Source organism: Uloborus diversus, chromosome 4, assembly GCF_026930045.1.
Source record: "Uloborus diversus isolate 005 chromosome 4, Udiv.v.3.1, whole genome shotgun sequence".
NCBI lineage: Eukaryota > Metazoa > Arthropoda > Arachnida > Araneae > Uloboridae > Uloborus > Uloborus diversus.
The window spans coordinates 122,946,599-123,074,599 of NC_072734.1; the positions used below are offsets into that span (position 1 = coordinate 122,946,599).

Below are 128,001 nucleotides of genomic sequence, written 5' to 3' on the forward strand. Positions count from 1 at the left end.
TATGTTTTTTTAACAATTTTATTAAAAAAGTAGCATCTTTTAAAAATATATCTTTAATTCAACAACTTAAAACGTTTAAAATACTGCATTTTATACAAACATACAATGGTTTTCAAGTAGAGCAAAGAAAGAAAACCATTATCATTGGTAACGTAAATCAGGGAAATTTAGTGAACTTAATCAGGGAAAAGTCAGGGAACTTTTTTTCACAATTCCTGTCGCCACCCTGTTTTTCAATGGCGCAACCTGCGCCTTGATATTCCCTTAACCCATTCCATGATCAGCCTGAAACCCCTTAACGCGCATGCCGCAGATTTAATGTTTTTGCTGTTCAACTTGCATTCGAAAATCGCTTCGCTTTATTAGTTTTTTTGGCACTGAATTAAATAGTGCAATAAAATACAAGGTTGCTAATAACGAAAAGCAATTATTTTTATAACACTAATTATTTTATTGATTTATTTTTCTTTTTATCTCAGCATATAATTTTTTTCTTTTTATACACTTAAGAAATCAAAACTGTTAAATGTAAGATGATCTACCTTTCAAAAGGGCTCTTCAAACAATTGACTGATCCGTCCAACCTGTGAGTAAAGGATTTGAATAGATAAAAACGCTTTAACTGTGGGAATGATTTTCTAAGCGGATTAAAAGTATTCTTCGGTGCCTTTTGATACATTGTGACCCTTCAAAACGACCAATAAACACAGAGACATCTCTTTGCTTTTCGGTTCTTTTATCGTAATTGCGATGACTTTTAAATCCCTTCTGAGTGCCCAGATATCAGTTGCTCAAGCGTGGGAAGTATTTTAAAGATAAATGATTACAAAAGATCAAAACTTATGGCTAATCCCCTATTTCCCTAAAGGATACTTTTGTGCATGCAACTAAAAGCCCCTAGCTGACAGAGGAATAAGAGACTGCCTGGGCGGATTCCCTAAGGAAATGTCCCCCTTGGTGTCTTGTAGTCAACCAGAGGCGTAGCTAGACCCGACTTTCGGGGGGGGGGGGGTTTCTTCTTTTCTATATATATATTCTTTTATATATATATATATATATATATATGAAAATTTTTTTAGTATTAAAAAAAAATAAGAGGGAGGTGAATCTTACATACTTTGGAATGGGGTGCCCCAATTCCGACTATATAGTCCAACTATAAAGACTATTTTTACTAACTTGGTTTGTACTAAAAGTATGAAAAAAATAAAAAAAGACTTCTTGAATTATAACCCGCAAAAAATGAAATTGCTTTTCATATCGTTATATTTATATGTTGCTTTTTCTGTATTTACATTTATGCTAATTCTAAAGCAGTTAATAAAATTTGAATAAAAAAGTTAGGGAAGAAATATTGGCGGTAGAAAGTTATTCGTTCAACATCATACCATCAGTTCTCCTTTCAAGTCTTTATTTTTAATTTTATTAGCTGCTTTAGAATTTACATAAATATCTTTTTGAGAGAGCAACAGCAATTTCGGGTATTATAAACAGAAGTCTTTTTTATTTTCTACTTTTTAATCCGAACCAAGCTAATAGAAATAATCTAGATTCATTTCGTTTTTAAACATTTTATTCATGTAATGCTATGCAGTTTTTCTTTTGAATTAAAATAAAATTACCTTCCGAAGGGTCCGATGGGACTAATGCTGCTTTGCAGACTACTTCGTTTTCTTCACACGACGTTAACTTTCTCTTTGTACAGCAATCCTTTTCGCCATTTTAATTTTTTTCTTTGGATTGAAAAAAGCTTGTTATCGGTTTTTCTCGCTTCATTATGCAACAACTTTCACTTAGAATGTACTATTTTAAACAGACTGTACGTTTCCAAAAGAAAACGCAGTAAATACTGGCTGAAAAATCAATGTGATTGCAATGGATGCTCTGGTTAGCAAAGGTCGTTTTGACTATGACCTATGACACACACGAGGCCAGACCAACAAAAACCTCTATCGTCTCAAATTCCGGTTATGCTATCATTTTTGGATTCGAAGCCCAATGATCTTTAAAGCAGCAAACAAAAACATTTTCTTCAACTCAGAAACAGAGGGATTGTCTTCAAGAGCTGAGGAGGCAGTGGAAAAAAGTTAGAAATGCGTTCCACGAATAGGCTTTCCAGGAAGATTAACCATAGGACAGTCGTTTCGCGCACTTTCTTGGAAGAAGAGTAAAGGGGTGAAATTCACAGGTTTTACATATGTAGGATGAACATTTCAAGTTCATGGTAAAAGGTCCTTCAAGTTAAAAGCCATTTCGCTGTTATCTGGATTCGTACTGTTCTTTGGTTGCTCTATTGAAATTGCGATTCCTTAGAAAACCGAAATGATAAGAGTGAAAAGAAAGTATAAGTTTTCAAGTGATGAAAGAAAGAAAATCGTAGAATACTGGCCAAGTTAGATTTGCTGCAATTGCTAACTTCAAGAGGATAAATAATGAATCCAAAAGAAAAAAAAAATCAAGGACCAAAAAGCAATAAAAGACTTTTTCTTGAAAAAGATATGCTTAAAGTTTCTTTTACTGTCAAAATGATTCCTTAAACTCGCAATAAATCACTCAATAATGTAATAATAGAATAAATACCTAACAAAACTAAAAAAGAGGAATTTTAATCAAGAGCCCATATTGTCTTTAGTATCGATTTCAAATTTTCACCATCATTTTTCAAATTTCTATAAAAAGTTTCTTAAGCCCCCGTATTTCAAAACTCTTTATCTTGATTTTTTTTTCTTTAATGTGAAATTCGAAATATACAGATTCGACTGTATGCAATATTCCCACTGCGCGGCTCATTCAATTAAATATATTTAACAATTTGCAGAATATATGACAAAGAAAGGCGGCATGTACGTGGATTTAACAAATCAATCTCATTTCTAAAGCGAAGTGTCAAATTTCACTCAATTATCAAAAAATTGTCGCAGCAGAGGGAGACGTCTTTATGCTTGAGGGTCACACATGGAGCAGATTTTCAATGGCATTGGGGGGGGGGGGGAGCGAAGGGAATTTTTGACCTTTGTTACTCAGAAAAAAGTCGTTTTGATTTTTCTCTTCCCTCTTCTTTTTCTCTTTTTTTTTGAGACTAACGTTTCGGGGGGGGGGTTGTCCCCAAACCCCCCCCCTTATCTACGCCCCTGTAGTCAACCCTTCCACATTATTTCCTTACAACAAAAAAGTTTGATTCAGAAAGGAATTTTAAAGCAAGCTTTACTGCTTACATTTGAGAACATGTCTTCAGAAGAAGAAAAAAAGAAAATCTTGCTTTAAATCGAGTCGGATTGTTTTTCTTATTTTAAAACATATTTGGATAAATTTTAGTTAGGATTATTTAATAATTAAGGCAACTTGATTATTGAAAAGAAACCAAATATTTTATTTCTATTTTTAAAATCTCATAAAAGAAGGTGCAATTGGAGCTATTTTAAAACTAAATAAAATCTGAAAAAGAAAAGGAATGTTTCGTTTCGTATGAGGGTCAATCCATTTCAAATCACCCAGTCGGTGTTGCTCAACATTTTTAATTTTCCCGATTCTTTTATCATGGATTACCTATGGGTAGACATTAACAAAACTGCAATTGAAAAAAATTTACTAGCCATATTTTTTATTTGGCAGCCATTTTTAAAATGGCAATTTGGCAAATTTGACAAAAAACGGAGTTTGCGGAAAATTGTATTGCCAATTCATTTTTAAAGATATCAAAATAATTTAAAAGCCAGTGTGTTAAGCATAAAATGACCTTTAAATAGACCATATTTTTATTTTCCTATCATGCAGGAAAGTCAGTTAAACTCTTTCTCTAAAAAATCGGAAAAAAGTTAACAATCACTAATTTTTGAGACCGTAAATTTTTAGGAAGGAAAATAGACTCAGCAATATTATTTTATTTCTGTGTTTGAGTACTCATAGTACTACCAACAGCATAAGTTTTAGTCTTTAGAATGAACTAGTTTTTTTTCTACGGCTTTTCAAAAATGGCCAAAAACACATTAATGCCAATTTTCGTAGGTCAATATCTGAAAAGGGACTGAATGAAAAAAAGTGAAAATTTTATAAAATGTTCTTAATATTAATAAGAATGTCTCACAAAAAAATTATGACTGATATTCAACTACGTTTTGAGTTATAGAGCTGTGAATTTCAATAAAAACGCTATTGTTTTAAATACACTCGTGCAATGCTAAAGTAACAACTATAGGCTTAAAATTATTTAAACTGGCAAAGTTAGTTGATGCTTAAGTCAATAAATTATTATTTAGAGTTTTAAAAATAATTTACTTAGTTTATATTTAAATGCAGCTCAAGTTATAATATATAATACTGCCAAAAACATTTGTTAAAATATAAACAACAACAACTCGCCCATAAAGCATCTTAAGCTAATATTCACCACAGCAGCTGGGAAGAAAAATTTTAATTCTGTGAAGTGTTGTGTGGTTTTCTTCTCTTTCTTTTTTTTTTTTTTTAATATATCTTTAAGTGCAGGTAATGATCTAAACAAGAGCCTTGTAATAGATGATCTGATTTTAGTAGAATCCACCATCAACACTGATTTCTTTCATATTATCTAACGTATCCAATTAAATATTCTTGAGCAATTCTAGCATTTTAAAAAGTTTATATTTCTTTTAATAAAAATCGTTCTATCATGAAAACATAATAATGACATGGGATAAAATTATTTATATACTCTAGTTTAAATTAAATTTTCTTGCTTTTACTGGTATATCAAAGAACAGATGAAAAAAAAAGAAAGAAATAATGGCTATTTTTGCCATGGAAGAATTCGAAAGATACTGTTGTCAAAAGCATGGATTTTTCACTTTCTTCTCTCTTTTTTGGTTATTTACTTGTTCAGTAAATCTGACTCAAGCATTCATTTGCCAATCTTTGTTTTTCTTGTTTATTTTTTTATGGTTTTTGGGGTTTAAATCTATTGGTGTAAGAGAGGCAAAAAAAAAAAGTAGTCTGCAACTGCTTGTACAGTCAAGATCTTTTCTGGTGCTCACAAGTCTAGACTCCAAGGTGACATGCTTTGGTATGGATGAGGTTCAGTTGGTGATAGTTATTTGACTAGTGAACATGTCCTGCTTTAGAGTGTAGTTTTGGAATTGTATTTTTCTGTTTGCATTATTGTGCTTTTTTAAATACACCTAATATTAGCTTTCAAGAATTTAATTGATTGTTTAAGTATTCGGTATGAGTTGTTTTGTGGGTGAACTCTTAAGTGAACAGTGTCATAAACAACACTACAACAAAGAAGTACCTAAAGAGTTGATCAAGGTATGTGACTTGCCATCTGAAGAACAATGTTTGCTAAAATTAAGAATTTCAAATGAAATTACTAATATTTGTCATTACCACAGAGATAAATATTTACACAAGTACAACCACATTTTTGGGAAAAAATGCTGTGACCCATTTGGTAGCCACAAAAGGCCAATCAAAAACGGTTTGCGTAAAATACTAATTGAACACCTTTCCAAAAGTAAAAATATGAACATTGAACTAATTCCTGGACAAGCTCTATGTTCAAATTGCGCATCAAAAATTTTTGTAGAAAAACTGCCCGAAGATGAAAAAAATAATGCTGAGGATGATCCTGAATTTCTTCCTGGCCCTTTTGAATTAGTCGAGGAGAATCCGTTGTATCAATTGGAATCCATTTGTGAAACTTTGGAATCGTCTCCTTTATGTAAAATAACAAAGCTTAACACAGAACAACGACTGTCAGCTTTGCAAAGAAAAACTGATAAAATTACAAGCACAGTCAAGCGAAAATTGGATGAATCTTTCCATAATGACTTAGAAACACAGAGTTTAAATGAAACAGATACTTCAATTAGTGAGTACTACGCACTCATTACTAAACTAAAAGAAAAATTCAAAGTGTCTAGTAAAGATGATAAAATTAAGATAATTAGTCTACTGCCAAGCTCATGGTCAAAGAAAATAATAGTTGAGGACTTTGGTGCATCTGAATACATGGTAAAGTTAACTAGGCAGCTAGCAAAGGATCAAGGTATTTTGCCAAATCTTTCAAAAAGACAGGGCAACCGAATAAGTGAAGCTATTATTAACTGTGTTAAAGAGTTTTACGAAGATGACGAAAATAGTCGCTTATGCCCTGGTAAAAAGGAATATGTTTCAACTATGATTGACAATGTCAAGGTGCAAAAACAGAAAAGGTTAATTCTTCTCTCACTCAACGAACTCTACAGCATATATAAACAGAAATATCCAAATCACAAAATTGGTCGCTCTATGTTTTGCGCTTTCCAACCAAAGTGGTGCGTTCTTCCGGGTTCATCAGGAACTCATAGTGTATGTGTTTGCAAACATCACCAAAACACAAAGCTTATGATAGAAGGAGCAAAGCTTAATTTAAATTATTAAGACCTCATAGCTTTCATGGTATGTGATATTGAAAATGAAAAATGTATGCTTGACACGTGTTCAAAATGTCCTGGACCAGATACCCTGCTTGATCTCTTACAAAATCAAATTGACAATCTGCCTGATGAAGTTGCTTTCAAACAATGGGTGCAAACCGATAGAGCTGAGCTCATAACACAAGTAATGTCCAGTGAAGAGTTTCTGCATTCTCTTATTGATAAGCTCTTTTAAAATCCCATCATTTTATATCAAAAGTTCAAGCTAAACATTTCAGGGAAACTAAAGAAAACTTGGAAGAAAACCACTGTTTAGTGATTGGTGATTTTGCAGAAAACTTCACATTCACAGTGCAGGACGAAATACAAAGTTTTCATTGGACTAATACACAAGCAAGTCTTCATCCGTTTGTAATATACTACAAAAAGGAAGGAACGGTGAGTTGCAAATCTATTTGTGTTATTAGCGACCACCTCGATCATAATACAACTGCTGTGTACACATTTCAACAGCACCTCATCAGGGAAATCAAGAAAATTATACCAAATATTGAAATGGTTGTGTACTTCAGCCATGGCACAAGCAGCCAATACAAAAATAAGAAAAACTTTGTGAATGTCTGCCAACACAAAAACGATTATGGTGTGCAAGCCGAGTGGAATTTCTTTGCCTCATCACATGGGAAGAACTCTTGTGATGGGATTGGCGGAACAACAAAGCGAGAAGTAACACGAGCATCCCTCCAAAGACCTTATACAGATCAAATCCTGACTCCACAAGACATGTTTAAATACTGTCGGAACAACATTACTGGAATCAAATATGTATATGTTTCTTCAGCTGAAATTGAGTGAATGAAAACAACACTGACCGAGAGATTTGAATGTTGTTTAACAGTGAAAGGTACAAGAGGCTATCACAGATATGTTCCCTTAAGTAACAATGAAATAAGGTGCTTTGTTACTTCCACAGGCTCGAGATTTGATGATCATCAGACTTCAATATTATTTAGAAATGTGTCGTCTTTCACAAATAATGACTTTGTTGCCTGTATATACGATGAGAAGTGGTGGCTTGGAAAAGTTGAAGACAAAAGTGAAGGTAACAATGATATTTTGGTGCATTTCTTTCATCCTTCTGGACCAAAAACTGCCTTTCAACTGTCAAAAAATGATACTGCTTGGGTACCCGCAAAAAAAAATAGTACGTAAAGTTACTTCATTGGAGCTCACAACAATGTCTGGAAGAACACACAACATAACTGATAAACTGTGCAATGAGATATATTTGTTTAACTCTTTAATCAAAATTACAGCTGCCAAGTAGTTACAAGTTTTACATAAAGATATATAGAAAAACAGTGTGTGTTATAGTTTGTGACATTGTAGTATATAAAACATATGAGCAAGTTCAAGCATTTTACCGGTAGTACTACTACTACAGTCCTGTATTTTTAAAAAAGAAGAAATGAACAATGTGTTGATACTTTATTGACTTAAGCATCAACTAACTTTGCCAGTTTAAATAATTTTAAGCCTATAGTTGTTACTTTAGCATTGCACGAGTGTATTTAAAAAGGTAGCGTTTTTATTGAAATTCACAACTCTATAACTCAAAACGTAGTTGAATATCAGTCATAATTTTTTTGTGAGATATTCTTATTAGTATTAAGAACATTTTATAAAATTTTCACTTTTTTTCATTCAGTCCCTTTTCAGATATTGACCTACGAAAATTGGCATTAACGTGTTTTTGGACATTTTTGAAAAGCCGTAGAAAAAAAAACTAGTTCATTCTAAAGACTAAACTTTATGCTGTTGGTAGTACTATGAGTACTCAAACACAGAAATAAAATAATATTGCTGAGTCTCTTTTCCTTCCTAAAAATTTACGCTCTCAAAAATTAGTGATTGTTAACTTTTTTTCGAATTTTTAGAGAAAGATTTTAACTGACTTTCCTGCATGATAGGAAAATAAAAATATGGTCTATTTAAAGGACATTTTATGCTTAACACACTGGTTTTTAAATTATTTTGATATCTTTAAAAATGAATTGGCAATACAATTTTCCGCAAACTCTGTTTTTTGTCAAATTTGCCAAATTGCCATTTTAAAAATGGCTGCCAAATAAAAAATATAGCTAGTAAATTTTTTTCAATTGCAGTTTTGTTAATGTCTACCTATAGGTAATCCATGATAAAAGAATCAGGAAAATCAAAAATGTTGAGCAACAAATTTTACTCTTTTTGGGTGATTTCAAATGGATTGACCCATGAGTAAAGCGAAAAGAACTCAAGATATTATCATTTCATTTGTACTGTAGTATATATTTTATGTTTTGTATGGTCAACTATTACGTATAATCAATGCGGTCGCCATAATATTTGTTTGTGAAATTAAAAATATTCAAAACTGTATCACTAAAAATCCATCAAAGGATGCCGCAAATATAAAAAGTTAAAATTTAAGTTTGAAAATATCACGATTTAAAAATATATAAATAATAAAAAATAATAATAGTATACAAATAAATAAAAAGCGTAGTAAAACACATAATTATAAAAAAAAAACATACTCGTACAAAATTAAGATGTGTAAGATAATTTTAAAAAAATGTTGTGTAAAATAAATTATAAAATTTGAGGATTATGAACAATTTAGTGAAGGTTGCTTGTGTAAGAAGGTGGATTTTTGATAATAAGAAAAAAATATCTGTTTATTTGCTTTATTCAGGCATAGAAATACAGTGAAACCTCCGAATAGAAGAAAAACGTACGTTAATTGTTAGGCTGACATCAGTTTTCACTTATCTGCTTCAATACTCTCAAAACTAGCCGTTACAAAATTATGACTTTTTTCATTTTTTGCTGCCCGCAAAAAGTACCATGCCTTTTTGTGTCTGCCCCCAACTTTTAAGCCCCAATTGCTGCCTCTGCCCCTTACCACCCTTTTAATTCCAAGAAACAGTGATAAGGAAATGACGGGGTGGGGGTGGAATATCAGTTGTGGAGGATGAAAAGCTTTGTAAGGCAAGCAGTTAACTAAGATATTCTGTGAAAAGAAAAAAAAAAAAAAATCCTGAAGCGCTACGATTGCAAGGAAAATTTTTTTTTGAAATAACTCCGTTATTCGGAGTGTCCGTTATTCAGAGTGAATTACATGGAATGGCCTATATTGAGGGACTGGGACTTGCAAAAATGTCCGTTAATTAGAGGTGTCCGTTAAGGGAGGTTTCACTGTATTGTTAAATGTGTAAGGAAATATTTTCACAATTGTTCATCATGAGTTCAAATGCCAGAATGCTAGGAAACAAAGCTTCCACGAAAAGATAAAAATATAATGCCTGATTACTTGAAGCATTATACGTGCCCCATCCATGAGTACTTGAAAGGTTAATATCTTATTAAAATAAAATAAACTATCGTTAATAAAATAAAATAAAATAAACTATCGTTTCGTGAAATACTATAAGTAACATCCCTTTTGTCTAAGGAAAAGAGCTTGATTACTGCTTCCTAAAAGCACCAGAACCCAACAGAGAAGCGCAATAACGGTTCTGCCCCTGGAAGGATCGCCGACACATATTCGGCCGAAGCAAAAAATGCTAGAAACGCCATCACGACACAGGTTCGTCGAAGGCAGTTAGGAACCATTTTCTTGCGACGAGCCTGAATCGGCCGGGGCAGTATTAACACAAACTGCGCGGCCGATCCTGTATCGGCCAGGGCAAAGAATGGGTTAAATTTTCATTGAAGTCATTTTTTTTTTAGGCATACAGGCCCGGTCACGCTAGTATAAGCTTTCAATGTATGACATTATAGAGCCATAAAATAGTTGGTAAAAGCACACACAACATGCGCACATGTTTGAGATGGAAGAGTGGTGGGAAAAACATTAATCTCTAGAGATGAATGTTCTTTTGAAAATGAAAAAAAATCTCAAACTAGCAATAACCCAAAAAATAACCTCAGTCAAATTAAAAAAAAGAAAAAAACGAGTTAAAATTGATTTCCTGCACTATTTTTTTCGAATCTAAAACTGAAGTTTAATAATAAATATAACGAAGTTCTTGTCACGGGGGTCAGCTGACCCTTTGAACCTCCCCTGAATCCGCCCTTGACCGGGACTCCAAGAAATGTCTGTTAAGAGAGGTTTTACATAGTGTTTTGTCATGCAATAAACAAACTTTTTGGTTTAGGTTACAGTTATTTCCCTATTATAATTTTTTAAAACTTTCGATAAGAGAGAAACTTACTGCTTGTCAAACTTACAGGCCGCACCCACCTCATTTTGTTTATTATTCTTACTCAGTGGGATAACTTCACATATTAGTTTGTATTTTGTTCGAGATACTGTCTGTCAACCTGCAATACTGGACTCTTTTGAAGCAATAAACTCAAATTTCCTATTACAGTGAACAAACTATTATTTTTCTTATTTATATATGTTACGGTAAATTTGATAAATTGCTGATAATTACTGGTGATTATACACAATCACCAATAAACTTGGTAAATGTGATCAATCATTAGATACTGGCACTCCCATATCTGGTATTGCTCAGGTAATGGAATTGACAGGGGTCATTCCATTCACCGTGTCACTCAAAAATCGGCCTTAATTTCAATTTTTCTCACCCCCGAATGAATGTTGAGATTCTTTTTCGACCCGACCACACGTGGATATATACCTACGAACCTACAGACATCCGAAACATCCATTTTGACGACGCCCGAGTTAATTGCAACGAATTTTGTCGTGACATCTGTATGTACGTATGTTTGTGCGTATGTGTGTATGTATCTTGCATAACTCAACAACGGTATGTCCTAGAAAGTTGAAATTTGGTACGAAGACTCCTAGTGGGGCCTAGTTGTGCACCTTCCCTTTTGATTGCATTCGGATGTTCCTAAGGGGGTCTTTTGCCCCTTTTTGGGGGGAAATCATTGTTAATTTCGATTTAAACTCCAGTAGTGTTATAATTTGTCGGACACTTGGCGATATATCGCCAGTCTTTTGGTCGCCAACTTGGCGACAAATTTGGCGATTTTTTTTTTTAATTTTAAATTTGGTTTCAATTTGGCCACTCTTGGTGATATCTAGAGAGTAAACAATTAAATCACATTAACATTGCCAATAATGGGGAAATTACCTTAAATTGGAGTAAAAGGAAGTCATGTGATGCACACATCAGCTCGTTTGTAAAAGGAAGTAAAAATGTTAGGTGTGAATTTAAATGTATTAAGTTTAATAAAAAAAAGCTGAAAGTGGCCCACTCGGCGGTTGGCCCAGTCGGGGATCCCCGACTAGCCGACCTGGTCAGTCTGTCCCTACTTGGGTGTAACATTGATGAATTTCCGATGCGTAAATCTTCAATTCAAAGACTTTGAACCGAAAAGTGGAAAGAATAAAAGTTGATGTTCAATGCGTGGCACCGGATGTAGTGACTTAACATTGGGATGAGAAACTGTTGCCTGCTTTGAATGCTCAAAAATCAAAAGAAGATCGCTTACCTATTTCATATGGATGTAAAGAACAGCTCATTGCTGTACCTAAATAGGATAATTCGGCAGAAAAAGAAGAGTTAGTCACAGGCTGTTTGGAAGGCAGTTTTGGATTGGAATCTCGAAGACGAAGTTCAAATTTTCTGTTGTGATACTACAGATTCCAAAATAGGTCATTTTCATTGTGCTTGCGCCTTTCATGAGCAAAAATGTGATAGAGAAATGCATTCCTTTTCTTTCCGCCCTCATATATATATATATATGAACTGGTAATCATGGCAATATTCAAAGTGAAAATTAAGCAAGTCAGAACTATCCTGATATTCCAATCTTCAAAATTTTCAGAGAGTCTTGGAAAAACATCGATTTCACTAAAATACAGTGCTGTAGGAAGCTGCGGCGAGTCAAATACCCGAACTTGAAAATTTATTTGGCTCTTACCGTGCTGAACTTACTAATATTACGGTCAGGGATGACTGTCGAGAGTTGATAGAATTATCATATTTTTACGTGGAGATACAGAAAATAAATTTAAAATAAGACCACTGGGAGCCATGCACCAAGCTCGACGGATGGCTCGAACGATTTACTCCCTAAAACTGTTGCTATTTAGTTCACAGCTCAAATTAGATACGAAGAAAAATTCAGCATTGTTAGATGTCTGCTTGTTTGTATTGACAATATAGGTGAAACCATGGCTTCAATGCATTTTGGCAGTCAAAGCACCCAACAAAGATTTGTGATTTTTGAAATCTGTGAAATCGTACGAAAATGTAGACCCAAATATCTGAAAAGCTGCTCTACAAAAATTTATCCAGCATTTATGGTATTTGTCTGACGAAATAGCAGTATTAGCGCTTTTTGATCATGAGGTAGAAGAAGAAACAAAATCAAAAATGGTGACAAATTTACGTAGAGAAGTCTTCTCGACCCATGAGAAAAGATACATTCCATCGAAGGAAGATCTTTGTGGTTCATTGCATGGTAAGTTTTGCACATTGATTTCATCTAGTTGTTTAATTAATTATTCCTTTATATCGTGCATTTGTTACCGGTTATCCTATTATTTTGCAGAGAAAACGATTAATGATTTCATATCAGCCAAAAGCCATTGTTTACTGGACTTAAAATTGATGATAGTTTTTTCAACGAGAGTCCCTCTTTATGCGGCAGTAATATTTCATTCCTTGATGCGAAAAAGACTGTCTTAATGCTTAGAGCAGTAAACGATGTAGCTATAAGAGCGGTAAAAAATGATGCAGTACTTTCATGGTTCGCTAACAGTTGATGAGGAACGAAAACAATTTGTGTTACATTACGTTCAAGAGCACCGAAAGATCTATCGTGACTACAAAAAGCCAACATTGAAACGAAAATAAAGGGGTGCCCTCCCTAAGAGCAAGGGCGCAACCCCCCCCCAAACCAAAAAAGACTTCCCAAATCGGAAGCCCCCCCCCAAAAAAAAGAGAAAAATATGCCTTAAACACTCCCCTAAAAATTCCAATGGCGCAGTCTGCGCCATGACCCCCCCCCCAGGTGGACACCCCTGGAAAATAAGTGCAATAATGTTTCTTGTAGTGTAATATTGTTGTAAATATCTGCTTTAAATAAATTGATGTAGCCTGTAATAACAAATTATACAGTTTGCAATCTTTTCACTGTTGTCGCCATAGAGGATTTCAGGTCCAACTTTGACCTCTAGTCGGCAAGGGTTCCCGTTATTTTATTGCAATAAAATTTTTTTCTCGTGTTTCTGAGGTGAAATGGAAAAAATATGGAGGGTATGCGTATTCGATTTCAATTTTTTTTTCCGCCATTATATCCTGGGATACCCTATTATACATGATGTCAGAGTGATATTTTAGCATGAGTTCATATATTTCCAAAACATGCACTACTAACAGTACCGCACGACGATGCCCGTGATAAGAATTTAAAGAAAGTTCGTTGAATAAAAAAAATCCCCCCTCCCCCCCTCCGTTCTGATGTGAAATGATAATTTTTCTTACATTAAAATGCGTACACGCCTTTTCGAAAACTTATTAAAGTCTCTTTAGAATTTAAAACTATTCGCCAAACCACATTAAATATTAACAGTAACTCTAAAACTTAAAATAATCCTTCAACTGTTTAGTTCATCGCTTGACGCTCCAAGCAACCACGCTACCGTAATCCTGCCCTTTAGCGAGTGAAGCGGTTTTTTTTCTGCAACTTAAAATGTTTCGCTGAATAAACAATACTATAATAAAAACGTTATAAAGAACGATCACAATTGAATAATACTACAAATGAAATTATTTACTTAGATAACTATCTATCTTCAACTGTAAGAACAAAAACGTTAAAGAAATAAGGAAAACAAAACCCAATAGAAAAAACTTGCAATATCGAAGAAAAAGAAAAAAAAAACCGCATTCAAAAATCAGTTCGCTGATCACAACAGCGTAGCGGACCACGCGTCTGAGCCGCTCGGCATGGTTCCTCGCAGCTATCGACACTGTCGGTCAGCGCCCTCTCGATGAATTAACTTATCCCGCCATCTATTAGGAACACGTAGAACTAAATTAATTATACATTTAATTTGCAATTAAAAATATTTCTGTCAATCAGATTTAAAAAAAAAATACCCTACAGGCTTATGGACTATATATATGCAGCACAAAAATAATTTTTCAGTTCGAACCAGTAGTTTCTGAGATTAGCGCGTTTAAACAAACAAAATTCTTCAGCTTTATATTTTTAGTATAGATTAGTTGGATAGAATATTCTCACCTCCACTACCTTTGTCATTATGGAGGTGAGACAGATAAATGCAGCTGAGACTAAATTAAACATTATTGTAGTTATTGAAAATTTATCAATTATTTTTGCAGGCCCGTAGTTTAGAGGGATCAGGGAGGATCAATAGCCCCCTTTTCATATGTGGGGAGGTTTCCACTGTTTTCAGATAAAATTTGCATTAAATTGGCGCCTTCCTCCTTGATTAGGACACATTTGACTTAGACATACAGTTTGACCACCGATGAGATGGAAAAGCAAACGTCCGGTTTACGGGCGGAAGTGGACCGCATGTATGCCTATTAGTTTTCAGGGATGACAGCTTTTGCAGATGTGTGTTAACCTTTAAATAAAGCAGAACCACATTAAATTGAACAAGAACGCCCATCCTAATTTCCATTTCCCCCTCATCGACATAGACTCGTCTTAACTGGACGTTTGCCAATTCCATACTACCCGTGGGCAGACTGTATGTATGTAGGTACAGTTTGCTTGACTCGCCTTTGTTACCCATGAATTTTTAAAAATATTTTTTAACTAGTAAATTAAAGTGAAACTAACATGACCATGACCATAGCTTTCCTGATGTGTGATGTTTAATAATTGCTTACGTACACCAGAAAAAAAAAAAGTTAATAAAAATAATATTATATTTAATTTTTTCAAATATAAAATATTCTTTTTCAGAGAATGACCTAGAACGTCCTTGAGAATAAACGTTTTAATTAATATCTCCGTGAATTAAAGTGGTAGAAAAACCAAAATTGCAAATCTACCGATACCTGGTTCGATCGTCAATCCTCTGGCGTTCGCAAAAGAAGTTTGATATTGATTGACACACTCTCCTTTTAATATGCAAGATAAATAAGTAAGAATAAAAAATAAAATAAAACATTAATTTTCACTTAATAATTAACTTACCTGATATGTTCACCAAAAATTTAAGACTACATGCATTAAAAATTTTCGGACGTTTTAAAAATTTTGCCAATGTAGCAGTTTACATGAAATTTTATTTACCTTTGCTGATGATATTTTTTTTTTGGGAACAATACTGAACTTTCATGGGTCTAGCAGCTGCAGTATTAGTTTCATTTTATTGTCTATGGTCAAGGGTTCCCAAACTGGATGCCACAGGAAAAGACGAGGGGCTGCCATTGAGAAGAGATAAAATGGAGGAGTGAAGACTGTCATTCATGAAACCAAGACCCAAGTCACGTGATGGATTTTAAAGCAAAGCATTGGAAGAAATCATGTTTCTTTCGCTTGTTTCACGCAAAGCGTGCCAACCATTCGTCGTTGTTGAGTCACGTGACTTGAGGTCTTTGGGTCAGCTTTTGCTGAGTCAATGATTGGACTTGCTCCCTCCATTTTAATGCCATCTCCAAGGCTGCTGTGAGGTGCCCATGGTATGATATTGTCATTGGTATGTATGGTATTATTAGTCACATATTATTATTAGTCGTCCTCGTGACACTCCCGGAATTTGTTGGACCTTGTTTATGAGCATCCTGGAGGGTAGATTTCAATGTGCCATCTGATGTTTTGTCCATTTAATATTTATATTCACATGATAACAGGCAGTACAGTTTTGACGAAGCAGAAAACGGTTCGACCTCCTACCTATGCATGATCTTGCCTCATTGTACATCGAGAAGTCGGGAAGTAGTGCTCAAAAGACAGCTCCACACTCGAAGGTAAAAATTCTGGTTTTGAAATTCAGTAGTATAACTTAAGTATCATTTAACATTTTAAAAACTTTGTTTTTTTTTCGAAGTTTGTCGTGGACCCCTACCTACTGATCAGCGGACTTTCAACGGGTCCGCGGACCACAGTTTGGGATGCCCTGCATTAAAGGAAACCCGCTTTCAGTTGTTTTGAAGATTAAAAATGTATGAAACATATCAATAATAACACAGATATTTAAATTTATTTTTATAGTTCACAAAAAATTCAACGTGGCCATATATTAATTTGCATTTGATTCTCTCAAGTATATATACATTTGAATAGTTCGAGAGCTCACATATAAAAACAAACAGCACAACTTTATTGGCATATTTTAACAATGAGTAACATCATTAGTGTATTTAAAAATACTTCATAACTTATTTAACTGTGGAGGTTAAACACTCTTATTTACAAACATCGAAGCTGAACAAAACGTGACGCTGAATGTTAGCTGATTTATGGCTTGAATTGCACCTTGTAAGGAAGCAGGCAACAGCTATGAAGTTGCTTGGAGAGAGCACCTAGGCATGAATCTTGACTAAGTATATGTGGCACAGTACGGATTTGCAGATTCGAAATACTATATACAATTTCTGCACTAAATATAGTGAATTTGTTAATACTTTTCTTTCAATTATTCGAAAAATACTTCACTCTCAAAATTATTACTTTCATACGTGTATAAGTATAGTTTTATAATTCATGTTCAGAAATTAATAAAATTTGATTTTTTCCTCACAGCAGGGCACCGAGAGAGTTGATCATTGGACTAACATTGAAAGATCCAAACGCGGCAACTTATTTGGAATATAGAAATACCTTTGCGCAGATCAGTGAAAGAAAAAATAATAACGTTCAACCGCACAGTTTTCAGAGAACTGCATACGCGAGTTTCGGGGTTCCAAGGAACCCCTTTTCAATAGTGAGCTTTAGGATGTAAAGCCATCCGATTTTTTTTTTATTTTCCGTGACAACTTGCTGCTTGACTTGGTTCGGTTTTAGTTTCTAATATTATCAATGATTTGGAATTTCATATTGAAAGTTTACTTTCCAAAAATGTATGTACAAGTTTTTGGGAATACATCGAATAAATTTTAAAGTTACTCGGGGTCCTTTTGAAAATAAACACATTTCGTGGATATTTCAATGAACTTATATGCAGAGTAACTCAAAATTGTGTACACAAACGTTAAGGAATGGTAGAACAATAAAAAACAAACCAAAATAGCACGGCCAGGTGGGATCGGAAAGCCCAAAGTTAATTTTGTATTATATGTTTTAGTTTTAGGCCAATTTTTGCCCAATAAAAGTTTGTTGTTAATGTATGGGTGGGGTATTGGTTGTATTGATGAGAGCTACACTGAATCGGCCGCAAAAAAATAAAAAATAAAAAAAAAGAAAGAAAGGGCATTATATTGATGATTTAATTTGGCAGGATTTTTTCTCATTAAATTCCCAGGAAGGTATGATCTACAGGCTTCCATCGATTCGGACAAGTGCTTCGTTGCAAAAATCACTATCGAAGCGAAAATGTAAGTTAAATACTGGAAATTTCACCCGGATTCATCAATTTGGCAGAGCTGCAAAGCCTGCCTAAATGAATGGGATGAATTTTGAGTCCTTAGTGTGAGACTGGATGCCTAAATGCATTTACCAAACGCTAGGTCTTCTAGATGATTCCCCAACTTTACGTATTCTTGTTATGTTGTTTCTGCAACTTTGATCGCCTTGTAGCTTTTTAAATGTTTTTTTTTTCCTTCGTTTATTGACGAATTTTTCGTTATTGCGTTACTTCGATTTGTTTTTGTGTTCTACCCCTAAACGTTTATACAGACAACTTCGAATCACCCATACATTTGGCAAATTTATTTTCGAATTTCCTATGGTGAAAACAAAAAGCACTTATAGAATTTAAAAACATTAAACGTTAAAATCTTTTTGAAAAGTTTCGTGGTAAGTCCTTTCAAAACTTTAGATCTTAGAAAGGAAAAAAAGTTTTTAAAGGCAAGAAGTTTTGAAAGAAAATATTTTCTTTAAGAAACTGGATCGGTGGTCGGGGGCGATTCTCAAACCATCGTGCAATTTTTGGTTTGGGAATCATAATTTATGATGACGGCCTTAATAGTTGTCCTATATTTAGTGGCTCTTTCTCATTACGACAGTTGTTTTACTTAATCTCAGTGCAGAAGAAATCTTACAATTTAGTAACGCATTGAATTCAATCCACAGCAATTAAGAAGTATTTGTTTTCCGAACAGAATAGCGGCAATAACATTGAAAAAGTAAACATCTGAATATCAAATTTAAGATTCTTTGTTGAAACAGGTAAAATGATTGATTTTGCAACAAATACTATGTCTTCAATCATATCTGTGTTATAATTTAACTAGTACATTGTGCATGGCAGTTGATAGGTAAATAGTGGTCTAAGGTGGCACATATGTCGCATGCCTGTACGCTTGAGTGCTTTTAGGACGTGTGCCTTTCCCTTCTCTACTCGAAGGAAAGGGAGGTGGTGGTTTATACAGGGTTGAAGTGTCTTTTCTATCTCTGAGCGTCGTACTTTCACGAAGTTTTGGAGCTGTTTCAATGTCTCTACTTGTTACGTTTCGGACTGCTGCAGTTACACTCCTGAAAGGATTCAACAAGTGATCTGTTGATAAAGGAGGCTTTTCATTCTTCATGATGGCTGGCGCTTTTCCGGGATCAGGCTTCTGCTCTTCCAGTTCTCCTGCAAACACGACGGGAACGCCACTACCGATGAAGTCCTTATCTCCCAAGCTCATCTTACCTTTCCTCTTCTTCCAGTAGAGAAAGTAGGCGACAATGGCAGCAATGACGAGCATAATGGCTATCACGATTGCTGGCACAATTGTCGTTATGTAGATATCGTCATCCGTTGATGTCTTGAGAGTGGGTTCGAGCTCTTCAGGAGGAGGAGATGGTTGTGGAGTTGTGGTTGTGATGGTTACGAAAGTGGGTGGAACTCCCCCTAAGCATACACCGGTTGGCACGGCATCAGCACTAATGACTCTGAATTCGGGTTCCATGATTTGAAGAAGTCCATTCGCAAGTGTACCATCGTCATTGATGATATATTTTACTAATTGGTCAATTTTTTCCTTAGGACAGTAATCATTGCCCAGTGTCTTGTTGCTCCATGCGTACAAAATAGAACCTCTCGTGATGTTAGTAATCATCATGTACTGTGGGCTTGGATCGCCGTATAACCGCGCTAACTTTGAGGCTATGAGAGTCTTTTTGCTTGTATCAGCATTGAAATCATCGAAATCGTAATCAATGAGAATGCTAAATTCGACCGGGGGCTTCTTACGTCTCGGTATACGATAAACGTGAATTATAAAGTTATCGGAAACTGAATGCCCATCACTGTCCATAGCATTGAGAAAGAAATCATGACGTCCAATATCCGCTTCCGACGGAAGACCGTAGATTTCTTGACTGCGTGAATCGAACTGTAACCAGTAAGATGGCTGAGGGTGAATGTGTCCTGCAGTCAATAGCGTGAGACGAAGGTGCCTCGTACTGCCATCTTCAAAATCATAGAAAGTATCATCAGGGATCTTATGTTTGATAACATCACCTACAGTAACGTTGATTCGCTTTATTGGATTTCGTAGCCTTGGGGCAAAGTTTAAGGCAGGGGGTTGCGTCGTAACAAGACCTTGACAAGCTCCTCGATAGCTTACGCTGAAATCTTGCACACGAAATTCACTTTCCATAAATTTTTTCATTTTTTTAGTTGGGTGATGCTCCGGAGTTGCTATCATATCATATATATACTGAATTTGATCTAATGGACACATATCTGTTGGAAGGGTATCGTTGGTCCACGTCAGTTTGATGGGATCTAAAGTTACGGACAGAACACATAAATTTGAGCTATCATGATCTCCGAATAAACGAGCTAACCTGCTCAAAATTTCTATTTGCCAATCAATTCCTACTGGATATTGCCATTTGTTGTAACGTACTGTCATAGTAAATGAATGCGATAATGTATCGGCTAGTGGATGTTGCCAAACATGCAATTCTACTCTGTCAAACGTTGAAGCTCCTTCGCTGTCCATTGCTTCCAAAACGAATTCATGTTTGCCAATATTATCGCTTAAAGGCAAAGCATACATTATTTGCTTTTCTGGATCAAGCTGAATCCATGAATGTGAAGGTAAAGACGCATGTTCCGAAGTCTTAAAAATCAATCGTAAATCCCTAGTATTTCCATCTTCAATATCAATAAAGGTATCCAATGGTATCTGATAAGTCCATGCTTTGCCAGCAACTAACGATAATTTTTTGATTCGGCTGTTGACAGTAGGTTTAAAGTTAGGCGTTTGTGGCATAAGTTTTGTTGGCTCCACAGTGGTTCGACTGCTTGTGGGTCGTATATCAGCAGTTGAAACATCGGTGCTTATATCGTACCATCTTGACAACACATCTTCTGAAACAGGTGGGTGTTCTGGGATGAATGAAATGGTACCGTCAATGTCATAAATTCTGGTTGGTACAACGGCAGTCGTAGGTCTATCAGGCTGTAGCACAGGAGTTGGTACCGCAGTACTTCCAGGTCTATGCTGCGAGGTTGGAAAAGGATGATAACGGTAGGTTGGAGATGCCATAATCTCCGTAACAGGATAAAAATGTTCTCTTCGAAAAGGATCTTGGCCATGGTGATGCCTGTGCCGATGATCAGAAGTAGTTTGGGTCGTGAAGATAGGAGAGGACATGGTGGGAATGATTCTTATCTCGGGAACTACTTCCTTCGTTTCAGCTTCATCAATTCGTTCTGTATAAGAAGGCCACCGAGTTAAATGCAACTTAGGTACAGGAGTGGGACGGAAAGGAGTCACATTCCGTCTTTCTCTCATTTGAGGCAGAATCGAATTGACCTTGCCAGCAACCTGCCAGCCGACTATCAAATGGCCCACCACATCAGCAAGTTCTCCGTTAGCAGCGTTCTTCTCTACAGTTTTCAGAACCGGTTCAAATTGGTGAGAAATTTCATTATTGCAACCCACACTAAAAAGAACACGGATTCCGTCGTAGCTCCTTTGAAGCGCGTTACCAGGGCCAGCTCTAATCGCGCTTTGATCGAAAGAACTTTCTTCGCGATGAAGGGCTGCCAATTGGAACTTTGATTCCGGTAGGTTGAGATGAGACGCTAGGGCCTGAATAATACGCAACTTGTCTATCGGCTGTAGATCAGACAATGTTGCATCTATAACGATTGCAGCTACTGTTTCCACTTGGCCGAACTGACAATCTTCCATTTCTGATGAATCCTCGATGACTTCAATTGAAAATACATCCTTTGCGACAGATTCCTTTTCTAGATGGAAAAAAATATTTAAAATTAATAACATGTAGGAACTGCATTTAACATTTGTTGCGACGTACACATGACAATTGTTTCTATTTTTATTCTAATAAAAAATGTTAAAGTTTAATTGACATTTAAACGAACGTTTAAAGTACTAGCTGAGCCATGCGAAACATTCGCACTCCATGGAAAGAGTTCTAAAACCTCTTTTTAAAGTAATTTTTTGAATAATAGCAAAAGTTTTTGCTAATAGCGATGAAAAAAATGATGCCTTTCTATCAGGATTCAGCTGAGGAAAATTAGTCATGGGAGGATCTATCACATGACCTTCGCGTTAATAACAAGATGCTCGTACCAACTGAGCTACTGGGACTACATCTCGCGATGCTGCACACTCAGGCAATGCGTAATAAAGCAAATAATAATAATAATATTAATAAAATTGACGTGTCTCTTTTGTTATTTTTTTTTTTAAAGTTAAACTGAGTTTAGCATGCTAAATTCAATGTCTTGCTTCTTGGTTTTAAGCACAACAGAACTGTAGCTCAGAAAGCTGCAATGAGTTTAGGTTACATATTAATGGAAATTTTGATGAGAATTCTTCTGAAGAAAATAAATCAATAAAACGATATTTTTCTGCTCATGGGGATTCAAACTCACGACCTTTGCATTATTAGCGAGACGTTCTACTCAACTGAGCCAATGTACATTTAGAAAAAAAAAAAAAAAAAAAAAAAACGTTTGAACCTTGCTATAGATTCTGAAGCCATCCCGTCTCTGAGGTTGTCTTCATTGCAAAAGAGACACGGCTACTTAATTTTGGTAGGAGTACGTCAAAATGTATTATTTTTGCATCCATTTCTTGTGGAATAAATTTTTGCATTTTTTCTTCCAAAAATTCCTGATCAAAAAGACAAGAAAAAAATAAAACTTTGGAAAATATACCCCTTTCTCCCCAAATTTTGATGGCGCGACTTGCACCACGGCCAATAAACTGTTAACTATTTCTAAGGTCCAAAGAAAAGAGAAAAAAAAAATGTGATGGAGAAGTTTGTAGTATTAAAAAAAAATCATGGGATCATTAATTGTCTTTGGCGATTAATCAGTTGACTATCAATAGCCGATTAATTGGTAATCGGTCAATATGCTTATCGGTGCATCCTTAATTAAACTGCAAAAATTCTTAAATGTACATTTAACATAAATCACTAGGACCAACAAGCAGGTTCGCGAGAACGTTGTATTGGAATCGAATAGAAGTTTTATGGTACTTTCGTTGTAACACTGGCGACCGAACTATGAGGCGACCAATTAAGCTCTTCCCTTATTAATTGACCACTGAAAGTAGTGACATAATACGAGTACGTATGCAAATCAGGGAATCGCATATTTTAAATACTTGTGGAGTGAGACTAAAAGGAAAGACAGGGAAGAACAATGAAAAAGCCAAAGGAGCAAAAGGACCGCAGGTCGAGGGTTTTAAACTCCAAAGGTGGACATTGAGGAGGACAGTAGCTTAACATATGATGAAGTTGCAGACAGTTTCCCGTTTCTATTAAAACAACTAAACTTCTGTAGCACTGCTGAAGCAAGTGGGTTCTGGGGGAACTCCAGCAGAACTGACGCTAAGTAATCTCCATGTTGTTGCTTTCTCGGTGCATAGCATCTCGGTAGATATGGATAAGGGCGCCTATATGGTGGGGGGGGGGGGAGTGGGGGCTCAAGTCTCCCCTTTGAAATTAGAACTTCCTTGCTTTTAGTACTATTTTCTTTGCAAAAATGTAAAAACATTTCTTCTCCAGCCATTAATTAATAAGTTATTAAAAATGTAAAATTTTAATAACTCTAATCTGTGCGGAAATCTGTTTCTATGGGGGAAAATATCCTGCTAAACCATGGGAAAATATCTGAGCCCCCCCCCCCCCCTTGAAATTTTGCACATGGACGCCCTTGGATGTAGATACCAACAACGATTTGGTTGAGACATTTTATGCCATCCTCCTAACGTCCTAACTCACCACATCTTAAGCTATTAAATTACCACCTATTTCTCTCTCCTTGATTAATTATTTCGCAATAACTCGAAGCCTTACAACTCAAATATTCTTTTATCTCGAAGTTTTCATTGGGTCTCAAACTTTTGATACTGCTGTAAGAATTACCGATAACTCGAAGGTTTTAGCCGGTCTCTAGGGACTTCGAGTTACTGGAAGTTGACTACAATTATCTTCGTGAAAAATCCTTCATCAAAGAATCAGACAAACCAAATCCAAGCACACGCGGACTTCTTTGCGTTTGCAAATCCGGAGTTGTGCCGCAAAGGGATCGCAAGCCTGGCTGAAGGTTTTGGATGCCGATGGAGATCACTTCAAAAACAAACAATAAGCTAAAATTTCGGAAAGTCTTTTTTTTTTTTTTTGACTATTAAAGGCAGCGAAAACATTATTAGTGGCCTTATACTTATTAAGCGAGCGGAGCACGAAAATAGGCGGAGAAGCTGCAGAGTAAAGATGGAACCCGAGCTAGTACTAGAACCAAAAGAAGAATTTCTTCAAAAATTGTTTGTTTTGAAAGCTGAAAGGCAAAATATTTTGCGATTATGTAACAACGTATAACAAAGTAATAACAACTAATAAATCTGCACTAAATTGTATTGATTTGTTGAGTGATGTCTTCGAAAAAAAATGTGTTGATACGAAATGCAACTTGAAAATTAGGATTGAGTTGGCACCAAAACGAATCAAGAGTCAACAGCCCTTTTGTGATATTCGATTGCTACCGAAAGCAGAGGCACACAGCTAGACTTAGTGCCTGTCCTACATCTATACGAAGTTTTTACTCGCTACAACTAACAGTTTTTGAGTTATGCAGGATACATATGAGGCAGTGAGAAGCAAAGGGATGTAAGTGGACATTTTCAAGTTTTGAGTAAAATGCGTTTAAAAATAACTTCCTAAATCATGCTGTATAACAGCACCTACTAGGGCTCCTAGTACTATCTCTTGCCCCAAGACAGATGAGAGGTTCCCCAACTATTTGTACTGGTTATCTCCAAACTTTTAATTTTGTCACTTATATCCCTTTGCTTCTCACTGCTTCATATACACTGCTTGACAATTGCTAAGGAACAATTACGTTTTTTGCAATAGTAAATAATAGATAATGATTAAAGAAGCAGAACGAAATATATAGTTAGTAGGGAGGATGTGCCTTTATTATAAGTGCAAAATAATACAGATATAACTGCATTAATGAAGTAAAAACTTAAAAATAAAAAAATAATAATACTTAGATGATTTTCATACAACACCAAAAAAATGATCTAGGTCAGAATGATGGAGACATGACTACCTTAATATGATGTATGATTACCAGGGACACTGATGCACAATTTACATCTGTTTTCCATACTCCCCACTAATTATTGAGGAGTGCTTGGGGGATGTTCTCTGACTCTTCTCTCAATGCGGATTTGAGTTCTTGTACTGTTCTGGGAGGGACGGTTCTTTGCGCAACTCGTCTGCCAAGAGCCTCCCAGGCAAGTTCAATTGGATTTAAGTCGGGAAAGTAAGCAGACCACTGCATACAGAGAATGTTTTCACTTTGCAGTGTGTCTGACACTTCAATGCTCCATAGTGTGGCCGTATATCGTCGTCCGCAAAGAGAAAATCTGGACCGACAGCCCCCCCAAAAAGACGAACATGGTCCAGCACAACATCTCTGCAATACATTCGTGAAGTATCGCTTTCTTATTCAAAAATGTGAAGCTGTGCTCTGCCATTGTGCATGATGCCTGCCCACACTATGACGCCTGGGCCGTACCGATCACGTTCGCAAACAAATTTTTGTGCATAACGTGTTCGACGCTTTCTCCACAATATTTGGTGACCAGAATCACTTGTCACACTGAAACGAGATTCGTCAGAGAACATCACTCTAGACCAATTTTGATGATTCCACCAACATGTTCCTTACACCAGCGTAATCTCTCTCGACGATGGCGTGGTTGAACTTGGATGCAAGTACGGGCTTCCGTGCATACAAACCGACATTATTTACACGCCGTGAGAAGGTTCTTGCAGAAACATGCGTACTGGCAGCGGTTGTTAGATTTGCAGCTAATCTGTCCAAGAATGAAATTTCTGCTCCTTTTTGCCACGAGGGCTACATAGCGATCCTCTGAAGGTGTGGTGGTCCTACCACGACCCCCGGCATGCTTTTGCAAAACATTTCCACCTTCAGCGGCCGCCTTTAATCGGGAGATGACACTTTTTGATACACCCATTGCAGCAGCCACAGTGGTGACACTTTGACCTGCTTCCAGTCGTCTAACCGCTAGCCCACGATCGTTGATACTCAAATGATGTCTTGCAGACATTTTGCTCTTAAGTATTTCAAGAACCAAACAGAATTTCAGAGAAAAACCTTTTTTAACATTCATCACTATTTTTGTTAAAACCAAACAGTGTGAATTTTCGTACGAATTTTGAGCGTGTATGCACTGTATTTTATACAGATAACGAGTCTTGGTCTACCACGCCATCTGAACTTGAATTCATTTCCATTGGCCAGGTGGTTGAGGTACAAATTTGCATAAATCACTTGTTCCTTAGCAATTGTCAAGCAGTATATATATTACCGTTAAAGTATATAATGCAGTTATTTTACAGAATACCTAGTTATTCCATGAAATAACTGATCGTGTCCGTTAAAGTGTATATATGTTATTACTTTGACACTTCAACTAGTTATTCTATGAAATAATTAGGTACTCTATAAATTAACTAATGAGAGACAGTTAAAGTGTAAAATAAACAACTTATCTAAAATGAAATAACTAAGTATTCTATAAATAAACGAATGATAGACAATTAAAATGAAAAAGAAGCAATTTAACTAATTTATGCAGAGTATAAATGGTATTTATGGAAACGTACCATAAAATCATTTGTTACAACAAGAATTACTAAACTGACACCTGGAACTACAAAGAACATTATTTCTAAAACAAAAACACAGTGCACCAACACACTAAACAAGTTCTCTCCCTATGGCCTGGAATAGTTCATAAATGCAGTAGGGGTGGAAGGTAAATATATTTGTCGATATATGATATAGATTATTTTACACTTTAACACTCTGCAGATCGTTATTCTATGAAATAACTAGTTAAACCATGAAATACAAGAGAGTTTTATACTTTAACGGACACTATCAGTTATTCCATGAAATAATTAGGTATTCAATAGAATAACGGATTTCATACTTTAACGGTAATAACATATACATTACGTACCAACACTACAACAAAACTCATCAAAATGTACTCGGGAATGGTGAGAATAGAGTCAAAAGTCATCTAAATGGAAATTGAGGTCAAATTTTTCGTCAATACAGGGTTTTCTTTACTTCGTACGACATTAAAATAGTCAATAGACTAAAATCAGTGAACATTCACTCAGATAGTAAACATCTGACAACCCAACTTACCGATGGCTTTTATGCATATGTAAAGTTGCCCAGCGTCAGATGAAGCAGGTACCCCGGTAAAAATATGTTGGTTTGAATCAAATTGCAGCCACTTTGGTAATGTATTTTCTCCTGCTTCGGTAACCTAGATATTAAAAAAATATGCAAATATAACTTTAAACACGTAGAAACAGTCGTTTCATTTACTAGATTGACAATAATTTTCTTCACCCTGACAGAAACTACTACTAAACCAATACTAATAGAATAGAAATTGTAATGAACAATATTTTTAAAACATCTGCCTTGCAAATGATTTTATCGTTGCCTTGACTGTATAGGGGAAGAGTGGGTACAATGAGAGAAGAAAAATCCATTTTTTTTCAAAATGGTTGAATATTTCACTGTAGTATGTAGTGATATAAAAGTGGTTTCTAGAAAAAACTTCGAATTTACACAAACGAAGACTAGCTAATAATTGAGGAAAGTGTGAGCGTCTCCATAAGTTTGCTAAAAAAAATGAGAAAAGCAACTTTCAGTTGTGTTTAGTTTGATCAGAATAATGCATGCATCAAATGACTATCAAAAGGAACTGATTGCAAGGCAAGAACGAAAAACTTCTTTCATTTGTATTAAAAATATTTCTTTTCAAAACTAATTAAATGTCATGAACATTTTAAAAAATTGTTAAACCGTGAAATGAAACTAAATTGGGCAGAGTCAAACTTTCTTCACCAGTCATTTTATCAAAAAAAGGTGGGAAAAAAAGGATTTTAATACAAAAAGTTGAATGAAGATAAAAGGAGCCTGAATGAAGATAAAAGGAAGATAAAAGCAGCCTTTTAGTACTTTGATCTAAGTACACAAATGATTCAATTCAATAAACTTTCGCTATGCTAATGTAATGACGTATAGTACAGAAAAGATAAACTTGCAGCAAAAAAAAAAAAAAGTTGCCTAAAAATTAAAAAAAAAAAAATCACATATGATTGCTCCTTGATTCTACTTCAAAATGGTCGAAAAAATAGAATGAACTTTAAATTCTACTTGAAATTATGCTTACCATATGATGCTCATCAGTTAAATACATGTTTGAATTTGAAAAAGAGAGCGTGTGGTCAAACCTCCCTAGTTTCTCCCTACCTGATATTGTTCTGCATGTCCTTGGAAAGCATTTTCTGGCAAATGAAGTTTGAAGACCCGTCCTACATAGGCCCTGGTGTCGGGGACCCCCTGGTCTCTCTTAATGGCTACCGAGGACGCTCCGAGGGCGGCGAAGAGCCAGAGATGAAGCAGGGGCAAGTGCCCCGCTGCCCGCTTCGTCATCTTCTTCTATCACGCCCCGGCATCGAGCTCTATAAAAAAAGGAATAATAACTACAACAATAACAATACTAATAAAAATGACAATACAACAACAATACTACTACTAATAATAAGTTTCAAAAGGAAATTTATAGATTCATGTGTCGTTCTCAGTCCTAGCGCTGGAAGTTGCTTAAACTCACTCTCATTTAATGTTGGGAATTCTGAAGCGACTAAGAAACTGTAGGAGTCGGCAGGGACCCTTCTAGAAGGGCCATTGTAGTCATTCTCTCGGTAATTTTTGAAAGAAGTTTTGGAATAGAAAATGAGGATCCAGTGTGCATAATGTGAGGAATCCGGGCGAAAAAAAAAAGAATTTAAAGATTATTCACAGACAAAATCCAATTACAAACCTCCAAATATCTAGTAGTAAAAAAAAAGTTTAATGTTGGTCAAAGGTTGTGTAAATAGCACCCCATATCATCACGCCAGTTGCGGGTGGTGTGCAGCTGAAAAACAAAGACACTATTACTGCGCTCACAACGGTGCTTTCACAAGCATACACGTTGTCATTGAATAAATTGAACCTGGATTCGTCGCTCAAGACGATTTGGATCTATTCAGTTATGGCAGGTTTTTTTTAATAGGACAATGCTTGGTCATACATAGCAAGTGTGTCAGAGGTCTTCCTCTTCCACACTATCACCTTCTCTGGCCTATTTTATTCCTTTATTTGTCACAGATGGAGCATATCTGTGACAGCTAGGGACGGTAAGTTGGACAGTCTACGAATATGATTAAATTAGTGGTGTGAGACTGTTATGTCTCAATGCTCGCCTGTATCGCTTCGTACGTTCACGTTAGAGGTGTCTCAATAGCGTACTGAAGCCTCCTTCATTTGGGATTTTTCCAGTGATAAATGATCAATTTGTAATGAAAGAAGATGAAGCAGTAAGTTAAACCTCCCAACTAAGCCACTGCTAAGGCAGAACAACATGAAATGTACCAACAGCCCGGTTATGACATCCAAAAACTGCAGCTTATTTGTCCTTTTAATGGACTCATTGGTCTGGAGTGGTGAATAACCGAGCTGAAGGCAGACGTCATCTCATTGAAACTGAGACTGCCAACAAACTGATCGCTAAAATAAATTTAGCCTGCCAGCGAGAGTCCGCAACAATGATCAGGCTCAACTCGTCAATTAGACAAAGCTTGGGTAATAAGCAGTAATTTACCGCTCTTAAGCCAGGTTTGAGGCAGAACCACATGCAATGTATCGACAGCCCGGTTATGATGATGTTATAACAGAGCTATCGGTATATTGCATTAGTACAAATTTTTGCCATCATGTGAGAAAGGGGTGCTTGAAGAAAAAAGAACAATCTATCAAAAGAAAACTTTTTCTTCGAACTTTCTATTAGCTTCATTATTTACTTAGTAGGGGAGGGTGGGGCACAGTGAGACGCGGGGTACAGTGAGGCAAAGCTATTTTTTAGACTTTTTTAGTTATGACCGGGAAATGATGCAAGGTACCCATGAATCTGCAGCAATTGGACGGGTGTATTCTGGGATATGAAGTTGTTGCTTGTGTTTAGAATCAAATGATCGTAACTTTTCTGATTTCAGGAAGCAATGTTTCTTTTTTGACTCTCGTGTGCATCGATTTATAACATTTTCTTTTATGAACAAAAATTAGCCATTTAGTCACTTTCATTGTTCTGCCTATATAGCTAATTATCATTAAAAATATTTAAGATAAGCTTTAAACGAACTCCTTAAAGTGTTGAGTTAGAAAAAAGGACGGATCGGGGTACAGTGAGAGTCTCACTGTGCCCCATCCTGAATTTTATTCGAAAGAGGAATGTTTCTTTAAATTTATTTCACGATATAAGAGTTTTCAACTTGCTGTTTATTTACTTTGCAGGTATTTTTACCTCATCAAATATACGAATTAAACCACGAAAGACAAAAATAGGAGCATTTTCTGGCCATTCCATGAGAAATTAATCCGTAACTTACTTTGTGATTTTTAGTGACATTTCAGATAAAGTAGATCATGACAATCTGTAATCCAGCAGTAAATTACCGCCCCTAAGCCAGGGCTAAGGCAGAACTACTTGCAATAGACCACAGAGCCCGGTTATCACAGCTAGAGATCGACGCAGTCTCTAGCTGTGATGACCGGGCTGTCTGGTATATTGCAAGTAATCTGCAATCTATAGCTAAAACTGATACAAAAGAGGCCTCTTGCTTTTTTTGTAGCAATAATAGATTTCTTAGGTTCTTAGAGTTTCAGAGGAGATCCAAAAACCGAAGACAGACAAGGTTGAGTAATAAAGAAAGAGCATAAAAAGGGTAAAAGTATCATTGCAAGTGATAAACCTGGGGGAAAAAATTTAGAAGAAGAAAACACAAAAATTTGAGAAAAGAAGAAAAAAAAGTGCAAAATATAGAAAAAATGTAGGCTTATTTGGCACAACTTATAAGGTAAAAAAAATATATACATGAGGGATCTGGTATTTTATCATATCATTTTGGCATGTGCGAAAATCTACCCTTTGGGTCTGAAGAGCTAGATCGTGAGACACTTGAAGTTCTGACAGAATTTGCCATCAAACAGGATTTTTTTTATATTGAAAATGTTCTAATGGTAGCTATGAATGGAGACTTGTACGTTAGTTTTTTGCGCAAAAGTAAAACCTTTTTGACTGTTTTTATTTGTCCATTTGTACTAGATGTTGCATTGGTTCCGAATAAAAATATTAAATTGTTGATAAAAGCTTCTACGAAAAGAAATGACATAAAGCGAAATCAATCTTTTTTATGGTCTGAAAATTAAATTTTTACTTAAATGTACGATGAAACTTGATCTTTTTTTCATTATGATTTAATTTTGATTTTAAAAGTTGAACATATCATGTTTCACTCAACCCTATATGCTGTCTCTCTGCGCCTTATATGCTGTTTCACTGTGCCCTTATGCTGTCTTACTGTGCCCCTTATGCTGTCTCATTGTGCCCCTTATGCTGCCTCACTGTGCCCCTTATATTGTCTCACTGTGCCCCTTATGCTGTCTCACTGTGCCCCTTATGCTGTCTCACTGTGTCCTTATGCTGTCTCACTGTGCCCCTTATGATGTCTCACTGTGCCCCTTATGCTGTCTCACTGTGCCCTTTATGCTGTCTCACTGTGCCCCTTATGCTGTCTCACTGTGCCCCTTATGCTGTCTCACTGTGCCCCTTATGCTGTCTCACTGTGCCCCTTATGCTGTCTCACTGTGCCCCTTATGCTGTCTCACTTTGCCCCATGCGTGGGGTACAGTGAGACAAAATTGTACGTTCTTTTTTATATTATCTCAAAAACTTGAAATAATAGTGAAGTTTTTTGTGTCTTAAAAGTTTGTATACTTAAGCTGCATTACAAATCCACCTTAAAATTTTTCTTACAGAATGAAAGTTTCCAAATTTCTAATTTTATATTTTTCGTCTCATTGTGCCCCACCCTTCCCTACATGCATTACAGCTACAGACAACAAACTTCATAAACCTTTCTGAAAAACTGAAATGTTGCTTAGAATCGTCATTGTGTAATAATTTATTATTATTTTTTACCTGTCTCGCACCTCTCAGTCTGTAGCTTTGTGTTCATGTAGCGCATCAGCATTGCGTTTGCGACCTCCTTTTAATTTGTGATTCTTGCTTGTAATCGTCCCCTCTAACCTCTTCTAAAATTTGTCTACACGCTTTTCGATCACCCTATATATGGGAGGGTTACCCCGTCAGCAATGAGTATTCCCTCACTGCAAATTTCTATGCTCAGTATACATTTACTTATATCAAAACACTTTAACGTTCCAACAGAACGCTTATACGTTTTGACGAAGATCCGATTTCAGTCTGATACGCTTGAAACTGAGCGTTATTATCCGCGCAAAAAATACCTCCATCAGTCGTTCCTATTATAACTCTCTCAGTGCCACCGTTGAAAAAATGAGAGACCGAGTACCGAGAGAGTGTTGATAGAGATAGACAAGGCGTCTTCTAGCGGCCATTTAATAGCACCGGAATAGCAGGAATGACTTTAGGATCGGGTTACACCGGACACACCCCAGAATGCCGTCCCCCCTACCATCTTCTTTTATACTGGCTGTTACTTTTGGATGAAGTAATGACAGTTGCATCAAATTGAAGGATAAGGCGGTAAAAATGGGATTTGGTAGTGTGGTGAAAACTCAGTGGCCTGCGAGTGATTTTGAGTCTCAACTAGATAACCTATCAAATCTATTTATCAATTTCTCTTTCTCTCCCTCTCTGTATGTATGTATGTATATATATATATATATATATATATATATATATATATATATATATATATATATATATATATATATATATATATATATATATATATATATATATATATATATATATATATATAAGTCATTTCAAAGTTTTTCAGTGGGTGTCAAAGGCAACATTATTTAATAAAACAAACTCAACCATTTGATTCTGAGTAACAAAAAAAAAAAAAAAAAAACCTTCCCCCGCATTTGTAAATACTGTGAAACCTGTGTAAGTTGACCACCTGCAGTGCACTACTTTGGTGGTCAACTTACAGAGGTTGATTTATATGATAAGGGCTAATTCCGTGCCTGAAAAAAGCGGTCAACTTACAAGGGTGGTCAACTTCACAAGCTTTACGGCACATAGATTTGTCGAAGCTAGGGAGAGGAAACGCACTTATGACACCGCTACATGACGGGTCAGGGACTTGTTACAAGTCTGAGCATATCGCTGTTTTCCCAGAAGTTTCCAAACAATATACACCGTATCGATCAAAAACTTTGTTTATTGAACTTGTTTTTAAAACGGACAACATTTTTCATACAAGGAAATAAAAATACGTGCTAGTCTTGATAGTTTGGCTGATTCATAACAGGTTGTGCATTTGTGTAAATTTATACATATTAGGACATGTAATATGACCGAAAACCAAGGGTTCTGCATTCTGCTCCCCCCCCTCCCCCCGATGAGTCGAACTACTCAATTACGTCTTACTGGCGTTCCGATGCTGAAAATTTACGAATTCATTATGCATATACAATTTTTAGGCGGCACAAACATGTAAAAAGTGCAGCACAAGTAGGTAAAAATATTCGCCCCAAACTAAAATCTTTTGGGAGAGGGGAAATTCTAATTAAGAATTTTACCGAATGATAAAATACGAGCAAGTAGACCAAATGCACATTGCATTAAAATAACTTTTAAATCATCATTAAAAATAACTTAAAATCTCAACGATGTAATGCTGTTTCCAGCAAAATCTGCCGAACAAGAAATTTTTTGGGAAGTCATAGTGTTTGGAATCATAGACTTCTCGTGACTATGACTTCCCAAATATATGGCCCCTGTTTCCCCCATTATTTAAAGAATTTTACACTTCATATATTTTATGTATATAATTAGGCTATTTGGCACAACCAACGTAGCAGCTAGTTTACCAATTTTTCGGAATTGACTAATGATTCTAATAATGAACTCAGTGATGCGAAATTTTCAAAAATCATGACACATTATCCAAGCAGGCATCTGCTCCCATATTATTCCTCTCTCTGATTCTATCATTCTCCTAAACCAGTAGATATCTAAATCTGTGACTAAAGAGATAAGCTGAATTACCACCATAACTAATTGCACCCAGTTGTCTAACTTCATTGGGCGATACTGGTGATTTATTTAGCGGCAGCCATCTTATTTATTTATCGTTATTAAGACATAAGGAATGAATAAATCTTGTTTCCTATCGCAACCACCCAATGCGATCACATAGCTCTCTTGATTGCCGAACTTCCGGGTTTGGATCCGACAGAAATAAAGATGTTCTTTTTTTCCTTCCTCTCCCTCCTCTTCATCTTTCCATTCGTGGAATCATTCGGCAATTGCTCGTTATGTGTGATGTGATCTCTCCAGAAGCCAAACAGCTAGCTCTCTCCTCCACACCCGATGTCGAATCGCATTTGCGATGGGAGATCAAAGGTCACTTTCTTAACGGCAGTTGAAAGAGCCCACCATGTAGTGCCATTTTGAAAAACGGACGTCGTCGAATGAATGATTGTTTTATTTTGTTTCTCAAGTGGATGTGTTGGCGCAAGAGATTGCGTTATGCATACATTGACTATTGTTTCAGAGTTTCTTATTCGAAAGGAGGAAAAATGTTTGATCGACTTTGAACAAAAAACCAACAATGTCCTTTAATGTTTCGAGCTGTATGCATGTACATTAAACTATGCTGCAAAATATTCTGCAGCGCCACTATCACAATCAGCACTACCAACAAACACAAGTAGTGACCAGGGTGACAAAGACACTGTAGTACTCATAACGCAAGAACTATGTAGTTCGAATATCAATTTGTTCCATGCTTAGCCAGTTAGTTTCAAATTTCAGTGGGTAAAACAAAGTTTTTTGGGTGCAATGCTGAAAGAGAGAAGTTTCAAATCAATCATTTAAAATTGAACCTGATCCAAGGACAGATCCAGCTTTTTGTTTGGGAGCTGTTCATTACTAAAATATAGGCACTCGAAAAAGTTTTTTTTTGTAACGTGCTGTCTTTCATAGTGAAGAGGTACATACATCATTGTCCTGGAAGGTTGCAATGTTTCCCTATTGCACTGTGGAAGATTAACTGCAACCCAGAGCATTAAGGAAAACAGTATAGCTACATTTGGCCATTTATCCAATTAAGAATCAATAGAAAGTGCAACAGAAAGGTTTTTCAAACGTTTTTCTTAATTTTCAAGTTTTTGTTAGTTAGTAAGCTTTGAATCAATGATAATCAATTACTGAATTCAAAATAAATCTTTTTTTTTTTTTTTTTTTTTGAATTGTGGCACGAAATGAGTTTTGTATTGTTAACTAATCCTCAATTGCTTATGACTATATGTTCACAATGATTACGCAGCTATGAGTTTTGTGACAGACAAAAACTCTCAAGAAACTGTTAATCTAATCAGCATGACTTTGTGTCAAGATCTATCTGTCCATTTTTTCCCTTCGCGCTCCTTCATTTATACAGTAGTCGCCAGGGACCCGGAGCCGGAGCACTCCGAGCCTTCTAGCCTCTACCGTTGCCACTAGTAGCTTGTCCCGTATCCGCAGCTTTTAAATTTGGCAACCCTGATCGTAGGCTTCATGCAAGCAAGTTGGCTGAACAGAAACATCAGCCAACATGTTGGTCTAAGCTCTAAGAGGTTTGATGGGCACCAGTCTTGGTAACAGGAGATTTTGAAGTCACAGAACGCATGGAGGACCAAAAGTTCTGAGAGGATCAATCAAACAAAAGGACGGCTTCATTCAGTAACGTGTTCAAGGGGGGGGGGGACTTGGGGACATATCTTCTCCATTGGACACGGCTCTCATCTATTCGACGACATCTTCCAGTTTCTTGAACACAGTGGTATGTCATCCGTAGGCGCCTTATGCCGATTCTGAGCTCAATGGGGTCGTTTCCAAAAATTTAAAAGTATTTTTTTCTGAAAGAGCATGCTTAAAAACATAGGATCTGACCATTTTTTAAATAATTTGTTTCAGTTTAATACTTTTAAAAAATTACTTAATTCATTGTTTACTCTTCTGTCGTGTGACATCACAAATGATGAAAAACTATTTAGTGTTCCCATTTTCGCAGAACGTAATATTTAATTCGCATCTTTACTTACGTGTATTGGCAACAATATGGTTAATAACAAGCGTAGTGCGCAATATTTAATTCGCTTCTTGATTATCATATCGTGGAAACGTGGTAGAAAGATGCGCCAAATTGCATCATTTGTGACGTCATAAAGACCACGCCTTATTTTCAAAATAGGACATTTTAAAAAAATTATTAAAAAATAACTGTTGGGAAAATGAAAGTATTTTCTGGGTCCATGTTTTTTTTTTTACTCATTCTATCAATTTCAGTGACTAAAAGCAGTACTTTTGACTGAAGGAAACCACCCCATTCTCGTTCTCGATGTCCATCAAGGCAGTTAGTTGCTGCAAAACCTTTTGTCTTGAGCTGTAACATTTTGAATTGCTATCGATCTTGAGAAAGCTGGACAGTTTGATTGGAGAAATGCGAGCTTCGTTTGCAAATCTTGCTTTTCTACTAATGCTGAGGACAATGTGTGTGTGTGAAGGAAGAGAGGTTGGCAGCCGATCACCTTTAATCGTCCAGCTCGCAGGTACGTTGAAAATATTTTAAAATCACTGGCGCGGTACATGCGATCAAATCACATAGTGCCTAAGTGCAATTAATGAGCAAGTCAACGCTCGGTCACGACTTTCCTGTAATGACTTTATAGAAATTATGCTCTTTCTCGGCTTTCCAGGCTTAGGTCATCAAATCTTATTCAATTAAAGCCCATTTGGAAGAATTTAACCTCATCTGCTTCGGAATTGTTCCGAAAATTTGTGTTTCTTATTTCTTTTTAAATTTTCCAAAATTAACATTTTTTTTTTAATTTAAAAAGTTCCGAAAAGTTGAGCTGTTTTTTCTTTTTAAATGTTTTCTACATTTTTTTAAAATAAGTTCTGTGAATTTTTATATTGGGAGGAATTTTTGTTGAGAATCAGCTTTGAATTGTAAAACACATTGTAAAGCTGCAATTGATCTAAAGTTTTTCCTATTAAAAATATTCACTGGAAATTACTGAAATATAATGAGTGGTAAATTGATGAAGTTAGTCTGGTGCCATTTTTATAAGTAGTTAATCGTTTTCTTTTTTGATAAAATAGGTTTTTTGGTTTGAAATTAAATATTTTGACCGTTAAAACATAGCTGCCAACATTGAAGGATGAAAATTGGGGAGACTATTCGTGAAAAAATTTAACGATAAAAGTTTCTAGTGTAAAACAGATTTTCAAGCTATATCGTAAGAATTTCTTATACTAAGCTTTAATTGATCCTAAATTCTTAAGTTGAGCTTAATTTTTACTTTTTTCAAGTTTAAAAAAAAAAATCAACTTATAGGTTTGAAAAAATGTTTTAAAAAAGGCATAATTTTTTTTTCCCTTTGGAAGCGATAATAAGCTTTTCTTACTTTACGTAAAAATTTAGGAAGTTCAGAGGGAAAAAGGGAACGCTTCACAGCAATTCTTTTTGAGAAATAAATTTTAAAAAGAAAGAAAATGAAATAAACGAGTTTAAAAAAAAATCGGACTAATGTAGTTTTTCATTCTCATGTATGAAATCATATCGTTTTTTCGATCACGACCATTCAAGTGAACGGATTTCCCCGGAGGTTCTAATCACTGAAGAATCCGTTTTTTTTGGGGGGGGGGGGGGGGGGGGAAGGGGGATTTCGTTGTTTGGATGAAATTTAGGGAGATATTTTCTTTATTAGGGAATTCGGGAGAAGGCATCAAAATTCAGGAGTTTCCCGAAAGAATCGGGAGAACTGGCAGCTATTGGTAAAGGTATAACTTGATCAAAACGAGAGAAAGAGAGCAACAGAGCCAATTTTACAAATTTCATACTAGTAGGGTCAGGTGGGGTGGAATGGGTAGTTTATTAATCTCTCGAGTTACAGGAAAAAAAGAATAATTTAGAAAAATAAATAAATAAATAAAAACACTCATGTTATTTACAATAGTTTGACTTTATTTTGGTTCAAGAAAAAACTGAGTGGAAACAATCAGTTTAGTGGCAGCCTTCTTGTAAGTTATATTGTAAAAATCAAAACTAACTGATATCGTTGAAGCTTTGTTTTCAGGATTTTGTTTGAATTTAGATGGCATTCTGTTGCTGTTATTTTCATTAAAGGAAATCTCCTTTGTCAATTAAAAAAATCAGAAAAGAAAAATTCTATAGATTTTAAGAAATATGTCAAAAAATTTTAAGTGTGGTGGAATGGGTATAATATTAGGCTTAATGACATAGGCTGTGGAATTAAAAAAATTTTTCTCATTAAAAGTTTTTCTCTGAAGTAAGTCGTCCATTGCATCAAAAGTTTTACATTCTGAAATCCTTATATTATGGAGTTGCTTATGGTTGCACTAAATCTGGTTGGATGGAAGACACAATCTTTAAAGAATGGTTCAAACTTTTCGCAAGGCATCTGAAAAGACATGCAACCCAGCTGATCTATGAAACTGTAAAGCATGCTATCGATAGTGAAATTATCATTTGCCTTCTGCCTAATACGTGTCATACCATGCAACCACAAGAGCTGAATAAATAAATTGAAAACCAGTCTGATCAAACTCCCATTCCACTAAGCTTATGTTCAAGTACAATATCTACAGGAGATTGGATGTTAGTTGAATACAGTGTTAAGAAATTTAAAAAGTATTATATTGCTCAAGTTCTAGAATCTTTATATACTTGTGCTTATGTTGTAAAAACTCTTAAGAAGTCTTTGATGGGAAATTTTTTTACCTTCCCTAACAATGTGAAAACGGAGATTGAAGAATAAATCATCAAAACCTAAGTCAGCCAGTCCTCAATAATCGTGAACATTATATCTTTAATTGCAGTGAAATTACAGACTACATTGTTCAATAGATTTTTACCCCCATTTTAAAATTTTTTTGTGAAAAAAAAAATATAAATTCACGTTTTCACTCTGAAATTTTAATTTAAAACAACACTACCCATTTCACCCCACCCAAAATGAAAACAGACTTTGAAATAATAGCTTTTTCACTAAATAATAAAATTATTTCAATAATAATAACAATGGATATGTGAAGTGTATTGTTCAAATGTAAAACCAAATGAAGGTTTTTTAATTGTTGGGTATCAAATTTGAAAAGTTTGAAAATCATTTCAAAAATACCTGTTTTTATACCCATTCCACCCCACCTGTCTCTACTCGAGAAAGTGGAGTCATTTAGTTCCGAATGAACTTTCACTTATGTTTTTTTAAATCTTTTTTTTTTTTTTTTTTTTGACTACTTAATTACCTCGTTATTTATACTATTCAACGCTAACAATGAACAATAAATTGCTATTTTGTTTTTCAACATATTTCACGTTCACAAATATATATATTTAAAAAAATGACGTGAATGGTTGGGTGAATATTTCATGCATTTTGTTTCGTTCCATTCAAGCAAAAATCGCAACAGGCGCGGATTTTCAAAACCAAATTACAACGTTCTTTCACGTAACAAGTGATCTTTAAAAATCTCGATCTTAATTCACTCCGCCATACTATTCCGCCAGCAGAAAAGAACACCCACGTTCTAGGCACTATACCCACGTGCTCAAATCTACCAACACCCACGTGAATTTTCAGATTTCATTGAAGATTTCGTGATCTTACAGATGCGTGGGCGATTTTGGAAGGAGTGAAAAATGCACCTTCAAATGCATTGAGCTTAAAAGTGGCACAATTCATTTTCACGGTGAGTAAAATATTTTACCGAACATCAGAAATGAGAGAGACTTGAATAATACACTTCTCTTTCCTTTCTTCACAAATTCTTTTTAGTTCTTGACAAGTTGTCTTCTTTCTTGAACGATTGGGGATTGAAGATGGAATACGGAAAACAGTTTTAAATGGTTTTTCGATGACAATTCTTCGGCACAACATCACAACAATAATCGTGCACTGCCAGACTGAGGTTACCAACCTTTTCCAACCCACTTACACCTTTTCGTGTTCTATTAACTAAGCGTTCCCTCAACCAAACCATTTTGCTTTATTAAAATGCGTTTCATTATTTAAACTCCTAAACCAATGAAGTTTAATTGCGTATTGGTAATTTAAATTAAAAACAAAAAATATTATTTGGTGGGACGTTTTACTGAAAAGTTTTTGTTCAGACATGAAATTTAAAAAGTATGTGGAAAATAATTAGGTTGAAACTTTAGGTTTGCTCATCACAGATTGATCAAATACACAGGTAAATCTTCCTCAACATAGGAGTTTCTATGCTAGCTCTTCAGGCAAGTTAAACTCTCTTCGAGTGCAACTCACTTATTTTTGCGGAAGTAAGCTGTCGTAAACCCTAGAAGGTACTTCACAGCACTGTCTGGCAGTTTTTTAAACTTTTTTTCAATGCTAAACTTTATTCACGAGAACGATAGACTAGATTTAAAAAAAGAATTGCGCCATTTGGCGACCTCACTCACGTGCTTGGCTTTTACAAGTATAAATTGGAGCAAAACAGTCAGCGAATGCGAAAACATGAAGAGCAGTTATGTTAATGTTAATGAATATAATTAAAAACTTATATTGAAAAAGATGTAGTTATTTACTTGTGAAATACACGTACAGACTTTTCTGAAATTATTTTTACAGAACTCCACCGCAAAAATCTTTTTCTGCCGAAAATATGGTCATATGATTCATCAAACAATTATAAAAAACAGTTTCGTAGTTACAGCGATGTATAAATAAAAGAAATCTGCCAAAAGAAAAAAAAAGAGATGCTACTGACAAATATGGTACTGAAAATAATCGAACCATTAAAAATTTAACGAGAACATTTTGTTAACTTAAACATTGTGCAGCAATCATACTGGTCAACCTCCAACGAAAAAATAAACTGCAGTGTTTGAAATGGTGTTGGGCGAGTAAGGAGTAACTCAGGGCTTGTACGGAGCAGCGACGCGTCCGCCATCTTGGGGCTAATGCGGCATTTATGCCGCTTTTCCCTTCTTATGTCTGCTTTGATGATGTAGCATGTTTTATTTCTTGATTGGTGTGTTATTAACTCCATGTTAATCCACAAACAAGAAGCACCACAATCAAGAAGCAAAACACGGTATTTCATCAAAGCAGACCGTAAGAAGAAAGCAACGTTTAGCTACAAGATGGCGGACGTGTCGTTACTTAAATTACGATCTAGGCTTTAGGGCTTTAGGCAAATCATGTCAGTGTGTCGGAGTACTGCGATACACTATATTGCGAATGAAAAAATAGGATATTTTAGAATAGTTTATACAGTAATTTATATTCAAGATATCCACATTCTGATCAGTTTCCTGAACCTTCCATTTTTTGCTAAAATTGGCAACAATTCTTAAATTGTCACCTGATTGTAAGACCTTATATTTTGATTTCGGGGAGATGAGGACAAATGATTTATGCATCAAAATCATTTTACGATGCTCTTTCAATTGCAACTTGTTTGAATTTTTTCATTGAACCGTTCATTTTTTCATTGCGTGGTTCCATGGTGAGAGAAGATCAGTACAATCTAAAATTAGTGAGTCCCTCCTTCCCTTTATATTTTCGATCACGATTTCTTAACAGCGTTAGTTGAATCTTAAAACAGCCAGAAATTCATTTAAAAAGAAAAAAAAAACGGATTTCCGCTAAAAGGCGGAAGACGTTAATGTTTGTCATTATTAAATGAATAATGAAAAATATAATAATAATTAAATAAACGCGAGGAAAGTGAAACCAATTTAGCAATCTCAAAGAAATTCATTGAATAATGTAAAAGCTTCATATTTTTTAACTTCACGTTTTATTTCGAACTCAAGAAAAATGGTATATAAAAGTGTAGAAAATTTGTTTTTTACACTGGCTCGAGAGATTCCCCACCCACTCCATGTGCACCAAGTGGAGCATAGAAAAGTATGCTAAACTTGATTTGTTTTTACAAATCTATAAAGTTTTTGGTAGAAACGACATAATGCATTGCTAAATTTTAACAATTTTGCATGCTGAGTTTTCCTCACTTTTTATACGATATAGTCATATTTACGAGTCGAGTAGTGGTAAATGATCGCATATTATGAATTTTTATTAGAATTTTTTAAATTAATTAAAAATTCTTTGTCTTCGATAACAGTTATAAATATTTAATTTATACAAATATCTGGTATTGTGATAGAGTATACGTTGTCAAAATTTGGCCGAATAGGCCTCAATACTCAATACAGCTTTAAATAAGTAAGTATTTTATTTATATCAAAAAAAAAAAAGGAAGGGGGGGGGACTATAGGAGAAATAAGGAAGAGTTGAAATGTGTTTTCTTCCTTTCTTTGAAAAAGAACAACCACCTTCTGCATAAGCTTTCAAACAAAGTTAAGTCAGTTTTGTTTTAACTATTCGGGAGACAAATGACTGTAAGTCACACAACTTGCATTACATTTATGAATACAAGTTAGCTGTCTTTCCCCCATAAGCATGCTTGATGCTTTCCGTGACAGATGTTGAATCGATTGTTCCCGCAGATGTTGTTATGACTCTGTTTACCTCGACTTTTGAAGGGAAAAAAAAAAGATGAAATTGATAAAAATTCAGTCTGTATCCGAGAAATGAAAGTTTTTACAGTCAAGGGTCGCAGCCAGGTTTTAAAACATTGTTTTTTTTCTTTTCGAATTTTCATGCCCGATTGTTAATTATTCTGTATTCTTCAAATCATAATTTTGCATACATTTCAATTTTTTTTCTGATTTTTTATTCAAAATAAAATCTACAAAATGAATAATGATAGATCGTAATATATTAAAAGCACTGTCATATTACATAAAGCAAGAATAAAAAAAAAATATTATATGTGCGGAAATGTGTGAAATTGTAATATTAAAACAATAATAATAAAAATACCGTCAAAAATTGTAACATCAAGTAGGAAAAAAAAACTATTTATGGATATTAAATCAGAGAAAAGGAAAGAAAAGAAAAAAAAACACACATTCTAAATCAATTTATTTAAATACATGTGGTGTAAGAAATTGAAAAGTTGGACACAATTTAAACAATAATAATAATTCATAACTACTGTATCAAAGAACTCCAGGTAAGCGTCACGACATTGACCTAACTTTAGATCCATTTTCCTTATAAAGTATTGTTTCATTGTAACTCGTTATCTACCAATGATGTATGCATAGAAAGGGTTGAAAAGACACATAAAAATGAACGAAACGTCACTATGTTAAAATTTCATTTCTTTCAAGAATCTCGGAATATGAAAGAAGTGTTAAAGACAGGTTCGTCATTCAGAAGGGGGAATTGACCCTAACTTTGAAAAAATAACAAATTACATAAAAGTGGGTGTAGCTTTTTTGTTGTTATTTTTCGATATAATTTGCATGAAGTTTTTGCCATTTACTGTCCTTTCCCTCCTCGGAAAATTTCAAATGATGACTCAATCTCAAGAATAAGTACATTTTCCTAGCGTATAAACAGTGGGTAGGCAAAAGATTTTTTTAAATTAAAGAAAACTCGATAAATGTTTTCAAATGTTTTTACAAAGTTGCTTATCTGTCAGGCAATAAATATCAGTTAACTAAAATATCCTTTTTTTAAATATTGGACCACGTAGGTTTTTTAAAATTTATTTTTTAATACATACTGTTTAAATTCAATAAGTGCGCAAATGAGCTACTGTGCTCATTTGCACACTCATTTGCTCACTTGCCGCACCTCCAGAAATCCCGGTTAAGGGCAAAATGTGGTGCACCTCTGCCACTGACACTTCAGATGTGCATATTGCAAACTTGCTAAAAGTCAAATGTCATTGTGTTTTAATTTGCATGTATAGCATGTTTAAACAGAGAAGGAGAGAGGGGGATCTTAATTGGCATGGTTAATAAAGCAGTCAAAACTTTCAGAATGGCTAAAAAATAGTTGAATGTGAAGCTATAAGAGTAAAATAAATTACGTGTTTGTTCACAAAACTTTGAAAAAGGCTATAGGACAGAACAGATGAAAGTCAAAAGAGTCTAAGAAAAGAGTGCTTCCTTCCGTCTTGCAAAATTTCAGTTTTTTTTAAAGTTAGAGTTATTCATATTCTGCAACTTCAGAAAAAAAAAAATCTCATCACCTTCTCCGAGAAAGAAACAATCTTAATAGCAATTGGAGAAGAACGTTTTCTAATTAAACATGTGTATGAAGAAGTCATCATAAGTATTACATTTGGTCTTTAAAAATGGTGACTATGTATGTCCGTTAGCAAATAACAGCAAATTATTAAAATATTTTTCTCACTAGAATTCTTGGTTCATCAATTAAAAAAATGAAAACGGGCGTCGTCTACGAAAATAGTTCGGAATTCCAGGAAAAGCCTGGAATTCCTGAGTTTTGGAGTTCTGGAGATTTGCGACCTCCTAAAATCGAGGCACTAGATGCATGAACTTGCAAGAATATGCACTAATCAGGCCTGTGCCCTAACTCCCTCGGTGGTTCTACATTCCAACTGTTCAAAATGTTTCAAAAGCTTCTGAAAGTTGATAAGCATTAGAAATGCACAGAAATAAACCATTACTCAAGAGTAACATATGCACGGATAACACTCCCAAATTTCTCCAGATTGAAAAATGCATCACATGTGGAAAAAAAAGGAAAAAAAAAAGTATGCTTACCAGCATTCGCATATTTATCCAGGCCTCAGAACACTTTATAAATAACTTTATTTCTAAACTGTGCAGAGCATCGAGCACAGGCGCGAGACAAATAGTTTATTGTGGACGCAGGAAGAGGAGTGAAGTGGAAGGCATCCGAAGAAAACTGGAACCGCGAGTGCACACAAAGATGTGATTCAGAGGAGTGGCCAAGCCACGCAAAAGATCAATACAGCGATTTTCGGCTGATAGCTCTCTGGGTGCCCGGGTTTTGACGAACTTTTCCCTCTTTTCCCTCCAATGATTGGTATTCCCCATTTGGAGGGGAAAATGACACGTGGGGGGAATCTTGAAGGCTACTTATGTATTTGAGCTGATTTTGGGTGAAAGAATTGCTGTCAAAAATCGAGAGAAAACTTTTAGTTTGATCAAGAAATAGATTTCTCTCAGACAGCACAGTCAGGGACGCCCCGATGGGAGGTCACTGTGGCGTACCAAAACTTTCCCTATTCGGCAAATTTTGTTTTACGATTTGGAAAATTAGGGGACATAATTGCAATATTCAAATGTCCAAATATCTCTTTTCAATAAATGCACTGCTCATTGTACATTTTATATTGTTTTATCATTTGGGAAAATTTGGTGTTCCATTCGGCAAACTGATAGATTCCGCCCTTCCGAAAATTTTAGTTCAGTACGCCCCTACAGACAATAGCATTAATTATTGTTATTTTCTCTGCCTTCTCCCTCCCCCCTTTTTTTACTTCCTTTTACAAAAAAGGAAGTATTGTATTCGCGAAAAAATTTTCACTAAAAAATCGGCCTTAATTTCTATTTTGCTCACCCCTGAATGAATGTTGGCTTTTTTTTTCGACTCGATCACACGTGGATATATGCCTAGGAACGTACAGACACCCGAAATATCCATTTTGACGATCCCCGAGTTAATTACAACGAGTTTTCTCGTGACGTCTGTGTGTGCGTATGTGTGTATGTATCTCGCATAACTCAAAAACGGTATGTCCTAGAAAGTTTAAATTCGGTACGTGGACTCCTAGTGGGATCTAGTTGTGCATCTTTCCTTTTGGTTGCATTCGGGTGCTTCTAAGGGGGTCTTTTGCCCCTTTTTGGAGGGAAACCATTGTTAATTTCGATGTGAACTCAAGTGGTGTTATAATTTGGCGGAACACTTGACGATATATCGCCAGTCTTTTGGTCGCTACGTTTTGTTGCCAACTTCGCGACAAATTTGGCGATTTTTTTTTTTAATTTTTAAATCTGGTATCGATTTGGCCACTGTTGGTGATATTTAGAGAGTAAACTATTGAATCACATTAAAATTGCCAATAATGGGAAAATGACATTAAATTGGAGTAAAAGGAAGTCCTGTGATTCACACATCAGCTCGTTTTGAAGTAGAATACGTCTTGCTATAAGAAACCGAAGCGCAATGCCGAGTCAGTAAGTGGGAGAAACGGTTTTGATTTAAAAATGGGGAAGGAAAGATGAACCTTTTTGTCCGTGTGATTCCCACTAGAATAGCTGAATCTGCCGAAGCAATGCCAAACGGAATCTTCGTCGTTTCTTCAAACATTTTCTCTACTACTGATGCCAAAAAAATTTCAGGTTTCAAATGCGTTTTTCTGATATATATACTCGTCGCCTGAGATGAAAGAGGTCGAAGCGTACCGAAGACGTCTCATGCAACCTTCTACATTAATTTCTCTCTTGAATTTGGAAAAGTGTGCAAAAATACAAAAGGGAAGCTACCAAAATGTTTGCAAGAATCCAAAACTTTAAAAATGAATAGTTGGACACTAGTTTTTATTTAAAAAACAGGTTGCTGATCATGAAATCCTAATACATATAATTGTCAACTCAGTGATCCTGACGTCACTAACAACGAAACTCGTGCTATAGCATGATAATTTGATAATATTTTTTGGTAATGTTTGGCATTCAGGGACATGCTTTATTTGGACAAAGCTGAACAGGATCCGGTAACTTAGCTGTTTTACTGGTAAAACAGTAATTTAAGGAGAATGAAGAAACGAAAAAGTGGTCAACAATGAACGCTATCAACTGGAGTTTCGGGTTAATCCACTGGAGTTAGGATTAAAATTTCAGCTATCAAAATATCCCTACATAGGCAATTGCTTCATTCAAATGTGGAAGCAGTGTTCACTCGTCATACCTTGGCGGGCGATATTCTAATAGTATAAAGAATAATGAAGGGATGCCCATGTAGGGAGAGGGGGGGGGGGGGGGTCATGGCGCAGACTGTGCCATTGAAATTTTTAGGGGGGAGGGTTGTTTTGAGGGGTATTTTTCTCTTTTTTAGGGGGATCTTGCTTTGGAGGGAGTCTTTACGATTTTTAGGGGAGGGTGCGCCCTTGCTCGAAGGGGGGGGGGGGCTCCCCTGAATAATGCAGAATAATTCTTAACTTGATCATGCCAAATTAGATAGTTTTCACCCATCTGGTTTTTAGAGGAAGCTGTTATTTGTATTAAAGATGAACAGTGACAGCACAAAAAGGAAGATTGAAGTAGTTGGGGAAATATCCAAGAGGTCCAGGACTCTCCCTGGGTAATTTCTCGAAATTGAAGACCTCAAAATGCAGTTTTAGTTACTTTTGTTAGCGTTTGGAAAGAGGGGTAGGAGGGGCATAGTCTATCTAGAGCCACCCCTTATACTCGTATTTTATTCTCATTTAACTTTTCACATAACAATCAAGTGAACTAAAGTTATTTGATTCCCATTGAACTATTATTATGTCTTTGGAATAAAATTACAAATCGGACGTGACCATTATCCGAACGCGATCCACTTGGGTTAAGCCGCCCCGGGATTTCAACTCAATTTTAACGATATAGTTTTTGGTAAACTTTTTTTTTCAATTACGTAAAACAGCAGCTGCTGTTATGTACGTTTAATAGTTACTAACCATATGCAATTCTCAAAAAATATTTACAAAATAAATTACACATATAAAAAAAAATAATTAATAATAATAAAAACCATAAAACAATTATTACATACCGTATATAACATTGCATAATTAAACTACAAAATACTTCTAAATAAGGGACAGAAAATCTTATTTTTGTTAGATATTTGTGAATAAAATTTAGCTGTCCTATGTTTTGGTTTACATTTTTCTCCCAGTTGCGAACGATTAAATTGAAAAGAAAATGATTAAAATAAAGAATTACCATCATGTAGCTGTGTTTATCTAGACTTCCTTTCATAATTAATACGCATTTGCTATCAGAAAATGTTGATCAAAAATAAAATAATTAAGTTGCAAAGTTTCAAGAGCTCTTGTGCTTTGGCCGAAAAATTATTCGTTCGAAGTTTGCATTACGTGGGTTATTCTATTCATTAAAAAATAAAATATTTCAACAAAGAGCCCCGATTGAATTTCGGTAATAAACCTTTCACTAGTCTAACAAAAAGTTATTATTATTTTCAAAATTGTTTTTCAGAGCATACAAGTTTCCTTTTCTCATTGTGGGCGAAAATTAGGTATTAAAAATGGAATACGACTTGATATTTGGAAAGGAATCAATTTTTTTCTTCTTTTTTAAACTAAAATGTGTTAAATAATATCTCTTATAATTCTGTTTGACATTCTGAACAGTAAAAAGGCGCTTTACTTTATCGTGTAAGGCACATTTCAGTTCTTCTTCTTTTTTTTACGCATCGAGAAGTACGTTATTTTATACAGCTCATTAATGATTTTATTTGTTGTTTTATAAAAAGTATATGCATTACAACTTTTTTGACTATATATTTTATCTAATGTTGCAATTGCGCACAAGGCTTACTGAATAGATAATTTATGTTTTAATGATTATTTCATGTATTACGGTATAACTTTTAAAGAGTTCCGGTTTGTTAATGTCCTTTTCACTCAAATCCAAAAAGCACAATTGCTATTTCGTCTACTTTTTAGTATAAAATCCGGCACACCGGAAGAAAATGAACAAAATTAAAATTAACTGATTTTCAATGTGTTTGAAACGTAAAACTGTTGTTTGATGTAACATAATTCTATTAAAACGGTGTAAAACCGTAATTGTTTTTTCTTCAATGAATTTTTTTTTAATTTTTAAATTCAAATTTGGATTTAAAAAATTACATCTGATTTTTAAAAATATTTTTGAACAGATCTAAGGATTTTTAGTTATGAACGCTGTTTTTCAATTTTTTTTTCTTCGCGTTTTTCTTGGGGGGGGGGGGGGGACCGGACAACCTTACTGAAAAGATAGATTGAAATTTATGAAACACTATAACTTAAGAACATGTTACAACAGCCATGGAACATTTGAGATAAGAAAAGAGAACGTTTCAAAAATGAATTAAGTAAAATAAAATAAATAAGTGAAATAAAATAAATTAGTAAAATGAAATAAATAAGTAATAATGATAATAATTTTTTTAAAACTTCAGTTCTTCACAACAAATATTCAATTTGGCAGGAATTCAAATCCCTCCCCCCCACTGCCCCTATATTTCTTCTTTTTTATTTCTTTCTGCGTCATCCACCTCTTTTAAATAGATAAAAAAAGAAATTTTCACCGTTGGCCTCAGAAATTTCAATGTGCCGCAGAAACCGTTTCCCAGCAAAGGTAGAGCACTTGCAGTGAAGCAAACATTTTGTAAAATGTAAAGTCGAAAAATCGCCGCTCACCGTTTCTTCAAGGATTGCTAAATAAAAACTGTCAGTCCGGAAACGTAATACATGAAGAATATAGTAAAATTATTTAAATTAAAAGCATATATTTTCATTTATCAAGGGTAGACCGATAAGTGAATGAACACTTAAAAGCAATTTCATTTTGAAAACTCTAATCACCGTTAAAACCTTAAAAATAAAACTCATGTGCTTATTTTTAAATCATGCTTACAAAAAACTACTAGAAATGATTTTTTCCAAGCTATTTTTTAAAAAACAATAAAATACCAAGACACACCCTAAGAGCGAGAACCCTCCCCCCCCCAAAAAAGAACAAAAAGTACCCGTAAAAACACCCTCTCAAAATTTCAATGTTGCAGTAGTCGCCATGACTTCTCCCCCCCCCCCTCCAACTTCTGGTACGGCACCCGTGCACCATAGTAAATAATTGACATTCTTAGTAAATTAAGTAATTCTGCTAACGCTTCAAAAGTAAAGTTATGATTAATACGAAAAGAAAAAAAAATTCGTCGCTTATTGTTATCTTTGTGAAACAGTCAGGCTCAAATGAAAAACAAACAGTTGAGACGCAGCCTATGGTTAGTAATCAAACATCATGAATCATCGAAAAGTAAAAGTGTTGAGTTTTCGTTCTTCTTTTCCTTTTGTGGATGATTGGTAAGGTTGAATGTCCGTGTCGTGACGATTATATCACTCGGAGCGACAGAGAGACTGCGCGGGAGAAATGATTCAAGTTGCGGATGTTTCTTTCTTTGATGGGAAATGACTTAAATATGAAGACAACGTGTCAATAGAAAAGATAAAGACATAAGAAGCAAAACAAAAATATTTAATGTTATTATTTCAAAATTAGGTCTTATTGCAATACTTGTACTTTAATTGTTTTGATATCAACTTTTTATGTGAAAAATACATACAATTGGTATTTTAACCTTGATTCATTTAAATTTTGTTTGCGTGTAAAAAAGAAAAAAAAAGGTAAATCGAGAGAGAGAGAGAGAGAGAGAAATCCACACACACACACACACACCACCACACACACACACACACACACGTGCACTTAATTTGCAAATTGAATTGAAAGGCTTTACTTTCAGTTCATTTGAAAAATAATAAAAGTATTTCTATTTCATGCGCATTATAAGAACCCTAATTTTGATGACGTGAAAAAAATCCATTCTGTGTCTAGCTCAATTAAAGACTATTGGGGGGGGGGGAAGCAAAATTTAAAAATAACGATTTAATTAAAAACATAAGTACATAAATAAAGTAAAAGAAAGAAGTTCCTACTTGGTTGCAAAAGAGAGTCTAAGCAAATGCATCGAATTTCTTCAATTCACTCCCGAATTCATTATATTTTAAATTATTTAATATTTTAATTAACCATCTTTTAATGAAAGCAAAAAAAAAAAACACACACACACACACACAACAACTAGGATAAAAACTGTTACAGGCGATAGTAAGTTTAATTTTTATTGCCATACAGAAAAATAAATAATTTAGTTTTCTGAGAATCTTGGACATTGCAAAAATTGAACTTGAAACACTCGTCGCTTAAAACCGAGGAACGTAGAACCTCGTAAAAACAAAAAACGCGGAATCTTGTCTTCTTCAGTAATTCGAATATTTTAACTATTCGCAAGTTGTTTCGCATACTTCGGTTCCCCAGTGGAGTCTTGAAGTCAAACAAAAGGAACGAAAGGAAAAAGTGGAACCCATGTTTAAGAAGGGATTTTATAGAAAAGGTAAATTTCAGAAGATGAATACTTGTACAGAATGAGAGAGATTTTATCAAATCTCTAAAGATTATTGGGAAAAGAAAAATTCCTTCATTTTTTATAGTTGTATCTTTTGTGCGCCATGAAATGTTGGGTGTTTGAACTATTTTTTTAATTAAGGAAGTATAATACATGAAGAAATAAATTTTTAAGGAAAACTGAATACACGTGTTTTGGAACTGTATGAAACAAAAGAAGAAAGAGCATAAATTTAAAAACAATATGAGTTGAAAAAAGGTAGTATATATTATATACACGTAATTACGAAAAATGCAAGGAAGAAAAGTGATAAAATCTCGAAGGCAGGAAAAAAAAAAGCAAATTCCAAACTCGATTTTTTAAAATAAATCTGAACTAAACTTGTTATTTTTTTCAAAATAAAATAAAACGTTGCCAGAAACCAAAATCTATGCAATTGATAAAAAGAATTTTATGAAAGTGTACGATTATACTGCATATACGTGTTTTACGGTTGCAAAGGAGCCTCTCTTATGCATTTCAGAAAACGTTTCGAATTACTGAAGGCACCCTTAACCTACTACTCAGGTACATAGCTGAAACATTTTTATAATTTTGTGCTTTAATAAGGGAGTTTTTACCATACATTTCCTTTACGCAATGGTAAACGTTTTCCTTCTTAACACTTGCAGATTTTATAGGTCATTTTCTACAATCAATGTAATCAGACTTGTGTCTAAAAAATCGCTTCTGTAATTCTATTCCGTGCGTTTTATTGGTAGAGTCATTCAGAGAAACTTTGAGCACGCCGATTAACTTTGCTCTGCTTTAAATGTTTCAGTATGTCAGTAATTTAGTATGTTAGTTACGTTTAGTAATTTACCTTAAATGGATTTAATATTACTTTTGCACAATAAATTTGCTGTTTGTTCTTTAGTGACGTAGATTTATCATTTATGCGTATTATTATGCTTAAAAATTGCAGCTTCAAACCTTTTAAGCTTATCTGCTTGACCATTCCCGCTGGAAGATTCATCCAATGAAAGTCGCTTTGCAGATTTAGCGATCCCAACCTTTGGAATCCCACTGACAGAAAGGGTCCATCAGCGTTCTGATACTTTTTCGGTTCAAGTTCCCAGTTTGGAGACGAGTCATGACAGATAGCACCTGCACAAAGTAGTAGTTTTTTCAATAACGATCAAGATATTTCAACCAGCAATTAATAGAGTTCTCTATTTTTTACTACCCTCTTACAATAATGTCGTAACAGTACAAGAACTTCTTTAAAAGACCATTTGTCATCTCATAAATAGAAATAAAGTGTCTTAGCATTATATAACGGACAAGACTGAAGTTCTAAATCGGTCTCCTCTGCAGAGACACGCGAATACGAAATCAATGGGGTATCGTAACCAGCTTCAACTCCATTGGTGGAATACATGTGACAAGATTGGAACGGAAGAGGACGATTGAAAACCAGCTAGGCACTTAAGTTCGAATTATAAAGAAATTGGGTATTAGTTGAAGACACGACGATCATCACTTTTCTTTTTTTGAAAGTTTTATGTTCTTTGTAATTTTTTTGATATTTTGTATCATGATTCCAGACACATAAAATGATTTGCGAAGCGATTTTTGACACTATAGAGCACTTTGAATGACTAGATGTGCAGGATTTTTAAAGTCTGGTGGTGACACAGAAAATTCATTAAAAAAAAACTAGTTAAAATTGAAACATGATGCTATTTTTTAAATATTTTGATTCTTAACTCAGAACGTTTTCTTTCACAGCGTCCATATTCTTCTACGTGTACAGTGCACCTTTCGAGTTTCACGCCATTTAATAAGGCTGGCAGAATTTATCTCCTGGGAGTGAAGGTTTGGTTCATAACAGACTTTATACATGAATAAAGTCATACTGAAATTTGTACCTCAGAGCCAGAGAGACGTAAGTCCAAAAATTGCAATTTCCCTTTATTAGTGCATTGTATGTAGAATCCTATTCCGCATCGAGCCATGTGAACGCAGTTCTTATAAAAGAATTGTTTTCATTTTATTACCAGGATTAAAAGAGCGCGCGTCCCATCCTTTGCATGCGCCACAAAAAGTTTTTCATGTCCTGTAAAATTATCACAATGTGACTTATGTCCTTCTGGCTCAAAGGTACATAAATTAGCAATATGTGTTTCGACTGAGACCAGTTTTTTCTTGCATGGACGACGTTTTTAGTTTTCGATGTTAGCACCACCTACGTGCCTTTAGCTAACATTGAACTAAATGAAAAAAAACTTGGTGAGACAAGAATCAAACAAAAAAATAATAATTACGAAAAATCTGAAAAACTTTTTTTAAAAATAAATTTTCTAAACCACTGCAAGACTTTATAAGCATAAATACAATTTTTCTTACTACAGCACTGTACGAGTTTCGTATCATCACAAAATGTTTGATGCTTTCTCTATAACTACATTACAACTACGCGTGAATAATTGTAACATAACTTTCGAAAAAAACTTTTACGACGCCCTCTTTGTGTATTAGTGCTTTGTTGAACGAGCTCTACTCACATTAAATTCCTGTACAAGGAAAAGAAAAACTTTACAGTGAAAGGAGAATAACATTAAAGTAGATGAAAAAAGAAATGAACAAGATAAAAATTTCAAACTGCTTCATAATAAAAGCTGAGCGTGAGTTTTCTTCTTCTTCGCTGATGTCCATTTTTTTTTTATTTGAGCAAAGTTAAGTTTGACCTTGACACTGTTTAACTGACAGAACAACGGGTACCTGCAGCTGAGTTAAGTTGTATTTGTAGAGATTATGTCATGAAGCAAGAAAAAAAAAAGTAAATTAAAAAACCTTTACTGGTTTTCCGGTCGTATGAAAAATAACATCACGTACAATATAAATATTTTCGTAGTTGAAAAAGAAAGCAGAACACGACTCAGCGATGTAAGAAAATAAATAAAATAAATAAACAGTTCTTCTAGAAAGCATGGATGAAAAGAAAGGGGGGGGGGAAAGCGCATAGTGAGTGGTTAAAAATCTTTTACCATTTTTCTATTCATTCACACTGAATGGATTCTTGTTTGTCGCTTTACAAAGTAAGCTTTATTGTATGTGACGTTTTGAGTTTTTCGACTTAGCAGAACTTTGTGATTCGTACGTTAATCATCATGATATTCTTCAGTTTTGTTGCCAATAATAACGTAGGAAGTATGCATTTTATGTGTATGGAAGTCAATACAGTAAAACCTGTCTACAAAAATACTGTTGGGACCTAAAAAAATATCGTTATAGACAGGTTTATTGTTAGAGACAGTATTGTTACACACAGGTATCACTGTACTGCCTTGGGCAGATAAACGGCAGTCTCTTCAGAAGTGAGCTTTCGAGATTCTTGAAGAAGCGTGTTTTGGATTCCATACTAACAATAGAAAAATGTTGAAATCACATCTCTTTTTCATGCTTTTTTTTTTCGGAGGAAACCGAATAATCGAGCTTGTACAGTAAAGCTAACGTACAATCGGTGACAAAAATGCAAACAAAAAAAGGGGAAATGAAAAATTTGCAGTTACTGCCCTTTACCTGCCCACGGCAGTATATATGTCTGTACGTGACTCGAACAGGCAGACTTTCAAGACAGTTAATATAAATTCTTTTGAAGCATAAAATTTCCAATTCGAAGCACTTGTTCCAAAATTTTACTTTATTAAAACCACTGAAACAACGCTTAATATGCGATAAAAGTTGTAGGCATCTGTTTGTTGGTTACAATGATTTTTTTTTTTTTTTTTTGAAAGCAATCACGAAAATACATACGACAAAAGAATGAATAATATTATATACTAGATTATTTTATTATTATTATTATTATTATTATTATTATTATTATTTATTATTATTATTATTATTATTATTTTTTGCATTGAAAAAGTGGTTACTTGTATTCTTTTTAACACGTAACAGAAATTTTTATAGCTTATTTTTCACTGAAAGCAAAATGGTTGTTTAGATGTTGGCAACTATTTCTAATTGTAAACATTTCGATTAATTTTGTTTTATTTTAATTTTAGATTCACTTTTCATAATAAATTTTCGAATATGGGGACCTAATATTTCACGCACATTTCCAATGTTTCTGTATTTGTAAACCTGTATTTTTCTGCACAACTTTTCTGCACTGTCATGCCAGTAATCGAACCGGAGGCAGACAGATTAGTAAACTAACTGACAAATGTGTCATTATCACAAAAGCATTATTTTCTTTAACGTGAATAGTGTTTATTCTCATTCCCTTTTCTCTTCAGCTCTAATCTTTTTGACGAGAACAAATTTAAAACAAAAATTATTTTCGAGTGAAAAAAAAAATAATAGTGAAATTTTGTTTTGGAAATAAAGAAGTAAAGAAAATCTTTCATCTAATGAACTTTGAATAATATGAGTGCTTTAATTAGCTTAGATGCTGTAGTTTAACTTGTTGTGTACCAAACGAAGATAAGAGGAACATCTGCCTCACTTACATTTGACTCTGCACAATGGCTTTTGATTTGTTATCGCATATTTTGCACCGGAAAATGGCAGATGTTTTTAATAAGACCCGAAATTCTTTAATAAAACTACTTTGCTTCGTCAGCATTTTATTATTACATTAAATCCATGAAAGCCATTTTCTTTGCAATGTAATTTATATTTATAATAAAACCGGGAGACTTTGTTAATTTGCTTAAATACTATTTTTTGATCAGTTCGAATAAAATTTAGTACGAAATTCAAAATGAAAAAGAAATCATGTTGAAACAAATTCTTTTTAATACCTTTGGTTTGAGAAATTCTCAAACCAAAGGTATTAAAAGGAGAGTTTCAAGTTTAAAAAAATAAAAGAAAAAGCTATTTCAATAATATGCAGAAGGAAAAGAAAATCTCCAGTTAATAAAAAGAGAGATAGAGAGAAAGAAGGAGAAAAGAAATACAAAAATAAAAATTAACACTATTTTTTTCATACGATAAAAAAGCAGACGATACAAATTATTACCATAGACTCGATTTTTCCTCCTCAATAATTTACCATTTATTAATTTCAGTCGTCACGAGTGGTTTGAAGTTTCCGATTCTCGCAAGAAAGCATTGGGTAAGTATAGTGCACTCAGCATTGCTGGCGCTCGGTGAAAGAGTCAAAAACCTTGAATTCGTTAGAACTGGGGAGGCCAATAAAAGCGATAAGCAGATTTCCACAGTGACTTTCTCCTTAAGAGGAAGTTTGCACGAATTTTCTTTTCAAACGAATATTTATTGTAGTAGACAACCAAGCTTCACGAAAACGACACCCCCCCCCCCGCCCTCCCCCTTGAACTAAACTATGGTTTTGGGTATGAAAAATTTCTGAAACTGCTTGAGTGTTAATAAAATGTACCAAAGCGACCAGGAATAAGCCACGTAGAGCATAGACGTTTCTAATTAATTTCATAAGCCATGAAGAAAAGAAGTAATATTTCAAAAAGTTACTTCTAAAATAATTAATGAATTGAAAAGGTCACTGAAATCGATTACATTTTATTCATAAAGTGTCTGAGCACAGTGTGGATGGATAATATTGACGATGGTTTTGGGAGCGGGAGATCCTCCCCTTGTATCCACCCCTTTCTCAAAGAAAAAAAAATTCGGTTATTTCATCGAAATGCAATAAAAAAATATGATACATTTGGAGATGAATCCTAAAAGAAAATATATCCCAGTCCCCGTTAGTAAAAAAAAAAAAAAAAAAAAAAAACCATTTGGAGAAATATTTATGATGGTGATTTTCTACATCAATTTCGGAAAAAAAAATCGATAACTGATTGACTTGAGCAGGTATTTTCTTTTTCATATGGGGCGAGCATTTCTCTTTTACAAAAACTCCGTTCAAAACAACATAGCTCCCATGCGAGTGGTAATTTCTGTAATCACTCTCAAGGGAACTTTATTTCCGTGGTAAAATATTCGGCTCACTCTCTTCATTTCTCTTCTTGCTGCGAATAACCCACTCTAATTTGTAATTAAAGAAATAGGTAAGCAACTATTTTTACCGCTCTTACGTTCCCTCACTTTGCCTGAAAGTTTGCTATAAGTTTTGTCATCCATGTTTCTCCCACATTCTGCTTGGATTCGTTTGAAACGGTATGTGATTTTAGTCTTATCAAGATTCTGTATTTAACCATTAGATTCATTAATTAACAACGAATATTGCTTTTACTATTTCTCTTAGCAAAGTTTTGCATAAATCCACTAAAATAAGGAACAATTCTTGCACATTGTTGGTACCATTTGAAAGTCCTGTTTTTTTTCCCCTGCACAAGATGAACTTTGTTCAAAATTTCTAACTGGAAGGGGAATAATAATTGCACAAATTAAAGGCTACATTTTAGCTTGGAATTTATTTCACGGTCACTACTGAATGGCAATTTTATTAAAGTATACTATTAAACTTTTGAATGATAAACACTTGATCGCCAGTACACAATTAAAAAGCAAAAAATAATAAAATATTTATTCAATTTTTTTTTACCAGTGTTTATGTTGAGTAGCTAAAAAAAGTGTACTAAAATAAAAGTAAAAAAAAATGATAATTTTTATAAACGTCGGTTGAACAGTTTTTAAGAAATAAAGTGTAATAAGAAGTTAATAAGTTTTAAAGTTATTTTTTAAACTTGTTCAATACAGGACAAATTATTATTTTTTTTTACAGAGAATGTACATTTAACTCTCTAAATGTACGTGCTTGGGCGTTTCTTTCTCCATCAGTAAAAAGTTCTGTCACTCAAATTCTGGCGAACTACGCTTTTGTACAATGAGGGGTGAATGGATAAATTACGTCATTTTAATTATTTTTTTGCTTTTTAATCTACTTTTGTTTCGCTAATATTTGATGAATAACAGTATAATGTTTTAAAAAACATATTGTACTTTTTTAGAACACCTTATTATTCTTTACTCAACATAAGTATGGTTCAAAGAAAAAGTTTATTACAACGTTCTAAAACGCTCTTTTCGGCACAACATATTGTTTCACTATTTAGCAACACTGTATTCTTATAATTTCACAATTCTGTTTGTATTTTCCCGAGAAAAAATGTATCCAATATTTTGTTTAGTTATTCTTTTCTCTTCCGAGATATTCGTAGTGAATAAAACATCTTGTCTTATGGGTGAAAACTCCCAATTTACATAATTTATCAAGGAGCTATAATAAAATTTATCCCTTCGATATTTTATGTTAATGCTCAGTCTATTTTCAGGGAGTGATACTTTTGCTTATTTATTTGCATTTTACTCTACGAATTTTAAACTTAGGTCTTTAATCCCACACATTTGAATATTGGAACCATTATCAACTTTCTAAAAAATAGTTTGTATTTAAAAATATTTATTTGTATTTGTTGAGAATGTGAGTCTAAAGTCATTTTAAAAAATTTATACGATCATCAAAAACTAGCACCAAGGGTGCCTCGAACTGAAATATTTGGGAGGGCGGCAATTCCCAATTTGCCGAATGGAAGTCCAAATTTTGCGAATGATGTTACAAAATAAGGGTAATCATAGGTGGCTCGTAAGGGGTGGCAACTGCCCCTTCACTTTTCAGAGTTAAAAACTGATGATCGATTGAAAAATGAATTTTTACAGAGTGGATTAATTTATTGCACGAGAGCAAAAACTAAAAATTCCGAATATAAATGAACTTTTCTCATCTTATTTCATCTTATTTCATAAGAATGGAGCTTTAAAATGGAAGAATGGAAGGGGAGAGTTTGAGGTGGCCATACGTCCCGATTTTTGATTCCATTTTCCATCTTCAGTAATATTGAAAGCAAGTAAGTAATATAACTCCCCCCCCCCCCAAATAATCAGCCTCAGGGGTCATGCCCCCTGACCCTTACACTTCTTTTGACCTCCCACGTTTTTCGTACACCTGCCGCCTACGAAGGGAATATAAGAAATCTGATGAAAAGGGACATTCGAGCATTGAAAAATTGCAATTATTTCCACAAACTTGCCGAATTAAGAAATTTGGGGGGGGTCACAGTGACTTCCTATCTCGGCGCTCCTGGCTGGCATTTGACATAAAAAACTTTTTTCAGAAGTGCAGTTTAAAAAAAAAGCAAAAGCTGGCAGAATTTCAGTAGTTCTGTTTCAGCTTTTTTTTTTTTTTTTTTGGGTGTTAAATGAAAAGTGGTGTAGCAACCTAGTAAATTAACATTTCTAACCAGTGGACAAACACAAAACATTTTTAGTCGTTTCGTATTTTGCTCAATCCACTGGTACAAAGGAAACATTTTTTGGGCGTATGTTTGCACTTCATTCCAGTTTTTTTCTATTTTAAAAATAATGGTTTGTACGTGTTGCGCGATCTCAGCCGCAACTCATGCAAATCATTGTTTTTCAAGAACAAAGACGTTTTTTTCAGAATGATGATACTGTATATTGTTACATATCATGGTTCCTTACATTGAAATATATAACAATTAAAAGTCAAAGTTTAAAATTTCTGGAATAAGCTGCAAATATATATAGAAAATTTTTCACCCTTGAAAATGAATTGATCAGTTTGTAATGGAAAAGAAGAAAGTTACTGTTGCCAATTTTTCTATATATATAAAAAAAAAAAAAAAACTTTTGAAACCTTGTTTTTTAGAAGAAATTCATTGGCTAACTGGACTACGTACATTAAAGTTATACTTCATTTTAGTGGACTTTCAACTCAACGTTATTTAAAGCTTTCGACTAAACATTAGCTTTCTTTAAACTAAATATTGTAAAAGCATTAATTCTCGCGCGGTTTAAATTTTTGCAAGGTAGTCGTAATTCCAAAAATGTAAGATTTGCGAAATATTTCAACTTGATATAGTTTTAGTCAACTTTTGGTTCTGATCATAAAAAAATCAGGAAATTTTCAGCTCGCAAAATCACCGATATTTTTATTTTCTTGAAAATTACGGCTCGTGAAAATAAGCTTTATTACAATAAATTAAATTGAGTTTCTCGGAGAATTTTTCACACATTTAAAATTGCTCCAAGTACGTTCATCTGCAACTCTGAACAAAATTATCTTTAGAGCAGTGACACCACTGGATACCGCGCCGGTTGACATCTGATCGTAAAACGCTCGTTGCAAGGTGTCAAAAGAGAAGAAAATGAGAAAAAGGGCGGGAAGAAAATATTGTTTTCGCCGGTTAGAAATAACATATTATTAACGAGTGTTAACACCTGCTCATAAGTGGACAAGATGACAGGTTAATGGATAACTCTTATTTAACTTATAGAATATTAGTTAACTGTTCATTCGGCAATTTAAATGCTTGGCACTAAATTATGTTAGAAACTCAAAATATTTTATACACAAATCCAGTTTCAGTAATCCAAATTTTTGAATATATTTAACCGTGCCTCAATGGCTTTGATTTCCGATGGTTGGTCTCAATCATTTATTTTGGCTTATTTTACTCACGTATATAGTCTTAAACTGGCCCGTCATTTCGAATTTTTGCGGGGGGGGGGGACAAAGGTTGTATACTCAATCAGGACTCAATTTCTATGAAAACAAGTGCAGGAGTCAGTTCGAACCAAACTTAATTTTATTTTTGGGAGGAGGAGGGAGCGGAATTTGCCAAATTGTGTTGAATGATAAAATGCAGGTTGCACACACAAGTATAGATCGATGAAAAAAATGATATTTGGGGGTTTAAAAATTGCAATTTTGCCCCAAATTTGCCGATTATTTTTTGGTAGGTCACTGTGACCTCCACTGGAGCCCCCTGGCAGGATCTAAAAGTCACCATAACTCATTTTTACACTTAAATTTCGCCTGAAAGGTTAAAACTTGCATAGAATTGAAAAGGGCAGGGAGTCTGCTTTGGCGAGCTCCTATGCAAAAAAAGCCCTGTACTCAATGAAACCTTTATGCACAGCGGAAGCCACGCACGCCCACTCAAACGTAAAAACATTCATTTTCCAAAGCTGGGGAGGGGGATGGCAATTGACCCCCTTAAATAACTGCTCTTATAATTTAGTTTCCACTCAGTTTTGAGTTATTATTATTACTATAATTTAAATTTTAAATCATGAATATAATTTTTTTGCCAACAAATGTGGTCAACTTTTTTCAATTTTGTTTTTATTTCTATTTTACTCAGTATTGTATTTTGAAATCAATGAAGATTATCTTTGGAACTAATAATGTAAATGAAACAATTAACTTAAAGTTTCTGTAAGAGTTACTCATTTTTGTTCCCACACAAAATTGATAATTTTCATAAAAACTCTGTCCTAATTGTTCACTTAAAAACTGCAACTTCATAAAAATAGTAATGATCATAAGAACTCAAATGGCTGCTTTTCATTTCGAGTAATTAGAAGGAAACCATTTTCTCTTTAAAAAAAAAAAAAAAAGAATTTAGCAATAATACAATTATGATACGGAATTTTGATGGGAGTTCTATCTAAGAATAATTTATAGAAAAAAATATCAAGATGCATATCAGTTAAATAAAGTTTTTCACAATGTATTCATATAATTTTTTTCAATGATTATGGAGAGAGAAAAAAGTGTCCGAAAAAAATGTGATTAAAAGTGGAATGATTATTAGAATTTTGAAAACGTAAAAATGCTGCAGAACTAATTTTTATTCCAAAGACGTTAATGTAGAATTGTTGCGGTAAGTTGTGCTATTGAAAAGAATGATCTTTCATAAACGGAGAATTTAAATCAATCTTCGAACAGCTCTTTATTGCATCGAAAACACTCCAGAGTAAAAAATATAGGAAAACACCAATATACTGTGATTAAGATGATTTATATTACATGGAATAATTGCATATTTTCTTAATAATTTGAACTGGAGCAAGAGTGTCTTGTGGTATAACCATTCACCATTTCACAAAAGCATCTCTACATCAAACAAACAGGAATCAATAGTGAAAGCCACGATAAAATACACGTTCGAATGCACACCCTTCTGGTAATTTGACTTTTGGAGTGGCCTCTACGTTAAAAATATCAGCGTTCCAATCAATAAATACTCTGTGAGAGAGGAAGTTCCGGAAAACGCATCTTCGAAAAATAAAAGGAAGTAACTCGCTTACCTCTCTTCCGAAGAGGATAATTTCTGATCCCGTCTCGGAATCCAATCCACCGAAGAATCGACGGAGAGCTCAGCTTGTTCCTGCTCTGGCCTCTGCAGAATTCGATTCGTGATTTCGCCGCTGGGCGTCGCTGCCTTCTAACCCGAGCACGTGATGCAGCTTGGAACGATCCATTCAATGACGCGGTATGGGTCAAAAGGTTGCAGAGGAGTTGATAGTTTTACCGCTCGTATAAAAATGCGCGCAGAAAAAAAAAAAAGAAAGAAAGAAAAAAGAAGAAAATCAAATGTAAGATGCATGTTTAAAAAAAAAAAAAACATAAAAACTTGCAGCTGTTTTGTTGCGTGCCGAGATGTGACAACCCTTTCTGCTCGTGTGATGCCAAATGAAAGCAATTAATATGCCGAAGCGATTCCTATCGAAATTCTAAGCGCAAGTCCAGATTGAATTAACTTATCACTAAAAACGGCATGACATACGTACCAATAAAGGGCCCCTTAAGTTAGTTATAATGCAATTTTTAAAGAATTCTATCAAAATAATATTTATCCATCATTGTTTAAAGTTTCGTGCATCATTATTCTTGCACAAAAGTGTATCTTAATTAAAAAAAAAAAAAGTAAATAAAAAAGATCTTTCGCTATGCTCCAGGTTAGGGGTTCTCAAACTTTTTCGACTCGCGGCACCCTTAGAAGAATTAGAATTTTCTCACGGCACCCTATCCCATCGGTATTATGAAAACAACTAATAAGTCGTTATTTTCAGGGGAGGGGGGGCACACCGGCGCACATTTTGTGCACATATGTGCAGCATATACGGCACAGGATCATATCTTCCGTCCAAGTGCTCTGGTGTACATTATAAGGACACCGGAGTGTTAATAACGCGAACCATGGTCCTATTGTACTAAAATCTACTTTCTGGGTTAATTAATCTCGGGAAAAAATGACGGCACACAACGGCATTTTTCTCTTTGAATTCGTCAACTAAATAATTTAGGCTTCGAGAACGGTGTGCAACTTTTTTCATTCGAGTCAAATTTCAGGGAACTATGTAGAAACAAAATTTACCGTATAATAAGATCAGTTGGTTTTGAAATCACTCTTCTACAACATACTTTGCTACACTGCTGCCTGGTAGTTGAAAATGGCATCTTGATAAAGCTTTCTCATCAGTTAGGCTTTTTGACGACGATGAAAGAGGATCTAGTGAATTTTTGTTATACTATACCAAAAAATGAGGGATTTCCTTACTGGTCAGAACTGAGCATTATTTAACGCAATCATCTTACATATATATTGATACTACGGACACTTCGCGGCACCCCTAACATCTTCCTACGGAACATCAATGTGTCGCGTCAACCAGTTTGTGAACCCCTGCTCCAGGTAATGGGAACATCGAATTTCCAACGTTTCAGTAATGGGCCCCTCTAAATTGGGCCACTAATGATCTTATGAATGTATTTGCTTATACAAATCATAGCTACTGTCTTCAATACATTTATATATCCAAGAAGTACAAGTTTCAAAAAAGTATCTAAACACTTCATTCAAGGGAACAACTTGGTTGTGTTAGTAATAAATAGTGATGTCCGGGATCGTTAAAAAAGTAGATCTACGGATACGGATACGGATCATTAGTGTCAAGATCCGCGGCTACGGATACGGATATCAAAATGTTTTTGCCCAATTCAACTGTCCAAGTGTAAAATTTATTACGGAAGGTATTCCCGTCACTATAATAACACTGTTTCTTCAAAAAATGTCACCTACTGCGAAAATATAATAAAGACTATGATTTACTCTGAAGAAATCGCCGTTAAAATTGATGGAGAGATGGAAGGAACGGGTCAGCGCAGCATTAATGCTTAAATAGAATGTGAAAAATTATTTCTAGCTTGCTCGGTAGCTGTAGGATACAGGAGCAAGAATGTAAAGCTGCTACTGGATAGGCTAGAAATAATTTTTCGCATTTTAGTTCAGTATAAATGCAGCGCTGACCCATTCCACCCAAATTACTCCGACCGAAGGAATAACAGAGCCGGGAACACCTTTACAAACAGTAAATAAAAACTCTTGTCTCACTTTTTTTGAAGGATGCCGGGAAAAACCAAAATGAAGAAAAACAGAAACCCCATATCCATAACAAAAACTAATATTAAACAAAAAATTTATAAAAAAAAAAAAACATTTCTCAGAGGGCCGTTGGTTTTTGAACTGACACCTTATAATTTAAATAATGAAAAAATCCTAATTTAAACGGAATTTAAATCTTTTATTCAAATATTTAAAAAATTTTAGAATAGAAAAGATCCGTTTAAGATCCGTCAAAAAAGTAACGGATACGGATACAGGTCTTTATTTTTCCCTCGGATATCCGCGGATACGGATACGGATATCCGGAACATCACTAGTAATAAATCACACTTGCACTAATTTTGCGCAACAAGTCAATAATGGGAAAGGTGATCCATTACAGGTTCTGATTATCTTATAAAAAATTAAAATTGAAACATGCATGATGTATAATGAATGTACAACCGAACAGAAAAATCTCCAACTAAAAATTAGTTCGTGTTCCAATAATGGGTCACCGTACCCAAGGAACAATTGAACACTACATAATAAAAATATAGGAATGTTGTTGTCGTCGTGTGCCAGCTAGGCTGGCAATTTGGGGTACCGCTGCTTCACTTTTCCAACTGTACCGTAATTTGGTGTGACGTCCGACTTCAACAGTACACACATGCCATGAGAACCCGTTTATAGGGTAGGCATACATTCACATCACAACAACACATTCACACGAAGAAAGGACAAGGACACAGAAAGTACATCCATGCCGGGATTCGAACTCGGGACCTTCTCATCGAAGTCAAAATCCTCTGACCACTATACAAGGCTGGTGGCAAAAACATAGGAATCTTTCGGAAAAAAAAAAGTTTGTTTCAATCAGGCTATCCCCTCAAAAGTTATTTAGAAGAGGACCGACAGACACATATTTTTCCCATTTCACCTATTTTTAATCTTTCGATATTTATTAAATAATTTTATTGATTTCTGACTTTTTTTTCGATATTTTCCTTCAACCTGAAATAGACAAGATTGCAAAGATCTATATGCAGCCTACTATTGCAAACGTATTTTGGAACGCCTGTGATGATTCTTAAAAGTCAGTTTTCATCAATTTTCCCTTTGGTTATAACTATTCAAAGCAATTCTTATACGAAAAATCTCGATTTCCTTATTTTATCCTTTTTAGCTCAGACTCTCTGAAGAACAAGGCTCCACCGAGAAAGGAGCACAGGGCCCGAGGCAGTTTGCTCCATTTGTCCTTGTCTAACGACGATCAATTGAATATTTTCCTCCATTTGGAACATTTTTACAAAACATTTTCAGAGCCATTCAAGCAGGTTTAATGAAGATTAATAAGTTGAAGGAAATGTGACGTATTTAAGAACATTTTATTCAAAAAAAAAAAAAAACATTGCATCGAATACACTAAATACCATTAAATATTAATGAGTCGATGTAAATTTACTAACCAGCAAAGTTAAATGTGTAACTGAAGAAAGATTTTCGCTAGCGAAATTATGAGGTGTATTTTCTCTCCTTTGTCTAATCTAATTTATGTCTAAGTCATTAGATGTCTAAAAAATTGGAAACTTGGTTGACAGGAGGTAACTGAGTTAACAGCATCTCCAAGAAGAATAATTTTATTAGAGTCAGTCACACCATTTGTTTTAATTGACAGTGTTGAAACTTTTTTAAAGCAAAATATTCATTTATTTTGTTTCTCTTGTCATGAACTAAACGCAATGAAAAACGAGGAATAAAATATGCATGAGAGTGTCGTAGCAGGCATAAGGTAAATCTAAGAAAATTTGCGCGCAATTCAGCGTAATAATAAAGATCGAAAATGTTATTTTTTTGCTGAACTATTAATGAGTTATGTTGACTCAAGTTTCCAATTGCTTTTTATTCGTTTCTCTGTTCCTATTTTTATATTTTTCAGTAATTTAAGGCGATGGCTGTAATGTAGGAAAGAGTTGAACATCGTGTTACGATTTCTCAAATAAATACATTTTACATGATTTCGCTCATAAATATTTTCACTGCTTTACATACCATCATGACATAGTAATTAAAATCTCTTTGTGTTTCGGTCGATTTCAGTTGTTTTAGAAGTAGCTAATGTAAATTTTATTTTATAGTTCATAGATTTATATTACGATTATTGTACAGGATGATCCAAAGTCAGTATAATCTTTTTAAAACTTAAAATTGTTGAAATATATTTGTAAATAGTGGTACCCGCACGGCTTTGTCCGTAGTAGAAAATTAAAAGGTCGTTAGGTTCGCCTGTATATTTACAAATAATGAATGATGAATTTCTCGCCAATTTGCTATGTTTATTTGCTCGCCCTTGTTATGGTAATTTGCTCGTCCACGTAATGGTAATTTGCTTGCCCATGTTATGAAAATTTTATCGTCCACGTTATGATAATTTACTCGTCCTCGTTATAAAATTTACTCGTCCGCGTTATGGTAATTTGCTCGTCCACGATATGATAATTTGCTCTGTAAAATGTTCTTAAAATTAGAATAGAAAAGAAAAAAAATCGAATTTTCGAAAAATCGCTTCTAGGTGCTCACTTCTATGCTACAAACTAATTATGTGCCAAATTTCACGAAAATCGGTCCAGGCGCTATGCGCGTCACAGACATCAAGAGATAGATCCAGAGATCCAGAAACACGGACTTTCAGCTCTTTTATTATTAGTAAAGATAAAATAATGCTGCTAAAGTGTACATGCTCAGAAACATAGGGAGGTTTCGTTTAGAGTGCAGGGAAAAAAATATTAACTAATATTTTTGACCAAAAAGTGGCATAGTTCAACTACTGGAATAATATTATAATTATTTTCATCAATAAAGGTGTTTCAATGTAGCAACTTTTCAATATGTTTCCCATGATTGAAAATTATTGTCGTTTGACTGTAGAAAACCCTTTGCACAGTCTTAAAAACATTTCAGAGGGTATACCTGCTACGTGATGGCGTATTGCTTCTTTTAACTGGGCCAAAGAAGTAGGTCGATCGCTAACCTCTCGAGAATTTAAATAGCCCCACAACCAGAAGTAACAAGGTATAAGATCCGAAGACTATGGGGGGGGGCGGTCATTCATGCAGAAGGTATCGATTAAGGACGCGGTTGTCTCCTCAGAAGTCCTGTATAAAGAGACCTATTTGTAGTGTCGCTCCGTCACGCATAAAAGTAATTGAATGAATTACTTGCCGCTCTTGAAAATAAATGATGACTTTATTTTTTAATAAATATTTATGTCGTTCACTTGTTACAGGAACGGTTTGATATGCGTCACCATGCAGCTCCTGGAAGAAAGACCATTATTTCAACTCCAGTGCCAACTTTTTTTCTCTCCAAAAATTGGCCTAAAGTAAATATTTTTTCCCCCATTATAAACAAAATTCCACCATGTTTCTGAATGTGTGTGAGCAAACCGAATCGTTTCATTGTAAAAATTTCAGTAGTTATAAGGTTTTGAAGCATTCTCACTTTTGAAGGGTCTCCCTGTTGTGGCTGCATGAAAATGTAAAGTTAATACCAACAACGTTATGCCTATAATGTACCACGTGACTATTTATATGAAATTGCTGGTTTCATGAGTAATTAAAGGGTGGCTTAAACATGTCTGCTATCGTTTAATTGTTTAAAGGCTACTATTTGCGCTATAAATGAATTATTGCAAAATTTGAGGAGGAAAGCTTTTAACTTCTTGTATTTTTAAATCATCCGTTCTCAAATCCTCCATTGTTATATCAAGGTGACATTTTATGATCCTCCAGGTTGTTTGCTTAGAGCAGAGATTTGTAACTGGAGTCAGCAAGTTTAATTATTTGCTTGGTAAAAGCTGATGCAAAGATCCCAACTCCGATGGTTCAATCAAGGTTTGTTCAACTACAACCAATGGTTGACCAATCTCGCATGGAACTAGTGAAGGAAACCTGATTTCTTCCAACTTTAAAATCAATCATATGACTTGGGATCTTAGCTTCAAAAACAGATGGTTTCACTCTCTCTACTTTTTATTACTTCTCAATAGTCGTATGACTTTGTAGAGTCATTACTGTTTTTACTCAACTAACTACTGTTTTTACTATAAAACTTTAGGAGTTGTTTAAGGTGAACACTTTTTTTCAAAGTAAAATTTCGATTTATGTTTCATCATTTTAGAGAGGACCATCCGACCCATTCCCTCGCTGCTTACTGCCTTGCTATACTAGCACCAAATATGGAACTTTTTTGCAAGGCTTACTGATGGCTACAATAACATGGACATGTAACTTTAACCGGAAAGAGGGTCGATCCCTAATATTTACATGCACACATGTATTAATTATACTAAATTGACACACAGCTAGTTATTTTACATGGATAATATATAAAAGGTACAATGTAGGTACATTGATAAACTCTGTGTTAAGTGCAAGTTTTAGTATGAAACTAGAAAATCACCCATCAAGGTATGACTCTTGAAAATTGCTTCGACATTTGAACGAAGGAATCGCCTGTTTGGTGATTATTTTGATAGTTGAAATTTTAACACCAACTCCAGTGTATTAATCCTAAATTCCAGGAGATAGCGTTAATTGTTGACCCCTTTTTCGTTTCTTCATTCTCCCTAAATTACAGTATTACCAGTAAAACTGTTAAGGTACCGGATCCAGTTCAGCATTGCCAAAATAAAGCATTTTCCTGCATGCGAAAAAGTATTATCACATTATAAATAACTTATTGAATTTTTGGTGCTTCAAGAATAAAAAACTGCCATCGCGCATGCTATGGCTTGAGTTTTATTGTTGATGACGTCAAGAGCGTTACACATCAGAGAATTGGCCATTATCTATATACGTACGGCAAGTTTCAAAACAAATTTCCAACTTATTCGGTTTGAAAAAGGTAAGTTATCTCAACTACTTCACTTTCGCTCATTTTCCTAAATTCCAGGCAAATTTTACTTTTATTACAACAGCTGCAACAAACATGCATTTTAATTTATCTCTTGAGTATAATTCTCTAATTTTCTACACAAGTTGATATTGTTCAATTGGCTGTTGTGATCCTCTTACATTTAAATTTGCTCCAGAGCATTACTTGTGAAAATGGGTAGTAATAATGTCGGCATTGCAGACGGGAAAGTTCTCAGAAGCGATTATACGGAAAATTAGCTTCATTAACCCTCAGGTAATTATGTAGCTCAGAGTGGAATGAATAAGTCACCTTACGTCACGAGGTTCAGAGTAACCCGGCTTTCAAACTGAAAGATAACTTAAAGCAAAACAGTAATTTGAAAATGACCGTAGTAAGTGTGAATCAGCCACAGAAATAAGGTTATACGAAATGATTGAAAGTTTGGCTTTGTTTGCAGCTGTTACAGTTTTTAAAAGTCAATGGAATTGTTTCCTTCAGTCAAAAGTACTACTTTTAGTCATTGAAATTGATAGAATGAGCAAAAAAAAAAAAAAAAATGGACTCAGAAAATTCTTTCATTTCCCCAACAGTTATTTTTACTTCCTTTTACAAAAAAAGGAAGTATTGTATTCGCGAAAAAATTTTCACTCAAAAATCGCCCTTAATTTCCATTTTGCTCACCCCCAAATGAATGTTGAGTTTTTTTTTCGATTCGACCACATGCGGAAAAGTGCCTAAGAATGTATAGACACGCGAAATATCCATTTTGACCATCACCGAGGTAATTACAACGACTTTTCTCGTGACGTCTGTATGTATGTGCGTATGTGTGTATGTGCGTATGTGCGTATGTGCGTATGTGCGTATGTATCTCGCATAACTCAAAAATGGTATGTCCTAGAAAGTTGAAATTTGGTACATAGACTCGTAGTGGGGTCTAGTTGTGCACCTCCCCTTTTGGTTGCTTTCGGATGTTCCTAAGGGGGTCTTTTGCACCTTTTTGGGGGGAAATCATTGTTAATATCAATGCAAACTTAAGTGGTGTTACAATTTGGCGGACACTTGGCGATATATCGCCAGTCTTTTGGTCGCCAAGTTTTGTCGCCAACTTGGCGGAAAATTTGGCGATTTTTTTTTATCTGGTTTTAATTTGGCCATCGTTTTTAATATTTAGAGATTAAACTATTGAATCACATTAAAATTGCCAATAATGGGAAAATGACATTAAAATGGAGTAAAAGGAAGTCATGTGAGGCACACATCAGCTCGTTTTATTCTTTTTTTAAAATGTCCGATTTTTCAAACAAGGCGTGGTCTTGATGACATCACAAATGATGCTCTTTAGCGCATCTTTGTACCGCGTTTCCACGTTATGATAATCAAGAAGCGAATTAAAATTGCGCTCTACGCTTACTATCCACCATATCGTTGCCAATACACGTGAGTAAAGATGCGAATTAAATATTTTGCTCTGTGAATGGCTTTTTTTCATTTGTGATGTCATCGGCAAGAAATGTAAACAATGAAAGATCACCGATTTAAGTATTTTTTTAAATATTAAACTTAAACAAATTATTTAAAAAATGGTTAGATCCTACGTTTTCAACCATGGTCTTTCAGAAAAAAAATAGTTTTCAAATATTGAAAACGACCCCATTGCACATTTGAGGCAGTGAAAAGCAAAGGTATGTGTGTGGACTATTCAAAGTTTCGAGTAAATCGCGTTTAAAGTTCAGATTCTAGGTGGCTATACGCTTTTTTTTTCTACATTCTGCTGTACCTGCAGGTACAGCAGAGGTAGGTACTTCTGCATTCTGCAGAAGTACCTACTAGGGCTACTAGTACTATTACTTGAACTAAAGCAGAGGAGAGATTCTTTTATCATTTGTACTGGTTATCTCCAAATTTTTAATTGTGTCACTAACATTTCTTTACTGCCTCATTTGATGAACGTACAGATGGATTTTAAAAACATTTTTTACTCCATTTTTTCTTTTCTTTTCTTTCTTTCTTTTTTTTTTTCGAAAAAGGTTTGGATGCAACTAAGCTGAAATTATACAACAAGCACCAAAAACAGGAACAAAATTGATGTTGATGAAAATCAAATTATTAGGGAAAAATCCCTGCACTCATATATAAATTCAGAAGACTATTTAAATTTATTCACATCTTCATAAAAATCGAAACACGTTTCCATTTACATGGTTCCTTTTCATAAAACTGCATTCTATATTTTTGTTTATGAGTTATTTTTAGACTAGATTTACACAACAATGTATGCACGTAAAATACATAAGATTTTTTTTTATCTTACATTATCTTAATTTATAATTCATTATGAATGCTTTCCATAGAAATATCAGAAATCTTTGACTCACCCCAAAAAGTATAGAAGCACTCAATCTCACTTAAGTCAAGAACAATAATGGTATTTATGATCATTCTTCAGCGCTTACTGACGTTCAATACCTTTACATTTTCACGCCATTTTCTTTACACTATATCTGATAATTTTCTTCATTCTTTTCTTTCGAGCATAATTGCTTCCGACGTTCTGAGAGTTTTGACTAAGGACGCTAGTCTCTTTCTTCTTTGACTTCCCATTAAATTCGAAAAGAATTTGCATTTGCGTTAGGCAACATTTACAGAACCAAACTATTTCCTTTCTGTAGGGCCTGCTGATTTTAAAGTAAAGTAGCTCACATGATTTCTCAGAAACGGACAAAAACTTCGAGAGCATAAATTTTTATTTGTAACTCTTCTTTGAAAATCTAAATTAATATCAAGCGAGATACATTTGAGTTTCGGCATTAAATCAATAGGGATGTGTTGTTAATGAACGATCGGGTCTTAAAGAGTGACTCCTTTAAACGAAGGGAGAAGGGAGAAGAACAATCTCGTAAAGAATGAACGACCGTTCTTTTAAACGAGATGATAGTTAATTTATGTAGTTCTCTCTGTCCCATTTAATTTCTTGATTAAATTTTTTATAAATGTCTTTTGGTATTGCATTTGTTTTACATATTCAAAATAATGTTTTGTTTTCTTTTCACCTTCAAAATCTTTCACATGACAGTATTCAGCGGGTTTTTTTAAATATATTTAAAGATCAATTTTGCAAATTTTGTAACGTCACTTCAGTTTTATTAATTTTTATTCAATAAAGTTTAATCCTTTAATTTTGTACCATGCAGGAATTCTAGAATGAAAAAAAAAAAAGTTCTCTTACCACTCTATTACAGAGAAATAGCTTATAAAATGAACTATAATTGCTTTACACACAAGCTAATGCTTTATACATACCGAAATAAAATATTTCTCAAAGATATATTTTTTAACTGTTAGGTAATTTTAGTTGAATTTCCTTAGAAGAAAATACCGAAACAAATGAAGCAGTTTAAGTGTAAGTCAGTAATCCTCGCAGAGATATCATCTGAAACTTTTTAAATGAAGGAAGTCGTTCCTATGAACGAGTTCAGTGTACGGGTGGGTGAAAACAATGAACGATCCTGTAATAAACTGTTCATCAAACAGAACAGCATTACCCCATCTCTATAAATCATGCCAATTTATTATTTTGATTTTTTTTTCTTTTGCTCTGATTGAGGGACCCGTAAAAGCATCGGAAATGAAAAAGACGCTCTTGGCGATTCTCGTACCGGTCAAACTTCTTCCCCGTCGGTCTCAACCAGTCACGCGGACGAAATTGCTTTCAGTTAACCAATCTGATATTAATTTTGTCGCGTGGCAGAGTCAAAAATGATGACGAAGTTAATCCTAGGTTTCCAAGGATTAGAGTGCCCCCACGGATTCTACAGACAAAATACAGCTCTTTGCTCAGCGGCCTTTTTTGCTCAAGCCATTCTATAAACAGTATCATAGAGGAGTGAAAACTAAGATCTTTTGTTGTTGGCGTTAATTTGCCTTCATTAATTACGATGTGCACAGTTAATTACTTAACTATTTCGTTTTTTGGTCATACTGTGACCAACAACACGCACGTTTTTGGAAAATAATTTATGTTAGAACCAGTTACATAAGCTCAAATCTGTAGTAAAAAATGTGTGAAGTACTATCGTATTTATTAATTCATGTTAATATTTTCCTGCAGCATTTCTACTCAACTCAACTAATTTATTTGAGCTTAAAGCTAGTTTACAGTACTTTTCAGATGAATACTTTGCTTGAAATCTACACTCATAGACTAAAACAATGTAAATAAAATAAGTAAATAAATAACCACGGACAGATGAGTGGAATGTAGTAGAAAAGTATGTACCTGTAATGCAATAAGACCTTTCGCGACACTCGAACAGCGTTTGGCCAAAACAGTTAAGTGATCACACTGTAAAAAAATTCCGAAACGTTACTCATTATTTCAGTGTAACGTTTCGGGATTTCAATGGTTTTTTCCACTTTCTGAGAAAATCAAGTACAATCATAGTATTGTCAAAAAGTTTCCTAAATTGCTACAAGTTTCACGAATGCAGACTTCTCACTGTTGTGAAAAATATTTTTAGCTGCCAGTTTAAAGATTAACTGAGCGTATTTATTACGTGTATCGACATCAGTTCGATTGCGGCCCGGCCAGCCTGATTAAGCTCCCAAAAGAGCGAATTTGGCTTTATCTGGCTTTAAAGGGAAAGATTTCTGAATTCTTCAAGAGGGGCTTCCAGGATAATTTCAGGAAGGATACTGAATTTTGGCGGAAAACATTCCTGATTTTTGCAAGATATGTTACAGGCAGAAATTGGGCACATTAGCTGCCCATTATTTTCCAGGAACATTTCTGAATTGATTCTACAGTGCACAGTGCCTTAAAAGTGTTCATTATTTTATCAAGCACATTTCAGAATTTTGAGACAATTTATATCTACCTTGTTTCGTGTATATAGAGAGGCGAAAAAATTTATAAGTAGGGAGAAATAGAGATTGAGTTCGAAATATTTTCACATCCATCGAGCAAAAATACGTATTGGAAGAAGAGGACCGACAGCGTTTTCTTTTTGCGGAATATTCCCCCCCCCCCTCCTTTTCCTTTCCTTTTCTTTTTTTCGTTTGCCGACAAAGTAGTGTACTGCCGAGGGCAGGTGAAGTGTAGTAACTGCAAATTTTTATTGCTTTTTTTTTACATTGTTGTCATTGTACGTTATCTTTATTGTTCAAATTTGCTTATTAAATTTCCGCTGAAAAAAAAAAAAGCGCGAAAAAAAAAAACGCATAATTCCAACAATTCCCTGTAGTTTGTATTGCATCCAAAACACGTTTCTTTAAAATTTTCGAAAACTCATTTCTGCAGATACTGCCTTTTACCTGCCTTCTTACGCTCAAAGGCGCTGGTTCAGGCCCGGCTCTAGATCCAATGAGTACTCGTTTGGCGTTGACCGTTGAGTACTCTTTCCTAGTGTAGTTTCGCATCGAAGAGATCCAAGTGGGGAAACTGGGCATCAAAATTCTCATGGTAATGGCATCCGCCAATAGTGGTGCCTCGTAAAAGAATGGATGCTATGTCGGAGGATCACACAAAGCCTCTAACGCAACCTCATTAGGAAGAAAAGACTAATAGGAAGTTTACCCATAAATGAAAATTGGGATACATCGTTCCATGCACATACAGAATTTCTTCTATAAAACTATTTACAAATTTTAAATTCAGAATCTGATTATGTCATTTCTGCATCAGTTATAAACTATTGTTGCTAAGAAAAGAAAACTGTTTCCGTGCCTCGAAAGCATTCTCAATATAATAATTTATTTGCACCACCCAATGCAAGGTAATAAACTTAATTAAATCTTATAATGATGTAATTCGAGGAAACCGATGGTTTCCGTTCACTTCAAAAACGTGATTCAGTCGCTTATAAATAATACAGCTGGAGGACGTAAAACTTTTTCCAAGACTTCTCCAAACTTCGTATTCTTTTATTCTATTTGGAAAAATTAATCGACAATTTCTCGAGTTCACTGAAGTATAACACCCTGAAGTAATTTGATTGTGTCTTAAAAGTCAACATGAATGAAGGAAAGAAAACCTAACTCTCGTATTATTAATTAAAACACATTTGCAAATGCATTTTATAACTCTAATTCAAGAGCATAGTTTCACTTAGGTTGTTAATAAATGTGTTTTGAATGGGAATAAAATGTTTCAATTATCCTGTTTTTTTGACCATAAGCGACAGTGACGATAAGAACTTAAGTCATTTTCACTGTCACCACTTCCGAGTTATTAGGTAAATGAACTTTTTAAATTAAGAAATAAAGAGAAGTTTATATATCTCCGTTCTAATGTTAAGTGTAACCTGTGCTCAGTTTCTAACTAAACAAGTGTGGGAGCTCTATAGTCTTTAGGCCGTTTTTTAATTTGTAAAATATTTGTATTTTGTCCAAGGGTAAAGCTTCACACAAAATTGAAAGAAAGTACACGAACTGAGCTCCCGTGAGCTCCCAAGTAAATTAAGGTGGTCCGAGAAACAAAAATCGTCAAAATTTGCACTTTTTAAAAATATTTTTAAAACAATTTTCCTGCTTAAACTGACGTTTGAATCTTGTTTCTATATTAATTAGAACGAAAGATGTAATTATTTATGGCACATTCATTTAATTAATATTATTTTTAACTTTAAAACTTTAAACGCGTTTTTCTCCATGATGCAATTTTCCCCGATTTTTTGCATTCAAACTCTCATAAGTCAAGAACTGATAAAAATAAAGTAATGAAATTTGGAACATATCTTTTTCAAACAGTTTACTTTAATTTTAAAAAGTATCAACGTAAAAATTTGATATTTGTGCATAAATTTTTGAAAAAAAAAAAGAAAAAAGAATTTTTTTTTTATCATAACATAATTTTTTTTTCAAAATTTATGTTATGATTTTGTTTGTTAAATAGATGGTGAATCAATGCAAAAACATTCAAAACTCTAAACTGTTTAGTAAACTTTTTTCGAAATGTGTCCCGAACCCCCTTGAGCCTAGACTGCTACAATGATATAGCGGTGCAGCCGCTTTTCAATGCATGGTGCTTATCCGGGGGCAAAGAAAAAGCACGCTCTATCCGAAAGCGCGATGTAACCTCGATGGATGCAATCAATGCTATTAACCATTTGAAGGACAAGTCATTAAATCTTTTGGACTATAATTAAAAAACACATGAGTGGGTTGATCATCTAAACGCATATTTTACAGTCAAAAAAAAAAAAAATGTTTTTATGAATTTCTTTCTCAAGGAGTGGCTTTTGAAAAAAGGCTTTTTTATGCATGCAAAACTGAATTTAAATCTTTTGGAACAATATGATTGAATGCTTCAGGGGAAATAAAAAAAAAATGATTGAATGTTTCTACCCTAATTAAGTATTTTAAAATCTTTAAACAATTCCCCCATTTTTGAACAAGAAATTGAGCCAAAGAAGAAAGATACTTTTGTTCTACTGCCATCTATTCTACCGTGGGAAGGTAAAATGCAGTATCTGTTTTTTGTCTTTTTTTTTTTGTTATCTATCGTACTTTGGTTTGATTGTACAAATTTGATTATTTAGTTTCCTCCGAAAATAAAGCACGAAAAAAAAAAAAAAAACCGTTAAATTCCAACGTCTCCCTATTGTGAGTATGGAATCCAAAACACGTTAGTTCAAATATTTCAAAAACTTATTTCTGCAGATACTGCGCTTTACCTCCCTACGGCAGTATCGACAAAACGTCCTGCGCTAGTCATGTTAAAACGCGTTACTTACTTAATATGCTACTTACGCATTATTCATTTTATATTCTACTTTAAAAAGTTCAGACTAATAGTTTTTTTCTTTCGAAAGGAAAGAAAATTCCAAAGTAGTTTCCCATTTTTATCCGTTAAAAAAAAAGTGTCGTCTGTTTGGAATCAACGAAAGAAAATGGTTTAACTGTTTCGGAAGGAGGGATGTTATAGTCCATGTCAATCCAGGCAGAAGGGTGATTTTCATCGTCTTGGAAATCTTTGAATTTAACTTATGTTAAAATTCGGGAAAAAGTAAGTCAACAGACACATTTTTGTGTTTCGAAAAAAATTCCTGGTCCGAGAAACAGGCCGTCAAAGATGATAATTTGGGCGCTATTTCGCACTAACGATTTTCGACGAAATATTTTAACTATTTTATCTCCGGAACGGAGCGCGCTGTTTTGTTGCGATTTTTTTAAAAAAAATTTTATTCGAAAGATAATGACTTTTTCTTTAAGAGAATTTTCACCATTTGGTATTACGTTTTCAATTTTTTTGCTACAGACATTTCAAAAAATAATTTAAAATCACTTTTTGAATTTTTTCAATAGCGCCAGTTTTAAAAGGTTTGATTTTCTTACTTTTTAATATCATTATTATAGTACTATATTCCCTGGAAAGGACAATTTCCACCTTTTAGTTTAACAGGTTTTAGAGGCGTTTGGAAAATGAGAGTTCTTCACGTGCTCTACAATGCAAAGGTAGACTTGAAAATTCAAAGTTTTATTTAGTAGCAAGTGACCAGCAGACACTTTTAATTTAATTATATAGCCGCATTTGCATTTTTAGTTGCTATTTCATGCAGGCATTTTTTTTTCTTTTTTTTTTTTTTTTTAATGAAAGCAAGTTAGTTCTACGATAAACTGCATTTCAGCTTTTATTCCTAACATTTTTTGAAACTCTTGAAATAGAAAGCTAGGAGTTTGTTTATGATCTCTACAATGTTTTCTGTTTTTTGCTGCTAAAAGGTAATTTTTAGTACATACGGATTTTCAATAAAAATAAATTCAGTTTCTCTTAGGTGTAATGATGTATTTTTGAACTGTTCAAAAATTACCTTAAATTAACTAAATCAAATAAATTCCTTAGTATATGCTTTCGCTTAAGAGGCTTTTTCCAGAAATCGTTCTTAGCAGTTGCCACCTTTCAGTTTTTTATCTTTCTCCCCCCCCCCCCTCCTTTTTTTTGGATTTATTTAACATGGAAGAAAAAATTGTACAAGTCAAAAAAAATAAATATGAAAATGAGATGTCCTGATCTAGATTTTCGAACAAAAACTAGTTTGTTCTAATCGGATAATTCCCCCTAGAAGTTTAGAGGGAAGAGACGCGTGGGGGAGGGAGACTGACTGACATCCATATTCTCCCATATCAGAACATTACTTTCAATTTTTTATTGTAAAGTTATTTTTAACGTATGTAATTTATTTTGGATTTGGTGTTTGTTTTTGCTATATTTTAAAAATAAGTCTTTTCAATTTTTGTTTCTTCAATTTTATGAGAAAGTAAACTAAAAACTAAAATTTACTTGAGGAAGTCATAGCAAAGAATATAGTTCAAAAATATGAATGAATAAATAAATATATGGCATGAAGAACTTACATAGGTCTCATTACTTAATGGTATTACACTAAATATTAGACATCTTAGTACAGGAAAATAGCAATTGCTTCCTTTAGAGCATGAAGAGTTGAAAACTCGCCAACTGTCGAAAAGAAGGACAAGCTCCACCTCTCCACGACTAGATAATGAGCTTTTTTTACGTTTGAAAATAGTATATTATGCTGTTTTATTATTTGTTAATATTCGTGCAATTTCATTAACGTTATAATGGCAAAAACGGACGATATTTTATTAACTGTTTCATTTTAGCTCTCGCTTTCTCATTGATTTGTTCTTTGGTCAGATGCAGAAAATTTCAGACTTAGGTAAGTCTTAAACTTGTTTCGTCATAAATAATGATTCCAGGCTTACTAATCATTGTTCGAATTTCGAAGAATTTTACTCTCTTGCCTTTTTTTTAATCAGCTTTAAAGTGCTGTAAAAATCGAAATGACGTAGAATTCATTTCAATTTTTCAATTTGCATTTCGTATTCGTAACAATTCTATGAACCTAAAATTTAAACTGGAGAGTTTTGGAACTGCCTTAATTTCGAGAACCACATACAGCAAATTCTGAGTACCAATGTACCTCAATCCATGCCAGTTTTGATAAAGCTCAGTTGCATGTTATGCCCTCATGAGCAAATCAATTCTTCGATTTTCTTTGAATTTTTCATGAAAGTTTCTTGAAATCTTTAATATCAAAATATATATGTTCATCTTCAAATTTTGAAATTGCGTATTAGTTTGCTAAATGGCATCGCATTTCCTATGGAAACATTTGAAAGGGATTTATAGAATAAAGCAGGGGTTCTCAAACATTTTCTACTCGCGGTACCTTTTAAAGAATTGGAATTTTCTTACGGCACCCTAGTCTATCTCTATTATATACAAATAGATATCAAAATTCGCACCGGGTTTTCGAAGCCTTATTGAAAAAAAATAAATAACCAATACGGTAACAATGCTGGCTTTAATGAAAAATGAAACTATAAGTTTTGATTTCTAAATGTTCGATGCATGGAACGTTCGTATTTTGGAAGGTATCAAGTCTAAAGTCTAATTCTTTTTTCACTCGCTGCAACATGTCAGGATCAATCTTAGAAAAAGTGATTGTAATATTTTGGCGTACATCTTGCAAATCACGTGGCCTATGGAACACGAGCTCGCGATCTTTGATGTAACAATATTTAAAAAGTCACTTGGAGTTAGGTTCGGAGAGCACGGTCGTTACGGAAGAATTTGATTGTCGTCATCAAAATCTGGTCAATCCCAACAACTAGGAAGCTCGTTATTGAGGAAATGTGGAATATCTTTCAGATAATGGGGGTGCCCCATCTTGTTGGAAAATGAACTGCCATTGATCCTTGACATGTTACAGCGAGTGACAGAAGGATTAGTCTTCAGATTTGATATCTGCCGCATTACGAAAGATTCACGGATCGAACTGTACAGAAACAAAGCTTGTACAGTTGGAGGGAACTGCTAGAAAACCCCCGGACATTTCGCGGTACCCCTTTCCAATGCTTGTGTCACCCCAGGGTGCGGCGGCACTCAGCTTGAGAACCCTTTTAATAAATCATAGCAAAAACATTCACAAGAAGGAACACTACTTTTTCAATGAGCGACACATATGTGTGAAGTGATTTTTGTTTTTTAACTCCATTTTAAAACGGTGCTTGCTTGATTGAGTCCGTTAATAATAAAACTTTCCCAACGATTTTTAGTGAATTTATGGTTTCAGAAGAATCGTTTGCTAATCGTATCTTTCAGATATCTTTGCAAATTTGTGTGTCTTGTCGTCGCAAACTTGTCCTTTGTTTTTTAACCCAAAGGTAGGGTAACGACACCAGTCACAGACCTTAAGACATCGCTCTCAGGTTAACTCAATTTTCTGAGCCTTTAAATGTATTTAGACTTTTTAATGTATTTTTCCCTTATGCAACTACATCTCATCTAACCTCTGGCAGCTTCTGGATCCTCAGAATTAGTTAATGCTATTTTTATTTGCTCAATTTTGATAAAAGGTTCGACCCCAAGTAACAGACACCGAAAAATTTAATGATAACCAGCAATAGATAGGATGAGGAAAGAATGAGTAATAGACAGAATTCCCGTTTTCTCTTCAAAATGTGCAGAAGTTCTTTATTTTTGGATCCCCTTATAAAATTCAAAGGAACATGAAACACGGCAGATCTCGTTGTGGCTGTTCATAACCTTCTACCACAGCCTTGTAAATACCAACTGGCTCATAAATTTCCCTCTGATAACACTAGATGATTGCACCGTGTTCATGAGCCACAGCAACATCAGTTTTACCAGCCTAAAATTCTTATTTAAATCCAAACTTATGACTCTGTTACTGGACTCTTGTCTGTTACTGGTGTCGTTGCCCTATTAATTTATTTTTGATAGCTGTTATTGCATTTTCATTGGCTTAAAAACGCTAGTAGCGTTTATTGTTTACTAATACCTCACATGGTTTCCCATGACAAGGCATTCAGTTCAAAACTCATTTCTTGAAAAACATAGAAGAGACAGATAGTTTTTTTTTTTAAATATAGGGTTCTTAGAGCACGTTTGAATTCATTCCGATCCGAAATTTGTTATGTATATAATCCGAGTAGAGTCAGGGGCAGGGGTGGATCTTGCTTCTGGTTTTGAAAAGGGACCTTTTTGAATTTTTAGCTTGCAAATTGGCATGGAGAGCGGAGGTCATAACTGTGAAAATCGGACACAAATTGCCCGTTTTGGTTCTAGTATTCCTAGAAATTGAGGCTCACAAAATGCAGTTTCAGGCTATCTTTGATCGCATTAAAAGGTGTCATGACCCTCATGACCTCGTGGATACGCGCTTAAATTCAATGTCCAATACCCAGCTCTTGCTCAGCGCTGAATTTGCACCAATGTCTTATTCAGTTGTGGAGGGAAGCTGCTCAGGATTTTCATCCTTTTTTCCACTTTACTTTTGATATGAATTTTACTGGCTCGTTTCCATAAAACCGCAACGATCATACAAAACAAAATGTCCCTTGCAACGATCGGACGGGGTGTTGCCCCAATTTCCCCCCCTCCTTGTATCCTCTGTGTCCTACGATAGTGTCTGGCGCCCATGCGGCGCCTGATTTCTTAAAGCAGAAGCGCCGGGAAGTCGGTTTCTCCCTTCCGCATCCCGTTGTCATGGGAACCTAGCATCTTTTTCTCTTTGAGCCCATTACAGGGATGCTGCAGAAGAAAGTTACGCGTCTGGTTGAGTGGAAAACTTCCATGTTTGACCACATTTTTCTTTTCTAGGTGAAATGCATTGATTGGGGCATTGATAATATTGGGTCCAGCAATCAATATTTAGAATTTTATGTTGATGTGTAGAAAAATTTGCTTCGGTTCTTTTTATTCCGATTTTTTTTTTTTTGCTAATTTACTTTCTTCATGAAAATGCGATAAGTTTGCTAGAGCTGACATTACTTTTGTGAAATTCACATTCTGTTTGGGATGTTTTTCGGAATAAATTTATCGATAGTTACCGGCAATATGAGTTCAGTGGTTGGTAGAAAATAGAAAATGGTGCAGAATCAATTTGTTTCTTATGACCAAATTTAAAACAAGATCCGAAATGTTTATTTCTTGGTTTTCCTGTGTTATTTCGGAGTTGAAAGAATTTAAATGGATGATTTTTCAAAAGTAGGGTTACTTGAGGTAAAAAAAATATAATTTCGATTTTTTAAATTTAGATCCATTCCCTTCTTTTGGATCAATTGAGATATAAAATTTTGTTTATTGTGTTTAACACTACACTCTCTGAGCATAAATAAGTATGAAATATTTGACTTTATTACTGATTGTCAATGAATGAAATCACGTTTCCTTTTATCCCATATTTTTCTTTTGTCCGAAAGATTGTTTCCACTTACCCCAGAGTTCAATATTCATGGGGTAGCTGGAAACACCTAAATTTTACATCAAAAAAAGCTGAGAAGCTGAAATTCATAACGGAATATTTTTAGTAACCTTCCGCATGACAATTAAAAAATTATTGTTGGGGTAAACTTAACTGACAGCGTCGTAATGCTGCGATTAGGATCTGCGTAGCCTTCACAAGATTGCCAGGTTAGGTTTTTAGCAGTAAGTTATCGCCCCTAAGCCAGGGCTAAGGCCCCAGAACTACATGCAATATACCAAATAGCCCGGTTATCACATCCTAAACCGAGCTGAGATGTCTGGTATATTGCGACAGGAGCAGGAGACCTTCGGGGGTGATGTCTGGTATATTGCATGCAGGTTAGGTTTGCCCCAACTTTTGTTGAAACGAGTTACTTCGCATTTGCGCGTGGAGAGGAAAAGGTAAAATCACCAGACTTTAAAAACAAATTTTTACACAGTATTATCTTCAAACAATGATGATGTCTACACAGCTACTTGGAAACATACGGAACTTTCGAAACTCTTCAACATGTTACCTAGTCTTTACTCACCGAGAGTTGAGTTTAAAAAATGACCACAAGTATGTAGTAATACAGTGTTTCCCGCATTTACCCCATGTACACCCCTATGTCATGAAATCACTTTTACAGAATTTATTTATTGAGTAAAAAATATTAGGGTGTATGAGGGTGGTGTACGTGCTTACTCTTGCAATGACAGGATATTTTCTCTGTACTGTTAGGGTGTCAGCAGAGAAACCACTTTAACAGAATTTATTTATTGAGCAAGATGTTGTAGGTACATTACGTCTCAGAATGGATCAGCATTGTTGCAATGAGAATAACTCGACTGTTGTTTGCATGTTAAATAAATTAATAACTAAACAATTACAAAAAATTAAAGATGGAATATTATGTTTTGAAATTGCTTTCTGACAGATGACGTCTGTTAACTGAAATGCTCTGCTACAGTCGTTCCTCAAAGTGGCGCTTAAATGAACGGCGTACCAGGGCGTATCAAAGTGTCTCGGTGTGCCAAGCCAGCCCCGTCTACGAGCAAGAATCAAAAGGTAAACTGAACAACTCATAACTGACGTATATTTTCATTACTCCATCGACTATTTGTCGAAAACTTTTTTTTTTTTTGTTAGAGGGAGGTACAAATTTACAAGTGCAATACAAATAAAAAAGGGAGGACAAGCACCAGACTCTGGGCTCATCTAAGCTGATATTAGTCAATTTGTGAATCTTCAATGAATTATTATGCTCAAGATATTTCTCAACAAAACTCAGTGCTTAGGATTTCAAAACTTTCACTTTTGTCTATATTTTAAAATATCAGCGAAATATGACAGTTCATTTGATGCATGATTATTTACTTTTTTTTTCATTCACTTTAGCTTTACTCGAAAAGCAAATTAGACTTGTTTTTATAACTTTTGGTTCTTAATATTTTCGCCACAAAAATATAGGGGAAAAGGGGGCACATGGGAACAACTTTTTCTTATTTCTTTGTTTTTCAAAAAAATATTATCGATTTCTCAACGCAAAAGTGTTTCCATGATTGAATAAACTTTTCTTTGTGTCATGGATTTTTAAATCTTTTGGTTTTTTTTAAAAATATTTCTATACTTTATGGTATTTTTAAAAAACGTCTTCAGTTGTTCACATGTGAACAGGCCTGCGGGACATATGAACACGGGTAAAAAATGCAGGAGAAGCATAATACTTTAAAGGTAAATTCTTCAATATGAAACACGTACCGAAATCACAAATACGTCGGAGGATTTGTAACCTATACTGCGTCAGTTTCAATTGTGCAGTAATTGTTCCTCTAAGAAAATATTTTTTTCAAAATATATAACTGTTCACTACCAAATTCTAAAGTCTCGTAACCTGTTCTGATCACTGAATGGACTAGAAAAACTTATATGACTACATAAAACAAAGTAATTTTTTATAATGTAAGGGTTGTTCTATATACATTTTGCTTTTAAGCTTCATACATTGTTTGATAATGTATTTTAAAATGATTTTGAACTTCAGTTTTTAATTAAATGAAAGAACTTTGCGTGTTTTTATTTCCTGTAAGTATTATATAACACTAAATTATTGATCAACTACTTAGTAACGAAATTTTTTTTTTAATAGTAAACATGAATAAATAAATACTTAATAATATTAATAACAATCAACAATAAATTTACAAACTAATTATAGGAAAATAATAATTATAAATATTTACACATTTTTTAACACTTACAATATCCTACACTAATAATAATATTATGAAAAGCGGTTATGAGAACTGTTCACTTGTGCCCTTAGATGTTGTGTTCACAAGTTCCCCATCGTCTACTTTAGAACTAACTCGCAAAAATAAAGAATTTCTAATTTAATAAAAAAAATTAAACATTGTCATAAATTAACTTGAATGTTCATACAATGGTTCGTAATACTTAAGTTCAGCATAATAATTAGTTTGAAAAATGATTTCACGTGAAGAAGACAGCGATAAAATATTTTCAACACCTTCTAAAACAAGGAAGTTGCCTGCACAGACACATAAAATGGCTCATTGCTCTAAATGTTTGTCCAAGAGGTAGAACTGGTACTGTCCTTATTTGAGAATTTTTCCAGATTTTTTGCTTAAAGTGATCTTAGTAAAACATACCATGTTCGCATGTGCCCCGTGTTCACATGAGCGCCCTTTTCCCCTATTTAATGTCTATGTTGATTTTTCGTTTTCCCTCAATTTTTACTGTACTTGTAGAACTTACTTACGATAATAACCCTATTTAAAATATTAAAGTTAAAAAAAAATTAAAACACTTTTTCTTGAACGTCAAATTTTTTTAATTTTACCCTCTGTCGAACCTTTCTCCCATTGATTTTCAAAACGCTGGCACTACATTGTCTTGTCCAGGTAACAATTGTGACTAACAAACAGTAAATGCTCCTGTATGAAATGACGCCTGTCTCACACCTGTACCCCCCTTCCCCTTCACGAGTACTACCCACTCCAAAAAAAGAAAAAGAAAAAACTTCCATTCTGCCCCCACCGTGTATTTTTCTGCAGCTAGGATAGGTTGTTTTCTCTGTACTCAAAGTGTGCACGCAGAAAAACCACTTTTACAGAATTTATTTATTGAGCAAATAATATTGGTATGAGTAGAGGTAGTGAATAATATTTTACTGCAACGAGGACAAGTTGTTTTCTCTGCACTGACAGTTCACGTGCAGAAAAACCACTTTTACGGAATTCATTTAATGGGGATAAAGAGATTGGTGTATGTGAAGGTGATGTACGAATTTTTCTGCACCAAGGACAGGTTATTTTCTATAAACTGACAGTGTGCACGCAGGAAAACACTTTTACAAAATTTATTTGTTGCAAAAAATACATAAGTATGTGAAAATTTCAAAGCACTATATGAAGTAGTTTTCTAGTAAGTGGAACATGATTTTATTGACGTTTTGAGAAAATCGCGTTTGAAAGTAAAATAATTGCACGTACCGTAAACGCGGGCTACTTTGGTCCTAGGGTCCTTCTTTGGTCCAAATGGAGAGAAAGGTACAACGTCCTCTGTCAACCTTCAGGGAGCAATTTTTTCAACATATTGTGACAGATTCCACTAGAAAGTATCTCCAAGCACTCAATTATGTATATCAAGCAGTTTAATAGCTCTGCTCAAGAAGCAGCACTAGTGATTCTGCTTTCCTTGTGCTAGCATGTGCCTTTATACCTTCTCAAACTTCTCCATGTAGAAGCAGTTTTACATCAGCTAAGAGTTTTTTAAGTACCTATTTATGAGTACTATTCAATACTCTATGCCGTCGTAATGTTGTACTTCTCATTTCTGTTTAGGATTTTTTTTTAATTTGACTAGGACCACACATCTCTTAACCTAAAAATTACGATCTACTTTGACCCAGCATAAAAACTTTAAAAAAATCCACCAGAGAGATTTGTAAAAGTAAAGAATAGCTAAAATTAAAACTCTAAACAGGAGAAATAAATAAAAGTTGCAGGAAGTTTAGAAATAGGTTGCATCTATTTCGTACAAATATCGTCAAATTTGTTGAAAAAATTACAGAATTTTGTTGTTGTAGTAGAATGGAATGGGTTCAAGTTTCTAAAGATAGCTGTTCATACGAGAGAAGAAGGAGCGAATGTGGAGAGTATGGAACGCAACAAAAGTGGCCGAAAATTTAGGATCCTTTGTTTTACGAATGGTGTTATTTTAGTAAATTTATTCAACCTCCAAAACTGATTAAAAGATGACTGTTCTCCGCCGGTAAAATCTGAGACAATAACTAGGTATGCCCACACATTTAAAAAAAATAATAATAATTTTCTTTAAAAAAATGTGTGCGTCTCAAACTTCTTGTAAAATGTATTTTTCTTTCAAATAAATGTTTTTTTCGTATGAGCACATTCTTTGGCTCTAGTTACTTCTACAATGATTTTAAGTAGGGAAAACCACTTTGGGCAAAAGTTACCCAAACGCAAGGGTAACATTGGCCCAAATAAAAAACAATTATAATGGGCAAAAATAATTGAAAATAAACAGATTACTATTCAAAAGTTAAATTAAGAGATCTCTAGATGTGTAAAACAAGTTTTCACAGCTTGGAAATATGAATAGTTACAAAAGTATTAAGAAAAGAATGAGAAAATCTAAAAATCTGGGCCAAAGTAGCCCGCGTTTACGGTAAACTTAAATGCACTCCTGTAACATTAATATTTAAATTGAGTTACTTTTAATCTACATGGGAACATGAATACTGTGCTGCTAAAAGCTCTTGATTTAAATGTTTTGAATACATAAAAAATGGGGGGGGGGATCAAAGGTATTTTGGCACCAACTCCCCTTAACCCCCATATTCGGGAATTTATGTGAAAACTGTGTCTTAAATTGGAATAAAAGAAGAACCGTTTATCGAATTTTTTTCGAACTGATCTCCAAACCTCTCTGGTACTAAAACAATCTTTGAAATTTTCAGCGAATTCGGCTGGGTAGTTCTTAAGTTTTGAGCGTTTAAACAAAGAGACGCTTTATTGAGACTTCATTTTGTACCATGTATAGATAATATACGAGATGTATTTCTCAGGTGCTGAAAGTGCTAATTCTTCCCTTGTCGTCTTTCTAAATGGTCAAATAATAAAAACATTGGGAGAGTTTGAAGTTTCTTTATTTGATTTCGAACAAATCCTCAAACTACAAACCTGTAATGTAAGGCGAAGGGGAAAAGTTAGCAGAAGAAAGTTACCAGATTTTTTTTCCTACTCTTCATGCTAAACTCTTGAAGCAAGTAGTGGAAACTACGGTTATCCTTAAGTTCTAATTGCTCTTAAACTCACTTAAAAACCTTGAGCAGTGTCTAGACAAACATGAAGAGAAACTAACTAAAATCTTGTTGGACAGTGGACAGCTATTGATTCAAATTTTGATGTCGCAAGATAGTTCCAAATCTACAAAAAGCAAAACTATAGAAATTTATAATTCTGCTATGCCATAGCATTTAGAAATGAAGTATATTATAACTTCTAGAAAACGTTGTTAAAACAACGTAATACCGACTGACTTTTAAAAGCAATAATAATTATAACAATAATAAGGAAAGAAAAGAAGAAGAAGAAGAAAAGAAAGAAAGAAAGTAATAATTATTCACAGTTCTAGGGCTTGGATACGCCGAATTGCGGTGAATTAAGAAATTAGCCAAGAGAGATAAAACATTTCTATTTTTCTTTAGTCCCTTACAGCAGCCATTGGCCATAGACTGCAGCGACTCCTATAGTTTATTTGAATTGCGAATTCCATTGCATAGTTTTTATTTACCGCTTGCCAAACGTTTATGTTTATAGCATTTTATAAAATATTTTGGCAGCAGTTAGAGTTATGATTTTTTTTAAATATGAAAACCATGAAATTAAGAGATTGTGTTCTGACGGTTCTCGTTCTTTCTGAAATATTGTACTGAAATGTTATACCGAGAATTTTTTGGTGAGTGCTTTATTCTAATAAAATTCTTTTATGCAATTGGGAATTTTAATGAGTTAATTTGAGATTTCATTGAGTTTTTTAAAATGTTGAAAGATTGATTCTGAATGAACAATTCTCCCAAAAGTCATTAATTTAAATAATAAGCTGCTTTAAAAAAAAGAAAGAAAGAAAGAAAGAGAAAAGAACATTGGAAAGGGAGGAAAAAAGAACGAACCAAAGATGGCCGTTCTGTTTTGTTTCGGATGTTTTCTGATGCTCTTTATTTTCCCGATACGTGTATAGAACAATTTTCTTAGTGATCTTCATTCATCCGCCGAGCGAAAGTACTAAGAAAAAGCATCCGTGCTTATTAAGGCAAAAATTGGTTTCTTTGCTGTTTGTTTTTTGTCTCGATTTTGTTTTTGTTTTTGTTTCTAACACTGCAGCATCGATCAGCGCATTATTATACAGAGGTAATTGAAACGTTAATTGCAAAAGAAATGTAGAGCAAAATGCCAAAATATTCGAAGATTTTGCATTGCATTTCTAGTAGGAATTCTAAAGGCTACTGTTTTTTTTATTATTATTTATTATTAATATTATTATTATTTTCATTTTTTAACTTTGCAATAATGTGTCCCAACCTTTTTTTCATCTCACCGAACTCTTTGGACAGATTCTAAGTTCTGTTGGAAGTTATGGAATTATACATTTTTATGTAGAATATTTTCTGCCTTCATCATGCAAAACAAATCATTTACTCTAATGGATAACAATAAAAATAAATCACTTGGCAACCATATCTTATGAAAAGATTTTTCTAAGTTTTACTGCATGGAAAGTTTTTATGTACACTTTATATGGTTTTAGGGAAATATAGTAGTAACTTGGACATTTTTGCCGATTTAAAAACTGGATTCTGTACTTTTTCAGTGTTTAATTTGTTCTAATTTCTTTTTTAACTGATATTTAGGAACTTTTCTGAGATATGAAGTATTTTCAGATAAATACTTATGACTTATTCTTAAGATAATATTTGCTAAATATATTTATGTCGTATTAAGTTATCAAAAGTTAAAACGCTGCTCTAAAACAAAGTACGGACAGTAGCGAATATTCCCTCTCTCCCCGTCGCAGACACGGGTATTTGAGACAAAAAGTTGGTCAAAACTCGAAATTGTCAACTTTACTGGTTATTGTCGGTGCTGAGTATCAAGACAGGTAAATAAACATGACAGTATGTTAAAGCGTTCTTTTTTTTTCATTAAAACTAACCATAAAAATTTACCAGAAGTCGGAACTTAACACTTTCATGATTCGGTTGTTCTTGTTTGGGACATTAAAGTTTTTCAACAAACCGTCATTGTCTTATTTTTCGCGTTAAAAGTGATATTAGAAGAAACATTTTTTTTTGGAAGGGCTCAAGCAAGCAATTGTTTGTACTCCATTATTCATCAATTTATACTGATAGGGTCAACCGGGGGGAACTATGGGTCACTCTCTTTCCGAAGTAAATAATGCTCACCAATTTTTAACTGTTAAAAAATATTTTTTCAAAAAAACTAAATTATGCTAAGTCATCCTTACACATTTGATTTTCCTATATTAAGGTCGAAAACAATGCAACAGGGAACTAAATAAGAGAAAAAGATGAGTTTTCACACTTCTATAAAAACATCTTCAAAAAAGATTGTCTCGGAAAATCGTGATTTTTTTCAAGATTCGTGTTGGTGAAACACTGTTGAAATGAGAATTTGGTTGGTGCTTTTTTTTAATAGCAAATGGTCTAAGTTTTTCATACCTACATACATTTTTTCTTCTTTTTTAAAAATGTTGCTATTAAAAGTATACTGATTTATACCCCAATTTAGTGTGGTAATTCTGGGTCGCCTTGGTAATTCTTGGTTAGTATATTTTCTGATATTTTAGATATTTTTCTTATTCATTTCTATGTAAATAACATCAGTATTAACTTCAACTTATCCTTTTCTGTGCCAAACTCTCAAAAAGAAATTTTAGTGCTACAAGTGCAACATTGGATGACATATTATTTCAATTGCTGCTGAAGTATCACGCCCTTTTGGCTAGCATGTCGATTTCAACTTTGAAGATAAACTATCTCAGCATGCAATAATGGCAGACATCAAGTGCCAAAATAAGTAACAAATTAATATGAATCCCTAGAGTACCAAATAAGGGGATAAATTCAATAGTTATAACAAATCTTGTATCTTGGAACTGCAAAAGAAAAAGAAGCAGAAGAGAAATCAAATGCAAAGCACAGATATAGTCATTGAGAAAAAACTATGCTTGCAAAAAAATAAAAATACCTCAATAAGCTGATATAGACAGCCCCTAAATAAAAAATGAGCTTATTTTGGAATTGTTTTACGTGTTTACGACAACGAGAAAAAAACGGGAAAATTCTGCAATAACTCAGTTGCAAAATGATTCATTCCTTAAAAATGTTAAAAGATGGTGTTACAACCAAATTCATTCTGTACTTGAACACCAGATAGACTTTTTAATGAATGATGATAGCGACATATTCTACAATGGGAAAGTAACTTAAAATTTGGACAAGGAAAAAGCAGAAATGAAATTTCTGGAACAAGGTGCCGGAAATTTCATCTGTCCAAGCGTGACATTTTTCGAAGTAATTTGAAATAAGTGCATTTTTTCAGTCTAGTTTACTGAAATTATAAAGAAAAAAACCTTGCAGTTGACCGAAACATGATTTTTGAAGGTAGCGTACAAATATTAAGGAAATTTCTTCACTGAATCGTGGGCTTAGAGCAAAAAGCAATAACTAATTTTAGTCGACTAGTAAGAGAAACAGCAAATTATTTCAATTATAGTGTGCTATTTCTTTAATTTTAAAATTTTTAATCATTAAAAAATCTCTTTGTGGACTAAGAAACAATAATTTAGAATGGTTAATTACTTTAAAACAAGGATTACCTTTTAAAAAAAAGGTGTGACCCATATTTACCCCACGTATGACCCATAATTGCCCCGATCCAGGGTAATTCTCGGTCACTCCTTTAATTTAAATAGGATAAATAATAATGCAATTTTAGGTAAAGGAATTATTTGAATAATTTCTAAATTATTTAAGCTTACTCCATGCCAAATTAAATAATTTTATCTTTTATACTTAAGAAAATATTAAGATTTAATGATTTTTTGACTCATATTTCCACCGTCTGACCCTATATTTTTATTATTTCTTTTAATGCCTTTCTTCAAGCCTCACAAAGACTCATCCCCATCTTTTTTTCTTTTTTGTAAGTGAATGTTTTTAAAAATTCATCTCATGCGTACTACTTCCCAAGTTTTCCTACAATGCTGTCTATTTTGACAATCTGCAGCAAAAGTTTGCACGATTTTTCAATTTCGATATTTTCTTATAATAGAAATATATAATTTCAACTAGTTTCATTTCTGTTTGCTTGAACTTTGCACCAGACAGTTTTTGTGTACTGTCTTTTATTATATTTTGAAGTTGCTTTTGAATCGTACACATGACTGCAGCCATAGAACCTAAAAGTAATCGAAAAAACTCAAAATTATGAAAATAATAATATGCTCTATTTATAGTTTTATTATTTTTTTGGGCAAATTCGGGCAAACTTCTGCTGCAGACTATCAAAGTAGACATTCTAAAGTAACATAGGATATAATTTTAAAGTAGTACAAATGAGCACAAAGGGTTTAAAACTATTCATTTACATAAAAAATTTCAAAAAAATGGATGGCATTTTTGTGAGGATTCACGAATTGCATTAAAAAAATACTATCAGTCTTAAAAAGTAAAAATTGATGAATAATAGACTACAAACCTTCCTCAAGCCAAACCATAATAATTTTTTCTTCTAACATAATTTTAAAGCGAAAACTAAGACGGTGAAGATTTATTGAAAATCTCGAATGTCGTAAACAAAGACAAACGAATCATCAACGAGCTAAGTTCCGACTGCTGGCAAATTTTTATGAATAGTTTCAATGGAAAAAGAACACTTCCACAAAATGGCATGTTTATCCACCTGCTTTGAGACTTAAGGCCGACACCAATCGGTAAAGTTGACAGTTCGACTTTTGGCTAGCTTTTTGGCTCAAATACCCCTATGTGCGTCGTATATACGCAATGGCGTGCCTAGCGTGTCACCCCCCCCCCCTCCCATCAACGAACGCAAAAAGAAAAAAAAATAATAATAATAATGTTCTATGCACACATTAAATTCATACAATTTTCAGAAACAACTATAAATTTGTATTGTAACGGAATTTTAAGTTGACTAATATACGAAATACAAAAAAAAAAAAAAAACATGAACGCATTTTATATAACTTGCCTTAGACGCATATAAGCAGGGTCGTTGTGAGCTCAAAAAAGCAAGGTGGTGTATAAAATATATAGCCTCTTATATAATTCAAGCGTATCTCAAACACAGGAAAAGATAAAGGGTTTCGTTTTTTGGTTGAAGAAGAAGTCTGAGTATTGACAATATGAACCTAATGAGTGGAGAATATTCACTCTATGATGAGGGGTGGGGATAGGAAGAGGAAGGTCTGGAGGTTTCTCTCCCGAAAATTTTCAAATTTGTAGTTTTAAAAATGCATTTTAGACGAGCTTTAATAAAGTCAGAGGAAGAAGAGGTTCATGTGAGCTCTCCTCGAGAGGTAGTCTCCCAGCGTAAGACCCTCTCCTCCCCCCCCCCCGTGGTGATGCAACTGCGTTTGTAAGGAGTAAATGTAATTTAAAATTTTCGGGGAATTTTCTGAATTGAAATATTTTTTTCCCGAACTTGCAATTAAACTTTGGGTGTCACCTCCCAGACGGGGCACACAAGACGAAACGCCCCTCTCTACCCTTCCATAGCGACGCCACTGATATACGTCACCATATACATTTTCTCAACGTTTAAACTTCTTCTAAATTCCCATTGTTTACTGTTGCCATCATTTTTAATTAACTTCCAAATCTCTTCACTTAACTTCTTAGTATAAAACTGGAGAGGAAATGTCTGGATCGTTTGACTTTCTTAATGCATTCAAAGAGCGGCATTTACGCATTTTGACTATGAGAAACTCCACTTGAGTCTGAAGTGTTCACGTATGGGTACTGAAGCTGGATCACAGCCAAATATAAATAACTAGACTTTTCTTTTCTAGAATCTTTTGGCAAAAGAATAATAAAAAAGGCCGTCGAGTCGAGCAGCTCGAATGTTTTGATGTGAGGTCAGTCGGTGAAATTCCACGCACGTTCCCCAAGCAATGAGCTGTCACGTTCCCGCCACTGATTGATGCATGAATCTTTAATTGATCTTGGAATTTGTTTCGTGTGAATGAGTTATTGGGGCAGGGCGCTTGATGGGGAATGCTAAACTCTAGAAATGAGAAGGAACTTCTTCTTACAAACATTAAGAATGCACTTCTGTTGACCTTGAAGCATAATATTGCCACTTAATCAGACAAAAAATAATTTGAATTGAAGAATCATGCAATGTAGCACCACTTTCAAACTCTTTGATCTTTTTTCATTGTATATTCCTGTTCGAAAAATGTACGACGTTGATCATTCGATCAATAAATCATCTTCAATTATGTTTCTTGGACATCAAATATAAAATACTCTTTTAAAATACAAAGATTCGCCATTTTGAAATGCGACACGGTTTTACCCGAGACATAAAGGTGCAATTTTTTCGAAATTGTTTGAAATTGAATTCTGCTTTTCTTCTCATTATTTTTTTCTTGTTCTGTAGCTGGTTCTGAAATATTATACAATCTACTGGACAAACGGAGAGCATATTATCTCGTTTTCACTATTAATTTACGAAAGTCATTTCCGTTTTGGAAACTTATGAAAGTAAAAAACTCTTTCAATGATAATATACAGTTGCTTAGAAAAAAAAGAAAAGAAACTTCACGTCAAGTGCTGACGCTTTTGGCACTGTATCATGAGCATACCTTTAGGTTTTGTGGGCATTCGTGCAGTGGACTGAACCTTCACCTATTCTATCCATTTCAGTACCTGATTTACGGATAAAACTTTTGATAATGTATTCATTTTTCTAAATACATTAGAATTAAGATACATTGGATTGCTGTTTACATACCATACCCATACCCCAGTCTTTTGAAATTGAGTTCATTTTAACACTACCAAAAAGCATATTATCACATAACCTTGGTACGCTATGAGTGAAGAACGCTGATATAAATTTTGTTATTATCTCATCTTATCTGACAATTTTATTGTACATAACCATTATAATACCGAATAACAAATGACCTGATTACTATTGCTTCCATTTTCACGAAAACCAGTTCCAATTTTCTCACAAAACAAAGCTGAAAGCTGATGACGTAGTAGAAGTTCCCTTGCATCTTTTGTCTAGTCCTTTTCATAGCTTTTTCCTTTTGATATTATGTATTTGGCTATAAAGTACCCAAAGATAAATTGTAATATTCCAGCCTTTGTCTTCTCCATTCCACAGTTTGCTTCATTAAGTATGTTTAGCGTTTCTGCTCTCAGATGTTTAGAACCAGCACTCGGTCTGTCATACACGCCTACATCTCAGCATGTAGAGATATTTTTAGAGAAGCAAAGAAAGAGCTAAATGACTTTCATGATTTTCTGCAAGATTTTAGGCAAGTTGGGAACATTATATTATAATGTGTATTATTATTATTATTCAATAAAAAATGTAAAATGATATTAACGCAATATATAACCTAATTAGATCAAGAAAACCGTCGTACTTATTCGTTTTCAACAAAACAACAGTTGGTTGAAGCCATTAGCTAAAAAATGTGATATATTTTTCTCGTGTAAACTGTAACCAAATGAAGAAACCGGTGTTGAAATGTAAAATCCTCATATAAATAATAGCCGATGGTCGAGTTACCCGCGTGTTTCAGCAATGAAACTCGCTCCACGGCATGATAATTTTGATAATACGTTTTGGTAATGTTAAACATGCAGGGAAAGGCTTTAGTGTGGCAAGGTTGAACTCGATCCGGCAACTCAACAGTTTTACTGCTAAGACTGTGTCATTTCAGGGGAATGAAGAAATGAAAAAATGGTCAACAATGAACGCTACCTTTTAAAATATTAAATTTAACATGAATATTAAAATCCAATTATTGGAACTCCTTAATGCTTTTAAAGAGGGAATTATCATCAAAGCTTGTTAAGATATTGGTTGACAGATAATCATAGATCATGACTTCCCAACCATAAGGGCGATTCTCGAGAAAATGTCCCGTGCGTAACGCTAAGTTTTTTTATTTTTCCCAGCTAACCAAAGTTATCAAAAAATAATGCTGTTGGGGAATAATACATGCTTTAATATACTATCAAAGCATGACAGTTAATCCCATGTTTAATTAATTGGTGAATAAAATAAAAAACTTAGCATTACGCACGGGACATTTTTTCGAGAATTGCTGTGATTCTTATAAGAATCATAGTTGTGGAAATATAGTTTTAGTTTTTACTTTGGGTGAGAAGGTCGATTTTGACTTGCTCAGAACTCCGCTCGCATTTAGAGAATACTGAAACTAGTCGAGTAAACCGTTCAGAAGAGCTTAAAACGTTGCAGGATCTCAGATAAAATATACACTTTGCTGCCAATGAACATTTATGATGTGCCGGAGATGTAGAGATCTTCTGTATGACGAAAGATTGTTTAGACTTAAGAGAATCCGGAAATAGTATCGCACCCCAAGCAACTAATACAAGCGTTTAATTTACAAGTAAATATAGATGGTGCTAATATAATAGGTTTTAATTAGAGTAGTAATGCCGAAACTTCAAAGTACGAATTTGCGGAAATGAATTATTGGAAAGTTTTTTAAAAATAACAAATCTTTGCCGCAGTTCAAAATTGAATATGAAGTAATGCAAAGAATATGTGTTATGATATTAAATAAAAAAACAACAACAACTTAGTTCTTTAGACTTCAGTAAACTATTACGTGATTAATTAGAAAGAATTGTCCACATTATTTAATTTATTGAGTTTTGACGGCGAATTTCTAACTCTGGAGGAAATTGAAATTGATTTTGAGATTTGGAAGTCTTCAACTTTTAGAAAGCTGGAAGTTTATACTTTTCATCTTATCCATCCTCACGCATCAAGAAACTTTTTGTAAGTCATTACTACTTATTAGTGCGATGTGTGAGTGCTTTGCTTTCTTTAGCACAATCTTTTCTGGGAAGAAGAATTTTTGCTCCATGTGGGAAGGATTGTGGACTTGTAAACATTCAAAATGCTGTGTCCGACTATTGTCCGTTTTTCACAAGAAGGCACTTGACTCCTCCCCCGTCACGTGGTATCCGATGAATCTATTTCGCTGTATTTGGCAGAAGGTATGTTCGGATCATAGCATTTTGTTTTAAAAGCAGCAGTTTTTAAAAAGGAAGAATGACTAAAATGACAAGAGACAAGTGAAGCAATTGATGTAAATGACACTAAGATTTTTTTGAAAATTAAAATGCACGCCCAAGTTAACTCTGTCTAGTAATAAAATAAAATAGTGCTAATATTCTTTTCAGCAAAAAATCAGAAGCATTTTTGGAATGGATTTGAAAATCTTTTTGAACCCTAAAAACCAACTCCTTGAACTCTGATGGTAGTTATAATTCCAACACGATCTGTTTCGCATGAATGTTATTGTTATTTTAAACAATAACAAGGTTATACGATTATTTCAATGTGTTCGATCAACTTTTTTGATCAACAAGAAGGGCAGCTGCCAACAAAATGAATAAGAGGCGGTTGGAGAAAAATATTTTAAACTATTATAATACCGAGATTTTGCCTCATATCAAAATCAATTTCTTAACTGCACGAAAGCTAAATACATTGAGCGGCTAGACTGAATATCTAAACTTTTCATTCATATTTGCTGTTAAACTATAAACAAATCGCAAAGTTGCCAAGCGGTTATTTTGATGTAAGCGACTCTATTTTAACTTGACCTACTTATGTTGTCGTTTTTTGATTCACTCTGAGTGCTGCGCATCAATCAATCTATTGTAAATGTGACATATAAGTGTTTTGTATCGCTTATGTTTTGAAACATATATCTTGTAACAATGGCCTTTTTATTTTCTTGCGAATAGTGACGTGGTGTCTTAGAATTAATGAATCTTTTATAATGTTTAAATGTGCTCATTGTTTGAAGAGATTTGTAGAACCCAAATGAGTTAATTATCATTGTTTTTGGCAGCATTGTCATTCCCCCATGGGATAGCAGAGAGACAAACGCATACTTAAAGTTTTTTTTTTTTTTTGTTCTTTCAAATTTAAATCATTTCTCTTACTATACATTCACATTCACATCTATATACAAAAGAGTATATATAGTTTTATTACGTTATTTTGAATATTCTGAGCCTTGTTCTTTGAATTTTTGATATTACATCATTGTAGAATTGCAGATGTGGGTTCCACAACCACAATATGCTCAATCATTGTGCTCAAACGTCAAGCAATGCACAATCCATTGCAGACTGTAATAAATTTTTAAACTTGAAATATGTAAAATTTTGCTGAGACATTTTACGCACTGCATTCAATACAACCTCAATATAGCATTCCTCATCTTTTCTCTTGAATCATAGTTACCACAGTTAGACAGTTTTGACAACAATACTTCATAATTTTTAGGTAAGTGTATTATAACCTTTATATGGACTCACAATGAATAAAAGATCATGATGTACTCCGTACATTATTACGTAAAAGTGTTTTTTTTTTTTTTTTGTCTTCTTGCGGGAACGCCATAACTTCCTTCATACGTCATCAAACTTCAAAGCAAGGAATCATTTTTCAGATCCCCCCTCCCCCCGCTATAGACGGAAAATAAACAAGCAGTGTATGTTTTGCCTATTTATTAAAAAAAAACATTAGAAACCTGATAGATTTGTTCAGTTGAAATGAAAACTTCCACTTGCTTTGCCAACAGGATGACTCGCTCAATCGGTAGAGCGTTCGGATTTCAACCTGACAGTACATTGTTCGAGGGTTGTCTGCCTTTATCGCAATCGGGTCGTTTCCAAAATTTTAAAAGTATTTTTTTCTGAAAGAGCATGTTTAAAAACATAGGATCTGACCATTTTTAAAATAATTTGTTTAAGTTTAATAATTTTAAAACGTTACTTAAATCGGTGCGCTTTTATTGTTTATGCTTCTGCCGATGACGTCACAAATGATGAAATGCCATTCAGTGTTGCCATTCACAGAGCAAAATATTTAATTCGCATCTTTACTCAAGCGTATTGGCAACGATATGGTTGATGGCAAGCGTAGAGCACAATTTTGATTCGCTTCTTGATTATCATAACGTGGAAAAGCAGCAGAAAGATGCGCCAAAGAGCATCATTTGTGACGTTATCAAGACCACGCCTTGTTTGAAAAATCGGACATTTTCAAAAATTAATTAAAAAATATCTGTTGGGAAAATGAAAGTGTTTTTTGGGTCCATATTATTATTATTATTATTATTATTATTATTTTTGCTTATTCTGTCAATTACTGTGATTAAAAGTAGTACTTTTGACTGAAGGAAACAACTCCATTTCAAAGCAAACGATTTTGTGTATAGCAACTAAGGCGCTCTTTGCTTTTAGTATAAAACCTGAAGCTTTATACGCCCACTACACAGAACTTTAAAACATTATGCATTTTTAAGTCTCGATGTCAATTAGTTCGTAAATTATTGAGCTCGGTTATTTTCTACGTGGCGATTGGCGAAAATGTTAATTTTTACATGGGGTGTTTTGCATGGTATTTTTGGGGCAGGGCTGTAACTTCAGAGCGCGAATGTTTTGGCCGGAACAGTTAGTTAATCATAATGTTGGAAAAGAATTACACCTCTAATTTACGAATAAAAATTAAAACAATAACAAGTGAGAGCTTCTGAAAGTTTTAAAATGCAAGATTTCAAGCATCTTATTTCTAAACAAACCTCGTAACCATGGGCGCAACCAGGATTCAAGTTAGGGAGGAGCAAGTAGAGGAAAAACTAGAGGAAGATGTCAGCCACCCCCCTCCTCCCCCTCCGAACTCTTGACCTTGCATTAAGAAACCAATCCTAGTATGGTATCATTTGTAAACATAGAGATTTTTATGAACGAACTCTTCGCAAGAAAAAAACTTTGATTCTGCCTCTCATGGCGAAAATGTTACTCACCTGTCACTCAACTACTAATGTTTCAAGCTTGAGAGTGTTGTAATTTCTGAATGTTTTATCTTAATATTAAATTTTATTAATCGCAAACCATGGTGACAATGCACAATTGTGAAAGTAGCATCCAAATTAAGGAGGAAAAAAAGTTCGTGTGCATCAGAAATACCAATTTTAGATTAGAAAAGCAACAAATGTTAGATCAGGAACTAAAAAGGCTTTAATCTCGGGAGGAGCAGTATCCCTTCACTGCCCCCTCGGTCTACGCCAATGCTCGTAACTGCGTTATATATTGTGATTTTAGATCTGAAGAATACAGAAAGATACCGGCAGGTTTTGAGCTCTGTCTGGAACAATAGTTCGAACAATTATGTACTATTATTAGTTCCAACAATTATATACTTTATTACTATTGTGAATATAAAACATTCGGAGCTCCAGGACTTTACTTTTGAAAGACGTCTTTCATTTCCTGAAAAACATTAGTAACTATGCTCATTAACCCTGTAGTAAATCTAGTTTTGTTATTGATACGCTGAAATAATAGTATTAATACTTATTTTGGATTTTGTAACGGAAAATATAATTGACACCATTTAAATTCATTACGTTATTTTGTCTGAAAATAATAATAAAAAAACCTTTATTTCACATATTCGACCATTGAAAAATTCACACAATAATCTTTGTGAAACAGAATTATGGCAATTGGATTGAAACTTAAAAAAATGTTCTAATTCTCTATCAGTATAGGTCTAAATATCTAAATAGGTCTAAATATTCTATCTAATTCTCCACACTTTATATAAAAGGTCTTCTCCAAGTGAAAGAGAATATCTAAAACTTTCTACTATAATTGTGCGTGGTTTACACATCAGATTATCAAAAAACCCATCTACGGCAAGACTTAAAAGCTCGCAAATGCGAAATGGTTTGCAATGTTAACCACAATTAAACAAGAGAGGGGAGAAAATCTTTTCAACAGTCACTGGTCAGGGCCACCTAGACACAAGGAGGGCCTCAGCTTTATCGCCCGGCTCCCTTCCATAACTTTAATCTTTTGAATCTCTTGGTTGCCCTGCTACTCGACATAAATGGAAAAGGTATATTCAGGGTTTAAATTAAAAATAGAAGAAAAATTAATTTTGTTTTTCGTTGTTGAAAGCGGTTTTACCGATACACTACTTCCTTCCATTTCTTTCGAGGATGAAAGGTAAAACGACCACAAATCGATTAAACAACTCTTGATTACTCAAGAATGACAGCAAAGAAAGGCTCTTGGGTTTTGTAACAGAATACGTATCGAATCAACTTCACTGTGAAACTTATTTAAGCTACCCCGACTAAGAAATCAAGCTTGTGATCATCTATGATGGGAGGGAGGGGCAGAGGGTGACAGGATAAAAATGAACATTCCCTTCATTTTTTTTTTTTTTTTTTTTGTATGTTTAAAGCGATAAAATAACAACACGATCCATTTCCTAGAGAGATGCTTTACGAAATCGCTTCGGGGAGAAAGACTGCGTGACGTCACAGGCTTCCGCCCACTCAACCCTTTCCCCTCCGCCAATAGGAAGCGTTTAATCGTCCATGACAGAAACACGTGACCGTTCTCGTACTCTGAAATACGGTCGGAGTGCTCCACGATCTCAATGCGGTACACGATGATTTTTTAAATACCGGAGCGAAGTTGCCCGAAGGTGAGAGTTGTACGCATATTAATGGGAAGCGGAGCGGAAACGTGAAAGTTGGAAAAGGTCAAAGTTGGGATTCTATTGATGAGACGACGCGCTATATTTCCATCAATGAAATGATACAGAGAACGTTTGATTTGACCTTCAAAATTGAGATATTGGAAAACGGAATATTTGCGTAGGATATGTGACAGACTGGTGCCCCTTTGTGGGCGGGTCAGTTGATTGGATTATTTTTGTTCAATCACATCAATCATTTAAACGGTTAATTTTTAACGCTGGTTAAAAATTTATGATTGGATGGAATTACAACCCAACTCTTTTTTGGAATTATGAATACTTGCGTCCGTTGTTTTCTTTTTTTTCTCTCAATTTGTCTTCAATTTTAAGGAGGTAAAGGGAAAAGGGCGTGTTGAAAGCTGGAAATTCAGCAGAAGAAAAACAATGAAATAGGTAAATCGGCGAATATCACTAATTCAGTTTTAGTAATTCACAAATTTAAAAAAAAATGTATCCTTTTAAAATCTCGATTTATTTTCTGCTCAAAAATTTTATTTGAGATTTAAATGAAGGAAAAAAATATTAAATAAAAACAAAAACCCGACTGCGTAAAAACCAAAACGAAATTAAAAAGAAAAATGTATAAGCCCAGTATTTTATAATGTTATTAAGTACTACTGAATAACTACACCGCTGAAATAGTTTTATAACCGTACACAGATAAGACAAATCATAAATTTAAAAGCAGAATAGAAGGATCAACAGTTGGGGCTCATTTACGGGGTTCCTTGAATCAGAAAGGAATTGGCCCCGACTGTTGATCCTTCTATTCTGCTTTTGAATTTATGATTTGTCTTATCTGTGTACGGTTACAAAACTATTTCAACTGTGTAGTTATTCAGTAGTACTTAATAACATTCTAAACTACTCGGCTTATACATTTTTCTTTTTAGCTTTTTTGGTTTTTGCGCAGTCGGGTTTTTTGTTTTTATGCAATAATTTTTTATTTTACACTTTTTGGTTAATTCCCATTGACAGTCATTATGATTATAAGACGGTACATTTCGCAACCTTGTCATTTCATTGGGAGAGTTTGTTTGTATCGTGAGGTTTATTAAGTAACTTGTGGTGGTCTAAACTACTGATAATTAGTCTCTCTAGGGACCTAACTCGGCTTAAAGCTACATGTGCTTGACCTTCGGCAAAAATACGCGAACTTAATTCAACCATAGCACAGCTATATAAACAGCCTGTATTACTCATGATGACGTGAAATCGGAAACGTCGTCAGTCAAATCTTTCTCGCAAAACTAAAAAATCCTCTCAAGAAAGTACACGTCGCGAAACTCAGTCCCTTGAATCAAGGCCAAAACAAATGCAACATGTTAGAGATGAAAATCGAATTAATAGACTCTCTTTCTTTTGGTGCTAATTGCACAGGTTTATTTTGATGAGGACTACAATCTGAGTGTCTTGCCTTCGTTACGCATAATATATTTTATATTACAGTACAGAATACATGTAAAGAACACATGAAAGAATTTACATCAGATAGAGGGGAAAATTACATCCGGAGCGAGGTATCTTGATTCACCGCCTCAAAAAGGAGATGCAATCGCTTAGATCACTCGGCCACTGAGACAACAATTAGTAGACTTAGTAAAAAAAAAATTCAGGCAGTTAAAACTACCTGCATTTGTCGCATGCAGGTAGCGTGCGACACAGTGTGCGACACCATTCGTGCACCGATCCCAAAACTGACAAAATGGCAACTGGTTTTTGAAATGGTAATTTTGATTACTGTCATGTATTTAGTGACACTCTCAAGGTTAAGACAAATCGATTGACGTAATAATTACCAAAATGTGCCAAGGCGTTTAGCCTGCAGAACGCCACATAAGAAGAAACATACATACATAGACTTATAAACACATTACCCTCTTTCGCGTTGCGCACGCGCAGTCGGGTAAAAAGGATGTAAGTTGACTTAAAAGTTTTGAGTGGAACTCGTACAAAGTTTAAACCGTAACTAGTATCTCACCAAAAACAACCCTGTTGTAAAAATTTCCCCGCCAAGAAAACCTTTAACTTTTCCGCACAAAAAAGAAAACCTGCATCTTAAACCCAAAAACCCTCAGCCATAAAGTTATGATATCTAGTTTGCCCGCCAAGTATCTGCCAAACTATCATCCTCCCTCTTCTCCTTTTTCATCACAGCTAACTTCCATTAGAACCTCCTCCCACCTTCAACTCCTCAGAAATATGGATAGATCTTTTAAATTGTTTATCTTGTTTGGCGGGTTTTCAAAGTGGTTGCTTGGTGAGCAAAAAGCTTCCCGCCAAACAAGATAAACAATTTAAAAGATCTATCCATATTTCTGAGGAGTTGAAGGTGGGAGGAGGTTCTAATGGAAGTTAGCTGTGATGAAAACGGAGAAGGGGGAGGATGATAGTTTGGCAGATACTTGGCGGGCAAACTAGATATCATAACTTTTTATGGCTGAGGGTTTTTGGGTTTAAGATGCAGGTTTTCTTTTTTGTGCGGAAAAGTTAAAGGTTTTCTTGGCGGGGAAATTTTTACAACAGGGTTGTTTTTGATGAGATATCACATCTTTTTGCATTGATATTATTACTTTGTCAGTATTTTTAGAATTGAGAACTTCAAGTCAGAAAATTTTCAATTGAAACCACGCTGTTTTGTGTTTTTAAGGAGCAATAATGGATAGCCTAATTTTACGTCGAGTTATTTTCTGACTATTAAGATTCTATGTTTATTTTGCGAGAATTGGGCGGTTTAAATTTTATTGCAATCCTTGTATCCTCTCTGTTGCAAAGAAAACTTCTTGGATAATAAAATACTATATTTTAAATTATATTGTTTTCGAGTATTTTACAACTTCGCAATAAATTCTATTACAGTTTCTTTATTTGACAGATTACTCAACATTTTCATGAAGGTTTCTTTAAATGTTTTACAGCTTGAGGGCTATTTTAATCTAGCTTTTCACTTTTTGTTTAATTACATTTTTTCTTAAATCGTGGATTATTTTACGTTTTATGTGATAATTTTAATTGTTTGGTGATTTATCTTTTTCTTGATAGAAGTCTTTGTCTTGTTTAATACCTAGTTTTGTTTAAAAGTTCATTTAAAAAACGAAATAACGCATGTTATTACCAAGCAAAGAAAAAAAACAAAAAAACTAAGCCATTAAATATTTTAAATTTGAATGTGTCAGAAGAGCTATACAACTTTACTCGATGTCAAATCGCGGATATCCCAAATTTGCCATAGCGAATGAGCATGTTGCACGCGGACTAAGTTCATTAAAAGTCCTGCTTAAATTAATTGCAAACATTTTTTCAGCTAACAAATTACTGCAAAGCACGGATATCCACACACGTATTTCATATATTTTCAATTCATTATGTGTTGGTTGAGAAAAATCCATTAATTTAGAAAATAAGTAAACCAATAAAAAAGTGCTATTTTTCGCTTTCAATTAAAAAGTTATATGTGCCGTATTCATATGCGTACAGTTTCATATAATTTGTCACGTAAAATATTGTAATGGTTTAACCCCAGTTTTGCGCCGACATTTAAAATTTTTTCCCTCCATAAATATATCAAAACTGAAAAACAGGGGGAAGGAAATTTCGTATCGGCAAAACTTTGGGGGGGGGGGGGGGGGGCAGCATTCTAACCTCGTTTATTAATTTGTTTCTCTGCTTAAGTATAAACAAACAACATAGAATCTGAAAACAGAAAGCCCAATGAGCTAAGTCTGCGCGGATGCGCAGTCGCTGTGGCAAATTTGTGATATCCGCGATTTAACGTCTAGTTGCAACTGTTGAATATGTTTTAGTCTTGATTGAGTTTCATTTCCTAAGACAACTTTGGAATAACTGTTAGATCTGTTCTAGCATTGCAATTGCAGTCCGAGATAAACAAACCCTATGAGCTGAGAGTAAGTACATAAGAATTAAGGGAATATTAGTGATTTTCAAACTTCAATTACTCCGGCCCATGATGTCCCTCGGGGTTGAATTTTTGTATATGTACTCAATGGCCCCCCAAGAATATGTATACAAAAAATCATTTCCGTAGTCCCCCGGGGGTCTGTGATAGAACCCCAGGAAGATACAATTTGGGGGGTAAAAACGAGGGGGGAAGGGGGGAGGGGGTCAAATGGCACATCAGTAGGGCACAAGGAATGTGTGTGCGAAATTGATTTCTTTTTTCGTCTGGGCTGTAGCCCTGTCAAAGAAAGCGAAAACTTTTTTGAACAGCGATTTTATAACTTTAATACCTCCTCCCCCTGATGGTCCAGGGGATTTTATTTTGGTTTACGGCATCAGGGGCCACTAGAGATTGAGTGTACCAAAAATCAACTCCGGGGGTCTTCATGGGGCTGAGATACAGAGGGGTGAAAAACCCAAAAAACCCCAACTTGTTCTGTCGTGTAATCTTGTTCTTGGTCGCTTTTATTTTCTTTCGTCTTTGGCGGTGGATTTGCTTCAGTTGGCTGCTGACGTTTGGTTTCCTTGGCGGGGCGGGACGCTCCCGCGTCCCGTGATTTGGGGGCGGGAAATTTGGGTGGCTGCCCATCGACTGTTCATACTTATCCTTTTTCACCGCGCGAAATTTTGTTTAAGCGAGGCGTATTGGAATGCATCTCTCGCGTAAGTTACCCACCAGTGAAGTGAACCAACAAGTCATTGTGACGAATAGAGTGAACTCAACAATATGATACGCGAAGAGAAAAAGCAAGAATATAATCAGCAATGAGAGGATCAACAATATGCGACAATAATAAAGCAACCTCATTTATTGGTGTAGTTACACTATATTCCATAGATAAAACGGTAAACATGTGTAATTTTTTTTTTTTTTTTTGCATACACATATAAAGTACAAACATTTTAAAACGTCTCCTAAATTATGGGGGGGGGGGCGGCGTTTTTTATGAATCTTAAATATGGAAGTATACAAGTTATGTCAGAAATAAGACACGTTTTAGAAGCTTAAGCTATTCAAATATTTAACGTTTCATCCTCATAGTTGACTCAAAATATATAACACCTCCCCACACAAAAATCACATGTTCGAAATAATAATGTTTGAAAAACTGTCAAACTTATTTTTTTAATACAAATACTTCAAGAAAAACATGTTAATATCAAGGTAAATTATTAATTTGGTTAATTTACATTTGCCTCCTTAAATGGCAAACATTTATACATGTATATATTCCATGTAGTGTAAAAGCACCAAATATGGGGTACCTTTTGGTTTTGTCACCTACAACTATAACTCTAACAATTCTACTAACTAATACGAAAAAATCTCATAAAATTTAGCGAAAAATAAAGTACAGGATTTTGGGATCAGCATTATCTATGCTGTTAAAACCTGTAGGCGTCTGTGTTTGTGTAACCCTATCTCCTCCAGAGTGTCTCCTCCCTTTCTCCTCCAATATCTATCAGGTCAATACTGGTGCGGAATACCATGTACTTGAATACAGAACATCCAGGGGGAAGCCATTCCGCCCTGTTTGACCCCTCAAATTCTTAAGGAGCCGGAGATATGAATTGATAAAAAATACCTTTAAAATCATCAATTGTCACCTACCGTAGACGGAGAACGGGTGTTGGAAAGCAGAGAGCGGATGAAAAAAATGTACTTTTCCGTTCGCTGGGACAAGCGAAAATCGCCGAATGATTACGCCTAACGCCAAGCGATGCCTCCGGAAAAAGTTTGTTTACACGGGACGCCTTCAACTGTGAGATACTCAATAAATAAATTCTGTAAAAGTGGTTTCTCTGTGTGCTCACTGTTAGTGCAGAGAAAATAAAATATCATTGCAACAGTAAAACTGGTACACAATCCTCACACATCTTTTTCGCTCAACAAATAAATTCTGTAAAAGGGGTTTCTCTGCTGGCACACTAACAGCACAGAAAAAGTAACCTGTCGTTCGTCACGGTAAACATGTACACCAATTTTACACACACTTGAAACTAAATCTGGCTACGTTTGCGATGTCTGTAAATTCTTTTCCTGAGATAAATGTGTTGTCTTTCAGGGACAGAATTTCAGGGTCTTGTGACCGTTTTATTTTGTTTTTAAGCATGAGTAATTTTTTATGCCCCCCCCCCCTTTTTTTAATAGAAGACCCACGTTTTGCACTCCATCCTTTTAGATGACATTTTTTAAGGTTTTTACAAATCTTCGTTTTCGAGGTGGACTGATTGACATTACTTATTTCTTTGACCTCTTTTATTTGATAAACTTGTCGCACTTAATAATAAAGTGTCAAAATTCTAAAAGTGTCCAAAAATAAAGCAATTTTGAAATTAAAAAAATAAATAAATAAAAGAGGGGGAGGGGGCACATTTACATTTTTCCTGAAACATATATTTTTGTGATTAGTTTTACCTACTCAAAATTAAGTTTCATTGCATAAAAACGAAGTTAAAGTTATTTTTCAAATAATGTACCGCTGATTTCGAATTAATTTATAATAATCTTAAAATAAAAATGTAATCAGAATTGAGGAGCTAATATACTGAATAAAAAACTATCGTTTCTAAGTTCACGACATTGAGTAGCGTCAGTTGAGGAAGCATGCAAGGCCCGGATCTACGTACCCAAAGAGCCCCCAATGCGGGGGGGGGGGAGACATAATGAGCCCAACGGCCCAAGAAATTGAAGAAAAAAAAAGCACTAAGACTTATTAACATTGGCAATACACTATTGGCCCCTGATGGAGGGACCCTACAGATTTTATTGCAGGGGGGGGGGGCAAATTTATAGATTTGGGCCTTACCTTTTAGATGGAAACTAACTCTTTTTCCACACTTGCGGTCAATTTTGAAACTAAACTGTAGGTGAGTAAAGAACTGAGTAACATATAGAAGACATTCTGTGTGTTTCTAAACAATATCACGTGTTTCCACGTGTTTCTAAACAATTGTGTGTAGCGTCATCAAGGTTTGATGATGACTCTGTGAAAAAAGTTGTTTTTTAAAGTTTGATCTTACATTTTCCTATCCAGCATGTCTAAAGACGCGACTTATTCTGAGGAAGGTCACTGAAACATTTAGTTAGGAATTTCCCTTTCCCAGCTGTTTTTCGATGCAAAATTTATCTATTTCTACCTACCCCATAACTACTGTACTCTGGGGTAAATGGAAACAATTACTAAGTTTTTCATTCTTTGCAATTTTTAGGAACATTAAATTTTGACGTAAATTACACTTTTTTGTCTATTCTACATGAATTCAGTGAATATCTTTGAGTTTTTTTCATGATTTTTCAATTAAAGTGATATCAGATTTCATTTGGACGATTCAGTGGGTCGCATGTGACCTACGAGCCTTAGTTTGGCTATTGTTGGTATGGAACTTCTAAACTGATTGTATGTATTGCGGTTATCTACCTACATGAGCTTAATGGAGAAATATATAAGGGCTGCTTCTATTTACACCCGTAGTCTCTAGGGTAAAAGAAAACATGATTTCCTTTACTGACAAACAGTCATAAAATCAAATGTTTCATACCCAGTTGCTTTCAGAGAGCGTAGTCTTGGACACAATGCAAGAAATTTTATCTCTCAATTCATCAAGAAGAAAGAGAAGGATCAAAAGTTGAAACATTGAAATTTTGCTCCTTTGAAAAGAATTATGCTGATTTTAACATATTTGCAGAAATTTTTTTTCTATCAAGAACAGACAAATTAATGCATAGATTTGTAAGCGGGAACAATTTGGTCACTAAGCGAGGAACATTTTGAAAATATGTGCGCAAAAATAAAAAAAGTTTGGAATTAAAAAAAAAAAGTAAGAGTTTTTTTTAATGACAGAATGAGTGGCAACATAGTTAATGTTTGAAAATAAATTATTGAATGCTAAATAAGTATGCAGTCATTGGTTTGAAAAAGCAAAAAAAAAAAAAAAAAAAAACTGTCACAACGACAATGCCCTTAAGGGCTCAGGTCAAATGTAAAAAAAAATTAACCTTATTTATTTGTATGGACAGCATATTAGATGTAGAAACAAGCGATGATAATATGTGATTATAAAAATAAATAGGCCTGTAGGATATGGGCCTGGACGTTGCACCGAGTCAAAGATAAATATGGCTAAAATTTAGTTTTGATCTACGTTTTATTTCTTTTCTGATTAACACAGTTTTTTAATGTGTCTCTTAAAAAGAGCTCACAAGTGTTAATAATTTAACTATTTTATTTTCATTTCGTTTACAGTGTTATTGAAAACATGAAGGTGTTCTTTTTTTGTATTAAGAGCGTTATAGTTGAATATTTTTTTCATTCTTAACTTAAAATGTCCCATTTAATCGTATTTCTTACATAATTTTTACATGCTACGACGTATTTGCTAGCGTTTTTTATGTGTCACAATGTGCTTCAAGCATGTTCCGACTAGCTCCGCTACGGGTCAAATTGAGACAAACTTGGAGGCTACGCAAATTCCATTTTATGCGATGGAAAACGTAAAAAATGTTGATAGTTATTTTATACATATAGTATTCAAGATTTACTCTAATGATATGATGCACTAAATGTTTCACATCAGTTCAAATCTTACGGTAATATCAAAATTGTCACTACTAGCCCCGGTCTCCTCTACCTGAAACTATATTTATACTAATGAGTAGGGAAACTAGAAAATTCATTTTTTGAAAAAAGTAGAGTAATACGACAGCAAAATCAATAAGAGCAAGTAAAATTTCTCAGAAGAATATCACGGACTAAGACTGAGAATAAGTGGCTTAACCCAGGTACAGGGTGACTCATAGTGAATGGGATAGAACGAAACCATGACTATGAACGTTGTAATTAATATATTTAGAAAATTCAAATTTACCTCAAAACTACATTTATTCAAGTTTCTACAGGTGTTCAATATGTGCCCCTTCTGTGACACGACAAATGTCTATACGGCCACACTCGTGATAGCATATCTCCTGTGATGGAGTTCAATACTGCAGTTATATCTGCTGCTTCAGATCCTCTAAACCCTGAGGAAGTAGAGGCACAAACACCTTGTCAACGAAACCCCAGAGAAAAAAATCACAGGGCGTTAGATCTGGTGATCTCGGCAGCCAATGAAAACATGTCAAATCTGTGGCCCAGCATGGCCAATTCAGCGATGGGGTCGACGTTCGTTCAAAAACTCACGTACGTTGTTGTTCTTATGTGGGGGAGCACCATCTTGCTGCAAAATGAAACCAGGAACAGCTTCCTCCATCTGGACGATATTTTGTTTAGCAGCGCCTCTAGCGGCGAGTTTGTCATTCAATGATTTTTCCCTGTTGCCAAATAAAGCTTGTTTAATTGTACTTGAAGAATAAATTTGTTTCGGCCGAATAAATCCATTATGGCAGTCACACTGCGGTATTCTTTTTGGCCCATTCATTATGAATCACCTTATAATTCGTATTTCAATCCCATTGGATACCCTCTGACCTGTAAGACCCATGTTTCTTGCTTTCATACCTGTTATCCAAGCAGCCTTGAAATATGAGGAAGATACTACATATATCTCGGAATAAAAAGAGAAATGTGATGGCTCCCTTCTGACTCGGGCGTCACACGCGACACCAGAACCCTTTTTATGTGAATCAAATCGCCCATTTTCAGAACCGTCAACGCAGAAAAAGTATTGAAGTATGCAAATTTACAGAAAAGCTTCACGCATTAAGATTATCTTTAGTTTAAACATATTTCTTCAGCGTTAAATAGCATTGAAGGACAAAGAAACAACAGCTAACGGATGAAGACGCTTGCTTGGATTTGAAGTGCACGAAATATGAACCTTTATTCAAAAAATTTAAAAAAATCTGCAACAAAAAGTAACAAACGTAATGAATAATATCTGTTTCATTTATTTATATATTTTATAAAGTAAATAAAAACATTTATCCATTTTTATGCAGAGTATACGTAGGTTTTTGTGCTCTCGTACCATTCGAGTCTCTGTTTTTGTTATAACCGTGTTCACTCACTTATAAGTCGTATTTTTTCATCGAATTCTTTAATACCAAAATCCACCTATACGGATTATGCAAGAAACTTTTTGGTGTAGGAAAATTGAGATAAAATTTAAAACAAACCAATTGATTGCAAACCATTTGCTAATAAAAAGTTGTTACACTTAAATTGCTCATACAAATCGTTCTCACTGAAAATATCATTTTCAAGATCATATGCCGGTCGTTTCACAAAACCTCCCTTCCAAGTCGGTTACATTTTTTTTTCAAATGATAACTTCTAAATTCCAGTTTCTTAAAATCCAACTGCATTTTTAACTTCAGAGATAGACACTTAATTTGGCAAATAACACGGTAAACTTTCCGAGAAGAATAGGCTGCATTTTTTCAGCTGGAAATGAATTTTGGCAAATGTTTGTTCTCAAAAAGCAATGCAACGTGAATTTCGGAAAAAAAGTTTCTACTTCAAAAGCAGCATGCAACTTGTATGCAAGGGCATTTTGCACCAATTTTTAATTTGGCAAATAACATGGAAAATTTTCCGCTAAAAATAGGCTACGTTTTTTCAGCGGGAAATGAATTTCGGCAAATGTTTCTACTCAAGAAGCAGCATGCAACTTGTATGCGAGGTCATTTTTTATTCAACGTAAATTCATTTTAAGAAAAACAATAAATAAATAAACAACAAATAAATAACTTTTTTTTACCTGGACAGGAAATATCAAAGAGTGATAAATTTTCTTTACTAATAATAAAGCTGAAAGTCCCTCTGTTTGGATGTCTGGATCTCTCTCTGTCAGGATCTCTGTGATGCGCGTAGCGACTAAACCGTTCGGCCAATTTTCATGAAATTTGGCACAGAATTAGTTTATAGCATGGGGGGTGTGCACCTCGAAGCGATTTTTCGAAAATTCGATTTTGTTCTTTTTCTATTCCAATTTTAAGAACTTTCACCGAGCAAATTATCACAACGTGGGCGAGAAAATTATCAAATTATCACGACGTGGAACCATAACATGGGCAAGCATAGCAAATTGGCGAGAAGTCACATCATCCATTATTTGTAAATATACAGGCGAACCAAATAATCTTTTAATTTTCTACTACGGGCAAAGCCGTGCGGGTACCACTAGTATTTCTATAAATCAAATGACACCAGGAGTTAAGCTAGTGTTTTTGCGAATTTGATACGATTGTTTTAAAAGATTCAAATCATTGTTCAAGAGGTTTCTCATTTTGTTTGAAGAGATTAAAATTTTGTGTCAAATGCCGTGATAAATTACAAAAGTAGAGAGAGAAATTCTTTAGAAGTTGTTTTTCTGCTAACCCAGTGCCTATGCAGGGAAAACGTTCAATCTTTATTATACATCGTACTCTTCAACGGGCAAATCTGTCGGCTTGAACTACTCTTGTTCTCGTGTTTGATGATTTTGAATTTAGGCGCCATCCATGTAACCACTTCACCGTCGCATATATGTAATCTCCTACTTCACAAAAATAAATAAATAAATAAATTTTAAATAAAAATTAATTTGAACTTTGATCTCTTGAATTCAAATTATGTTTTTCGCTAATGTTATGCTGTTTAACCCTAATGTTATTTTCTTACAATACATTGGAAACAAAATAATATTCATCTTTTTGCTTTTTGAACACTGATGAGAAAAATAAAGCTATGTATTTAAGAGTTAAAAGTTAGTGTTACACGGGGAAAGAGCCGAAGACAGACAATTTTTCGTATAAGTTTCATAAAAACAAAGTAAAAACTTGTTACAGTGATTATCATACGTTTTTTAACAGTGTATTGAACAAAAACGAAATTCCTTCTTTTAAAATTCGTGTTGCATCAAAATTGTGTAGTACTAAATTCGCGTTTTGCACCGTGTAATGTCGAAACCGTGTTATAATAACCGCAAATTTGGTACCGTGTAATATCGAAATGGTGTTGTAGAAGTACCGTGTTATACGAGGGACGACTGTAACTTGAAATGAGTGACTATCTTAAATTTTAAAACTCCGACCAATTAGCATATCTCGAACAATAGTACAGTACTGTACTGCAATGTATGTCTCTCGCTATATTTTTTCCACTGTAATACGGATTATATTCCATGTATTCTCTTAATTACATACACAAAATTTTGTACTGCAAAGTATTTCTCTCTTTTCTATTTCTGTAGCCGTTATGATCCATTCTCGCTTGCCATGCGCAGAATGGCAGTGCTGCTATGCGCAGAACATGTGAAAAGCAAAAAACGTTCTCAAATACGAACGATTTGACAGTCCGAACTTCCACCAGTTTCAATTAGTTCGGATTAAAAAGGTTAAACTGTACAAGGAAATAACCGGAGGAGCTCATGGGAGCTGAACTGTTTTTCTATTTTACTTGAATGTTTACAAATTGGGTGGAATTGAAGCCTATTTCTGAATTAAAACAAGTTCTGAAGACCATGGGGCTACCCCAATTCATTTCTAGGAAAATATGCCCTGAAAACAGCCGGTATTCTATTCTCAATGGGGTCGTTTTCGAAATTTTAAAAGTATTTTTTTTTTTTTTTTGAAAGAGCACGCTTAAAAACATAGGATTTGACCATTTTAAAAATAATTTGACAAAGTTTATTATTTTCTAACAATTATGATGTTAATCGGTGCGCAGATTCAATTTCGTTTTTTACACATGGCATCACAAGTGATGAAATGCCATTCACTGATGCTATTAGAGTAGAGCGTAATATTTAATTAGCTTCTGAATTATCATGACCTGGAAACGCGGTAGACAGCAAGTGTAAACATACACGAAAGTACATCACTTGTGACGTCATAAAGACCAAGTCTTGTTTGAAGTCGGGCATTTAAAAAAAATAATTTAAAAGGAAATGTTGGGAAAATGAAAGTATTTCCTTGATCGATGTTATTATTTTTTTACTCATTCTGTCCACTTCAGTGACTAAAAGTAGTACTTTCGACTGAAGGAAACAGCCCCATTCTCAAGTGATTGTAGTTCTATTCTTTAGTTTGATACAATAAAACACTGTAAGTCATTAAATACGAAGCTACAGTTAAAAGAAGACCATTGTGGACAGAAAACATTCCAGAAGCCGACACCACCAATGGCAAACGAGAGATATTATCGGACAGCAAAGTAAACATCTGAAATGCACGAGAAACTGGCGCAGGCTTTGCAACAACTGAAGAACATTCTAACATAATTTTCTTTAGTTGTTCTCCTTGTCTGTGAATAGAATTTCCGCTCAAAGTTAACACAAAGAGAGTCAGCAGGCTGGAGCAGCACATCATAACTGTGAATATAATCACAGGAGGTTGGCGAAAGGTGTCGCGGTCCGTGAAGGTAACACAGACAGTACAAAAAAATCCACTCATAACTGTTCCAAACAAGAAAAAGACACACATCCCAAACATATCGTTTGCCATCGTAAGGGCACACACAACTTGATGGAACAGTATGAAGTTTTCTTCTATAGTATCAGTAAGGAGACCGCCAAAGATGTCATTTTTAATTTTTCTGCCATAAGCTGAAATGCTTTTAGAGAGGGAGACAAAGACGGAATAGCAAAGTATTAAAATAACGTTACACGTTGTCACGCTATATGTGAAAGTGAATGTTGTTACAAAACATACCATCCACAAATACTTTTCCAAATATTTGTCAGACTTTGTGAATGGAACATTAATAACTGTTAAAAAGAAATCCCACTCTTCATAAAAGTAAAACTTGATAGCTATGGCAAGCCCAACTAATGAAGAGGTAAAACACATTAATAGCTGTATTTTAATTTTGCTGCTTCCAATATAAGCTTTAGGATCTAAATAATACGATAATTCACACATATTTTTTACTGTCGTGTAAACTTCTCTGTGCTTCACAAAGAGAAAAAGCATTGCTCCGAAACTACAAAACTCGTACATGTATAAACTTAAAGACAACGAATAGTTTGGCAGCATTCTATATATATATAACGCACTGCACGCGTAGGATACCGTTTTAAAGATAATTGAAAATGTACACCACATTCGAATACTTATATCTTTTATTTTCATTTTTGCTTTTATTCGTAGTCGCTCAAACACTGGTATTCCTAATAGTATCATCACTTTAAGTAAGAGGTTAAAGGCATTTCTTCTTTTTCGAATAATTTTCAGTTTTTGTTCCCGTTGTCGCTTTAGAACTATAATTTTCCCTCTGGTTTTGAAATATTCTGTTCCGAAACTATGAAATCCTTTCGTCTCAAACCAGTCGTCTTTGTGATTTCCATTCATAACTTTTGAGATCGGAAAAGAAACGGATTCTTTTATGACTGCAAGATAGTTTTTTTTAAAATGGTAATGAACAAGTTCCTCAATTATACAGAATGTGCATACGAAAAAATTTACGACGCAGAAAAACACTTTTACTGTAAACAGACTTGACAAATATCTTCATTTATTTCTGTTTTTACAGTAGCAAGAGAAATTAATTTCATACCAAAATTTTATTAAAAGATTCAAATATTATGTATATGTTACTTTTTGTAAAAATGTTTAGTCTGTTGCACTTAAAAACAAGATATAACACATATGCATGTTATTATCCCTTATACCTTTTCAAAACATAAATGGGGTATGGAAATAGCCAACTGGAATTATTTTATTAATTTCGGAAACGAAATCTTGCTATTTTAATTTTAAAACGGAATGATTTTTGACACACATATCAAAGAAAGTTTTCAATTTCAACAAAACTCTTGATCAATTAAAAAACATTTTTAAACAACTTTTTATGTCACAGAAATCTATCTATTTTATAAATTCAATTTTCACCTTTCACGGTGATTCAAATAATAAGGTTCAATAGTCATTTTTCTTGTTCAGCTTTTTCGCTTCTCAATTTTCATTTTGATACTCTAATCAACTCTTTTTTTTTCTTTCTTGAGAGCTTCGTCTGCAGCAATTTTTTCAGATACCCCTGATTGTAAAGTATACAAATTCATGGAAAAAGCATGATGTAAGCACAAAAAATATGATAATATGCCTGCCCATAAACGCTTCTAATTCGGTTCTTTATTTTATAATTGAAAAAAAAAGGGGGAACAACATTCACAAACTTGAAAATGAGAACGTTTGCCTAAAAGATACGATCTGTTTTAAATAACACAAAATTTCACAATTTCAATTCGACAAAATACAAGTTCTCAAGTCTTCAATATGAACGAAACTTTGATAAAATTCTCTCGCTGTTGCGAGGTTCACAACATCATTTATATCAGATAAGACAATTTTAAAAGATCTACTTTAGTGTTCGCAGTATCAGAACTAAATTGTAAAAGTCAATAACTGCGTGCAATCTTTTGTTAAACATTAAAACTTATGCTTTTGTAGCATGCAAATAGAAGATTAAGTAATTACTGAACCTAATATGAATTTTTAAGTCCCGTGAAAATCAATGCACATAAGTTTAACATTTGTAAATAAAATATTACTTCATTTGTAGAACAATGAAAATTTAATAAAACTTTGTTTTTGAACTCATTTAACCATTTTGTGTGAATAATAATAACGTTATGTTCTTTTCTGGCAGTGAACAGCCTAGATACATATGTTGGAATGAGAAACAAACAGGTATAAGCAACAAATTTTGCAAAGCGAGGGCAAAGTTCGAACCATAATAGGAATTTTCGTTTAATTTTCTTTCTAAATAGCGCTGTGAAGCCTCGTGTCAAGGCTAGTACTAAAATGTCATGCAACAAATTAAATTGATGTTTTCCATAGCCTCTCCACTAGTGATCTAAAAAAAAAAAAAAAAAAACACCACTTGAACCCCTTTGCCTCCAGGTGCCTCATATCTAAACATGATCAATATTTAAGGAGGGAGTTTGTTTTTAAGTGAGCTTAAATTTGCCTCATTTAAACATAGATTACCTTATTAACATCCAATCTTCTGACAATGAATTACTTAAAAAGTTTGAATGCAAATTAATATAGATTTTTTTTACTTCTTTCGTAAACATCATGAATATTTTTCATAAAGCAGGATGTTTATGAAAGTTACATTATGTACTGGGGAAAATAAAATGACTGAGCTTTATTAATATGAATGAAATTCACTTGCGAACAATTGATCCTTTGAGACGGCTTTTCAAAAATGTATTTAAAAACAAATCTTCTTTACTAATAATAAAGTTGAAAGTCTGTATGTCTGGATCTCTGGATCTCTGTCTATTAGTGCCTAGACCGTTCGTCCGATTTACATGAAATTAGGCGTAAAATTAGTTCTTAGCATAGGGGGGAGCATCTCGAAGCGATTTTTCGAAAATTCGATTTTGTTCTTTTTCTATCCCAATTTTAAGCTCATTTTACCGAACGAATTACCATAACACGTACGAGTAAATTACAATAACGTGGACGAGCAAAGTAATATAGCAAATTCGCGAACCAAATGACCTTTTCATTTTCTACTACGGGCAAAGCCGAGCAGGTACCGCTAGTAATTAATGGAATAAAAAAGTTTTAAAGAAACTATGTTTTTAAAACGTACTAAAATGTATAAAATAACTTATCTTTACCCTCATGCAGTCTCAGAATTTCTTACAAGTTGTTTGGAAAATTAATTTTTTTTTTTAATTTTTAGCAGTTGCACTTGAACACATGAATTCATTGACTAAAGTGCACATAGATAGTGCACTCAGCACACACGACTAGAGAGTAAAATACAAAAATGCAACAAAGTAAACTATAAAAATGTAAAATGTAACAAGTAAAAAATGAAAAGGTAGAATCTACAAATATAATATGTAAAATTGAAAAGTTGTAAAAGTATAAAATTGAAAAGAAGAAAATATAGAAGTATAAAAATATAACATCTAAAATTGATAAAATGTAAAAATATAAAAGCACAAAGGGATAAAATGTTCAAATATAAACTCTACCAGTCCAAAAGTATAAAATGTAATACAAGTAAGAAGTTAATAGGTTCAATCAATCTGTAAGTCTTGTAGTTTTTCTCTGGCCTTCCAGTATCTGTCATATGTTTCCGGACACTTCCAGACATTATCTTAGATGAACATAACAGTGTCGCTGCAGCACATTGTACAGTTTGGGGAAGAAAAGATATTGAACCTAAAAAGATGTCTCGCAAGGCAATCGTGTCCTGTCTCTATACGAAAAACTGCCACTGCGTATCTTCTAGATGCGATTGGTATAGCCAAAAGGGACTCTTTCCCAGCTCTTTTATCTTTAATATGAAGAGTCTGCATGAATCGAAAGTCGAAATTCATTTTTTTTTGTTTTATTATGCGTGCTGTAGTGGAATAAGGGACAGGGTTCCGTGGAATTTGTAGTATTTTCGTTCCTTTTTTTTGCTAGGAAACCAGCCATTTCATTGCCATATACTCCACAATGAGCCGGAACCCACTGCAAAATAACTTTTTTTCCTAAGGTTTGTAACATACTCAAATTAGCAATGCAATCTTGAACTTTGTGTGAATCTGCTGGCTTTGGAGAGACGACAGCTTGAATTGCAGACATCGAGTCAAACAAAATAACCGCTTTATCAAAGCTCTCACTCCTAGAAATCAGTTGTTGTGATGCCAGCCTAATGGCTTCTACCTCTCCATCAAATGCTGTAGTAAAGGGACCAAGGAAGGAATAGAATGCAAATAGGTCGGAGAAAACACCAGCTCCCGTATTTTCCTGTTGTAAAAGGCGTGATCCATCCGTATATACAAGGTGTTCTGTTTTAACCAGCAAGACCTTTATTTTCGTAACCGTTAGTCCTACATGTATGTTTCCAGTTGCAAAAATGTTCAAAATCAGATGTAGAGTTAAGGTATTGAATGTTTGAAGTAAAAATAAAAATAAGCAAAAAAATACAAAATTTAACTTTTTATACGGGCCCTAGGTCCCTCAACTTATATTAAGGGAAATAATCTCCATTGAAAAATAATTCCAACACAAAAAGTTTGAAATTAGTACGACCAATATTCACCGAGATATGCAACGCAGCGTTTTGTGATTTACACCGCTTTTCACTCGCCGTCAATAACACCGTTTAGGGGAAAATAATAGCAGTTAACAAGTGTTTAAAATGATATGTGTGCGTCGAATGTGATTTTTCAAATTGTTAGAGGCTTTGTTGTGTGCTTTTACGTATCACGGCATGACATTTGCATTTATTTTTGAATAGCAATGAAGAATATAAATACCTTGGTTTTCTTACTTAGACGACTTGTCATTTTTCTGAAAGGACGATAAGTTCCAATCTCATCTTCTGTATGGTTCCTTAAAACTTTGAACTGGAATATCTCCTTGAGTTTTGGTCACACAAATGTCAAGTTTTTATGTCAGGGGTCCTGGGGTCCGAATAAAAAGTTGAATTTTGTATTTTTTGACTCATTTTTATTTTTGTTTCAAACTTTCTATATCTTAACTCTGCGTCTGATTTTAAACATTTTTGCAATTGGAAGTATACATCTAGGACTAACAGTTGCGAAAATAATGGTCTTGCAGGTTAAAATGGAACACCCTGTATATGTATCCAATCTTGATTTGGATATTTGGTACATATAGTTTCCATAGCAATAGCATTCTATTCCACTTCACCTGTTATCTTCTCATGCACCAATTGAGTCAAGTGAATCCTATCCTCCAAACAACGAACAAATCTAAGATCTAAAAGTTTCGGAAAAAGTTCAGCACAGGTAGGGATATCAATTCTGTCCTTTACGGCCTTAATTCTCTGAATAGGCACTGACTGAGTTTTCAGTCTTCTGCATTTATTTATGTCATAATCTCTCCAGTAGGTGTTACTTTGTAGACGTACTAATTTTTCAAATAGACATATCGCTTTTTCCTCAATAACCTCTTCTACTGGTTTGTTATTAGTGAGTAATAACATAGCCTGAATTGGAGTCGTTTTTACTGCCCCTGTGATCAATCTCAAGATTTGATTTTGAGCAATTTCTAACTTATTCATTGATGTTTTGCTGCCTGTAATGAGAGACTCGCAGCAATAGGTTAAAATAGGTCTAATACACATTTTGAACGTTAGATTCAACGTGTCTTTGCTGCAACTCCATCTCGCACCAGCAAGTCTCTTCAAAATCCTTGATGTGTCTTTCATTTTAGAAGTATCCTCTTCAATCTGTGTTTTCCAACTTAGCTTTTCATCCAATCATCATGGAATATTAGTGATTGTGAGTTTTTAATAGCTATCAAAATACTTGTTAGCATTATAAAGGAAAAATATGGGGCACGCGCAATAGACAATTGATGCATTTACGATTTAACAAACAATTCTAACGCTCTGCAAATAGAATAAACTCAGGTGTAAGTTTTATCATTGATAACTTTTCTTTACACTTATAGTTATATATTGTACATGCGCCACATGTTTATCTTTTTAAAGCTTACAAGTGTTTTGATAGCTATTAAAAACTTACAATCACAAATTTTCCAGACAATCTAAGAAATTCTGAAACTGTATGGGGTTTTAAATCTACATGAAGTTTAGAGAAATTATTGAAAACTTTTTAGTGCATTTTAAAAACATGGTACTTGAAAACTTTTTTATTTCATTAATTATTTTCTACTTTTTAGTATTGTGTGTTTCAAATATTTCATTCGATTTTACATACTTCGATCAAACAATGGCTGAGACGGTTTAACTGACTATGACGGAGTTCGATAACTAAATTATAGTTAGGGATTGCAATATCGGACCAAAAACGCAATACCGGTATTTTTAAAACGTGATACTGGAATACTGGTATTACCGTATTGCGTATTTGAAATTTCTACCGGTATTTGAAATTTCTCAAAAAATACTTGAAAACATATTGTTTTGTCGCCACATTTTATAATTTTGTACACAAATTGTATTATTTATGAAAACGTATTGTGAACACATATAAAATGAAGTAACAAATGTCATAATAAAAATTCAATAATAGTAAAAAACATAATGCATCTATTGAATTATCTGTAAGCCTGAAACTCATTTCGTACTCAATTTTGCAACAGTTGCAAATAGTCTTTCTGAATTCATGCAGGTCGGTGGTATGGTTCCCAATGTGCGATACAGCTCCTCTAATTGTCTAGAAGTCCTTCATCTAATAAATCGGTATCTTGCGTGCTATTTTTGGAAAAATCCTTTTGTGTGTGTGTTTCTTTTGCATTGTGTGCAGTACATTTTTTAGATTTATAGCTAGTTGTAGTTTCTTTCCGAGAGACAATAATTTTTCAATTTTAACATCATTTTCTCTTAAGCTAGAGAGTTTTGTGTTTGATTTTTATTACTATCCCTTTAATTTAAAATTTACTATTAACTTGACTAAATTCAATCTTTGTAGTTTCTCTTATTCGCTTTCGCATCCTTTTCAAAACTCCTTTCAATTATATTTATATAAATGTCTGAAAATATGCTTCAAATAATTATGCTTAATCTCAATGCAAATTTTCAAGGCACTATGTAGTTTCTAAATATCATCTCGCCAAGTATAAAGCGAGGCATGACAACAAACCAATACCGGTGTCAACAAATTGTCATTTGTTTTACTAAGAAGAAAAAGGTTTTTTCCGAAATTCAGTACAATTGAGACAAATATTTTTTAGAAAAAACATCATAAAGTAATACTACAATCGATGGTTGGAATAAATTATTCATAGAACAAATACATTCGAAATTACACTCGGAATGGACTTCCACAAAGGGGAAAGTGAGAGATCAGGGAAATAGAAAAAATAAAAACAAAGTGCTCAAAAAAGCGCAAAAACGCGATTCAGCTGACCATAGTAATGAAAATATCATTTTGCAATCTTTCCGCAACTTTTGTTTGGCGATATTCTATTAGTTCGTGCTTTTGAAGAGATAAGTTTTTACATCAATAGATTGATTTCGGTTCTGTATCATGGAAAACGAAATGTACATTTGAAATATAAGAAATAGACATTTAATAAGCTAAATTGAAAATTCTTTAATTGAAACTGTTTTCAGCTAATACCGGAAACACCGGTATTTTTTCTCAGCAAATACCGGTATTACGAAAGTGAAAAATTGCTCAAATGCCGGTATTCGGTATACCTATACTTATAATGATTCAGTCGATAAAATGAACTTAAACAAGAAACTGCACCATAAATAACTTTGTTGCCCTAAAAAACATTCTGCTGACTTTAAATTTCTATGTACAACATAAGTTCAATGCAAGTAGAATAGTTTTTATGGGGAAATATAAAACATATCATACATTTATTTCTCTGCGAATGAACTGGAAAACACATAGATGAACACGAAAATGTACGAGAGATAAGCTAAGCCGAAATAAAAACGAATGTCTATTAAAAAGCTGCATTTCAACCTAACATTTTATTTAATATTAGTGGTACCCGCACGGCTTTGCCCGTAGTAGAAAATTAAAAGTCAATGGTTCGCTTCTATATTTACAAATGGATGATGATTTTCTCGCCAATTTGCTATATTCATTTGCTTGCCCATGTTACGGTTCCACGTTATGATAATTTCGTAATTTAAAATCGGCCTAACGGTCTAGGCGCTGTGCGCGTGACAGAGATCCAGACATCCAGACAGAGAGACTTTCAGCTTTATTATTGGTAAAGATTTTCAGCATTTACATTGAAAGTTCGTCACAATCTTGAAATTTGACTTGCCGTGTTAAGCGCAAAAGTCGCATCTTCAGCTGAGCTCAAAATGAGAAATTGCTATTTTTAGTTTTTCTCCTCCATATGTTTGATTCAGATTCCACTTTTTCAGAAATGAGAAAAAAAATAACAAATAGAAAAATAGAACTTGCGACTTGAAACATCGACTTTCATGTTTTGGGGACACCCTAGTGTTCATAGTCAATCCCCAAATAGGCGATGATGTACCCCTCAAGTCTCCCCCCCCCCCGCCCCCGCCCAAAACGATACCCCACAAAAGAGACTACAGAATATCATGAATAACATTTTCAGTGCCGCCCTTTCTCTCTGCGCCGTATTCTATCCTTTTTTTTCTTTCATGGAATTAGGAACTTAACAATCACACCCAGGTCCACTAGTCCACTTCCCAGTGCACTTTGTCGGGTTCTCAGTGGGCATCTTAGCATAAGAGCCCATTTTCTCTGCTCCTTGAATTTTCGCTGAAAGACGAACCATTTTTCCAACCATTTATTCATTTTTCGTGCTGCCATCTATAGGACGAGGTACAAACATTAGCATAACTGTAGGCAACTTATATTTTTTTCTCAATAAAAATTATCAACATCATCTTTATTATTTGTTGCCAGTTGCTCCAACGGTGACTATTAAAAATAATAGTTTATACAATTGTTTTCGACTTAAATACCAGTTATTGAAATTGATTCCCTTTGTTAACCATTTATACTACCCTCATTAACATTTATACAACACTGTTAAAACTACAGGTTGCATTCGGCACCTTTCAGGGGTGAAACGCTTGTTCACCAGCGGCACCCAATACAGAGCCGAAATTGCACCTCTAACTAGGGTGAAAAACAGGCACCTTTCAAAATGTAGGCAGCCGGGGTGAAAAGAATGAACCTACGGAGAGAGAAATGGCACCCCCTTACTGTAGATCCTCCTCCCCCCCTCCCCCCGTATTGTGTGCTTTTTTTGAATATAATTGTGTGTTTTTTTTAATAGTTTTGTTTTGATTCATGATAGTCTACGTTTTGCACACTTTTCGCATTGCATGAATTCAGAACTGGAAATGATTAAAACTTGTAATTACAGCATTTGATCATATTTCAGAGTTTTCAACATAGTTAAGGAGTGCTCATTGCTTTAATTCATCTGATCGTTCTCTACATCAGTGTTTCTCAACCTCTTTTGACCCACGGGTCGGTAAAAGCAAATGAAAAACATCTCGGACCTGTGAAATTTTTATCCTTTTCTTAAAAATAAATAATAATAATTATAATAGCTCTCGGGGCAGTAAAAAAACTTCTGAAAGAACTCTGCGTACTGATAAGTTTTTTTTTTTTGCAAAGTAATATTAAAAATGAATAAAACAATAAATATCTACAGACTTTATTTGGTATCAAAGAGTTGTCACAAATATATTTAAAGTTAAAGACGAGTAATTATTTCAATAATCATAGTTAAGTTAATGATTATTTGTGAGAAATAACCGCACCGAAAGTAAAGTGTAGATGTACTTATGAATTATTTACATGAAGAGCCAAAAATATTCTGGGATATTAAAGTTACGGAAAAACAAAATCCTTTCTCGAACGTTAAAAATTTCAATCAAGAGTAACAATAAAATAAAATGCATATGAAATTTTTCGACAGTTGAAAAACCTAAAGAAATAATTCCTAACGCTAACGAAACATTAAACGCTAACAGGAAATGATTCAAACACTTGAACGAAAAATAAAAAAAAAGCTAGACGGAGAGATTTCCTTTTTATTTTTTGCGCTCGCTGTTCTGTAGTAATCTACGAAGCACAAGAATCATTTTTATTTAGGTTCTCACTTGTTGATTAGTGATAAATTGCGGTTATTATTTTGGTGATTAAATGTTGCTTATCGAGTACTCAAGAAAATAATGATAGATATATTTAGTAGCGTTTTGAATGATGGAAATTTCACGACAGTAACGGTCAACTGAAAATCAACAACTAACGGAACTACGGTATCGTAACGGACTAACGGTAACTGAAAAGCATTAAACGTACTTTTAACTATGTTTGAAAGCCCTAAAAGCTACAAAGTGATCAAAAGCTGTACTTACTTGTTATTTTAAAGAATTATCCTAGAAAAGTTGAGATTTAATCCAATAGTGTACTTCATTCAATGTGAAAGACATAGAAGCCACGCTTAGATGCAACCTATCATTCGTCCGCCATATTGAAGTGGTTGAATGGTGAATGTATGCCGGAAGCGCATGCGCTAGCAAGTCATTTTGCGATTGCTTGCTGTTTTGGCACCCCTGTCTACGATTGTCTGCTGTTTTCGCACCCCTGCTCTACTTCCTGGCTAGTATTGCACCCTTGGGCCTCATGCTTTCACCTTAGGGGGAATATATTCACTCGTCTGGAACCTCTGGTTATAACAGTGTACCATGTTTGGATCTGGAGGAGGCGGACTTTCCGACGACCCGACTTTCTGAAAAAAATCACGAAAAAGAGAAATTGAAGCAATTACCTGTATATTGACAGCCTTGTATTTTCTTTAATGTATTTCAAATACGGAAACCTAGAAACTATTTTCCCAGTTCGGTCTTGCATACTAGCTACTCTTCACGAAAATGGACACTTCTGAAACAAGGCGGAGCGTAGGGTCAACTCTTCACGGTCAGATTTTAGCACCACTATCAACATTACTACAGGGCCATTCCAGCGTTACTTGTGTGACTTTTTGACACAATTTCTTTGCAAAAAAAACAATGATAACCAACATGATATTTTTTTTAATATCTCTTAATAATTTCTATTGGAGTTACAGAACATATGCAAGAGTTTTTAGGTGGCAGTGTTTTTTTCCCCCTAGGATAATTCTTTTTTTTTTTTTTTTTTTTTTTTTAATGGAATTTTAAATGCAGCGTTACGTGTGTGACTCGGAAAATCTGAAAATAAGCTGTACCTCATATTATTTTGTAATTACCTGCGAAGTTTTGAAAGGTAAATGAACAGTATTTTTTGTGCATGTGTCTAAGTATATCAAGTAAGTATTCCATAAAAAGAAAATTCTACAGCTCATACAATAGTAAGAAAAAATATTTTTATTAGCGTTACGTGTGTGACCGCGTGCAGCACAGTTGAGGTGGATTTCCTAATAAAAATCCACAGTTTACGTCGGATCTTTGCCAAATTGCGCACAGAGGTCCTTTGATGCTCAGGAATTCACAAAGGGGTATTTTCGCTACCTTATGGAGGGTCGACCCCCTTAGGGTTTTTTTGCCAGAAAATCCTTGAAATTGGATAGTTAGGCCTATTTTAAATTAAACAATGATAACATTTTTTTGAATTAAAAAGAAAAGCCTAAGATGTCTGTGAATTTAAATTTGGAGTCATAAAATTGCTCTTTTCTACACTTGATGCGACGTTTTACACAGTGATGTTCCCATCAGTATTTCTGAGAGTAATTCACTGTACACAATATGTGTATGCGATGATATCCATAATATATCATAATATGAAATTTTTTGAAGCTTGAGGGTATACGCTATATGTCTAAAAAATGTTTGGGAGTATACGGCGCATATGGAGTACACCCTATGGGAACACCACTGGTTTTACACTTTTTTTTTCTTTTATTTAAGCCTGATTGTTGAAAATGCGCACTTGACAAAACTCTTATTTTCGAGGTAGACCGGGCAACGCAGCCAGTAAATACTTAAAATGAATGGATATATTCACAAAACAAAGAATTAAGTGAACCTAATTTTTATTTGTTTACGAATTAAATAGTAATGTCGAGCTTATATAAACTATCACTAACTTCTAACACTTACTTTTGTGGTTTGAAACTATTTGGAATGTTTTAAATCATCTGTAGAATTGATTCACTTCTCTTCTTGACCAAACCAAAAACTATCAAAAAGTATTAATGCAATTTAAGGTAAATCGAACATTGTACTTTTGAAGTATGTAGATTGCGAATACTTAATTAAAATACACCGCCAGCTCAATTATTCCATCCGAGGACTGCAGTTTCGTGCTTTTTAGCACTCATCAGCCCGGAATAGGAATCACATGAGCTGGAGGCGAAAAATCTCTTAAGGGAGCCAAGAGAGCCAAACAAACTGGTAGCTAATGCAGAATTAGCTAACCAGATGAGCGACCGCAGCAATGGTGCGGTTCATTTTATGTATTTAAGGTAAGCCATTTTAAGGCGGTGTATTTTAAGTATTTCTGCCTTAGCAATGGCTTTAGGGCGGTAACTTACTACAAAATGCGAATACTTAGTTTAAATTGTTCTTTGGGTATGAAAGAAACAAGTCTTAGTATTTATTTATTTATTATTTTTATTATTATTGCTATAAATGATTTTTAATACTCATATTGAGTCTTGGTTTCAGTGCCAGCGCACAATATTTTTAATTGAATTATGTAAAGTACTTTTTTCCGTAAAAATGGTACGTAAAAAGGGTTTTATAATGAAAACTATTCAGAAGCGCTACGTGTGTGACATCTTTCAAAAAGCCTCGTTAAAAGTTTTCTGCCGAATGTTTGAAAATGAAAGTCTGGTCACAGGTATTATGTATCAAGTTAATTTATGATATGAGATATTTTTCTTCTAGTCCCCCAATTTGACCTTGAAGGAAAACTTTTGTTCCTTTTGCGTTACGTGTGTGACCAATTAAAAAAAAAATGACCTGCAAATTTTGGGGGGGGGGGTTAAAAACTTAACAAGAGGCTTTATTTAAAAGAATTGAGACATAATTATAGTAAAACATCTGTGTTCATGATATTTATTAGTTTTTCCCCCTAAGAATGAATGATTAGGTTAAAAAAAAATGG

The 128,001-nt window shown here is 34.3% G+C and overlaps 1 protein-coding gene across 1 annotated transcript; it reads right to left on the minus strand.

Moving 5' to 3' along the window:
* Positions 1-16,583: 16,583 nt before the first annotated feature.
* Positions 16,584-62,411, minus strand: LOC129220364 (dystroglycan 1-like). Its single transcript, XM_054854772.1, has 4 exons — positions 62,359-62,411; positions 28,357-28,568; positions 27,235-27,358; positions 16,584-21,753 (listed from the first exon to the last, which is right to left on the minus strand). The coding sequence occupies exons 2-4, from the start codon at positions 28,537-28,539 to the stop codon at positions 18,830-18,832; spliced, it is 3,231 nt and encodes a 1,076-aa protein (XP_054710747.1). The 5' UTR covers positions 28,540-28,568; positions 62,359-62,411; the 3' UTR covers positions 16,584-18,829.
* Between the last annotated feature and the right edge of the window lie 65,590 nt (positions 62,412-128,001).

Excerpts from the sequence above, each read along its gene's own strand:
- LOC129220364 (XM_054854772.1), bottom strand. The coding sequence starts at position 28,539 with ATGACGAAGCGGGCAGCGGGGCACTTGCCCCTGCTTCATCTCTGGCTC. Across the intron at positions 27,359-28,356 it reads GACATGCAGAACAATATCAG|GTTACCGAAGCAGGAGAAAA; the intron begins GTAGGGAGAAAC and ends TTTAATATCTAG. Across the intron at positions 21,754-27,234 it reads CATATGCATAAAAGCCATCG|AAAAGGAATCTGTCGCAAAG; the intron begins GTAAGTTGGGTT and ends TTTTCCATCTAG.